Source organism: Malus domestica, chromosome 05 (assembly GCF_042453785.1).
Source record: "Malus domestica chromosome 05, GDT2T_hap1".
Taxonomy (NCBI): domain Eukaryota; kingdom Viridiplantae; phylum Streptophyta; class Magnoliopsida; order Rosales; family Rosaceae; genus Malus; species Malus domestica.
This window is the reverse complement of record NC_091665.1, coordinates 6060832-6203659: the sequence shown is the minus strand read 5'-3', so window position 1 is coordinate 6203659 and position 142828 is coordinate 6060832. Positions and strand designations below refer to the sequence as shown.

The 142828-nt window shown below is 39.4% G+C and overlaps 11 protein-coding genes and 2 long non-coding RNA genes across 17 annotated transcripts; 5 read left to right on the top strand and 8 right to left on the bottom strand.

Moving 5' to 3' along the window:
- The first annotated feature begins 12872 nt into the window (after positions 1 to 12872).
- On the top strand, positions 12873 to 14855 carry LOC103411685 (uncharacterized). Its single transcript, XM_029101922.2, has 2 exons — positions 12873 to 13385; positions 14295 to 14855. Exons 1-2 carry the CDS (start codon positions 13032 to 13034, stop codon positions 14505 to 14507), a joined length of 567 nt encoding a protein of 188 aa, XP_028957755.1. The 5' UTR covers positions 12873 to 13031; the 3' UTR covers positions 14508 to 14855.
- An 842-nt stretch (positions 14856 to 15697) lies between these two features.
- LOC103411684 (ras-related protein Rab7-like) lies at positions 15698 to 27196 on the bottom strand. The gene is made up of 7 exons (XM_070822150.1): positions 26877 to 27196; positions 26744 to 26770; positions 26401 to 26500; positions 26141 to 26287; positions 16949 to 17029; positions 16734 to 16879; positions 15698 to 16073 (listed from the first exon to the last, which is right to left on the bottom strand). The coding sequence occupies exons 1-7, from the start codon at positions 26927 to 26929 to the stop codon at positions 16004 to 16006; spliced, it is 624 nt and encodes a 207-aa protein (XP_070678251.1). The 5' UTR covers positions 26930 to 27196; the 3' UTR covers positions 15698 to 16003.
- Positions 27197 to 49867: 22671 nt separating this feature from the next.
- On the bottom strand, positions 49868 to 50236 carry LOC139196019 (uncharacterized). The gene has a single exon (XM_070821682.1). The coding sequence runs from the start codon at positions 50234 to 50236 to the stop codon at positions 49868 to 49870; it is 369 nt and encodes a 122-aa protein (XP_070677783.1).
- A 10617-nt stretch (positions 50237 to 60853) lies between these two features.
- LOC114825202 (uncharacterized) lies at positions 60854 to 63261 on the bottom strand. The gene is made up of 4 exons (XR_011581181.1): positions 63007 to 63261; positions 62693 to 62830; positions 62015 to 62073; positions 60854 to 61107 (listed from the first exon to the last, which is right to left on the bottom strand). It is a non-coding gene; the product is annotated as an uncharacterized lncRNA (long non-coding RNA).
- Positions 63262 to 64417: 1156 nt separating this feature from the next.
- On the top strand, positions 64418 to 68382 carry LOC114824749 (polyadenylate-binding protein 3-like). Its single transcript, XM_029101920.2, has 7 exons — positions 64418 to 64950; positions 65344 to 66122; positions 66276 to 66353; positions 66462 to 66551; positions 67034 to 67336; positions 67592 to 67816; positions 67921 to 68382. The coding sequence occupies exons 1-7, from the start codon at positions 64695 to 64697 to the stop codon at positions 68143 to 68145; spliced, it is 1956 nt and encodes a 651-aa protein (XP_028957753.1). The 5' UTR covers positions 64418 to 64694; the 3' UTR covers positions 68146 to 68382.
- A 254-nt stretch (positions 68383 to 68636) lies between these two features.
- Positions 68637 to 70257, bottom strand: LOC103406841 (uncharacterized). Its single transcript, XM_029101921.2, has 4 exons — positions 69895 to 70257; positions 69517 to 69829; positions 69268 to 69420; positions 68637 to 69032 (listed from the first exon to the last, which is right to left on the bottom strand). Exons 1-4 carry the CDS (start codon positions 69943 to 69945, stop codon positions 68713 to 68715), a joined length of 837 nt encoding a protein of 278 aa, XP_028957754.1. The 5' UTR covers positions 69946 to 70257; the 3' UTR covers positions 68637 to 68712.
- A 2144-nt stretch (positions 70258 to 72401) lies between these two features.
- Positions 72402 to 80189, bottom strand: LOC103424901 (uncharacterized). Of its 4 annotated transcripts, none has more exons than XR_011581180.1 (8): positions 80000 to 80189; positions 79709 to 79731; positions 79605 to 79633; positions 73499 to 73586; positions 73179 to 73243; positions 72948 to 73067; positions 72807 to 72851; positions 72402 to 72700 (listed from the first exon to the last, which is right to left on the bottom strand). It is a non-coding gene; the product is annotated as an uncharacterized lncRNA (long non-coding RNA). The 4 variants fall into 4 exon arrangements; XR_011581179.1 differs by having other exon boundaries at positions 79853 to 80157; XR_003773057.2 differs by lacking the exons at positions 72402 to 72700; positions 72807 to 72851 and having other exon boundaries at positions 72930 to 73067; positions 80000 to 80163.
- Positions 80190 to 80634: 445 nt separating this feature from the next.
- On the bottom strand, positions 80635 to 87337 carry LOC139196355 (protein ANTAGONIST OF LIKE HETEROCHROMATIN PROTEIN 1-like). 2 transcript variants are annotated; one of them, XM_070822148.1, is made up of 5 exons: positions 87040 to 87331; positions 83807 to 83855; positions 83072 to 83583; positions 82752 to 82977; positions 82049 to 82656 (listed from the first exon to the last, which is right to left on the bottom strand). In XM_070822148.1, exons 3-5 carry the CDS (start codon positions 83579 to 83581, stop codon positions 82199 to 82201), a joined length of 1194 nt encoding a protein of 397 aa, XP_070678249.1. In that variant the 5' UTR covers positions 83582 to 83583; positions 83807 to 83855; positions 87040 to 87331; the 3' UTR covers positions 82049 to 82198. The 2 variants fall into 2 exon arrangements, with proteins under 2 accessions (XP_070678250.1, XP_070678249.1); XM_070822149.1 differs by lacking the exons at positions 82049 to 82656; positions 82752 to 82977; positions 83072 to 83583 and adding exons at positions 80635 to 81384; positions 81482 to 81840 and having other exon boundaries at positions 87040 to 87337.
- Positions 87338 to 87673: 336 nt separating this feature from the next.
- Positions 87674 to 89434, top strand: LOC103444719 (uncharacterized). Its single transcript, XM_008383673.4, has 3 exons — positions 87674 to 88043; positions 88154 to 88318; positions 89100 to 89434. Exons 1-3 carry the CDS (start codon positions 87738 to 87740, stop codon positions 89196 to 89198), a joined length of 570 nt encoding a protein of 189 aa, XP_008381895.1. The 5' UTR covers positions 87674 to 87737; the 3' UTR covers positions 89199 to 89434.
- A 4331-nt stretch (positions 89435 to 93765) lies between these two features.
- Positions 93766 to 99834, top strand: LOC103444718 (DEAD-box ATP-dependent RNA helicase 39). Its single transcript, XM_008383672.4, has 9 exons — positions 93766 to 94503; positions 94907 to 95002; positions 95084 to 95272; positions 95418 to 95558; positions 96282 to 96422; positions 97761 to 97903; positions 98380 to 98509; positions 98631 to 98679; positions 99172 to 99834. The coding sequence occupies exons 1-9, from the start codon at positions 93955 to 93957 to the stop codon at positions 99642 to 99644; spliced, it is 1911 nt and encodes a 636-aa protein (XP_008381894.1). The 5' UTR covers positions 93766 to 93954; the 3' UTR covers positions 99645 to 99834.
- Positions 99835 to 99964: 130 nt separating this feature from the next.
- LOC103444717 (uncharacterized) lies at positions 99965 to 100243 on the bottom strand. The gene has a single exon (XM_008383671.4). The coding sequence runs from the start codon at positions 100241 to 100243 to the stop codon at positions 99965 to 99967; it is 279 nt and encodes a 92-aa protein (XP_008381893.2).
- A 1673-nt stretch (positions 100244 to 101916) lies between these two features.
- LOC108174343 (embryogenesis-like protein) lies at positions 101917 to 115236 on the top strand. Its single transcript, XM_029101916.2, has 2 exons — positions 101917 to 102628; positions 114950 to 115236. The coding sequence occupies exon 1, from the start codon at positions 102094 to 102096 to the stop codon at positions 102619 to 102621; it is 528 nt and encodes a 175-aa protein (XP_028957749.1). The 5' UTR covers positions 101917 to 102093; the 3' UTR covers positions 102622 to 102628; positions 114950 to 115236.
- Positions 115237 to 117268: 2032 nt separating this feature from the next.
- Positions 117269 to 121393, bottom strand: LOC103444720 (LRR receptor-like serine/threonine-protein kinase RGI5). The gene is made up of 2 exons (XM_008383674.3): positions 117932 to 121393; positions 117269 to 117823 (listed from the first exon to the last, which is right to left on the bottom strand). Exons 1-2 carry the CDS (start codon positions 120771 to 120773, stop codon positions 117441 to 117443), a joined length of 3225 nt encoding a protein of 1074 aa, XP_008381896.1. The 5' UTR covers positions 120774 to 121393; the 3' UTR covers positions 117269 to 117440.
- Positions 121394 to 142828: the final 21435 nt, after the last annotated feature.

Sequence of the window (142828 nt, the reverse complement as noted above, 5' to 3'; positions counted from 1 at the left end):
AAATAGTAAGTTTCATATTTCATTGTCAACGTGTGTGAGCGTTCGTTTAGTGGTTTTTTCTTTTTTTTGGGTAAATTACAAATAACTACCTCAACTATGGGTCTACAGTTCCATTAGTTTGTCCGTGAATTTCTTAGTTAAAAGCTGACGTGGCTTGATCCGGGGCCCAGTTCCTCACCCAGATGGATTCCACGTGGCACCGCACCCTATGTTTTCCTTCCAAATGACATCCAGCTGGGATTCCCAATACACATGGCTTTCTCACCGGATGACATGTGGATATTCCATTAAATTAAAATATATATTTAAATTAAAATTAAAAAAATAAAAAAGCAAGAGAACGTTGTAAAGTGTGCCATTCGAATTCCTTTTTCCCCTCGATACATCCAAACCCTGTCAATCTAATTTCTTCCCCAATTCCAGAAAAAGAAACAATCAAATTAGAAATTCAGCGAAAACCCCAAATCATCTTGTCAGCTTGCTTGCCTGACTTCATTGGTTTTGGAAGAGGGTTTCATCTGGGTTCCATTGGCTTCGAACAAAAATCGAAGGATTCGACATGGGGTGGTATGTGTGCAAGGATCCCGACGAAACAACGCCTACCTATTGTAAGTTTTTTTTGTGCTTTTGATGATTCCAAATGCATACTGAACTTATTTATTGGAATGGGTTGAATGTGGGTTTTGTTTATTCTTGTTTGAAAAAGTGGATTTATGCTTTGTGAATTCGAAATAATACCTAAGGTGTTGGATAAAGGGTTTGTAGCTTAGTTTATTCTTGTTTGAAAAGGTGGATTTATGCTTTGTTTATTCGAAATGATTCCTAAGGTGTCGGATAATGGGTTTGTAGCTTTGTTTATTCTTGTTTGAAAAGTTGGTTTTATGCTTTCTTAATTCAAAATGGTTACTGAGTTGTTAGATAATGGGTTTGTTGCTTTGTTTATTCTTGTCGATATAAGGTGGTTTGTTGCTTTGTTTATTGTTGTCAAGATAAGGTGGTTTGTTGTGGTTTTTTGCTTTATTGCTATGTTTATTCTTGTTGAGAAATGGTTACTATGCTTTAGCTGTTTGCATATAGTGTGTCGGATTTGACTTTTCTTAGTCATGTGCTTTGTTTTGTGAAGAATCTTGTGCATTGGTTTTTGTTGACTTCTGATAAGGTTAAAATGCAATTTCTTTTGTTTTTGCCTTTTCTTAGTCATGTGCTTTGTTTATTGTTGGCTTTTAATTAGGGTTTGTTCTTGTGAATTTCAGTATATCCAGAACTATTCTCTATTAAATTGCATCATGGTGGGGAGATAAGTTATGACCTCTATTCTGGGGGGAAAAGTGACATATATAGATAACTGTGATAAAGACCTCATGTCACTGCCGATGATAGATGATATGGTGGAGGCAGTTGGATACAATGAGCAGTTCATGAACTACTATTTCAAAATTCCCAACATGGACCTTTGCAATGGTTTGAAGTCGATTCAAAGTGATTCCAATGTTTAGACAATGTGTAATTTTGTTCCAAAAGATAAAGTGATTAAGATGTACATTGAATAATTGACGACAGAAGAAGCCATAACCCAAGAGCAATAGTTTCTAAAGTTCATGGAAATCAGTGGTCCAAGTAAATTGGTAATTGAGGAGATAAGTAGTTCAGAAGGGGATGTTAGGCCAACACCACTTCGACCAATAAGATATAGAGGCTTGCTAGCTATTGAATGGCCAGAAGTGGATGATTGTTGCACATCTTAACTAGTGCAAACATGTGTCACTGAGGTAGAAGAGGGAATTGTTTATTTTGGGAATGGCCAGAAAGAGACAAATAGTGAAGGGCCAAAGGAGAACAAGGAAAAATTTATAGTTGAGGGGATGTAAGATAGGGGGATGTAGAAGAAGAGATGCTGAAGTCTTCTTTGATGTACCTATTAGTTTTGAGGGGAATGTTAAATAAAAGAATGAAAAAGCTGCTAAAGAAGTTGATAGTGAGTTTGAAGATAGTTAATATGGGAGTGATGCCGATAACCAGTGTTTTCCAAGTTTGATGGTATTGTGAAAGAAAATGCAAGGGAATCTGAACACAGAAAAGAAAGGAACTCTAAACAAACTGATGAAAGGAATTCTGAGCAAAGAAGTGCAAGGCAATCTAAGCAAAGCCGGGAAAGAAAAGAATAGCAAAAGGAAGAAGAATTTCATACTGCAACTCAGGAACAAAATGTGGTTGATGATCCAGACTATAACTCTGATGCCCTGGAGAGTGTACATTCTGAAGATGATGAAAGAGATAAAAAACATGAGCTCTTTCCAGAGTTCAATGAGAAAACAGACATGAAGAATCTCACTCTTACACTAGGGCTTGTTTTCAAGGATCATGTGCAATTTAAGCGAGCTGTCATCATGTAGTCCCTAGTAAATGGATATGGGGAAATCCATTTTCCTAGGAATGAGAAGTTGAAAGTCATAGCAAAATGTGCAAAAGGCTGCCCTTGGATGTGTTGTGCTGGAAAATGTATGGTTCAAACAGCATACAAATCAAGACCATACCTGATTAACACACCTGTGGGAGAACTTGGGCAAACAAGAACTTGAAATCCCCTTTGTTGACGGATTTGTACATGGATAGGATAAAATTTAATCCCATATGGCATGTCGATTCCTTTTTAGCAACTGTCAAATCATAGTGGAATCACGGTTGTACAAAGAGGAAGGCTTATAAGGCTTTAGATAAGGCTAAGAAGATCATTGAGGGAAAACATGCAGAGCAATACACAAAGTTGTGGGATTTTGCTAAGGAAGTGAGGAAGACTAACCCTGGAAGCAAGTGAAGGTGAAGTTGGATAGGCAGAGGTTCCAAAGGATATATGTGTGCTTCGGGGCTTGCAAAGAGGGGTTTAAGTCAGGCTGCAGACCATTGATAGGATTATATGGGTGCCATTTAAAGAATTTACATGGAGGTCAGCTACTTTGTGCTATTGACATTGACCCAAATGATGAAATATGGGTTATAGCGTACGCAGTGGTAGAAATGGAGAATAAGTCTAGTTGGATTTGGTTCTTACAGTTACTGGCCATTGATGTTGGGATTGTCAATCAACAAGGATTAACATGTATTAGTGATAAACAAAATGGGTTAATTTCGGCCTTTCAAAAAGTCCTCCCTAATTCCCAGCATAGATTTTGTGTGAGACATTTGTATACCAACTTCAGAAATCTGTTCAAGGGGAAAACTTTGAATGATGCTTTATGGTCAATGGCCAGAACAACAACACTTCCCCACTTAAAAAAAGGAATAGAAAATATGAAGAAGTTGGATGAAACTGCCTACGGTTGGTTGGTGAAGAAGCATGCACATCATTGGAGCAAGTCCCGTTTTAAAATATATCCCAAGTGTGACATGTTGCTAAACAATCTCTATGAAAGTTTCAATGCTGTCATACTTGGGCCAAGATAAAAGCCTATTGTCACCATGCTACTACTTATTCACACATTCTTGATGAAGAGAATTCAGATGAGAAGGGATATAATGGTGAACAAAGTTGGAGATCTCCGTCCTAAAATCAAGAATAAGTTGGACGAAGCCAAAATTCAAAGTGCCAGGTACATTGCACAATGGTCAGGGAGCACTAAATTTCAAGTTGATGTTGGAGAGGGGAGTAATATGTGGTTGACTTGGTTAAGATGACCTGTTCTTGCAGAAAGTATGGCTTGACAAGAATCCCATTCAACCATGCAATAGTTGCCATAAATTTCAAGAGAGAGAAACCAGAAGACTATGTCGATGCTTGTTATTCGAAGGCAAGGTACTTTGAGGTGTATTCTCATTTAGTAATGTCGATGAATGGGATGTCTTTGTGGGAGGAAACCAAAAACCTGCCAATATTACCTCCAACATATACAAGGCAACCTGGAAGGCCGAGGAGGAATAGAAACAAGGAAGTTGCTGAAAGGGACAATGAGGATGAACAAACTCCCATAAACCCAACCAATCATCCTCAAGGTCCTCCTTAGCCACTTAAGCTAAGAAGGAAAGGGCAAGGCAGTTTGAAATGTACCATATGCAAAAAGGAAGGACATAATCCAAGAACCCATCATAGACATCTTCCTCCAAGGGACAAACAGGTAGCATTTTCTACTTTATGCGGTTTTTAAATCCTTTAATATCATATCAGACTGTTAATCCTTTAAATTGCTTTGTAGGCATCCACATCTACTCAGGTTTATGAATTTCTGGATAATTAAGCAAGTTTTATGCATAATTTGGTCCATTTCATATTTTTCTTTGGAAATGATGAGTAGTTTGTGCTTGAATACACTGGTTTTGTTGTGGTTATATCATTATGTTTGGGTCAGATTTTTCAAATTTGAGGTCAAGGATGATAATCTGTGCTTAAAATGTTAGATCATCTTTTTCTCACTTTTTGGCGGGAAAGTGAATTTCAAATTTTAAATTTTGAAATTCAAATTACCAAAAAAAAAATCAAATATATTTTCTGATATGTATGCCATTTGGCGGGAAAACTTGGGTGTGGTGCCACGTGGAATCCAGCTGGGCGATGAGCTGGGCCCCGGATCAAGCCACGTTAGCTTTTAACTAAGAAATTCATCGACAAACTAACGGAGGTATAACATTAGAACAAATTCTTAAAATGAGGTATGACATTGTCATTTTTAAAAGATGAGGTATGATAGTGTCGTTCGACCCATAGTTGAGGTAATTTTGTGTAATTTACCCTTTTTTCTAATTAAAAATTATAAAAAATAAAAAATAAAAAAAACCAGCTGGTGGCTTCGCCACGACAATTTATCTTTCTAGGGATCAAGAAGACTCACATAAACATTTCACCCTCTCTCTAGGCATCATCGTCCGATTCACCAGCGCCAGGAATCAAACCAAAAACATGCCGTGTGAAATACAAGCCTAGAATTCATTCCCGACCACTAGGACACCCCGTGTGGTTGTGTTCATTTAGTGGTTAAGGTTACCTTGTTTTACAAGGAAGGGTGAGTAAGTTTGAGAGTTTGAAGAAAAGGATATCTCATTTAAACTTTCTGATAGGGGTAAAACTATTATGATAATTTATACTTCAATTTAAGCCTATCATATTACATTTCATGTAGTGATTCTCTATAAAGGAATAACCTCCTTATATTATAAAAACAAAATTCGATCCCAATATGGGCAAGTTATATATAGTATAACTCCAAGTTTTAATTTTTCTAGGTCTTATAATTTTTCTAGCTCTTTTTTTAAAGGACATTGGCCCCCAAATAGTAATAATTGTTAATAAGTCTTGTTGATGCACAAAACCGGAGGTCTTGGAATAACGTAAATCCGACCGTGAATTTGCAAGAAATGTAAATAACACAAGATGTATCGTGGTTCACCCCAAGGTTTGGGCTACGTCCACACTGATATTTATTTGAGGGAGAGAGAGCTCTGAGAGTGAGAGCTTTGAAAGGGGGTAAGAGGGCCTAGGAATTGGCCAGCCCTCATTGTGAGGGTGAGGAGTCATTTTATAGAATAAGGGCTCCTCACTTATTACATATTTGCCCCCTTCCTTTATTACATAATTACATTTAAGTCCCCCAAGTATTTGTACGAGATCTTAAATACGGAGGCCCTAAGTATGGTATAAACAGTAGTCCCCCAAGTCTTCAGTCAAGAGAGTCTTTTGGTTGAAAACTTGAAATTCAGTCCATGTGTGGGCCGAAGTAACTAGGTGTTGTCTTGAACTGATGCTCGATATAAGGCAGTGCTCAATCTGAAATGATGCTCAACTAGAAGTAGCACATGCTACAAGGCTGCTCGGCTAATGGCTTATGTTGCCTTGGTTGGCTCGGCTTGTGGTGCTTGAAGGTGAGGGGATCCCTTTTATAGAATAAGGGCTCGCTTCTCAATACATAAATGATAGGCTAGAGTTGATGCTCGTGGCCAGGCAGTTGCTCAGTAAGCGGCGATGTTCTCTAATGATGGTGAGGGAGTCCCTTTTATAGAATAAGGGCTCGCTCCTCAATACATAAGTGATAGGCTAGGAGTGATGCTCACGGCGAGGCGGTTGCTCAGCTGGCGGCGTTGCTCTCTAATGAAGGTGAGGGAGTCCCTTTTATAAAATAAGGGCTCGCTCCTCAATACATAAGTGATGGGTTAGAAGTGATGCTCGCAGCGAGACGGTTGCTCAGCTGGCGACGTTGCTCTCTAATGAAGGTGAGGGAGTCCCTTTTATAAAATAAGGGCTCGCTCCTCAGTACATGAATAATGGACTAAGTCCCCCAAGTATTTTTCATGAGGGCCAGTTGAGGCCCAATATATGGTACATAATGTAGTCCCCTAAGTCTTTGGTCAATAGAGTCTGTTGGCTAGAGACTTCAAATTGAATCCATGTATGGGCCGAAGTGGCGGTTAATCAGAGGTGGTATTTGTATACCCTGCACTGAAACTTTGTAGGTGAAGCTTTGCAAGTGAAGCTTTGAAGCTAGAGCTCTGTAAATGAAGCTTTTGAAGCTGGAGCTTTTGTAAATGAAGCTTTTGAAGCTAGAGCTCTGTAAATGAAGCTTTTGAAGCTGATTGACTTGAGTGATGCTCATGAATGTTTATGTTGATTGACATGAGTGATGCTCATGGATGTTGTCATAGGTGATGCTCATGAATGTTAACATGAGTGATGCTCATGAATGTTGACATGAATGATGGTCATGAATGTTTATGTATGATTGTCATGAGTGATGCTCATGAATGTTTATGTATGAATGACATGAGTAATGCTCATGTATAATTTGGAGTACTGGGCGTACTTTTGATCACCTGGTTGGTGGCATGAAGAAGAGTACGAGTTGTACATTTCATCACCTGGTTAGTGGCATGAATGGCTAGTTGCCAAATGATATTAGAGTGCGGGTTGTACATTTCATCACCTGGTTTGTGGTAATAGCGACAGGTTGCCGAATAATTTTGGAGTACTGGGCGTACTTTTGGTCACCTGGTTGGTGATAATAGCGGTAGGTTGCCGAGTAATTTTGGAGTACTGGACGTACTTTTGATCACCTGGTTGGTGATAATAGAGGGCCTGGCTCTTTTGGGCATATGGGCCTTCGCCCTCCACATGATATTGCAGCCCATTATTTTGGGCTTGCCGTTTTTGTTTTTTTGTTTTTTTGTTTTTTTGTTTTTTTTTTTTTTTTGTTTTTTTTTTTTTTTTGTTTTTTTTTTTTTTGTTTTTTTGTTTTTTTTTTTTTTTGTTTTTGTTTTTTTTGTTTTTTTTAATTACCCTCTGATGGGGTTTATACAGATGTCTCCAAAAGATAATAAAAATAAATTACATCATTCTGGTAGGGTGTTTATTCCTTGCTTTTGCAGTGTCCCATGTGTTTCCCTTTTGCTTTCTCTTTTCACTTTCTTTTTCTTTTTCTGCGTAGGTGCAGTGGATTTTGATCTAAATCTGCCAATAGCATTGCTTCTATCAGTGTTTTTGCTTTACTTCTTTGTGAGCACATGACCCATCCATGACTGCACCACTTTTTCTTTTTCTCTTTTCCTTTTGCTTTCCATTGCGTCTGTCTTTTGCTTTCTTTTTTTCGACAAGATGATGGACGGAAATGAAGCTTTTGAAGGATGAAGATGAAGATGACCTCTCTCTCTACTGTTATTGTTTTTTTTTTTACACATTCCTTTGTCGCAATGGAGTAATACTGTGTCAAACCCGTTTCCTCCTCTGTCAAACCCCATTTCCTCTGTTAAACATGTTGCTCAGTAGGCGCCAACAATCATCTCAGCCGACCAACCCCGTTTCCTCTTCTGTCAAACCTCACACGTGTTATCGACCATTGATCGATCCCTGTGTCTTCTCCAACCCCTCTCCTCCGTCAACACCACTTCCGTCTCTTCGTCCGACCCAGATACTTGGCTCCATTGACCCAATTGGGTCAGAAAATACCCACTTCGACTTGGACAATTATGCACTCTCGAATGGAGTCCAATGTGTAGAAGAACGAGGTGTCGTTGTTCCACTCCAGGTCGTAGGCGATCGAGCCTAGTTGGTGCCGTATGATGTTGAAGTTCCGATCGTTGGGCCAGTCGTACCAGAGGTCGATGAGCTGGAATTGGTAGGGCCATGGGGCGGGAACTGGGTCCTCTGATGACGGCAATGCGCGGCAGAGAGAGGCGGCGAGGAGGATAAGGATGGGACGGCGGTGATGGGTTTGGGCAGTGAAGCCATTGTCGTTGGTAGCTTGGTGTAAATTGGTCAAAATCGGAAGTTTAGGGGACATCATTTCTGAATTTTTCACTTCTGTAGGTGCCTGGTTCATCCTTTCTCCGGTTGATCTTTGAAGTAGTTGATTCCTGAATGCTCAAGGTATGGCCTGCCACATTGGTTGTAAGCATCGCAGATCTGTTGGTTGTGCGATTCCTACAGGTGCAGCCCTTTAGTTTCTGCTTCTGCGACTGCTGCTTATCTCCTTGAAAGGAGTTAAACTCAATAAGCCAAGTCTGGAGATGAAAAAGCAGATGAAAATCGAAGGCCAAAACTCTATAGAAAGAGAGAGAGAGAAAGCTTTTCCGAATCTGGAGTTTTTAGAGAGAGAAAGTAAGAAGGAGGGACGAGAGAAAGTAAGTGGGGGTTTTCTGGAAAAGCCCACGGAGGGAGGTTCTGGGTTTCTGCAGATTCACGGTGGAGTATGGTGAGGTCTCACGGTGGTGAGATGGAAAAATGAAAGAGAAACGACATAACTTTTCGTGTCATTTCCCACAAACGGCGCCAAATGTTGATGCACAAAACCGGAGGTCTTGGAACAACATAAATTCGACCGTGAATCTGCAAGAAATGTAAATAACACAAGATGTATCGTGGTTCACTCCAAGGTTTGGGCTACGTCCACACTGATTATGTATTTATTTAAGGGAGAGAGAGCTCTGAGAGTGAGAGCTTTGAGAGGGGGTGAGAGGGCCTAGGAATTGGTCTCCCCTCATTGTGAGGGTGAGGAGTCCTTTTATAGAATAAGGGCTCCTCACTTATTACATATTTGCCCCTTCCTTTATTACATAATTACATTTAAATTCCCCGAGTATTTGTACGAGATCTTAAATATGGAGGCCCTAAGTATGGTATAAACAAGTCTAAAATATAATGTGACAAATAAAAATTTAAGATGAACTAAAATATTAATTTTTATAAAGTTGTTCGAGATAATACTTTATTTTTTTAGAGTTTATGCCACGTCATACAGCTTGTGGGTAAGTAATCGTCAAGATGAATATGTTCACCCCCTAAATTCGTCATGGGCCTCGCGGGCATGCCAGGAAAACTTGAACAAGAAACTGAGGGTTGTGAGCGTGTCACTACTAGTTACCATTAGTAGATGGATTTGAGTGATAAGATTGGCCTGAATTCAACTTCTAACCAAAAGATTGTGTCATTAAGTGGGAGTGGCTCAAATCAAGGTTCTTTCTTTACCTTAAAGATAAGGACTTTACTTATGTGAGAGAAATGTAACAATATGTAAATAACAAGTTTGCTGGAAGTGTAAATAATAGAGGAAAGTGAATGACTGGTAATGTAAATTGCTTGTAAATTAAATGACTAGAAATGTAGTTGTACAGAAATGTAATTATTTAAAGTACAAAGCATTACAAGTACAAAGACATGTCAAATACAAGATTGGAGCTTGTTCCCAAGGAATCAGGCAAGTTACTATAGTCTTGCGAGCAATTTTTGGTGGTTTGGAGAATGGCTTTGAAGGTTGAAATGAATATACAAAGGAAATCGATGTTGTCGAGTGAGCAGCAGAGCTTTAAAAGGAAATACAAGGCTTTGAAAAGAAATACAAGGCTTGTGCAAGGAATTGAAGTATTAAAAAGGGCTGCTGAGCTAATATATTGAGGAATTGATTTGAGTGTAGTTGTTTGATTGATTGGTTGAGTGTCCATACCTTTTGCTTTTGCTTCTTTATATACAGAACTAAGGAAGCCCCTTTGTTGAGGACATTGAACCTATACAGAGAAGTTTCACTGCCCACTTGCAATGAATTAATATTAAAAGAAGTCAACTTGCATATAAAATAATATTAAAAGAAGTAAGTTGGTTTTCCACCACATATCCATCTCCCAAGTCTGCCAACATCTTTACTTGCAATAAAGCCACCACTTCAAACCATGTAGAGAAACATTCCCACATGCAACTTTTAGTATATTTGCACATTAATTCCCCAAAATGTCATATTTTGGCTTTAAACCCAAATAAGTAAAATTGTGCATATTTTTGGTGCAAATAGAACACTTTCGTATCTAAGCCAAAATTAATGTTTCTAACTTCTCAAACATTTTTACAACTTGGCACAGAACTTTTGATAAGCTTTTATAGTTTAATTTCTTTCTTTTCCTAACGTTACATCTTGGAAGTTGGCATTCTCTATTTTCCACTATTAATGTAATTCTTTGTATCCATACAACTTTAATTAACAATAACTAAGTAAAGAATTTTTTTTTTAACTATACCTCTATTAAGTAATAACCTCTTTATAGTAAAAAAATTAGTCTAATCCAAAATTATATAGAGGTTTTACTATGTAGTCACAAACAATAATTGAAGAAAAAACTAGTGAAACGAGCTTCAAAATTTTGAATCTTATCTAAAAACCAAGTAATAAGTTTATTTAATAGTTAGGACAAAGTCCAACATCAAACAAGCCCAAAAAGACTTAGCCCAAGAAATGAGTTTCTAGTTTTACCCCTAACGGCAAACCTTTTCCATCCTCTATCCGCTTCTCAATCTTTCAACATAATCCCTATTTCTCGATCTCGTTTCTCAATCTCTCTGCTTAATCTCGATCTCTCATCTGCACAAAAACAATTCATCCACTTTTGTAATCGATTAGATCTCTCTACCTCTCTCTCGATCTCTCCACATCTCTGGTTTCATTCTCAATTTCATTCGAATTCCACCATTTTTTTTGGAATCACCATATTAGGAGCCTTTTGAGGATGAAGGAATTTGGGCTATTGGGTTTTGGGCATCACCTAGCATCAACATTGGTGGGACTACTAGGTACATGCACTTCAACCAAATGGCCACTCTCAAGTTATTGCCAAATCTTGTTGCTGCGATGAAGAAATGCAGAGCATATATGCCACAAGGTGGAGAGGACTTGTACGACGAGAGTAACAAGGAGTCTTCGAATAGTGACCGGAATATCTAGAGACTAGTCGGTGTGGTGTTTATGTGAGAGTTAATCGTAGAGGTTTAAGGGTGCGATTGTGAATGGTGAGATTGTTTATACCCGAGAGAGAAGGGCTCGAATCAATGGCGGTAATGGGGTTTCGAAGGAGACGGGGATATGAGAGGAAGGGCTTGGAAGCCGAGAATTGAGAAAGCCCTTCTCATCAATTAGTTGACTGTTTAGCTAAAGATGAGTCAAATTGCAATTTGGAGATATCCAAGGGGTAGACATGAGGGTGGCAGTAAACGGTCAGGGCCTTCGGGTGAGGAGCACGATATGGAAGCAAACTTGGTTGAACTGAACTTGTAGTCAATGTTCTGTTTAAGAAATAGTGATATTATCATTGTTCAGTTTTATAAATAATGTAGTATCGATGTTTAATTTCATAAACAGTGTAATACCAATGTTTAGTTTTATAAATTGTGTAGTAATCGTGTTCGGTTTCATAAATAATGTAGTACCCGTAACCTGTTTCCAAAATAGTGTAGTACCCATATTCAGTTTCAGAAATAGTCAGTGCTCAGCTTAAGAAATAGTGACAGTACCAGTGTTCAGTTTCATAAATAGTGTAGTATCCGTGTTCATTTTCAAAAAAGTTAGTATCTAGTTTAAAAAATAATTATAGTACTTGTGTTCAGTTCTAAAAATAGTGGTAACAACTTTTTAAACCCTCAACAATTTCAAACTAACTCTACAAATACCTTATATGAAATTTATATTAATCTTATTTTGATTTTATAAATATTTCAATTTGCATTTCATCACAATTTTTTTTTTTCGAAAAACATCGATATATTATTGAAACTCATAATAATGAAATTAGGAGGTTTTTCGAAACAAACTAATTCATTGTCAATGGAAGCAGCAAACTAATTTTGATATGGTATTTTGAAATGGATGCACTTATCTTTATAGCCCTAATTATAATGCTAATAAATTAATAATTAAATTAATAATAATGGACTAATAATTGGGGATGAAGGTTCTAATTTTGATCAATGGCTCTAATTTAAATTCCATTCTTCTCACCTTTTCATGCAAACATAAACACAACCAAACAAATATACAATGGGAGGTCGGCCCCGACAAACTTTTCATGCAATTCAAAGCATAATGGAAAAACTCAACTTTCTAATGGAATTGGACTGGCGGAACAGGGTTTCCGTCAGGGGTATTAGTTGGAAAAATAGAATTTAGTTTTGCACATGGGCTTATTTCCTATTTATAAGGCTTTAGTTTTTGTCCTTATTATATTGTCTTTTGTCATTTTCATTAAATTTCAAGTCTTTTACATTAAATAAAGTTAGTGAATGATTTTTTGTTAAAACTAACTTGGCCCAAGTCCTTTTTATTAAAGTTTCCTAACTTGAGACCTCTCGTGACTATTATAATTAACAAGAAGGGTAGAGAAAACCTTTCCACTACTAGCAGACAAGAGTTCATATTAATTAAATATCGACCACATGATCAATTATCAACAACGTAATTTTAAAGAGATTTGAAAAATAATTTTGAATTTTTATTTTTTACTATGAGTGATATTGTTCTAATCTACACTAATGACAGTCCACAAAGTTTAAAATCAAGACGAGCTAAAAAAAAAAATTAAAGAATTATCGTCTCTCTAATTTTTTGGGATGTGTTATCTATACCCTTCTTTTTATTTTTTATATATCTCTTGTTAACAAAAAAGGTGAACCGCCTGCCAGGTATATGGAGTGTTGACCCGGTTGGCTTTGATGCCTCCGATTCGCACCTCAAACGCAAAATCCCTAAATAACACAACACAAAGTTGGATCAAAATATTGCAACCTAAAATCCAAAAAAAACATGGACGAGAAAGACGACAACAAAACCGGGGAAATCGAGGAAACGGGCCCAAAATCCGACGGGTCTTCTCCGAACCCGAATCCCAAAACTGCGAGGACGAAGGTTCCAGAAGTGGAAGTCTGCCTGTATCGACGGGGGAAAGGCCCGATCGACACGTTCAAGTCGGGTCTGGGGGGTTGGGACCAGAACCAGTTGGAGGTCGGAGACATTCTCGACAAGTATGGATTCAAATCGCTTTACGCTTTCAATACCGAATCGGGTCGCGGGGTTCCGATCCGGTTTAACCCTAGAAACGGCAGGTCTATGCTGCCGTATAGAGATGGAGCCACGGTTCAAATCGACGGAGAGCCTAAGGTAAAATTTCGTAAGATTCTCCTTTTGTTACAACATGATTGCCAAAACCCAATTGATGAAATTAGTCTGATGAATTTTCTGTTTGGATGCCGAGAAAATTGTATTGTAATCTTTTTTTATTGAATTGTATTTAAATAAATGTACTTTGCATGTGTGAGAGAGATACATTAGTGTTTTTTGGTTTGGGGTTATACATATTTTCAGTTGTCACTCTCGAGTAGCAATATAGTAGTTCCTCCTACAGTTAGAGGCTTTAGAATTTAGATCAAGAGATATCAGCTACTTACTTGGTAGAATTCGAGCCATCGTGTTCATATTTCGATTAGTTTTTCTTGCTACATTTCATTTGTGGCTTAAGCATGGAAGTAATTTTAACGCCCCCTACGTGAATTATCTTGTTGAGCTTTGATTGTTTGTTTGATAAACACCGGGTTTTACGACCACATATTCCTAAAAAGTAGGTTTCACATCGTTATTTTGGTGGATGCTTTGCCCATTTTTATGACGAGCAAATGTGCAATCACCCCACTTAAAGTGATTGGGTTTAGGCACCGTGCTAATGGCACTGCGCCACAACCACATGGCGGTGTTGTTAACCATAACATGAGTGGTTACCCACTAAATCCATCTGTGGGATTTCAATTCGTTCGTCTATTTCATGAGCAGTTCGCCAGGATTCAGGATCTGCTGACATTATTACCTTTCTGTATCGTTTGTGTTTCCATCCTCCCATTTCCTTCCTATTACAAATACTGAAAGAGGAATGCTTGCAACTGTTTTATTTTCATTTTCCACAACACTCTTTAGTTGCAGTTTTGTAGACAGCGGAATATTATATTGACATGTGAAATGTCTTTTGGTGCCAGTTTTGCTACTGAGTTCTTGTATGTTCAAATTCTCTTAATGCAGGATTCCATGATCCAACCGGTGACGAAAATCTTGATTGGAGTAGCTTTTATGACCATCCTGATAACCTTGGTTTTGAGGGATCCTCCGCAATGGATCCAGAAATTAAACTTTACCGGAGGCAACTTCCCTCCATGGATCATCGCTCTCGTGATCATAGTATTTACTCGAATGAGGAAGAGAACCAGGGATTTGCTGAAAAAGTTTGGTTGGTGAAAGGCGCCATTGATGCTTCTCTTCTAAGGTACTCTGAAGTATTTACTGAAGTTTGACAACAAAAAAAGCAACACTCATCTGTGCGTCGTCACTCATCCGCGACAACCTGTATCGGGATTAGACTTCGTCACAAGTATAATCCCCTACAAGACTTTGCGGATGTACATAAGGGGGCATTTTCCATAGTTTCCCACTTTCATTTTATGTAGCTTCTGCAAAGAATCCAAGATTTGTATGCTTGATTTCTAGAAGAATTGTGCATTTATTGATTTTGAACTGCTAGTAAGCTGGCAGTGGAGGTTGAAGACATTATTCCAAGGATTTGAAAAACTTACTTATTTTTTGGTATGTTGCAAAAGTGTATTCGTAACCTAGGAAAAGGATTAGCTCCGTCTACTGGGCGGTGGTCCCAGCCTGGAACCCGTCGGTTGTTGCCGAGCGCTTGTTCTTTAGGTTGTTGTCCAGCCCAAAAACCCTAAACGCGATTTACATTCCAAAGATTATAAAGTCTATAAAAACAAGGAATTGAAGAAGTGATGGAGGGTGGACAACCGAAACAACCAAGAATTTTTTGAAGTCGGAGGTTCCAAGTTTGTGTGAGGGGAGAGTTACTGCTGGCAATGATTGTTGGTTTTTGGTTTGATTACTAATAATAACACGGTTCTGATTGACATGGTAGGCTAAGTTATGTAGGTAATGTTGGGAGAAACTCTTTTGTAACCAGACATCACGTAACAAACGTCTATTAAATGGCTTGTGTACATTCTGAATATGTAGCATTTGAAGTGAAGGGGAATTGGATCAACTAGCCCTCCAGTCAACATGATACCTAAATTTTTAGGTATTTGGTTATGGAGTTTAAAGATGGGAACTTTAACGAAAAGCACCAAGTACAGTTCACTTTAACGAAAAACCACATTTTTACACTAAAAAGTCAATCCTGATACTATTCACTTTACCCTTTATTTTGTCCTTATCATTAAAACTCAAAGTTTTCAAGCCCTTTTCATTAGTTTTCCTTTTAACGATAAGCTAACATTTTTCTTCGATTTCTTACGTGTTAGTAATCATTGGGAAAATTTTAGAAGTAAAACGACTCACATAGTATATTTTAGTAAACACAAGAAACTCTAAATGAATATCCATACTTGGGTTACATAGAAAACAAAAGTCGTAAAAAGAATCAAAGATTAAGATCACATAAGTAACTCTACCCCATATATTAACTTTCAAAATTCCATGAAGTTGATTCTCTCACAAGTCAAAACTACAAGCATCGATTTCGTTTTCAAGGTCAAAGCAAAACTCACAGTGACTACTTTCCTTGGCGTTCCTCTGACAAAAACAGGGACCACTTTCCTCAGAATGGCAAAAGTCGAGCATCGCTAAACAACACAACTTAGTATACAACGTGTACAAACAATGGCTATGAATCGGGACAACAAAACAATGAAAACTGGGCAACCCAGCAGTGGAGGTGAATCGCGCTAATAAATTCAGCATGCACAGCCACCTCCTCCTCTTTGATCAGACTCTGAAACAGCATCAGGGATGCCCTGGAAATATCTGCAAGTTAAAAGGAAAAAGGAACAATGATGAAAAAGGCAGGTTTGGAGGGTCATAAAATATCTCATACAAGCATACAGCAACAATAGCAGAAAGATAGATACTGATACATTGCAGATACAAGGTTGGGGTAAATTGAAAGGTAATCTGAAGTTCGGGACACCATAATCCGATTGAAAGGTTTTCGTGTTCTCAAGGACATTACATTAACATCATATGCTTATTCTACCAAGATCAAATGCTCATCCTCTGATGCGAATGGTCGGCTTTATCTCACATATTGTGACTAGTGAAACCAAGCTTTATTTACGCATACGACGACCATTCTTTCCCTAGAACATCTTAACTAAGTTCTAACACGACCATTTCACTAGGTTTATATCCTTCATGTCATAAAAGTGAACTAGAAACTACCTTCATAGTGAAAACTAGCTATCATGTTCATTCTATCTAATTCTTGTCTATATAACAAAGACTATGACCCGACATTCTATATAGAATTATCCATCTACTATGCAAGTGGTTCCAAACGAGAGCTTATGTTCATCTTCTGGATCTGGAGTAGCCCACGAACTTAAATATATCCTAAAATAGAACTTTGCTTACTCCAGAATATCAATGGAACAAAAGAGAACATGTCAGCCCTCACTATGAACTTACATGTCCTGCTCATTTTCATTTGCAAGAGCAGTCTTTGCAATACAAAGAAATGCAGCATCAACGTTGTAATCTTCTTTTGCTGATGTCTCAAAGTAAGGTACATTCCCCTTTGATGCACACCAGTCCTTTGCTTTCTTCTCAGACACCTGTAAAGATAATAATTAGATAATGTACATGGGCAAATCATGGACAGCACTGCGAATGTGTTTCCTTACCACACGACTGTTACCCCCATCAATATCAATCTTGTTACCAAGCAATATAAATGGAAATGTCCTGGGGTCGGGAGGGTTGGCCTGGGCAAAAATTAGAATGGAAACAATGTAAGCATCAAAACAAAAAATGAGAATTTCTGAAATACAAAATTCAAATTACAATTAAATCAAATTACAAAAAATGGGGTCGGGAGGGTTGGACTGTTAGCCAAATGGCTTAGGTATATATTTACGACTTTCATAACTCTTAAGAGACACCTTTATCAATTAAATCAAATACAAACAACAACAACAACATCAAAGCCTTTTCCCACTAAGTGGGGTCGACTATATGAATCCTAGAACGCCATTGCGGTCGGTTTTGTGTCATGTCCTCCGTTAGATCCAAGTATTCTTAAGTCTTTTCTTAGGGTCTCTTCCAAAGTTTTCCTTGATCTTCCTCTACCCCTTCGGCCCCGAACCTCTGTTCCGTAGTCACATCTTCGAACCAGAACGTCAGTAGGCCTTCTTTGCACATGTCCAAACCACCGTAACCGATTTTCTCTCATCTTTCCTTCAACTTCGGCTACTCCTACTTTACCTCGGATATCCTCATTCACAATCTTATCTTTTCTCGTGTGCCCACACATCCCACGAAGCATCCTTAGCTCCGCTACACCCATTTTGTGTACGTGTTGATGCTTCACCGCCCAACATTCTGTGTCATACAACATCGCTGGCCTTATTGCCGTCCTATAAAATTTTCCCTTGAGCTTCAGTGACCTACGACGGTCACACAACACGGCAGATGCACTCTTACACTTCATCCATCCAGCTTGTATTCTATGGTTGAGATCTCCATCTAATTCTCCGTTCTCTTGCAAGATAGATCCTAGGTAGCGAAAACGGTCGCTTTTTGTGATCTTTGCTAGATTGCTCCGGTCATTAGTGTGGATAAGTATATAAATGGATAGAGATAGGAAAGCAGACACCAGATGTACGTGGTTCACCCATATTGGCTACGTCCACGAAATAGAAGAGTTCTCATTAATTGTGAAGGGTTTACACAAGTACATAGGTTCAAACTCTCTTTTAGTGAGTACAAGTGAATGATTTAGTACAAATGACATTAGGAAATATTGTGGGAGAATGATCTCGTAATCACGAAACTTCTAAGTACCGGAGCGTGGTATCTTCTTGACTTGCCTTATCTGTCTCTTTGGTAGATGTGGCATCTTCTCTGGAAGTACTCTTCCTCTATCCAGGGGTGGTATCTTTAACTGGTGGAGATGCACAAGGTAGTGTATCAATTTCACTTGAAGCTTACTTGTAGTTTCAGGCTTGGTCAAGCGCGATACAAACCATGTAGTAGGAGTCATCCAAGTCGCCGAGCTAGGGGATCTGTTGAAAGAGGTGACAGACAAGGTAAGCAATCAGAGCTCCAAGCAATCAGTCCCAGATCAGAACTTTGATTTCGAGTTCCGGCTAATTGTTCACATTCTCCCTATTTTGCAGGCAGCATGAAGGATAAAGAGAAGAAAAATGAGAAGAGATGATATGGGATACTTTTGCTTTTGAAGAAGTAACTTTCCACAAGCTTATTCTTGAACTGGGCTGGAGGGTTTTCTGGTTTCCTCCAGAGTATAAGGCCAACTGAAGAATTTGAGGGTCAAAACAAGTCCATCAAATCTATAGTACGTTCGACCCTGCTGATATGGAATACTTTTGCTTTTGACAGAGTAGTGGATTATCGGCACGTGTGCTGTTACACTTGTCTCCACATGCTTCCTTGTATCCTTCTCACTTGCCCTATCTGTTCCTCAGGCAGATGCGGTATCTTCCCTGGAAGCATAAGATGTTGAAGATGAGTACTCGAGAGCAATGCCAGGTAAGTAATCAAGTAAAGGGTTCCAGGCAGTCAGTTCCTGATTGGAAGCTTGATTCCAAGTGCTGACTGATTGCTCTCTTTCTCCTTGTCTTGCAGGTAAGAACAAGGCCACAGGAAAAGACAGGGAAAAAACATGATATGGGATACTCTTGCTTTTAACCCTGATGATATGAGATATTCTTGCTCTAGTATAGCTTGTTTGCAAAGGTATTATCGGGGGGAAAGAAAGTTGAATATTTCGAAAGGCTTCTTTGGGAGTGCCCTCTCAGATATGAGGAAGGGTTGAGCATTTTTGCAGGTATGCCTGTCTGTTGGGGATGGAGGTCAACATATATAGGAGTCTCCCTAACAACAAATAGTAATGCTATTCCTTTACCATGCTTGGTTATAACACGGTAGTGGGAGCTGCCAGCTTCACATGTTTTAACTCTGTCAGAGCACTTTGAAAAAGTGGTCTGTGGTATCTGGAAAGCTGATGTTGCGTGTAAAGATTACAGACAAGCTTTATCCAAGGAAATCCGGCTCTTGAAGTTGGGAAAGTGGTGCCTCTTCGGTTTTCGAACAAGCAATCCTGTCGGAGATCTGGCTCTCGAGATTCGGAGAACGATGCCTTTTCGATTTTTGAGAAAGCAATCCTGCTAGGGGTCTGGCTCTCGAGATTCGGAGAGCGGTGTCTCTTCGATTTTTGAAAAAGTAATCATGTTGGGAGTCTGGCTCTCGAGATTCGGAGAGAGGTGCCTCTTCGATTTTGGAGCAAGCAATCTTGTTGGGAGTGTTTTCTCGAATGTGAGAAAAGGTTGGCATGCTTGCTAGTCTATCTTGCCACGAAGCACAGAGGTTGACACATGGACTTTCTAATTATCCAGCAGTGGTACTGTTCCTTTACCCTTTTGGGTAATAATATGGTAGCTAGACCTTCAAAATTTATGTGTCTAAACTTTGTTAGTATTGTTTCTTTGCTATTCTTTTACCCTTCTTGGTCAGAGCGGTGTAGTGGGAGCTGCAAGCTTCACGTGTCTCAACTTTGTCAGAGAACCTTGGCAAAGTTATCTGTGGTACTCATGAGCTAATGTTGTGTGTGGGAAGTGGGTGATTGAACAGTAAGATTCATGTGCTTTCTACTTCACCAGAAATCTTCGACATAATGCCCATAATTTCCGCAAAGCTGACAGGTGCTGACAAGGCTGGAAAAGTAGGTGCCTCTTCGATTTCTGAGATCGGCCTTCGTGGTCTCTGAGCAGCCCAACTTTTGAGAAAGCAAGCGCCTCTTCGATTTCTGAGATCGGCCTTCGTGGTCTTTGAGCAGCCCAACTTTTGAGAAAGCAAACGTCTCGTGATATCTGAGCAGCCCAGCTTTTGGGAAAGCAAACGCCTTTTCGATTTCTAAAGCTCTGTCGAGTGCAGATTTTTATAGAGGCTAGCATTAAGTTCCAAAGCACACTTGAATCTTCACCAGTAAAAGCTCCATTCTTGCACTTCTAAGATCTTGATTTGTCCGACCTCTTCTCTCTTCAACACCTTTGAAAATGTCTGGCCCCTCCGACCGTCGTTTTGACTTGAATCTTGTTGAAGAGGCAGCCACGCCTTCTCCAGACAACATATGGCGCCCATCCTTCGTCTCCCCTACTGGTCCTCTTACCGTTGGGGATTCCGTGATGAAGAATGATATGACCGCTGCGGTAGTGGCCAGGAACCTTCTCACTCCCAAAGATAACAGACTACTTTCCAAACGGTCTGATAAGTTGACTATTAAGGATTCTCTGGCTCTCAGTGTTCAGTGTGCAGGTTCTGTGTCTAACATGGCCCAACGCCTATTTATTCGAACCCGCCAAGTTGAATCATTGGCAGCTGAAGTGATGAGTCTCAAACAGGAGATTAGAGGTCTCAAGCATGAGAATAAACAATTGCACCGGCTCGCACATGACTATGCTACAAACATGAAGAGGAAGCTTGACCAGATGAAGGAATTTGATGGTCAGGTTTTACTTGATCATCAGAGATTTGTGGGTTTGTTCCAAATGCATTTATTGCCTTCGTCTTCTGGGGCTGTACCGCGTAATGAAGTTCCAAATGATCAACCTCTGATGCCTCCTCCTTCTAGGGTTCTGTTCAGTACTGAGACTCCAAATGATCCCCCTCCAGTGCCTGCTCTTTCTGGGGCTCTACCGACTGCTGAGATTTCTCCTACACAACCTTTGTGAAGGCTCCCTCTTGTTTGTTTATTTTGACTCATGTATATGTACATATTTGTGACTTATCGGGGATATCAATAAATAGTTTTCCTTCATTTCAACGTATTGTGTTAAATACACCAAAACCTTCTTCGCTAAGTTCTCTGAATTTTCTTTTGTTGAAGCTTGTATGTTAAAGCTTTGTGAGTGGAGCATGTAGGTTGAGGTAGCATTCCCTTAATTTCCCGAGTGAGGAAAACTTCTCGGTTGGAGACTTGGAAAATCCAAGTCACTGAGTGGGAACGGCTATATGAATCTTTGAACGCCATTGTGCTCGGTCATGTGTCATGTCCTCCGTTAGATCCAAATACTCAAAGTCTTTTCTTAGAGTCTCTTCCAAAGTTTTCCTAGGTCTTCCTCTACCCCTTCGGCCCTGAACCTCTGTCCCATAGTCGCATCTTCTAATCGGAGCGTCAGTAGGCCTTCTTTGCACATATCCAAACCACCGTAACCGATTTTCTCTCATCTTTCCTTCAATTTCGGCTACTCCTACTTTACCCCGGATATCCTCATTCCTAATCTTATCCTTTCTTGTGTGCCCATACATCCAACGAAACATCCTCATCTCCGCTACACCCATTTTGTGTACGTGTTGATGCTTCACCGCCCAACATTCTGTGCCATACAGCATCGCCGGCCTTATTGCCGTCCTTTAAATTTTCCCTTGAGCTTCAGTGGCATATGGCGGTCACACAACACGCCGGATGCACTCTTTCACTTCATCCATCCAGCTTGTATTCTATGGTTGAGATCTCCATCTAATTCTCCGTTCTTTTGCAAGATAGATCCTAGGTAACGAAAACGATCGCTCTTTGGTACTTCTTGATCTCCGATCCTCACCCCTAACTCGTTTTGGCCTCCATTTGCACTGAACTTGCACTCCATATATTCTGTCTTTGATCGGCTTAGGCGAAGACCTTTAGATTCCAACACTTCTCTCCAAAGGTTAAGCTTTGCACTTACCCCTTCCTGAGTTTCATCTATCAACACTATATCGTCTGCGAAAAGCATACACCAAGGAATATCATCTTGAATATGTCCTGTTAACTCATCCATTACCAACACAAAAAGGTAAGGACTTAAGGATGAGCCTTGATGTAATCCTACAGTTATGGGAAAGCTTTCGGTTTGTCCTTCATGAGTTCTTACGGCAGTCTTTGCTCCTTCATACATATCCTTTATAGCTTGGATATATGCTACTCGTACTCCTTTCTTCTCTAAAATCCTCCAAAGAATGTCTCTTGCGACCCTATCATACGCTTTTTCCAAATCTATAAAGACCATGTGTAAATCCTTTTTCCCATCTCTATATCTTTCCATCAATCTTCGTAAAAGATAGATTGCCTCCATGGTTAGGCGCCCTGGCATGAACCCGAATTGGTTGTCCGAAACCCGTGTCTCTTGCCTCAATCTATGCTCAATGACTCCCTCCCAGAGCTTCATTGTATGACTCATTAGCTTAATACCCCTATAGTTCATGCAATTTTGTACGTCGCCCTTATTCTTGTAGATAGGCACCAAAGTGCTCGTTCGCCACTCATTTGGCATCTTCTTCGTTTTCAAAATCCTATTGAAAAGGTCAGTGAGCCATGTTATACCTGTCTCTCCCAAAACTTTCCACACTTCGATTGGTATATCGTCTGGGCCAACTGCTTTTCTATGCTTCATCTTCTTCAAAGCTACAACCACTTCTTCCTTCCGGATTCGACGATAAAAAGAGTAGTTTCTACACTCTTTTGAGTTACTCAACTCCCCTAAAGAAGCACTCCTTTCATGTCCTTCATTGAAAAGATTATGAAAATAACCTCTCCATCTGTCTTTAACCGCATTCTCTGTAGCAAGAACCTTTCCATCCTCATCCTTGATGCACCTCACTTGGTTTAGGTCCCTTGTCTTCTTTTCCCTTGCTCTAGCTAGTTTATAGATATCCAACTCTCCTTCTTTGGTATCTAGTCGTTTATACATATCGTCATAAACCGCTAACTTAGCTTCTCTCACAGCTTTCTTCGCCTCTTGCTTCGCTTTTCTATACCTTTCACCATTTTCATCGGTCCTATCCTTGTATAAGGCTTTACAACATTCCTTCTTAGCCTTCACCTTTGTTTGTACCTCCTCATTCCACCACCAAGATTCCTTTTGGTGTGGGGCAAAGCCCTTGGACTCTCCTAATACCTCTTTTGCTACTTTTCGGATACAACTAGCCATGGAATCCCACATTTGGCTAGCTTCCCCCTCTCTATCCCACACACACTGGGTGATTACTTTCTCTTTGAAAATGACTTGTTTTTCTTCTTTTAGATTCCACCATCTAGTCCTTGGGCACTTCCAAGTCTTGTTCTTTTTTCTCACTCTTTTGATATGTACATCCATCACCAACAAGCGATGTTGATTAGACACGCTCTCCTGGTATAACTTTGCAATCCTTACAAGTTATACGATCCCCTTTCCTCATTAGAAGAAAATCTATTTGTGTTTTTGACGACCCACTCTTGTAGGTGATCACATGTTCTTCTCTCTTCTTAAAGAAGGTGTTGGCTAAGAAGAGATCATATGTCATTGCAAAATCCAAGATAGCTTCCCTGTCCTCGTTTCTCTCCCCAAAACCATGGCCACCATGAAAACCTCCATAGTTGCATGTCTCCCTGCCCACGTGTCCATTTAAATCTCCTATAAATAACTTCTCCGTCTGAGCAATTCCTTGCACCAAGTCTCCAAGGTCTTCCCAAAATTTCTCCTTCGAACTCATATCCAACCCTACTTGAGGTGCGTACGCACTAATCACATTGATAAGTTCTTGTCCTATTACAATCGTGATTGCCATGATTCTATCTCCTACCCTCTTGACATCTACAACATCTTGTGTCAAGGTCTTGTCCACGATGATGCCAACACCGTTTCTCGTTCTATTTGTGCCCGAGTACCAAAGTTTAAACCCTGAGTTTTCTAGATCCTTTGCCTTAAGACCAACCCACTTAGTTTCTTGTAGGCACATAATATTTATCCTTCTCCTCACCATAACTTCCACTACTTCCATAGATTTTCCCGTTAAGGTTCCTATATTCCACGTTCCTAAACGCATTCTACTCTCCTGAACTCTACCCTTCTGTCCTAGCTTCTTCACCCTCCCTCGTCCAATGGAATCAAAGTACTTCTTTTGTGTGTCCCGTGTAAAGTTGATAGGTGCATATGCTCCCAAACAACTTTGAGTGGAGTCGTTCGAAAAGAAGTTTCTATAGCCCCCTTACTCATTTAACACTGCATCCGGGTGCCTATGGAGTACAGCGACCGTTGCTCACTTATCACTGTGCTCGGGCCACACAGCGCTCCACTTACGGGTGACGCCCTAGTTTTAGCACGATTTCATTCTGAATTCATTTTCATAAGGATTCGACGTAACTGTGGAGTGCCGGCTGTCGACTACCTGACGCCCTCCCCCTCCTCCTTTACCCGGGCTTGGGACCGGCAATGTAAGATAAACTTACATAGGCGGAGTTATCAATTAAATCAAATGACAACATAAAATAAGAAAATCATGTTAATTCAGAATAACAAACTGTCAAAAGGAATGTGTACAATTAAGGAAAAAAGAGAACCGCAGCCTTACGTAGCCACCCATGGAAAGGCAAGCACAAATGGAAAACTTGGAAACTTACTACTATCCGAGGCTCAACTGTCCTCTCGTATCAAATACACCATAGAACATAAACAGAACAGCAGTTAGAAATCAGAATCACGCCGCTGTAGTGCTTTGCTCCAAGTTCAAATTTGACAGCTGAATAATGGACCCAAAAGTCCCATAACTTATCATTACAGATAAAATGGTAATTCATCTGAAAGAATTCTCTGCAAATTCTACAATTTTTTGGCTGAAGCAAGATTTGATGGATGGAAATAAGATAAGCAACATTCCTTCCTACATGGGAATTCCCTTCTTGCATACGAAAGAAAGGTACCAAGAAATGGAGTATTGATGGAATACCGATTGCCTTCGTACTTGGGAAGAAAAATACTTTTGCATTTGCCTGCGTACATCGGGAGCCTTGTGCACTGGGTACGACCTTTTAAAGAGGTCGCACTTGGTGCGATGGCAAGTGTCTTCGCCCATGAGCGGTAGGTCTCGGGTTCGAGACTTGGGAGCAGCCTCTCCATAAATGGGGGTAAGGCTAGCCGACATTCACCTCTCCCAGACCCTGCGTAAAGCGGGAGCCTTGTGCACTGGGTACGGCCTTTTATTTGTTTTTACTAAAAAGACTCTTAATATATTCTTCCTCCTTTTTTCTGGTTACCTCTCTCATTAGACAAAAACAATAGAAAACACAAATATTATCAAGCCGGCTCTAAATAAAAAATAATTAGACATTAGACAACTACTATGAAGTATTTCTAATCTTTAAACTAGTCTTCCCTGCCGCCGTGTTCATTGTTCAGTCTAGAAAACCCCCCTACCGAAAATTGTTATAACTTAAGCAGCCAGCCCAAGATAAAGCAAAGTACTTACTATTAATTAAAATGCAGTATGAAAAGAAGTGATACAGAACTAGCATTACTTCTCTAAAGTAGTTATATTCCATTGTGCCAATGATGCCAATGATGCCAATGTTTACTCGAGTTTTTTTAGGTCAAGGGAATTGTTATTAGTGTTCCAAATAGTTGTCATGCACCTTTCTCCTTTATTTATTTCACTTGGGAGAAGTATATATGCCTTTTTTGGAGTGTAAATAACAGCTCCCTTCTGACAAACATATATCATTGCTTGAATATAGAATGACTGAGAAACGCGATGCACAATTAACACCATAGCCAGCCATCATCAGAAAACTGTGAAAGCCTAAATGCTCAGATAAGATATAGCTAATGTGAAATCACACAGAATTTGATGTGTGTGTGTTTGTGCACATTTACATAAGCAATTCCATCTTGTGACACAATTGGCATGCTATGCCACCACATAACAATAAGAACCGCAACTCAGATCCTCAACATATATTTCCAACTGATAATAGCCCTACTTGAGATTCTAACACAATAAAACAGAATGGCAAGATAAAGCTACAAGATAAATATATAAAGAATTGAGAAAGGCATGAATCAAACCTGCTTAAGAAACTCCTCATGCCAATTATCTAGAGTATCAAAGGACTTCATTACGTTGACATCATAAACAAGAACACAGCAATCAGCACCTCTGTAGAATGAAACTCCAAGACTTTGAAATCTTTCCTGCCCGGCTGTGTCCCAAATCTTCCAGACGAAAACAGAAAAACCCACACAAATTAGCACCCGCAATTCCCACTACAATTACCCAAAATTATACTAAACAGAACACTGAAATACCACTCAACCAGAAAACCCACTTGTAGAGTGACGAGCCTGTCATCGATTTGGAGTTCTTTCGTGACAAAATCGGCACCAATTGTAGCTTTATACTGCTGACTAAACTTCTTGTGCACATATCTAAGCCATCAGTTAAAGAACCACACAGTCTAACACCCACAAAAATACATAATTAAACTGATACCTCATTAATACAACATGCCTCATATCCCGATCATAAACAATATCAAGCTAATTAAACTTAATTTCACCCAAATTAATCAGATTTCTGAGATGGCACAATGAAAATTACACAAATCCAACACCGAAATTCAAAAAATAATTAGAAATAACGAAAATAATCTCACAGATGGTGAGGGATACTGGTTCATCAACGAGGTCTTGCCAACCCTAACAGAAGAAGAAGCACAAAGTTAATCCCTAAAATAAACACAAAATCCAGATAAAAACAATGGGTGATTGTGGAATCAGAAACCCTAGGGGTGCAGAACGTTACCCACTGTCGCCGAGAACGATGACCTTGAGCAAGGTTCGTCTGCGCAATGACATGGCGGACGAATTTAAACTGATATGAATCGGAAAAAAGCGGAAAAAAATTCAACTTTTTGGACAAGGCGATTGATTGGTGGATGTTTTTGAATTTTTCCCTTTCTTTTCTCTTTTCTCTTTCCAGGAACGGAAACAATGAATGGGGAGAGAGAGAGAGAGAAAAGGGGCGCCAATTTCGATCGGTGATTTGTTTTTAGTTTTTTGGAATTATACTTATGTCCGAGTCGGCAGGACAGACAAGCAGCGTATATTATTAAATATTTACTTGACAAATCAAAGTGCCAGGTGACATTATAATAAGTTTAAGTTTCTTGGGTCCCACTTATCCACACAACAAAAGTGATCTAGGAGGGGCCCATCATGGTCGGAAGAAGGTGAAATTTCATTAAGACCTAAATTTTTTTTTTTGTTTTTTTAATTAAAATGGTCTCTGAGATTGTTATAAATCCTTATTTTGATTTTTGGGATTTAAAAATCGATGTAAGTGGTCATTGAGATTTTTCACTGTCAATCATTCTGGTCTTTGTGAAAAATTATCATTAAACTAAAGAAACCACCTGTCAATTGGAGGGGTTAACAAAAATACCCTCAATTTAACAAAGATTTTCCACTAAATGACTAAAATGATTGACGGTCTACAATTTCAAGGACTACTACTCCCGATTTCATGGGCCATTTTTTTCTAAAAAAACCTTTATTTTCTCTACACTCCAGATTTATAATTGAGTAGTTTTATTAACACCCATATCTATATGAAGGCGTCCTGTAAGATTTTTCACTTAAACTTCCTCTTTCACCCCTGTTAATTAAGGTCAAAAGAAAGAAAGAAAAAAAAACACAACCATCCAACTATATGATCGGATACATCCATTTAATTTTCGTCTCTTCCCTATCGATTCCCCCATGTTGTCTCACAAGTATTTCCTCTTTAAATCCAACCACCCAACCATTCCTCTTGTCCATCTTTTTAAAGCCAAACCACATCTCATCTCTCAGTCAAATAGCAATCATGGATGAAACCCATGAGCACACAAACAACTTCCTAGTTAACTTGGATAGGAAACTCGATCACCCTATTGTTAACTCGGGCACTTGTTTGGCTGGATTTCTGATAGCAGAGTGTCTTCCTCCTTGGAGCACTAATGTTGGCTTAATCAAGAGGTTTTGGGCTCCGTATGGTGACTTCAAAGTCTCGGCTCGTATGGACACAACCTTTATCATCAGTGCACCCTTAGAGTCAGCAGCCAATAGGGTACTTGATAATATGCCTTGGAATATAGCTGGAGACCAATTTGCCATTCATAGGTTGCCACCGCACCTCACCTTTGAGGAAATACCAGCTTACTAGATCTACTACTGGGTTCCAATGCATGGTGTGACTTTGGGAATCCTTTTAGGGAAGTCATTGTTGTGGATGATCCTTTTGCATGCCTATATGGAATCCATGACTTTCTCCAAGTAAGGCTTAAAGTGGATGCAAGGAAACCTTTTTCTAATGGGTTCTGGCTTCAAAGAAGATATGGTGGAAGAACAAGGGTGATGTTCAAATATGAATGCCTTTCAAATTTCTTTTTTCACTGTGGAAAACTTGGTCACTTCGACAAATACTATGAGCATGAAGTGCCAAATGTCAACAACGATTATCCTTATTCAACTGCTATGGTAGGGGAGCAGGTCCGTCCACCAAGACTCACTCATACTACTTCCCGCGCAAATAATTATGTGAGTAAGGGTGGAAAATGCTGGAATTCCACCCCAAAGAAGCGACAGGGTCTTCCCTGGGTTTTGGAAACCCTTATACCAAAACCGCCGCCGGGTGGTGCTTCTGCTATTGTCCGCTCCACCAGGACACATCGAGCAATTTTTTAGGGTGGACCCTCTCTGTCTCTCAGTCTGTCTCCAACTGAGCCATATTTCCCCCTCCCTACCTGGCTAATGTAAGGTATGGCTACCCAAATGGAGACCAACTTTAGTTTTTCTGTGAACCTATCAACCTTTGACTTCTTGCAAAAAAAAATATCCACCATCCAAAAATATTTCCACTCTCACCTAGCTTGCTAAGTCCTCTCACTCAACTATGAATTTTTTACCAACCTCAAAGTCAACACTTTTTACTCCTTACACCCCAACTTCTGCTATCTCACCTTAGTTAACAACATATCTTCTTGAAGGGGATCATTTTCTGTCTCAACACCTTTACTCAAATGAGACTATATCCACAATTTCTAGCCTTATGGGACTCTCAATCAGTAACAATCCACAACCGCCAACCCCTGCATTTTTCTCCAAAAACCTAAATGCTACTCTTATCATGAAAGTTCGTCTCCTCTTGGACCGACCATATCCACCATTACCCAAAGTATTCTATTGGAAAGTCTAGGAAAGCCACATTTGGATCCTATGCTTGTCAGGAATGCTCAGAAGAGAAAGGTCCCTACTTGTGAGGCTGACTCAGGTACAAAAAATAACAGAAAACTTTACTCCTGGAAAATCATATCTCTCCATCTATGGTGCAAGAAACCAAGCTATATAAGAATACAAGACTGACTACTTATGCTCTTTCTCATGTCGTCCTAACCCCCGTTGGGGCTGGGCCGATCTCTCTCATATAGAAATAACTAAACCGACTACCTCTATCGAAGATTCAAATAATATAGATAATATTGCTTCCTCTCCTCACTCGCCAGATGGGATTGACAGTGCTGCCCTTAATTGTGTGAAGAATCCTATCATTTTCCAGGGCACTAGTGGCTGGCTTGATGCAGCCACAGGGGATAAATGATCTACCTAGCTTGGAACTGTCAAGGGATTAGGCAAGACTTGACAGTGGATGTTCTTCGTGATCAATTACATATAAATAAGCCATCAGTTAGTTTTTTATGTGAAACAAAATGTAAGAATGATGTAGTCCAAAAAGTGGGACGTTCCCTAGGTTTTTGTAATTCATTTTTTGTTCCTACAGTAGGTAGATCTAATGGGTTATGCCTTTGGTGGAAAGATGGTACTACTATCCAAATCTTCTCAGCCAACAAATATGTCATCGATACATGTATCCAAGAGAAGTCAGCGACTACTCCTATCCATATCTCATGGTTTTATGGTCCTCCTCACAACCATCAAAAAATCTTTTTTTAGGAGCAAGTCGACACATCCCTCTTGGATATTGGCATGCCTTGCCTTTGTGTTGTGATTTTAATGAACTATTGTGGACGTATAAAAAAAAAGGTAAACGAGATTAGGATCATGGCCGTACCAGATATTTAAAACTTTTCATGCACCAAAAAGCTCTTACTGACCTTGGGTACTGTGGTCCAATTTTCACTTGGGAAAGAGATTGGGAGGAGTGGGGGAAGATTGCGGAAAGGTTGGATCGAGCCGTTGCTAATCTCTTGTGGACAGAATATTGGCCTGACACAGTGATATCCCATGACCCTTTAATTGGCTCCGATCATCAGCCCTTAATCATTCAATATGCTCATTATGTTGCTCTTGGTCCCTGTCCTTTCTCCCTTGAAGCTTTTTGGCTCAGGAATTATGAGTTTCAATGTTGTAAAAGAAGCTTGGAATGATAATATAAATAATTACTTTGGGTATGCCTTGTCTAATAATTTATCTCATTGTTCTCGAATTTTGTCATCTTAGAGCAAAAATTCTCTAACAACATAACTATAAATAAGTTGCTCAAAGTTCTCAAAGTAATGACTTTCAGCCTCATGCCGGCACTAAACGTGAGGTTCACTTAACAACCACCAAGAAGCTGGGGGAAGTTTGGAGAAATGAAGAACTCTATTGGCTCCAGAGATCACATATTAACTGGTTGCGTGATGGAGACAAAAATACTGCCTTTTTCCACCACTCAGCGATCCAGTACCGCCAAAGAAATCGCATTCTGAAGGTTAAAGATTTTGAAGATGTCTGGTTGGAAGAAGATGGTCAAATTAGAAATCACATTGACGCCTACTTTAAGACTTTCTTCTCGCCTGCCCTTGAGAGTCTCAAGCAGGTGGTCACTCCTCAAATTAATGCCAATCTTCTCATGCCTTTCACCCTTGAAGAGATCAAATTTGTAGTGTTCAAATAGGGGGTCTTGAAGTTGCAGGTCCTGATGGTTTCCATGGAAATTTTTACCACACTTGTTAGGAGATTGTTAATAATATTATCTATAGGCCATCTCTAAATTCTCTTATAGTGGAAATCTTTTTCAAGAGATGAACCATACCAATATTGTCCTTATTCCCAAGGTGAAAGTGCCTAAGTCTATCTCTCAATTTCATCCCATCAGCCTCTGCAACTTTGTGTACAAGATATTTTCCAAGTTGATGACAAATCGATTAAAATCCTATCTCCCAGGCCTCATCTCTCACCACCAGAGTGCTTTCATCCTGGGACGTCAAATTCAAGACAATAATTTTGTTGCTCATGAGGCTTTGCATTATCTGAAGCACAAAAATTAATTCAGAATTTTGAGTTGGGTCTGTTGATGCACAAAGTCGGAGGTTTTGGAACAACGTAAATTCGACCGTGAATCTGCAAGAAATGTAAATAACACAAGATGTATTGTGATTCACCCCAAGGTTTGGGCTACGTCCACACTAATTGTATTTCTCTGACTGTATGTATGGATTACAAGGGTGAGGGGGAGTCCTCCAGAGAATGAGAAAGTTTGAGAGGGCCTCTGTGTATGGGAGAGGATTGTGAGGAGGCTTGTGAGCCTTAGGGTTTGTGAGGGTGAGAAGGTCCTTTTATAGAATAAGGGTTCTTCCCCTTTTTACTTATTTGCCCCTTCCTTTATTACATAATTACATTTGAGTTCCCTGAGTATTTATACGAGATCTAAATACGGAAGCCCCAAGTATGGTACAAACAGGGTCTTAAAGTTGATATGAACAAGGCATACGATCGTGTTGAATGAGACTTTATGGAAGCAGTGCTACTTCGATTGGGATTTCAAACAAGATGAGTTTCTATGGTTATAACTTGCGTAAGAACGGTCTCATTTTCTATCACTTTCAACGGCAAGTGTAGGGAGAAGTTTATTCCTTCTAGAGGACTACGTCAGGGTAACCCATTTTCTCTCTACCTATTTCTCTTCATCATTGAGGCTTTTTCATCCTTAATTTATGATCATTGCAAGGTAAGTGGTCTGTCTAATATTTCTTTCGCCCCTTCTTTCCTGATGCTCTCCTACTTGTTTTTTGCAGATGACTCCCTTTTCTTCATTATGGCTAATTAGGATAATCGCAATGCTTTGTTGAGAATTTTGGATTTTTTATTGCGTGGCGTCTGGCCAAACTATTAATTTTTATAAATCTTTCATTTTCTTCTCGGTAAATATTCCCCATATCGTCATTAACGATGCATGTACTTTATTCAATATTCCTCAAACCTCAAACTCGTGGAAATATCTTGGCTTGCCTATTGTGTGGGGGTGGTCTAAAACAGAAGCTCACTCTTTTGTTAAAGAGCAAATTGCTCTCAAGATTCATAGTTGAAAATCGACATCATTATCTTTAGTTGGTCATGAAGTTTTGATTAAAGTTGTTGCCATAGCCATTCCTACCTATCATATGAATTATTTCTTGTTCTCGGCCACTTTCTGCCACGATATTGATGTCTTTCTGCCCCTTTTTGGTCGGGTCAGAGGGAGAATAATCGTAAGATTCATTGGCAAAATTGGTTGGCTGTGTGTGCCTCTAAGTCTGCAGGTGGTCTTAAATTCCGGAGCTTTCTAGACTACAATACGACCCTCTTAGCTAAGAAATTTTGGCGTCTCATGGCTGAACCTATTGCTTTCTAGGCTTGTATTATGCGAGGTCGCTAATTTCCTTAGAGCAGCCTTTTGCAAGGTCGGGCTTTTATAATCAAATGGGCCAGATGGAAAATTGGTGATGAGAGACGTGTCTGCATCTGGCAAGACAAATGGCTTACTAGCAATCATGTCTCGAACAATGTGGCTACGATGGCCAGAGATATTATTTCAATGTCGGATGGATCTTAGAACCTAAGGGCTATACACAATCTCCTCCCTCATGTGGAATCTGCGGCTATTGAGAGTATCATCCTTGGTGATCTTTCTTTCCCCAATCGTCTTATTTGGTCGTGGTCCCTCAATGGTGATTACTCTATTAAATCAGGTTATGCCTTTGGTCATGTAATTACCTTGGGCAGCCAAACCTTATCTACCAATAATGCTAGTCAATCTCTATGTGTGGATCCTGTCTTCTGGAAACTCATTTGGGGAATGGTTACTCTTCCAAAAATCAAGTTCTTTTTTTAGAAGATTGCTAACAATCGTCTCCCGACCATGAAGAGTCTTTTTCACTATTAGGTTTGAAATAACCTCATTTGTCCCATTTGTAAGAATAAGCCTGAAACTAATGAGTATATACTTTTCCTCTGCTCGTGGACTTCTGCAGTTTGGTTCACATTTAGGCTAAACTATCACATCGATTGTCAGTTTATCACTTTTTTTACAGATGGTTGTTGGCTCTCTCTTCGGTGGTAGATGGCTCAGGTATGACCTTACCTAAAGTTTTATCTTCTGTCTCTTTCCTTTGCTGGGAAATCTGGAAGGCTAGATGTCATGCAAGTTTTAATAATGTTATCCCCTCTCTTAATAAAACCGCGAAAGTGGCAACAGAAGCTTGCAATGATTTTATTAATGTTTCCATGGTTCCTGTTTCTCCTCGGGCTAACCTGCTACATCATCCAAGTTGGATTCCTCCCCTGCCAAATATTATCAACTGTGATGCCTCGTGGTTTAATGCTTCTTTGTGCTCGGTTCTTGAAGCGTTGGTTCGAGATTCATTTGGGAAGTTAATCACAAGTAAAAGAGCCAAGGGCATGGTTGCCTACCCCTTGGAATCTGATGCTAAATGTGTCCTTCTTACCATGGAATTGGCAGTGCAAAATAACTTCTCTAAGGTGATTTTTGAATCTGATTCAGCAACACTGGTTCAGAGCAACAACGGCTCCTCCTGTCAATCTTGTTGGACCATCTTCCCTATCCTCGATCAAATTAGTAATTTCAGTCACAGATTCTAGTTCCTTCTTTGGTCTTGGATCCCTCGCCAAATGAATTTTGCAGCCAACTGGGTTGCTTTATAGTGTAAAAGAGATATGTGTCTGGAAGTCTGGGTGACCAAACCCACATTTGCTGTCATCCATATTTTATCTAACAATGGTCTACCATGTCCACATTAGGCCTTAGGCCTTGGTGTTCAAGGAAGGCAACTGAAGTTTCACTTTAAGTCTTGTTACCCTTCCTTGTTCACATGGTCGGTCTCGTGTCCTGGTTTGTCTTTCTTTTCTGTTTGTTCTTAGGTACTATTGTCTTGGCCTTGTACTTGTTCTGGAGCTTTGTCTCATTTTCAATGAATCTCTTGTTGACAAAAAAAGAGAGGATATCATGGCATCAATTGCCAAGATATTAATCTTCATTTGAAAATCATCTCTACAAAATAAATAAATAATCATTCGAAGTAGTGACTGTTTAGTCATCTAATGCATCAAACAAATTAACGGCGTAGGTACCAAATAACATATTCATGATGAACCATTTATCCTGCAATTGGAGCCATGTGATCGTATTCTCCATCCCTCAAAGTTTTCTTGAACTAAAGAAGAAAATTGTCCCTCAACAAAAATTCTAACTCTATCGTGGATGTCGAGGGAATTCACGGTGGGTTGCCTTCCTCGTCATGGATCCCAAAACATTGAAGCCTATTGTGATCAACATCGAGCAATTCAACATCATTGGACAACATCAAGACATTAGGGATGGATGTGAACCTCCTTCAGAGCCAAATGATAGCTCACGGGGGAGTCATTCAAAACGTGCCGCAAGTTTGGCATCCAGGGCAATAGAAAGAGAGGAAAGCGCCATCGAAATCAACAATTGAATCAATTATGGAAGAGCCAAGACGGATGCTTCAAGGGTAGCTACACAAGTCTCCATGGACGAAAGATTATGCGGGTAGGTTTGGCCCGCGGATTCAAGAAGGATGATACCATCGCTAAGATCCAGTTCTTAAAAACCCTATTCAACCTACAAGTAGCACTTAGAATATGGAGGAAGAGGGAGGGAAGAGAGAAGAAGAGACGAAATTGAGCTTTAATATCTTTTTGTATTAATTTCCTTTGTAAAACTGATATGATACAAAACTCCACTCATTTCTTGCTTCATATAGTCGTTCTCAGAAAGAGATCCTCTCTGGATCTTTTCCACCAAGGCCACTTGATCAAGTGATTCGGGCCTTTGAAATTTCATCCAACGGTTCACATGTTTTGATCCCTTAAAAGCTATAATAATTTTTTGCCATTGGATGAAATTTCAAAGACCCGGATCACTTGATCCGGTAGCCTTGGTGAAAGAGATTCAAAGAGGATCTTTTTCCCTAGTTCCCAAACACTCTTGCCAGATGCCATTTCCTAACAAACTGCCTAAAAAAAGTAATATCAACTAACTTAATTCTAATTGTGGTTAAGGCAATCACAAATCATAACACAAGTGGATAGGGTCAACCTTGATTGATTTCTACATCAATCTTAAACCCTTGACTTTATGAATTTAAACACTTTTTCTGATAATTTATAACTTTCTACATCATTAAAAATTTTGAGGTTCCATTGTTGTCGAAAAAAAGAATGAAAATCATATCTTTGTAGGAGTGCTTGAAAAGATATTACTATGCAGTTTTCAAGTTCGTATCTCGAAGTAGAGTGTAACGAAGTAGCTCGACTCAAAAGAGAAAGTAACGAGACATAAGATGTGATAATTCGGGTGTCAACTAGAGCAAGTTATCTTGAATGGAACGAGAAACTCACGCCTAGTAGAGGTATATGCGTTCAAAGTTGCGGCTTGCAGAGAGCCGGTTTCCCATGAGTATAAGATTCGATCGTCTATAGACATGACTCCACTTTGAAAGAAATAACATAGGGATAGACAAACTCTTACAGTAGGCTTAAAACTACTGAAATAGCTTGATTTTTATGAGAGTATCATACATGGCTATATGCAATCTCCTCCCTCCTGTGGAATTTGCGACTATTGAAAGTATCATCTGTGGTGTCTTTCCTTCCCCGATTGTCATATTTGGTCGTGGTCCATCAATGGTGACTACTCTGTTAAATCGGGTTATGCCTTTAGTCATGCAATCACCTTGGGCAAACAAACATTATCTACCAATAATGCTGGTCAATCTCTGTGTGTGGATCATGTTTTCTAGAAACTCATTTGGGAAATGGTTACTCTCCCAAAAATCAAGTTTTTTTTTCTAGAGGATTGCTAACAATTGTCTCCTGACCATGAAGAGTCTCTTTCACCATCAGGTTCGAACTAATCCCCTTTGTCCCATTTGTAAAAATGAGCCTGAAACTATTGAGCATATGTTTTTCCTTTGCCCGTGGACTTCTGTGGTTTGGTTCACATCTGGGCTAAATTATCGCATCGATCATCAGTCCATCACTTCTTTTGACATATGGTTGTTGGCTCTCTTTTCGATGGTAGATGGCTCATGTATGATCTTTTTTTTAAGTTTTATCTTCTATCTATCTATTTCCTTTGCTGGGAAATCTGGAAGGCTAGATGTCATGCAAGTTTTAATAATGTTTTCCCTTCTCCTAATAAAACCATGAAAATGGCAACAGAAGCTTGCAATGATTTTATTAAATGTTTCCACGGTTCATGCTTCACCTCTGTCTAACCTGCTACATCCTCCAAGTTGGATTCCTCCCCCGCCAAATATTGTTAAGATCAACTATGACGCCTTGTGGTTTAAGGCTTCTTCGTGCTCGAGTCTTGGAGTGGTGGTTCGAGATGCATTTAGGAAGTTAATCACAGGTAAAGGAACCAAAGGTAAGGTTGCCTCCCCCTTGGAAGCTGAGGCTAAATGTGTTCTTCTTGCCATGGAATTGTCAGTGCAAAATAACTTTTCCAAGGTGATTTTGAATCTGATTCCGTGACATTGGTTCAGAGCATCAATGGCTCCTCCAGTTAATCTTGTTGAACCATATTCCCTATCCTCAATTAGATTCGTAGTTTCGGTCACAGATTCCAATTCCTTCATTGTTCTTGGATCCCTCGCCAAGCAAATTCTGCAGCCGACTGGGTTACTTTGCAATGTAAAAGATGGATGTGTTCGAAAGTCTGGGTGACCAGACCCCCATCCACTCTTTTCCATATTTTATCTAACAATGGTCTACCATGTCCACATTAGGCCTTGGGTCTTGGTGTTCAGGGAAGGTGACTGAAGTTTCTCTTCAAGTCTTGTTATCCCTCCTTGTTCACGTGGTCTGTGTCATGTCCTGGTTTGTCTTTCCTTTCTGTTTGTTCTCTGGCGATGATGTCTTGGCCTTGTACTTGTTCTGGAGCTTTGTCTCATTTTCAATGAATCTCTTGTTGACCCAAAAAAAAAATATCATGGTATGAATTGCCAAAACAGCTAGCGCTTGTTGGTTTGGTTATGTGCTTCTGCAATTTTTTTTTTAAATGTCTGTTTCTACAATTCTCTTCACATGTCATAGCAAGTAAAGAATACAAAACTTAGTAATTGGATAAATCATTCATTTGCTCAGAGGCGAGCCAATTAAGGCCTAAAGTGGTCAACTAACCCTCTCACCATTTGCCAAGTTTGTATTTATTTGCAGGGAATCTTAATGAAACACTTCCGATAATGTTCACTTTTAACGAAAAGAACATTTTTACCTTGAAAAGTCACTCTTGGTACTATTCACTTACATCTATATTTCGCCATTTTCAATAAAACTAAAATTTTTGATGACTTTTGTTAGTTTTCCTTTATTTGTATTATCGTTAGACTTATTTGGTATAATAGTTAAAAACTGACCCTTCTCACAAATAAATTTCTTCAATTAAATTCCTTCAATACATTATATAGTCCTTCCAACTAAACATACTTATTTGTCGAGATATATGAACCATGCTTATCGTATTTTGGGGGGGGGGGGGGGTGGGCTGGTGTGTATATCATTCCAAAATCAGAACCATAAATTAAAATGTTAAATATAATCCAAGGGATAATAATTGCATTTTCCTTTGGAGATGAGCTCATTTTTTCACTTATAAATAATGTATCTTCGAAGTAGAAATTTCATAATAGGAATCGTTCAATCTATTAATTTTCATTTGAAAATCATCCCTAAAAAAATTAAAAAAAAAACCATTCAATTTATTGCATCAAACAAATTAACGGCGTGTACCAAGTAACATATTCATGATGAACCATTTATCCTACAATTGAAGCCATGTGATCGCATTCTCCATCCCTCAAAGTTTTCTTGAACTAAAGAACAAAAATTCTGACTCTGCCGTGGATGATCGAGGGAATTCGTAGTGGGTTGCCTTCCGCGTCGTGGATCCCAAAACATTGAACCGTATTGAAATCAACATCGAGCTATTCAACGTCATCGGACAATATCATGACATCAGGGCTACATGTGAACCTCATTCGGAGCCAAATGATAGCTCACAGGGAAGTCGTTCAAAACGTGCCACAAGTTTGGTATCTAGGGCAATAGAAAAGGAGGAAAGTGCCACCGAAATCAACAACTGAATCAATTATGGGAGAGCCGGGACAGATGTTTCAAGGACAGCTACACGAGTCTCCATGGACGAAAGACTATGTGGGTGGGTTTAGCTCGAGTCCACAGGAGGGAAATAAGGACTCAAGAAGGATGATACCATTGATAAGATCCAGTTCTCAAAAACCCTATTCAACCTACAAGTAGCACATAGAATATGGATGAAGAGGGAGGGAAGAGAGAATAAGAGATGAAACTGAGCTCCAATATCTATTTGTAATTAATTTCCTTTGTAAAACTGATATGATACAAACTCCACTCACTTCTTGCTTCATGAGAGATTTTTCAATGCAATCTGTACAGAGAGTGATACATCACATGTCACTATACAAATGACGGAATATGTGTGTTAAAAAACTAATAACTTAAAATATAAATTTTTTCACCATTTATATAAAAACACGTGGTGTTTCCGGTCACAATGAAAATTTTCTCCTTGCTTCATATACTCGTTCCCAAACACTCTTGCCAACTGACATTTCCTAACGAACTGCCTAAAACAAGTAATAACAACTAACTCAATTCTAATTGTAGTTAAGGCAATCATAAATCATAATATAGGTGGATGGCGGCAACCTTGATTGATTTCTACATCAATCTTGAACCCTTGACATTATGAATTTAAATGTTTTTTTTCTGCTAATTTATAACTTTCTACATCATTAAAAATTTTGAGGTTCCATTGTTGTCGAAAAAAGAAGGAAAATCATATCTTTTTAGGAGTGCTTAAAAAGATATTACTATGTGGTTGTCAAGCTCGTATCTCATAGTAGAGGGTAACAAAGTAGCTCGACTAAAAGGAAAGGGTAGCGAGACAAAAGATGTGATAATTCGGGTGTCAACTAGAGCAAGTTATCTCAAATGGAACGAGAAACTCACGCCTAGTAGAGGTATAGGTTTAAAGTTGCGGCTTGCAGAGAGTCGGTCTCCCATGAGTGTAAGATCTGATCGTCTATAGACATGACTCCACTTTAAAAGAAATAACATAGGGATAGACAAACTCTTACGGTAGGCTTAAAACTACTGAAATAGCTTGATTGTTATGTCTAAACTTTTTTCAGATTGAATGAGTTAATGAGATAATCCCTCTGTCTCACACGATAGATAACTCAGTCTGATACATGTACTTTACGAATAACTTTGTGTGAAAGGGATAAAATCATAATTGTTTATTTAACCCTTAAATCTGAAGAAAAAAAACAAAAGCATATGAACAACTACACGGTTTCCGTGCAATTTTTAATCGATTGCTGTGAGTGTCCTTCTGGTACTTTGGTAGTTAGAAACTTGCTAGATTAGTTCAGCTCATAATTGTTGGCATGTCTCAAGTCAATGCCAGTTTTAGCATGGTCTAATTTGCTCTTTCTAAATTCAGTTATTGTATTCTAATTTGATTTCTCTCTTAATTCACTGTTCTTAAGTTTTAATCTCTGCGAAAATTCACCACATGTGAGGGGGCATGTTGAGAATGAGTCACACATTGATGGGAAGATGGACTTATAAGAGGTTGGGCTACTCTCCATATTGCTAATTGGTTTTATGGTGGAACCCCAACTTTCTTCAACTCCGTCACTATTAAGTTAGATCATACCAACTACCTCTTCTAGTTAGCCCAGATCATTCTCGTTCTCAAAAGTCGTCATCTCATGGCTTTCATCGACATTTTTTCGAGTGTCATGCTGAGTTTAACACTGATAACAACGGCATGCAAACTAAAAATCACTCATTTACCGAGTGGGTTCGAAAGGATGCTCGTGTTCTTGGTTCAATGTTTCTTAGCCTACTTCTCAAAAGTACATAGGTGGTTTACCGGCGTACCTTTGGCCTCTGGCATTCACTATTATAACATTGTTCAGACCTCAGGTGAGTTGATGCAAATGACAGTATCATAGGCCCATAACCATATGCCTGTCGGTAAAATAAATAAATAAAAAATCTAGGGACTGACAAAAAAACATCAATTTAATAGACTACTACACACTCAATGAGATAAAAGGTGTATATTGATACAATTTTAAAACCTCGTGATGCAATCATAAAAATTTGAGACCTTGTAGACGATTTGGATAACGATAGAGAACAAATTAAGACCTTATACCTCAATATTTTTTTGGGAGTTGTTAGTGGCACTCCCAAATCTCAATCTATACTCTTCCTACATTTTTTTTAACAAATGATATTATCTACACTAAGAGGAGGGGTTGGTTTAGCCTCACAATGGGCTAGCAATAATATGGCTTAAACTTGTCTTTGGCGAGAATCGAACCTAAGACCTCTCACTTATAAGTGAAGAGAAACACCACTAGACTGTGATACTAAGTGGCTCCTACATTTTTTACCTATCTATTCTCATTTTTATTGTAGTTTTCAATTTTACCCTTCTATTGCTTTAATTATCCCTAGAATCTTTAAAACCTCATTAAATATAAATTTATTGAGATAAATATAAATGGACAATACTTAGTTCCTTACTAGGGATGATTCCCTTTTTACTGACTATGATGTGGCTCAATGAAATTAAAACATGTGTCCAACTTTCCATTATTTAAACTAGCAACCAAACACGCAGTTATTTAAGTAAGCCACGCATCTAAACATCCTATATTCCCTTTGTCCCGAACCATCCTCTCCTGCACGCCATGGCTGCCAATGCTCCCATCATCACCACCCCAATCCAAATATAAGAACAAACAAAAACAATTATCTAGCAATAATTTACCCATTTGAAAACCTTTTTTTTTTTTTTTAAATCTAGACAAACAACCAAATTTCACTACGACCCACCACTTATCCTTCTCTTCTTTGGCACCTACCACCAATCCTTTTCTTCTCCGGTGACCCACCACTAATCCTTTTTCCCTTCCGACGACCCACCTCCAATCCCTCTCTTCTATAGCAAGATCAACTTGTCGTCCTCCTTGTGAACGACGGCAATTGTTGAAAATGGCCTCCTGCGACAAGCATCGTCGTTTTGGAGAGTCTTATACTGAGTTGACGATGTTCGAGTTGACAAGTTAGCCGTGGTCGGAGCTGTTATGGTTATGGAAGACGAAAGATGGACTGGACGAAGAAAATCCTTGTTTGGTAACATGCTTTAAGCGAGAATTTCTATTTGGTTACAAAAATTGCAAGTATGGGAGTTTACAGGTGTTTTAAAATGATTGGTCCATATAGTTTGTGTTGGTTACGAAGATTTCCATGGGGAAGGATTCGCGGCACCTTAGCACAGCTCCCCAAAAGATTGGCACTTTGGATGTATAGTCGGGCTTTTGCTTGTCAATGTGCTACAAGAAGAAGATAGAGTTAATTCTGAACGGTGCCCTTGTGGGGCCTTAAATGTAGGCCTTGAGGCTCGCAATCAAAACTAACTAAGTGCTAGGCGTGCCACTGCTATCTCAGTATAGCAAATGTAGAACAAGTGTGTTTTAGTCGATTACTTGCCCCCAAGTTATTCGGACTTCTTGTTATCAAAGGATTGTCGTGGATAGGTTAAGTCCACATTAAGTTCTTTTTCTTGCCTTGTGACCAATGACTTTTAGTTCATAGTCTTGTATGTTCGTATGAAGGGAGTTCAAAGCGCTTTAAGCCATTCACTTGGCTCTGGGTTGGTTTTAACAATGACATATCCATTAAACTAACCAGATCCAACTACAAATGGAGTTCTAAAAGTAGGAAAACTGATATAAATAACTTGAACACATACTGGAGAATGCATTAAGTAATAGATCTACAAATGTAAGTACAAACACAAGGAAGTCGGGCAAGATTTCACCTTGTATGTCAAGGTTGAACCTCTTGCAATCACTTCTCTTTTAGTTTACAGAGGTTTGTATGCTGGAAAGGGATGGATAGTAAACAGATTTACACGAGGGAATCGATACTACACCACTAAGGGAGGTAGTAGAGCTTTTAAACTAGAGAAAGATAAGCTTTCTAAGGAGATCTAAACAAGAGATAACTCGTTGCTAAAAAGATCTGAGATCTGGGCTGATTACAGCTTTTGGATGTAAATCTAGCTTAAGAGCAGAGTTTGAATGTTTGTTTGTTTGATTGGTTGAGTGTCCTTGTCTATGGGGCCTCTTCTTCCTTTTGTAGGTGAATTAGCTCGACTGCTGTGACTTTGCTTTTGCCCGAAAGCATTTGGATGTTAGTGACTCATCATCTTTTTACTTGTATAGCCATTAAAAAATGCTTTTTGGCTGATTGTGAGTTAGTCTTAATCACATAACATTTAAATCATAGACACATGGTCTATGCATTAATGAGAATGTGCCAATTTATCTCTGGGCTTGGTGCTGGGCTTCGGGTAAGTCTTATTTTAATTGGCATCTCTGGGCTTCTTTATTCTTGCAGCCCAATGTTCAAATATTAATCCAAACAGTGCCCCCTTTAATCATTGTTGAGTCTACAACCCAAGACGCTAATAATGATTAAACAGCTGTCACACGCCTTACCTCGGGACTTGCACCATTTAAAGCTATCATTGGTTAACAAACCCTTGCACTAACCCACAAACTCCATCGTTAAGTAACTGCCACAATATAATTCTTACTTAACCTCATCGGCAAAGTATCTTAGCCATTTCAAGCCTTTAAATTTCTATAACTTCCCAGAATCCTCAGAACTTTCATAATTTCCAGAAATTTCTTCTTGCTCTTCAGTTCTTGACCCTTAATTCTGATTTTCTTCCCATCTTCTCCTCAAGGTCATTCAATGGCACCCAAAGTTGCTTAAATTCAATCTCTTTATGAGACTGGTAAGGGGATTTACATCATGCGCCGCTTGCTTAACGGCCTTCATCGCCCTCGGGCAAGCCTGCAGACTTCTTTTTTCTTCAAGGAGGAAGTAATGCACTCCTTGGGACCTGCATGGACTTCTCATGCCCTAATTGCTGTTGAAAACAGCATGCCTAAGGAGAAATGGTTCACCCCGAACCCATTTTTGGCTGAGTTGAGCATCTCCTCATCTAAATGGTTAAACCATCGTCGTGGGTTCCCTCGAATGAAGGATGAAGGATGAAGGATGGACGTAATGGATAAATGAGCTCAAGCCAACCTTCAAGTAAAAATGGATGAACAATGGTATCTATAAGCTGAAAATGCTCTCTAAGACCACCGTGACTATTAAGCCCGAGCTTCTTACTACAACCCTCTTCTTCTAGAACTCGGGCACCAACACTTTTGACTTCAGGATCGGCCCCATGTCTCTTACCATCCTTAACATGGCGCAGGTCTTCAAGCTAAGGCCTTCAGGAAAAATTATGGACGTTACCCACAACTGGGCTCCTCCCTCTCGCCGATTGTTGAGAGCTCGAGCAGTCCTCCCCCTTTCTTTATTTGGAGTATAACTCTGCAACTTTTAAGAGTTATGAAACTTCCTTCAAGGGTTTTATCCCGTTTTCCAAAAAGGAATTTGGCCCCTCTTCTTCCAACGCCAACAAAGACCAAGAGCATATGTATTTTCTACTGTACTGGCTTCATAAGCACGTATTCCTAAACAAGTCTAAGGGAGTAAAAGTTAAATGTATCCCTCTAGTGGAAGCTCTACACAATTTCGATGATGTGGCAATGGGACATTTCCCCATCTCTTACCCCTATCATCTTCTTTTCGGGATGACTTGAGGAGAGCCATTTGAGAGCAACCTGAATAGACCTATTTGGATGATCCAATTGTGGCGTCAATGGTATTTCCCTAAGCTTTAGGCTCCTAATCTTGAATTCCCCGAATAAGTGGCCCCTGCCCAAATTCTAACTAAAGCCTTTCTTGCAAATCATTCCACATTATGTTGTCTTTACTTTTTTAGAGTCAGCAGGACTCAGGGCAAACTTGGAGTGGGGTGCTTCAGTCTTAAGGATATACCATTGGTTTAGTGACCAAGCTTTCCAATACGCTTTTGGAGAAGATGCTAGTCTCTTATCAACTGCATCCAGTCAAAGGATCTGGCTTAGGGTGTGAGGAATGACCGCTACAAGCGCAGGTTAGAAGTTTATCATCCAAACTTCTGTAGTGGGCAACTAGGCTTTAAACAAGCCATTCCAGTCCCCTTCTTTAACTCTATTCAATATGGCACCTCATACCGTCTTCACTTTCCACCAGAAATCAGTTTCTGAGCTGCCCGACGCAGTCTTAAGGTCATGAATAAGGTCGCTAAAAAACCTATGGCCCTTAATTTTGAATGTACTTCAAACTTTACTTCTTTATGGGAGACAAAATGGACTGAAAAGTATGGAGGAGATCTGCACAAAGCCCACGATCACCTCTTTAGTCATCTCTCTATCAAGTCTTATCCTAGCCCAAATGAGCTTGAGAACTGGAAAGAAATGATTTATCAGAAAAACCAACTCATTCTGATAGGTACTTCTTACTCTTTAACTTGAAATTCTTATGAATCTGCCTTCTTTAATCCTTTTCCTGATTTCTTTGTACTTGCAGCTCAAGGCAACCATACAAATGTTGGAAATATGCCTTGAAAGTCAATCTTTGGAAGAAACCTTTCAGGATAAATGAATGGGTGTATAGATGACTCTTATACATCAAATGGCAAAGATACTAATTAAGACTATCTCAATGAACGATATATGTCCTAAATAGTGAATCCATGGACAATGGATCGATTGAAGAAGTAATCTAATGATGTTAGATTACAGAGACCTTCTTCACATAATCATCATGTCCAAAAGGTTCCTGGTCATAGGATTGTCGGAGGGAAACTGACAATGCATAAACTGGTACATACTATGTCCGCTTCAATTGGAAGGATGGAAAGTCTCATCCCATTCGTGTAGTGACACTAAGACAAGTATGTAGGTGCTCATTAAGGGAATGAGTTCACTGAATACAATCGAACGAGAGTACTTGCATGGAGGTCTACTCACATGTCAAGCAAGTAACTCTTATGGTTGGAATCATGTAAGTAGTCCTTTGACCTGAGGCATCGTTGTTGTCTTGTGGTTAAGTACTTGATCTTTGATTATGTCAAAGTCACCCCATTCACGGGTGTCCACGGCATAGTTGGGGTTAAGCCACTTAGTCATGAAGGCAAGTGAATGCGCAACAAAGAATCTCTAATCTTCGTTAAGAGAGGAAGAATACTCTAAGATATGATTCTGGAATCTTCGGCCGAAATATCGAGCGTAATAAAGGAAAGCGTTCCTATACGACTCAATTGAATCATATAAGAATGAGTAATCACATTAGGGGTTTGACATAATATATCCATACCCCAATGATGTGATTGAGAGTATTGTTTTAGAGAAGGATCGAATTACATTGTAATTCCAACTCATGGCTTGTGAGTTCTTCTAGATGATTAAATGTAGTAGTCAAAGAAGAAGGTGAATTAAAAGGAAGTTTTAATTCACTAAGTGATTGGATTAAATATAATCAATTGGATTGGTGCCAATCACCTCACTGCCTTGCTAATTAGAACCTAAAATGATTGTACACAGATACACTCTTGTAGTGATACCACTAATGGATGATGGAAATAATTAATTGGATTAATTAAGTGTTGTGATTAATTAGAAAGTCTAATGAAATCATAAAAGCGATATAAGATCGTTTTGGGCTTAAAGAAACGTTCGGGTTTAATCGGGCCCATTAGGCCTAGACCCATTGGGCTTTTATTCAAGCATAGGATGACTTGAAATAATAAAAGCCCAAAGCCCAAACCAAACACTAAATGCCGGCCACTTAAAGGGAAAGGGAGAGAGTGAAAGTTAAGTTGTTGACTAGGTTTCTTTTTGTCTATATAAGGAACTTTATAGAGATAATTTTCTTTAGGGTTTTTGTGTGTTCAAAACAACTAAAGAGAAAAAGAAAATTACTCTCTCTTCAACACCAAGGGTCGGCCACCTTAAGGGTGATTTTAGCTAATCATCTTTTCACCCTTTTGGTCATTCATCCATCCATCTCACTACACTAGTGGGTGTGGATCTTTAGAGGTCTTTTACTTTGGAGACTAAAGGAGAACCAAAGGAGCACTCGTACTAACAAAGTGGAGGAGGCAAGGAGGGAGGCTAGGCTCAAGGAGTTCAAGGAACAAAGGGCTTGGAGATGGTCCATCCTTGGTCTAAAATCTAGATCAAGAGGTATAGATCTATTCCTACACTTTGTTCTTTACTTAAATGTTTTGATGCATCATATATAAACCTATGAACCTTGAAGGGGATTTGCATGACTATAGCTTTGATATTATTTGTTAACATGCTTCCGTTGCTTTCGTATATAAATTTTGAATTGTATATGCATGTTAGTCATTAGAAATCCCACATGAATCTCATAGATTTCCTTTCAACAAAAATGGTCATTGGGCAAGATGAAGATGCAGCATATGCCTTCATCCTCCAAGAAGCCACAGCTGAGGTAGAAAGGCAAGGTGCTCGAGAGGGCAAATATGTCTCTGAGTTGCTTGGAGACTCAGAGGGTGAGGCAAAGATTGTAATGGAGCCTCGATCAACTGTAGTAGAGACTTCAGAGTCTAAGCCCGAAGAGCGACCTCAGGCTCAACCCTCCATTCTTGAGTCACAGGCAACCTCCACTAAGAAGAAAACAAGGGTACAGACTTCAAAATCCTCCAAGTTTTCCGCATTTATAGCTAAGCCGAGTGTGGGTAGGAAGAAACATAAAGCTTCGAGTAAGTAAACCTTGTTTTATTCCTTCATTCGTATTCGTAATTTTGTGAAAGTAAGAGCTGACAACCCATTTTTTCTTATTAAGGCCTCAAGTAACCAAAAAGGCAACCATTGTTTGAAGGGGATATCCACTCGATGCCAAGATGTATCAGAAAGCCAAGGATCTACAATAATCCACTCTTGCATCACTAGAGGTATAAATTGCATCTTAAGTTTCATTCCTTTTAGTTCTCCTATTTTCTTCTTTCCCAATCTTTTCTTGATTATCTACCCGATTTCTAAAATAAGCCATGAGGGAAGAAATGATATTTTCGCCCGAGGCCTTTTCACCTTCAGCCTAACTGGTACAAACTTCTCCTCCACAAGCTAAGTCTTCAGAGGTATATTTTTTTTCATTCTTTAGACTTATATCTTTACTAATCTTAGAGATTTAACACTTATCTTTTACTTCTGTAGTTTAAGGTTGGGGATCATGTGTCCTCAATTGGGCAGGGCTTAACTCCCAAGTTCTCTATTCCTGCTCCTACATTGATGGTGACCCCAACCTCTCAATTCAATCCAAAAACAGGAGAAATGTTGCATTTTGTAGATGAGGATAATAAGTTGGTGAGTATTTGTTAACACTTATATGCTTGTAATCTTCCTCCTTTTATACTTATTTTCTTTCGACTCTTTTCAATCTTCCCCTGCACCAGCCTCTCATCGACCAATATCATCTGTATTTGGGGAGCCCGTAGTCCTTGTGATTCCTGTGGTCTCAGAAGTGACTAGCTCAAGGGCTTCCCGAGCAGCTTCTACAAATGTAGTTGTTGTTCCCGAAGTGCCCATCTCTCAAACTCAGGTACATTTTTTGTTCAAACTTTTTGCCCTTTTTGTTTTATAAACCATATTACTAACACTTGTTCTTTCTTTTGACATGTGTAAGTATCTGGTGACGGTTCGGGAGTGTCTTTCTACCTTTAAGTGACAAAAGATTCCTCCCGGCAACCAAAAGAAACAACTTATCTTCTTTCTTCTAAAACTTCAAGTTCAACCCAGGTATACCACATTCCTTCTCTAACTTTGTTTCAATTTAAACTAAAGACTTTCCTCTCAATGAACTATTCTTGGTTTGGGCAAGGCAGATCTTCCAAGGCCTCTTTTATCCTCTGGAGTGAGGGGGACCCCCATTACTCGACCTAAGAAGAAGGTTAAAGTTGCTACTATTTCCATTCCTGCTCTGGTTCCTGAGATTTTTCCTCTTCTGCCAACTAAGGTTGTCCCTTCTACTATCGCTAAATATGTTGGAGAAATGCCCCCACCTCCGTCATCCTCTTCTTCAGCAACATCTTTGCCTGAATTGGTCAAGAAGTTCGGGTAGATCAAGACCAAACTACAATCTCCTTCACCTTTATCCGAGTCTCTTCTTCTTCAAAATGCTCGTCGAGTCTTCAAGGATTGGATGAAGAGAGATTTCACCACTTTTTTTAGTCTCAAGATTCTTCACCACGCTGAGAAGGCTCTCATTGGACTCTTCAAAGCTCAGTAACTGACAAAGGCTCGATATGAGTCATTTCACAGCTTCTTTGAGAATCTGCGGGCACTACGGGAATAACACCAAAAAACGAAGCGGGTATGCAACAGAGTAAAGTGTTTTCAGGAAAAACATACAAAGACCTCAACCACTCTTCAACAGTTAGTCAAAGAAAGATCAGTGATAGAGGATAGGATCGCGGTGGTTGATTCTGAAATCCAAAGGTTGGAAGAGCATCTATCTTCACTTAAGGCCGAGAAGATGACTCTAACCAATCATCTTTTCAAGAAGGTAGAGGAGATGGAGAAGATTTCTCAAGAAGTAGAAGACTCGAAGAACCAACTTACAAATAGCAATATGTATCTAGGAAAACCAGATAAAATTTTCACTATTATGCAGACTTACTTCTCTAGAATAATTGCCCTGGCCGAGGATACAAAGTTGTTAAATTAGGTTTCTTGTAATCTTTTTATGAAATGTAATGAATCATTTTTCCATTTTACTTTTCTTACTTCTTGCTTTAAATTGAAGTATTCATGCACCATCTATCTTTAATTTTAACCCTCTTCAATATAACAATCCTTAACATCTCACCGAGTTGGATGATATTTCTTTAAAAAACTTATCATTAACTGGATGCCTTCGCAATTTTTCCTTTAGATCTATCAAGTAATATCCTCCCCTATCCAGTGTTTGATGAATAACAAAAAGACCTCCCATTTCCCAAAGCCTCTAACTTGGGCTTCTAAAGGCAGGATTGCCTTTTATACTATTTCTCTTTCCTTGAAGTTTTTCAACTTCACCTTTTTATTGTATGCTCAGGCAACATTTCTCCCTTTCTTACTTCTTCTCTCTTCTATACATCAACAATCTTTTGATTAAGGACCTGACTATAACTACTTGTCCTTTCTTCTTTGTTTTGTCATTACTAGTGTTGGGGAGTTAGGACAATATGGGGTCTATCCCATGCTTCCTTAGTAAGGAATAATCCTTGTTCTAGAATCTTTTGGGCTGTCATCTTAGTCGGGCAGCAGTTCTTATCAGCTCCTAAGCATTAGAGAATCCCAACACTGGACTGTAAAAGCTGGCTTCTGCCACATTAGTAATGGGGAAGAATGGTCGTGACTCGGCCTTCACCATCTCTCAAAATCATGGTCGCATGGCTTCTTCCTCATGGTAAACTGCTACCTATTAGTGTAGGGTGGAAGGCATAAAAAGACTCTGACTAATCCAATCTCGGCCTAGTAAAGCTCCATAAGTGGAAGTGTTGTCCATCACAAAGAAGGCTAAAATGATTTGCTTAGAACCCAAGTCAACCTCCAGAAACAATATCCCATGAGTTCTAGTGATGGCTCCAGAGAAGCTGGAAATTGTTAGATCTGTGGGGATGAGATCATCCTCACTTCTACACATCTTCTTCATTTGCTTGTACGGCAACACATTAACCGCAGCTCCTCCATTAATCAAAACCCTCTTGAAGGGTACTTCCTCCAGATAAGCAGTTACATAAATAGGCTTAAGATGGTTAGCTAGGATTAAGTTCGGGCGGCTAAAGACCATTGTGTCTATGTACACCTTCTCGGGCTCTTTTTTCGTGAGCTCGGGCAAACTTATTCTGCCCGACTCCTATTTTCCTACCTCTTCAACACTAACATGTGCCATCATAGGTTCTGTTGCCAAGTAATCACTCTCCATTGTGGTAAGTTAATCATGCTTGGGACAAAACATGGTAGATAAAACATATGTCATGTTTACGTGGAAGTTGCTAGGTTTATGTAAATCCTTTTTCTTCCTTGGGAATGTGGTCCATGTATTCATCTAACCAAGCATGTGCTTCCTTGGGTAGCATTAGTTCGGGCAATACTTCCTCTTGAGTTATGCCAAAGTTTGGCATTTGTTCTGGGATTTCACAAAGAGTATTAACCAACAATGGTACGAGCAACCCCTTTTCAGGTGAGATAGTTCCAAAACATATTGGCTCTGGGCTCCATCTTGGTGTTAGCATCATTATTATGTCTTCCTAAGCTCTCCTCAAGATTCTGTACTTCCCAAGATGAGGGTTTTGCGGCACATGATCTCCTTCCCCTTCTGTTTTGCTATTAGCCTTTTCTACCTCTTTTTTGTTTCTTCAATGAAGTTAATTTCTTCCCACATGAGGTACTTTCTCAACTTCACATTTTCAGAAGTTTCTGAGGCAGCAGGGACTTTTAATGAGTTCATGTGGGCTTTATGCTGCCTCCGAACTCTCCTGATCATGGAGGCTCCCATTTTTTTTTATAGGTTTTCCATCATTTCCAACCACATACCATTTCTGCCCAAGTCGGGCAGGAAATTTCTTCATGACTGGATTCGTTATCCTCTCCTTTATTCTGAGATCTCCCCCAACATAGCTTGGCTGGGGTGGCCTCACATCCACCCATTTTGGTATTTTGGCTTCTCTATCTTCCCCTTTTTAAGAGGCTTCATAATTTCTGAATACATCTGACAAGCCTTTTGGTTGAGAATCTTCCCCCAACCGTTGGAAAACATTTCTGGATGTCTCTTTCTCAGTTGTCCGTAAGATACTTTTGCGGGCTTTTTGTTCTTCTTTCTCTTCTTTTGATCAACTCCTGATTAATGATAGCTCCTGATGCTGGTACTTCCAACTCACATTCACACTGACACCTGCTACATAATACCACTCCTTTGACTATGGTTGCTTTGGGCTTCTCGGGTAACTTAATAACTCTTTCTGTTGGCCTGTCAACTTACCTCATTTCTGCTTTAACTTCCCAAGTAGCCTTCCCTTTCCCTTTCTCAGCCCACATCAAGTTGATCATGTTTATTGAGGCTTCTAGGAAGGGATCTGTGTCAATCATCATATTGACTTGTGGTTTTTCCAACAGTAACTTTCCTTTCATAATAAGGTCTTGTTTCCAATCCATAAACTGGACATAGTTAGGCATTCTGGGCCACCATACTCCTTAACTCGACTAGCTCATCTTTGAGCTACTGGTTAGCCGCATTGTTGTATGGGGTATGCGGGGTTCCCATTTTGGGCTGTGATCATTACCCAAGAAAGTCTCATTCCTTGCCTCGGGCTTTCTCTACTTAGCATACCCTCCCTTACTGGCCAATGGTGGGGGCCTATAAAAATGAGGCTTGTCTAACTTGGTGGGCTCGCCTTTTCCACTATACTCTCATATTAATTGGGGCATCCCATACTTTGTTCTTTTTTCTTACTCTGCCCTCTACTATCTAGTGAAAATAATAGCGGGTTGAGCAACTCCGCTTCTAGGATCTCCTCCAACACTGGCTAACTGGTTTCAGATATTTCCTTGTTTTTTCCTTTATCCCTTATTTCCTCAAGCACAGGAAATAAGGGAATAACTGGTTCTTTTTCAGGACTAACCTCTCTCATCACTTCCCTGGCATAACCATTCTTTGGAGTAGAGAACTCCATATCTAATCTTCTTTGCAAACTTCCCATTAAAGAACAGAGTATGCTTACTTCTCTTCTGGTTTCCAGAATGATACTCTCCATAGTATTCAGAACTTACATCATAGTGGCTTGCAAGTCTTCATTGGTCACCTTCCCTTCTGACTTCTCGGATGAGCTCGGGCTTTCTAGAATAGCTAGTCCTTGGAGGGAAGGAAAATCCTCTAGTTGATTTGTCATGCTTGGTTTTGGTAAACACTGGGGTAGCCCGTATTCTGTGTTCCACCTGAAGCTTTTCTCATTCCTTCTTCTTCTTGGCATACAAGACTTTGAAATCCCACCGAGCATACCAAAACTATGTTGGTTGCGAAAATTTCCGTGGGGAATGGTCATTGGCACCTCAGCACAGCTCCCCAAGGGATTGGCACTTTGGATGTATAGTCGGGCTCTTGCTTGTGCATGTGCTACAAGAAGATGACAGAGTTAGTTCTAAAAGGTGCTTTTGTGGGGCCTTAGGTGTAGGCCTTGAGGCTCGCAATCAATACTAACTAAGTGCTAGGCATGCCACTGCTATCTCAGTATAGCAGATGTATAACAAGTGTGTTTTAGTTGATTACTTGCGCCCCAAGTTATTCGGACTTCTTGTTATCAAAGGGTTGTCGTGGATGGGTTAAGTCCACATTAAGTTCTTTTTCTTGCCTTATGACCAAGGACTTTTAGTTCATAGTCTTGTATGTTCGTATGAAGGGAGTTCAAAGCGCTTTAAGCCATTCAGTTGGTTATGGGTTGGTTTTAACAATGACATATCCATTAAACTAACCAGATCCAACTACAAATGGTGTTCTTAAAGTAGGAAAACTGATGGAAATAACTTGAACACATACTGGAGAATGCATTAAGTAATAGATCTACAAATGTAAGTATAAACACAAGGAAGTCGGGCAAGATTTCACCTTGTATGTCAAGGTTGAACCTCTTGCAGCCACTTATCTTTGAGTTTACAGAGGTTTGTATGTTGTAAAAGGATGTATGGTAAACAGGTTTACATGAGAGAAACGATACTACGCCACTAAGGGAGGTAATAGAGCTTTTAAACTAGAGAAAGATAGGCTTTCTAAGGAAATCTAAAAAAGAGATAGCTTGTTACTAAAAAGATCTTAGATCTGGGCTAATTATAGCTTTTGGATGCAAATCTAGCTTGAGAGCATAGTTTGTATGTTTGTTTGTTTGATTGGTTGAGTGTCATTGTCTTTAAGGCTTCTTCTTCCTTTTATAGGTGAATTAGCCCTACTACTGTGACTTTGCTTTTGCCAGAAAGCATTTGGAAGGTAGTGACTCATCATTTTTTTACTTGTATTGCCACTAAAAAACGTTTTTTAGCTGATTGTGAGTTAGTCTCCATCACTTGACATTTAAATCATAGACACATGGTCTATGCATTAATAGGGAGGCACCAATTTATCTATAGGCCTGGTGCTAGGCTTCGGGTAAGTCTTCTTTTAATTGGCATCTCTGGGCTTCTTTATTCTTGCATCTCAATGTTCAAATATTAACCCAAACAGTTTGGTGAGTAAATTGGGTCCTCCCTGGTGAGGACCCAACCATTATAAATTAGTAGGATTGTTTAGTTTAGAATCGGGATTGATTTGCTTAACAATGTTGGGATTGTTGTAGGCATAATTTACTGAACAATTATGGAGGCCATAGAGAAAGAAAGGTGCGGCAATAGTAGAGAGAAGAGAGAGATGCATAATTGTGAGGTGTATTTGATTCACCCCATTGTGCCTTTATTTATAGTAGTAGGGAAGGTTAATTACTTACCCTTTAGGATTACAACATTTAATAGGTAATCTACTCCTAATACGAATATAAGAGATGTTCCAAGATATACTTGGATTTACACAATCACATTCCTAATCTAATAAAACTGCAACACTCACCCTTAAGTGTTTAAATACTCAAGTAAATGACGTATCAGGTCTTCAGTGATGAAGCAAGTATAATTGATGAAGTCGTCGGCACAATGAGTGAATGCGAGTCTCAGATCAACGAAAGAATGCATAAAAAGTAAAACTCACAAAACCTCACTATGGTAAAACCCAAGGTAGGGAAAACCCCATAGTCTAAGGAGAAACGTGAGAAGTTGCATTAAGTCAAAACTATACGTATTTTGGACGCAAGTAGAAGAGCTCACAAGGGTATGATCAGCCCAGGATGGGTGCCTTATTAAAACCTAGTTAGGTAACAAAAACCCAATGGGAAAAATGCTCCTAATCGTAGGGAAAAAAGTACATTAAGATTAAGTCAGTATACTTCTGGATACTCCCCCTGAGTTTGACATAACTTCCAAATGAGAACTACAAGCATTGCATATGAATAGTTAGGCATACCAATTCCTCGGACAAGCTTCTGGAAGGTTGACTTCGATAGTGACATCATATAGAGGTCGGCAAGGTTGTCTAGGATCGGCTTGCATGACTTCAATCTCCTGATGCTTTGCTGATGTAGATGTAGACGTATGTCTTGGTGTTGACTTCGTTAATGTATCATGGCTTGGTCGGGTTGATAAATGTGGCATAATCTTCATGGATCGTCGTTAGACTCAATGATAGATGAAAACACAGCAAGTACTTCGAATATGCTCAACAAGAACTCCTAACCATGTCTCACTTGTGGCTTAGTGAAGTAAGGTGAGTCTTGGACTGATTCGAAGATTTCGCAACAAAGATTATATCATGAACCTCCAAGATATTGTGATATCCCTAATGGTAAAGACATAACCATTTCGGGATTTTGCCTTGTGCAGGTTTGATAAGTAACCTGTGTCCGCATAACAAACAAGGCAAGCATCATTCCGAGGATCAAGGGGGATGGATCTACTCGAGATGCGTTGGGATTTACCCTCGTAGTACCCTCAGGGTATGTCTTTAATACCAATTCAATGGTTACGTGTAAGCGCGGTGTTGCATCTTTACTAAGATCAACAATGAATGAGATGTCCTGTCTAAATACAATGAGCTAAGTACAACGAAGCGCAAAGTTGAACTTTAGATATGGAATTTCGGATTCCAAAACCTCTTCAAGGGTCTCATTTGCATATAACGTATGGACGATCATAGGTATACTCAAAGGTAACACATTCAGGGTGTAGTTTGACTGGTAGACCAAAATACCGTCAGAATAATGCTTCAACTTCGGGTTAAAGCATAACGAGTTTGCCCAAGATCCTTCATCTTAAATTCCATCTTTAGGTGCAAGGCAGTTTTCTCAAGCTCTTCCGGAGTCTTAGTGAGATTCGTGTCAATGACATAAACTATAACTCTAGCAATTTGGAACAATACTTCATAGTTTAACATGCAATGGCATAATTCATATCCCTAACTGATCAAATAATCACTTAGACGGGTATACCACATCCGTCGGATTGTAAGTGAAAGCCTCAAACAAGTTAAGAGGGTGTTCCGTGGTTTTGGGACTATTTGAAACAGTCCATGTAATTCTTCGAGAACTTACATGTAAATCTTCGTATCTATATCCCCATGGAGAAACACTAACCACATTTCATAATGCTGCTATCAATCATATGACGTTTTGAGAGAAACCTTACACCATAAGACGTGCATCATATCATACTATTTCATTCATCTCATAATGCTTCCTTTTCCACTTGTAACACAACAGGGTTATCTTGGGCAGTGTAGGGAGAACAAGTCCAATACACACTTTGGTAAGGAATTTGACCTGGATTGTAACTTTAGTTGTCCAATCAGTTCTACGTTGTCACTTAATTAACGGAACATGGTTTGATATCGTCGCTTTTCATTTATGTCGGTAGCTACCATATAAGTGAAAACATCATCGATGATAATCTCATTTCAATTCCATTTAGCTCATCCAAACTAGTATACTGGACCAAGAACTTTAAGTCTCAGGAGAAATCCGAATTAATATCATGAGATGGAAATGATTTGAGACAGCGATCAAGTTTAGATTCATTGTTGTGACGTGTCTTCCTCTTCCAGGGAAATGAATCCTACGAACTGAATGATGTGTGGTGCTCCAGGCCAGGACAGATTGATTGGCTATCCACCGGTGTACCGAACTATCCAACAAGGGCATCTAAACTGTCCAACAGGGGTGGCACACCCTCTAGGGATGTTGACTCGACGTCCGTTAAGTACGTCTATCCTTGCAGGCATGTTTGCAGCTAGTATATGATCTCGTCACTTTAGCTAGATCAGAGGAACGTGTCTAGAGCAACATTCTAAAATTTAGAATTCATCGTACTTACTTATCACACTTGTGCAGTATGGGGATCGAGATGAGACATAGTGGGCAACATCCACATAAATTCGCGATGTTCTACAAGAATGTTGACGTTCTTATCTCCCCCTAACGGCGGGAAGACTATCTCATTAAAGTGATAATCTGCAAATGAGCGGTAAAGAGATCGCATGCAAGGGCTCGAAGAAAGCTAGTATGAAGAAGAATCATGGTCAACAAAAGATACACATCCTTCTTTGAGAACCCATGGTGGTACGTTGCGACGGCATAACTTGGCACATGGAATGCACACCCAAATGCGTAAATACGAAAATCGTCAGGTTCGTACGCAGTAACCAATTGTAACGTCATATAGGTTGGGTGGCAATGAGCCTCAAGGCGGACTAACATAACTGCATACAAGGATTGCATAGCTCTAAGCAGAAATTGAAGACTTGGTACGTTTACCAAAATTCGGGCGATCATTCAAATTGCGCTTTATGATCACTAGGCGAGGCTATTAGGGGTGAACATGGGAATTCAATGTTCAATTATAAACTCAAAATACATGCAATACTTTATCGAAAAACGTCAATGTAAACTTTCCGACATTATCCAGTCTCCCAGACTTTAAGGGATAAGTAGGGTGGTGAACCCTTAATCGGCCAAGAGGTTTAGCAGCAATGTGTGTGGACAAACATGTGACCAGTTTGTCGATTCATCGACCAAAACCATAAGTATTTATATGGTCCGTATTTTGGTTGGATTAGTCCACATATATTCCCTTGAATCCACTGTGAAAAAGTGGTGATTTTGTATATTTGCGAGGGATGATATAGAAAATATATTTCCCTAATAAGCAGGCTTGACAAAGTGTGCTTGTAGAAGGATGCGTCATAACATCATTGTTCGACCTAAGTGTCCCAAATAGTTGTACCAAAACAAGTAAACTGTTCAACCACCCAACTCTAGACGGCCACATGTGGTGTGTTCCCAGTTGGGAGATAACCCATTGGCCCCAAATCAAAGCTTCAGGCTCATTTTTGGAGGTGGTGCAAAGATATTTCACTCTATTTTCTTTAGTGATTTCATTTATGATCATTGTCATCTCGAATATCCTTAAAAACTCAACGTCAGGGAGAATTTAAGGTCCCTTAAATGGTGATTCAGTACCATTCATACAACGAGGAGTATGCCTTAATCAGGTTAGATAGACCTCAAGTCGTTGTTAAAGATGTGATTTAGATGTAAAGTTAGTGTGCGTAGTACGCATTCATCCAGACAACGAACTTTCCCACATTCCTATCTAATCACTTGTTTAATTGAAGGGAACTTTAATGAAAACACCCGGTACTGTTCACTTTAACGAAAAACCACATTTTTACACTAAAAAGTCAATCATGGTACTATTCACTTTACCCTTTATTTTGTCCTTATCATTAAAACTCAAAGTTTTCAAGTCATTTTCATTAGTTTTCCTTTAATTGAATCGGTCACATGTATTAAGAAACATGATTCAATTAACTCATATTCAAAGACAATATCAATAAGATTATCCATAAGTAAATCATACACCAAACGTAAATCCAAGACCATGGAAAAATGTTCATAAAGTAAATGGTTTACTTAAGGGGATTCGGCCAACAAGGCCATCCATGTCAAAATTCTGCTCTTCCAACAGTGTTTGGTATAGCAAAATTAGTCTCACGTATTGACTACTAGAATGGTATTTCCTTAACAACATTGGTAGGGGCACGAACAGGTGCATAACCAATGGTCTATTCCATCGAGACGGAAATAGATTCTACAAGGTTAACGTTCAGGAATATTATCCCTTATTCTTGAAGTTTTAGGTCTTAGGTACCAAGGATCACACTTCGGGCATGATGCCACACCTTGGCAAGCCCTAATTCTACCATATGTTTGTGGTAGTAATTAGGTCCGAGAATTTGGTAAACTTCCGCTTTCTATACTGCTGCTTCAAGGGCAAGTTAGAAGTAAGGAAAGACGAGAAAAGTATTCTCCAGTCAAAATTCGATCGGATTTATAAACTTCAGAATTGTACTCATTCATGGACGTAATCATGGTGTGCTTCAGGCAATGTCTTTTATGATTAGACAATCCGTAGGAGCGAGCCAAATAGCCATGGAATCCTTGATCGGGAGGTATTTCCATTTGTAATGCTTTGAGTATAAGTCTTCGAATGAAAATCATAGCGGAGGCTTATTCATCTCTTCCATGCCATTGTTGGATTCAATGGCTTATCAGCTTCTTGATAGTCAAGTGGAGATTCACGTCTTGTACCCCACATAAAGTGGTTTCTCTTAGAAAATGTCCAAATCAGGAAAATCGAACTTGTGACAATTCGACGATCCACTAAATTGGAGGGAACAAGATTGTGATTGGTGCTATGAGAATGAATCATCCATAAGCATCAAAGTTAGAACATTCGAATTCTAAAACATGGTTTTCATGGGTGTATTTATGAAAACTTCGGGTTTCAAAGGCACTAAATTTGAAACTACAAGTTCAATTTATTTATGAACATTTAGTTCATAAAAGAGAGATTCCTGCAAGAACACAGAATGCAATATACAACTAAGTGTAGTGGATTTGAGGTTCTTCGGGAACTCAAGTGTGAGTGGTTCGGGACTACGAAAGTAAGTCAACAATTAAAGTATAAAAATAAATTATTGAATCATTAAAGTCCAAAAGTGATCTTCAGGTCAATAATTTTGGATTCATTATCAGATTAATGGATTGCTTGTCACTTTTAATTAATTCAATAAATCGGGTCATACAGGGTCGATTGTAGAAGCAAAATAATATTATTGGATCGAAAGTATAGCCCCAAAATAATTTGGGCTAGGTGTCGTGGGTAAGGGGCACATGTTGGGTGCCTTAAGTAGAAAAGGCAGGGCCTAAAAAGGGCCTTGAGTGTGAACTTCAGGTCACGGGGGTGAGGTGAAATCCCAGCCGTAGCTGGGTTTCAAATATGGGCCCAAGGGGGGAACGGGTGAGGTCCAGCGCAAGCTGGCCATGGGTTTTGGGCGCACAAGAGCTAATCCCAGCCGCATGGGTTGGCTGCAGGGACCAAGCCTAACCATGTGGGCTACGTGAAATACACGGGTCGTGGCAGAAAACTGAGCCAACTGGGCTAGATTGAATGAAGGTGGCAGGCCTAGGCTGCATGGAACCCAAGCCGAGGCTTGGTTTGGTTCAAGAAAAAACAGCAGGCCATGGATCAAGGTACAAATAGGCTGAGAGCTTCAGGCCCGTCAAATTGACTCCAGGCTGAAGCCTGGTTTCTATTTGCACAATGATGGAACGGTGGGTGTGCCGCACCATGCCCAATGCCCTTTTTTTCAAAAATCCATTAGGGTTTAGGAAACTCATATTTGCTTCTAATTTAATTTGATACTTTGACTCACATATTTCACATAACAATTTAATTGTGCGATGTATGAAACAAATATATATATTGACAAAATATATATATATATATATATATATATATATATATATATATCAGAAGGAAAATATAAACATAGGGGGTTCATGCATTATGGGGAATGTTTTCATGTTTCAAGGTCATTTCAAATATCTTACTTTATTTTAAGCATACATGATTGACAGAAAACAACAAAAGCCTTTGAACTTGTATAAGATCATTCTCTTAAAGCCGGAATTGCATCTCCAATGCGTTGTATCACGTTCAACACAGAAAAAATTAAATTGAATCAATAGCATGTAGATCAATTCAATAAAATCAGAATTAATCATAAAAAGAATAATTAAAACGTAATACACCCCTGATTGAAAATCAAACTCTCTTTAGCACAGCGTCAAGAGCGTGCTGATAACATGTTGTAGGCATAATTTACTGAACAATTATGGAGGCCATAGAGAGATAAAGGTGTGGCAATATAGAGAGAAGAGAGAGATGTATAATTGTGAGGTATGTTTGATTCACCCCATTGTGCCTTTATTTATAGTAGTAGGAAATGTTAATTCCTTACCCTTTAGGATTACAACATTTAAAAGGTAATCTACCCCTAATAGGAATATAAGAGATATTTCAAGATATACTATGATTTACATAATCATATTCCTAATCTAATAGGACTGCAACAGGAATTTCAATTAAATTGTTTTTTTTCTTTCTAAATTTGCTATGAGACAATAGCAAAGCAAAGATTATCAACCAACATTTTTCTTCCTTCTTTTCAACATAACAAAATTGTTGCTAAGCAAAGGCAAGAAATAATATAAGAAAAACAAAATATCTACACCAAGCAATACACGTCAATTCATTAATAACCCTTACAAAAAAAACAAAAAAAAAACAAAAAAAAAAAACAAAAATAACCATTAATAACCAAAATATTTGTGTCATGAAAATGATATTTAATTAGATTTTCAAAATTTTAGGACATTAAAAGATATATATATATATATATATATATATATATATATGGGAAAAATCGGAAAGCACATTAAAAAAAAGTGAGAATAAATAAATTAAAGATGTAGGAGGAGTGCATATTGAGATTTTAGGTGACACACCCCATCCCGAAGGAGGGCGTGCTGGCCGTCACGTGAGAGTGACGTAACCATTTACACAGTTCGGAAGCTTTAAGAAAAATTACAATTACTAAGATGAGACACCCGAGGGTGAGTCATACATTTGTGAATTCTGTCAGAACACCGTTGGATTCCTCGTGGCCACCAAAGCTCTGCTAACTTGAACCTGGAGGGGCGCAAAACAAAATTGAGTGGGTCAGTAAAACAAAGTTTTTCGAAGACTTTTCATTTAAAACATTTATAACCCCTCACCGTAAAACATGTATACTTTCCCAGAAAATAGCATATATATAAACATATATATATGCAAAAATCTCAAATCTCAAACCTTTAACACTTTTCAGGAAAAAATATATATATACATATATATATATATATATAAAACCATACGAAATCTCAAAACTTGAATCCCAAATCTTTAACATTTTTTTTTTAGAAAAACATGCCATGCCATAAATCAACATAGAAATCAGGTGAAATAAGGAATCAATCGGAGACCCTGCAGTTGGTCCTATACGATTAATTCAATAGCTCCATATCTCACTAAGCCGGAGTCACCACAGTGACCTATACGGCCTTACTCTGCACATCACTCGGAACTACGTAAGGTAGTCTATACGATGAAAGGTGTAAAAATACGCTCTAGTGCTTCTCACATCAATCATCAGCGCGCATATCTAAGGTCACCCACCAGTCGGAACCCCTCTAATGGTCTGTACGACTGGCATGTCGGAACCCTCACATGGTCTGTACGACATCCACCTACTTGGATCCAAGGCGAGCGTGCGGTGTGGTGAATAATATAAGCACTAACACCTAGGGTGCAGGTTATGAGCTTAACGCATTTATCAACAATCAATCAAATGAATAAATGAACTCACCTGACTTACCTGTGCCTTCACCGCACCATGCAACATGTATGCATCAAATATCAATTCATATAACTAATATGAAATTCACATTTTTCAAATAATTCTATGCATGGCATTTTTAAAACATATTTTCATATAAATTCGTTTTCTGGGAAAAATCAATAGTATAAAGGTAATACGAAAACAAAACTGCCCACTCACCTGGAGTTCGCCCAACAACTCCCTAGCACCGTACATCAAGGCGTCATGAAGATTAGTGCCTAGAACAATAATTAAATCCAACCTCAGAAATTCTGCCGATAGAATACATAACTTATATAAGACACGTCACTACGTAGTTCGATCCGGATGATCTGCAACTCAGATTTCAAATCCGTAACTTCCAGAGGTCCACAATATACCTCTAGGACAACATCCTAAAATTTCATTACCATCCAACGGTCGGATCTCCGTCAATTTCCAAAACTAAGTGACGGTTAACATTCTATTTTATGAACTTACAACTTCAATTCCGGAAGATCCGTAAATCGGATTCCCAATCCGTAAGTTCATATAATCCTCAAATATTACTTATTACAACGTATCAAAGTTTGATGACGATCCAACGGTCGGATCGTCAATTCACATTTTCACCTAACCACGAATCGTAACCAACTTAGGTTCAATTATTCAATTTACGTCCATCAATTATCAAAACTGAACCTAGAACCTTAATCACATGCTAATAATGACATTGGCGGGCCATTGGCCACGCGCCGCCGCGCGGGCCGCCGCGGGTGGCGGTTGGCCGCCCCCGGCTCGCCGGAAAATTCAACTATTTCTAAAAATTACTAAAATTTTCAGATTTGAAGATCTCAATGAGTAGAACAACTTTCATACCTGAGACCAAGGCCAATTTGGCCTGGAAGTGCTTCAATTTCACCAAAACCGTGAAGAACCCTAGAATTTGGGTGTTTCCAATTCGACCTTCAAACTTGTTCCAACGCTTCAATTACCTCTTGGGCTTTGTTCTAGGTCCTAAAGTAATGCTAATGGTGTTAGTAATTGAAAGAAAACATTTCAAAATTTGGAGAATTTAAACAAAAGAGTCGCGGCACCTGTAGGGGTGTTCTTCGCGAAATCACAATGAAATTCAATGATTCTTGGGGTAAAACGTGAAGAGGGAAGGCATAGATGTTGATTAGAAGTGGTACCTTGACTCAATTCGTCGGAAATTTGGACGAAATCCATCGAATTTGGGCGTGGGCACCGCCGGGTCGAAACGACCCACGGGTTCTCCCCAACCCATTTCCTCTTTTCCTCCGCTTCTCACCCTCTCTCCCTTCCTCCTTTCCCTGTTCCGATTGGTCAGTTTCTTCCTCTCTCTGCCTCTGATTCGCTCTCTCTCCTTCTTCTCCGATTGGGCAGTTTTTGCCCAATCTCTCTTCTTCTTTTCTGTTTTCTGGTTCTTCCCACGCACACACCTACACAAAACTTTCATTTTTCTCATCCCAGCCATCCATTTCAAAATCCTTTAATCTGGGCCATCCAAATTTTAATAATAAAATTCATAAAATGTCCAACTTCAAACTTTAAAATCTTTTTCGTTATAACTCCAAATAACGAACCGTCTGCGCCTACACGTCCGTAACGACGAGTACTACGGGGATATGTCAAGAAGACAAATCTTAGATGGCACGACACAACGATTAACCTCGAATGATGTGCGTGCCTCAAAGGGCATTTTTGTAAAATCCTTTATTAAAACTTAAAAAAAAAAAATCTTAAAATTAGGGACGGGCTGTCACATTAGGTGTGTCAATAAATTCTTTTTATTTTTTATTTAAATACATATTAATACAACCTTCATTGTTAATCAAAACGTTATGAAATTATCATTCTCTCTCTAATTAAAACTGAATATAAATAAGAAATATGAGCATAAATGTAATTTCATACAACTAAAATCTTGTTTATTTTCAAAGTCTCATCTACATATAATTCTAACATATCTTTAATTAAAAAAAATTAAAAAATAAAATATTTTTACACACACTTTATGGGACCACATACTAATTCTTAATAAAAACAATATTCTACGCTAAAATTTGAAAAGAAAATATAGTTTTTGAAATAGGAGAAATATACGAAAAGGCAGAGATATATGCCAAGGAAAATGATCCTCGCCGGATCCTTTTCCTAAACATTCTAGGAATTCAGTGATATTATATGTTCATCATACATTATGCAGTTAAAAATCATTAGGTACTATTTATATTTAATTTTACATTTTAAATTTTAAAATGATTTCTGACCGCACAATGTGCAATGAACGGATAAGATCATTGGATTCCTAGGATGTCCCAAGAAAAGGAATCGGCCAAATGGCACTTGGGAAAGTAAAGAGACGTGTCCAAAGCCCCGGGCGACGCGTAACCAACAAAATGGGGGCCAGCAGCAAACCACAGCCGTAAAGCAAAGAAAAAGCGCGGCCACATCCTCACATTCCAGATTCAAAGAATGCCACGTCATCTACCACACGTGCGCTTCCCTACCTTAATTGCTACGAACCCCAAACACACCGGTTCGCTTCTCTCTGTCTCTCTCTCTCTCCCCGTGTATATACCACTCTTCGCCTCCTCTCTCCACCCTCTCCCTCCCTCTCTCTCTCTCTCTCTCCTCCAGAGAAAAAAGAAGAAAAGGAAACAAAAAATAAAAAATAAAAAATAAAACAAATCCCCGAAAATAATTTCTCCGTTAAATTTTTCCCAAAAAATAAAATTCATTCCATTTCGAGCAATAGAAACCCTACTCATCACTCTAAACACAAAGAATCCTCCGCAAACCCTCACCCTTTCCCTAATTCCGATTTTTTAAATTATTTATTCGATTATTTTTGGCAATGGCGGCGGCGGTATCCGGTCCGGTGGCTCAACCAGTGTCTCCGGCCGCTCAACAGGCGCCGCCGGTTGCGGCTCCGGCGGTTTATGGGAACGTGTCGCTGTACGTAGGCGATCTGGACCCGAGTGTGAACGAAGCGCAGCTGTACGATCTGTTCAACCAAATGGGGCAGATCGTTTCGATTCGGGTCTGTCGGGATCAGAACCGCATGCAATCCCTCGGCTATGCCTACGTTAATTACGGCGATCCTCAGCACGGTCCGTACTTTTCGCATTCTCGTAATCTGTCTCTGCGTTTGCCTGTTTGATTCAACACACAATCTCTGTCTTATGTTTTTGTAATTTTATTTTGGTTTTTTTTTTTTTTTTTTTTTTGTGTTGCGTGAATCTGATTTGTTTACTAATTTAATTTTTGCTGTTATTGTTGTTAGCATGTGGAATTTGGTTTCGTTTTGTGAATTTGTCGGAAGATTCTGTAGTCGCATTGTTTATTCTCTAAACATTTGTTTTTGTTTTATGGGTGAAGTTGAAGACTTGTATAGGATGAAACAAACTAGTGAATATTTTATTACGGCCGTCATTTGAAGGAAAAATATATATTTTTCTATTAGGAATTGGTCTCTGTAATTTTTGTTGCCATTTAACTTGCAGCTGCTAATGCTCTGGAAGTGTTGAATTTTACTCCAATCAATGGGAAACCCATTAGGATTATGTACTCTCATCGAGATCCAAGCATTCGGAAGAGCGGAAAGGCCAATGTATTCATTAAGAACCTGGACAAAAGTATTGATCATAAGGCGTTATTGGACACTTTTTCAACCTTTGGCAACGTTCTTTCTTGCAAGGTTGCACTTGATAGCAACGGTCAATCGAAAGGCTATGGGTTCGTACAGTTTGACAATGAGGAATCTGCACAGGAGGCAATCAAGAAGCTGAATAAAATGCTGATAAATGGAAAACTGGTTTATGTAGGACTTTTTCAACGAGGCCAGGAGAGGAATCGGCAAAATGGATCACCACATTTCACTAATGTTTATGTTAAAAATTTGTCGGAGACAACTACAGATGAAGACGTTAAGAAAATTATGGGCGAGCATGGTAACATTACTAGTGCGGTTGTTATGAGGGATGGTTCTGGAAAGTCTAGATGTTTTGGTTTTGTTAACTTTGAGAAGCCAGAAGCAGCAGCTGCTGCAATTGAGAAGTTGAATGGGAGCACCATTAGTGGTGACAAGGTTTTATTTGTCGGGAGGGCTCAAAGGAAATCCGAGAGGGAGGCAGAGTTGAGAGCTAAGTTTGAACAGGAAAGACTCAGTAGATTTGAGAAGCTACAAGGTGCTAATTTATATCTCAAAAATCTCGATGACACAATAAATGATGAAAAACTAAAGGAGCTATTTTCTGAATTTGGAACAATAGCATCGTGCAAGGTATATCTTATTTCAACTGTAATGCTGGTTTGCCTTTCCTGTTTATGTCTCCTTTGTAGGTCCTTTCGAAAGGTTAGCTATAGTTATTATTTCGAAGCTTCCTAAAAAATAATATATTAAAAGAACAATGTTCATTTTCTTTATTTTTTCAAGGTCATGCTTGATCAGCAAGGGGTGAGCAAGGGTTCTGGATTTGTTGCATTTTCTACTCCAGAGGAAGCCAATAAAGCCGTAAGCTTTTTATTATATGCTGAATTCTTGGAACATCCCGCAATGCTTTATCCCCCCATCAGTTTTGTGTAATTTTTGCATTAATAACTTCCTTTTTCCCTTCTTCAGTTGGCTGAAATGAATGGCAAGATGATTGGACGAAAGCCTCTGTATGTCGCTGTGGCCCAACGCAAAGAAGAGCGAAAGGCTCGATTACAGGTAGTTTTCTACATTGCACCTTCCTTTTATCGTTTTGGAATCTTTAATTTTTATTTTTTTGGTTAATGTAGAATTATACTTGTAGGTTCTCATTTGAGGATAAAAATTATAAAGAATGCTTTGTGGAACAAATTATTACTAAACCGATCCAGATGGTGCTGGCTTTCCTTTCATTTATTAACATTGTACTTTTACATGCCTCGGATATATTGCATTTCTCTGCATTTTTTATAGAAATGATCTGCATAGGGCTCGTTGTACTTGACTTTAGCAGAGGGGCTCTGCTTATACATTTTGAGTCCGAAAGCATAGCTATATAAAGTCGATTTCCTTTTCTAAAGCTGATTAACTCCAATGTACAGGGCGGGAGTACTCAATTTATTATCTTATATTTTGCTTCTCGATAATCGAAGCCTCAATTGTCACTTAAATCCATTATTCCAAAGAAACTTTACACAGGTGACCTTTCTCATTATTTTCAGGCACGCTTTGCCCAAATCCGAGCACCAGGTGGAATGACACCATTGCCATCAGGACTTCCTGGTTATCATCCTGGGGCACCTAGACTTGCCCCTCAACAATTGTATTATGGTCAAGGTTCTCCTGGCCTTCTACCCCAACAGCCTGCTGGTTATGGCTTCCAGCAGCAGCTCTTGCCTGGCATGCGCCCTGGTGTTGGTCCAAACTTCATCATGCCATACCACCTTCAGAGGCAAGGTCAACCTGGGCAGCGAATGGGTGCACGTCGAGGTGGGAACCTCCAACATGTGCAGCAGCAGCAGCAGGTGGTGCAATAATTTCCTGATTTGGCATAGCAGTTTTCTTTTTCATTTAATCAAAACTTCATTACCACTAATGGGTTTGCGTAATTTAATTATTGGTCATTATGCACTACATTACTACAGCACCTGCTCAATAGTCACTTGCGTAATTTCATTATTGATTATGATGCATTATCTTACTGCAGCACGTGCTCGATAGTCACTATTGTCAGTTTTTTCTTTCAACTTTGATATTTTCTGACTCATCCATAATTTCAGTTACTGCACCGTCACTCCAATCAAGGCTTCAGATACATGGGAAATGCACGGAATGGAGTGGACCCATCTTTGGCTCCTCAAGGTCATATGGGTCCAATGATGCCTTTGCCACTTGACGGTGCAGGGCTGCCTGTGACTCCTAATGATATCCATCGTTCTGGGCCTTTGCCAATGTCAACACTTGCTTCAGCTTTAGCTTCTGCTACCCCAGAGAATCAGCGTTTGGTATGTTCTTTAACCCTCTTGTTATTACTCTTTCAACCTGCGTTGCATTTGATGCCACTTGTGTTTTTATTCTAGACTTACTAGTTATTATTGTGTTTGAAAAGATGCTGGGCGAACAACTATATCCACTTGTTGAGCGCATTGAACCTGAACACACGGCTAAGGTGACTGGGATGTTGCTAGAGATGGATCAGACGGAGGTTCTCCATCTGATTGAGTCTCCAGATGCCTTGAAGGCCAAGGTAGCTGAGGCAATGGATGTTCTGGATAAAGCTACAACGAAGTCTGAAGTTACTGATCAGCTTGGTGCATTGGATCTGAATGAGTGAATCTCTCTTCTTTTTCTTCACATTTTTTTGATACTAAGGCTCCGTTTTGTTACTGGCCTAGATGACTTTGCGTTGATAGTCGGATTTTTTTTTTTCCATAAGAATATTGATAGGTACTTGCGTGAAGGGATTTAAAGACCTAAGGTTGCTAGAATTTTGGTCAGCGTCTTTCATTTTCTTAGAATTATTATGACAATTTTATTTTAGAATTTCAAGTTGAATTTTTTTGCTGGAATATTTTCACCTCTCTTTCATATTATGCTTCATTTTGTTACGTACGTGTAATCATTTTATCGTTGTCAAGAGGCGTAAGGGTTAGTCTCTCGGCAACTGATACTGCATCAATTGGAACTAAGCTTATAATAGGTGCAACTGCTTCTGCAGTCATGGAAGCAATACTGTGCGCAGTACAGAAATGCATAATACTTGTTTCAGTGAAAAAGTGCAGTAGCATTGAAGCAACAGCAGTCAGTCGGGGGCAGCAACACCTCTGGAATCAAAGCGGATCTTTGCCAATCGCTGGACAGTGTTGTCGCAAACCTGTACTCTTTAACTCTTGAAACAAGCTTACAGGAAATCAGGATGAATGTCATCTTCTACCGTCTCATCATTTGCCAGAACTGTCTCATAGTTTGCTGTTGTCTTGTCAATTTCATTGCTGCATTGGCCTGCATTGTCTGCATGTTTTCTCCTTGTAATGAGTCGCAAGCTGCAATCGTCTTCCTCGTCTTGGGTTACATAGTCACTCCATTTAGAAGCACCAGTTAGTGTAGCCTTTGTAGCCTGACATGTTCTTCTCGGTTCCTGCTCATCTCTTGCTATAAAATGCCTCTGTACTTGTGAACTCTCCCTGGTGTCTGTCAGCTCGCGCCTTGCCTGTTCTGTGTCTGTCATTCAAAATGCATTCACGTTAATCATAGTCCGATTGAATGATCCTTCTACTTACTCGCCGCTATGCTTCGCAATTGCTCTCGTTGCCATGCATTCTTATTACGAAATTCATGCGACATAATTCATCCGTATGACTTCACTAATCCCTCTCACAATGAATACTTTTAGTCGCTAATTCAATGGTCCGGACCAAGAAAAGAAGGCTCAAGAGAAAAGCTTACTTAAGTATACCTTGTGGAAGGGAGATGACATGTTTGTTGAAATTCCTCTTAGAGAAAATCGGTTTGTGACTGTGCAGCTCATCTACACCATATTTGCTCAGCTTTGGTTTCTTCCACAACTCCGCCGGAAACTCTGTTACAATCTCAGGCTCAAAACCAGAACCTGCACCGAAACCAATCGAACCGATAAACACGGTAGAATTCCCCTCTCTCTTTTCCCAATTTCAAACTTCAACCATAACCCAAAACATCTCATCACCTGCTTCGTCTTCTGGCTTCATGTTGGCGCCCCGATCACTGTCCTCAGGATCCAGGTACTGGGTCCAGTCATTTCGTCTTCGCTTTTCGGTCTTATACGAGCAATCGGAAGAAATAAGAGTATCTTGTTCTTGTCGCTGTTGGTGTTGCTGTTGATCATGCGTTTGCTGGGCGAACTGGCGAGACATGTTGGAGGACTGGACGAAGAGGCGGAGGTCTCTGGCCATGGGACCTTGAGCAAACACTTGGCGGACGGACTGCTTCTGATTGCAGACGACGCATGTCCACCTGTTGCTTTTGTTCCTCTGCTTCACCTGCAAATTTAATCGGCATTCATCGCCAAACAAAATCATCAAGTTTCAGATTCAAGTGTTCATACCTGCATGGTGGAGCATTGGCAGCACTGAACTGCGATGAACACGGTCGGCATTTTCTTCTCTGCTTTCGGATTTCACAAGTCGATGTGGGATTTTGGTATTACTGAAAATTTTGGCGGCGATTTGATCTGCGGTTTGGGCGCCAAATTTTGGGGATTCAAAATTCCCCAGAGACGAGTATTTTAGTATTTATAGAGTTTTGAGGGAAATAATCTTTTAATTTTATTTTAATCGTTATATTTAAATTTGTATTGTCTGATTATTCTTAAAAAAAATATAGAGCAGAAATCAAATATATAAATTTTTTTTTTCAAATCAAAAATATATTTTCTTATCTTTGTCGTTTGATCTTCTCCTTGATCTTCTCCTTGCTACCGGTTCAAAGAAAAAAAAAAAACTACATGAATGGCTACTAGCATTCACGTAGGTGGGGTTCAAAACACAAGAAAAAAAAAACCAAAAAAATAAGTTGTTATGCCGCATTCACATGTGGATAGAGTTTATTTTCCTCTCAAAATCAACCATAGAGCCCGGTCGCCTCATACAAAAACTTCTTCAATTGGGAGGGTTTTTTTATTAATATTTTAGTCACAAACAAATGTTGTACAATCCTCCACACCGAGCATGGTATAAATATACTAAAATAATAATAGTTTTGACTAGTTTTTAAAGGCAATGCAAATGGCAAGGCAAGTCTACGTCATCGAAGTATAAAATGACCTTAAAAATTGGGATGTGTTATCCACACAGCTCATTTTACTTGTCTCACACTTTTTGTTAATTTCTATCCATTGATCTTCTTCAATTCATCCGATTCGACGGCCGAAAATTAAAAAGGTGTGAAAAAAGTAAAAAAAAGTGTGGGGATATCACACCCCTAAAAAATCCCTAAAGAAGATGCTCTGATGTAATAAAAGTTGAGATGGAGCATATATTTTTTATTGTGATAGAAAGGAGACTAAAATTAAAGAGAAAAGCTTCTATGGCAATTAGTTTGGGTACAATCAAAGAGAAAAGTCCGAGAGGCTTCCACAGGAATAGAATTATCCCAAACATGAAAATCAACACCGAAAACTTTACTCTAGTAAATAGCATCAGCTAAAAAATTCACTTCCTTAAAGGCATGATTATAGGAAATCTCTGAGAACAATTCAGCCAGCCAACGAATATCTTCAAAAATGGTCCTCAATCTCCAAGGAGAGTTGTAAGTACCTCTAATAGCCTCGATCACCAAATTTGAGTCACCCTCCACCATGATACAGGACAAACCTTTGGCCTTAGCCAACCAAAGTTCATCTCGCAAAGCAAGGCATTCTGCCACAGTTGAGATGGAGCATATGCCTAATTTGTGCAAATACCAAATGACAAAAATTATTTTAATGGAAGGCTTATTTTTAGCTATGTCCACATAAACTTGATTTTAATCTTATTTTGTCTCTTGTAACTCAAAAGTCATCATTTTACTCTCTAAAACTCAAAATTCGCTCTACTTTGCCTCCTAAAACTCGATTTTTGATCCTATTTTGCTCCCCAAAACTCAAAAAGCGTCATTTTACTCTATAAAACTCAAAAATTGCTCCACATTACCTTAATTTTGTTAATTCTATTATATGGGATGTTAATGCATAAGGGAGGTTTATAAGATTTTCTGTGAATTTAATCATTTTACGCTATAAAACTCAATTTTAATATTTTGTGTTTTTGAATGTTAACGCATAATGGAGGTTTATAATCAAATTTTGAGTTTCAAAAAGTAAAGTGACGACTTTTAAGTTACATAGGGTAAAGTAAGATCAAAATTAAGTTTCAGAGAGCCAGCTAAAATAAGCCTCAACGAAATATGTAGTCTAGGCTAAAATAATTTAGGTCTCTCCAAAGAAACCAGCAATTGTTCAAAGCTCTTTTAAGGAGTTAGTTAGAAGGAAATTGATAGCCAATAAAAAATAATCACGTAACACCTTTTATCGTCATCTATCACACCATTAAAACAACAACAAAAATTAGAAGACTGAATTTTCTGAATATTGTCAATTTAAGGGGCTAGATTTCGTACTTAGCCATTGGACTTGGTCTAATTAACAAATTTTTAACGTGTAAAACTAAAACTAGACAGTTGAAAATGAAATTAGCTAGTTGTGTGACATCAAGAGCACCCAAAATCATAGTGGAGATTGATAAAATGTGACAAGTGAGTGACATCATTTCCAGAATAGATTACGTCTCACAATATATAATTCAAATATGTTCTTGACGATAATCGAACCTAACAGCTTTAATTAAAACTGTTAGAACCTAATTCCTTTCCAAAACCCTATTAGAACCTAATTCCTTCCCAAAACCCTATTAGAACCTAACTAGAAATTTGTACCCGCGCGTTGCTGCGAGATTGAAAATTATATAAAATATTTTATAGCTTCAATTTTCATAAACAATGTTTGAGTGAAAAACAGAACATTACGAATGGCAATGCAATTTATATGTAAATTTATCATTAACGAGAATATTTGGATACTAAAAAAAAGATCTATTTTTTCAAAGTGTAACGTATAAGATAATTGTTTATTCAAAAAGTTGAACTAATGATAACTGCATAATTGACAAATGCAGTATTGAGAGTATACAGTCAAACAAAGCTTGCTACATGCTAAACAGTGTTGAAAAACATTATTAGCCTTTTCAATTGTTATATGCAATGAATGTAAAGCTTGGATAACAGAGTTGTTCCTAGCTTGAGATGTTTCCAAAGAAGGAAAAATTGACATTTTGTTGTAACAAATTCCGGAGTGTCTTGTACAGTTGTGAATACAACTGTAAAAGATAATAAAGACAGTTAGCCAATGAATAAAAAAAAAATATGCATAAGAAGTTCAAAACTGAGTTTTGGTAGAGAGAGTGGAGAGAGAGGTGAAGTCACCTTATAACCGGAGTTCATTTTTTTCCTAGGTGGTAATTCGACTTTCTGAAATCAAATATATAAATAAAGTGTAATCAAAATTTCGTACGAAATGTTAATTAGAAATGTGTTAAAATGGAAGTAGAAAAGATTGAAACTTGCCTAATGTGATGTGTACAATTTTACCATCTGTTTGTGAAAAATATACTGCTCTGACATGCCATATGTTGATCTTGCCTTCTTAGAAGTGATATTAGTCGTTGATTGCCAAGTAGCTGAAATCTGTATAATATGTTTATAAATTATGGGACAAATTATTATGTCAAAGTTGTGTGCTAAAAAATAATTTATACTTATCTATTGACGCAAGTTATGATTTTAATTTGCATATACCTTGGTGGGGTCATTCTGTGTATGAGTTTCTTATTCATCATACATGTTATGTCTGATTCCAAGTTCTGTAGAAAGTCACAAAGAAATTATACATAAAATTACTATTGAACTGATGTGGTGATTAATATTTTGGTAGACTGAGATAAACACATACTATAGGTGATAGAAACCAAAACAAACCCAATAACATTACCATTATATCATCATTTTGAAACATCAATTATTAAAAATTAAACACGAATGATAGATACGAATTTAAGCAGCACTCATACATTGAGAAATCTGAATAAATCATTACAGAGAGAGAGAGAGAGTATTACTTCTTTCCCCTAAGCTGTAAACTGGGCCAGATCAATAGAAGCTGAAGACATTGTAAATTATTCTGTATGTCGCTTGGGACACAAATATCTGTTAAAAAAAAGAAAAAACTAATTACATCTGTTAAGTATCTAAGAACTATAAACACATGTGTAAGGTTTTGTAGCACAAAATTTTGTACCGTTACAGCAATTTTATCGAAGTTACATATTATGTCATTCTTATGTTTGAGTGTTATCTTAAGAACTTGTTTGACATAAGATTGTTCAATTATAAATAATATTTTTTTACATGTTTTTAATTCACACCATTAATACTTATCTTCTTGCTTTTTAAATTGTAGAGAAGCTACAAACTTATAATTAGACAGTGAATCTGTCTAGATTGTACATAATTAGAGGACCCTAATGATGGAAACACAATTTATACAGAAATTGGGAAGATATTATTGAAAAACATATTTTCATTTTCTCAATCAAATAAGATTACAATCTAAAAGTATATATATACTTGTGTAGACTAACTCATAACAAATAACAACTTTCCTTAACCTCTAAGTATTATCCCTTGATAGTGTATTGACAATATTACCCTTAATATCCCCCCTCAAACGAAACTTGGGAACCCGAAGTTGCAGTTTGTCCCGGAGAAACAAAAAACGTGTTGTAGCTAAAGATTTTGTACAGATATCGGCCACTTGGTCTTGGGAGCAGATGTAGTGAAGGGAGATGTGCTTGGCAACTACTTGTTCACGGATGTAATGATAATCAAGCTCAACATGCTTGGTCCGAGCATGAAAAACAGGATTCTTGGCAAGGGATATAGCAGAGACGTTATCACACCAAAGCTGAGGAGAACAAGGCAGACAATAGCCAATGTCAGCAAGTAATTGACAAATCCAAGTGATCTCAGAGGCAGTGTTGGCAAGGGAGCGATACTCTGCCTCGGTAGAGGAACGAGCAACAGTGGGTTGCTTTTTAGCGCTCCAACTAATGAGAGAATTACCCAGAAAAATGCAGTAACCACCAGTGGATCTCCTATCTAACTCACAACCAACCCAGTCAGCATCAGAAAAGGCCTTGAGTGATGGAACAGAGGAGCACTTCGAGAACCAGAGACCGTGATCAATGGTGCCCTTAAGATACCGGAGGATACGCTTGACAGCTTGGAAGTGAGAGACTTTGGGAGTGTGCATGAATTGGCAAACAAGGTTGACAACGAAACTAAGATCCGGCCTTGTCCAAGTTAGATACTGAAGAGCACCCACCAATGACCTGTACTCAGAAGCATTGTCAAGAAGAGGAGAAGCATGATCAATCTTAGAGGTGCTCAGTGGTGTGTTGCAGGGTTTTGCACCAACCATTTTGGCTTTGTGAAGCAAATCCAGAATATATTTAGTTTGGGATAGGAAAATGCCAGTAGAAGAGCGCTTGACCTCAAGACCGAGAAAATAGTGTAAAGGACCAAGATCCTTAATAGGAAACAAACTGCTGGGCTGAGTGATCACATGTTGACAATCAACAGAAGAGGGCCCTGTAACCAGAATGTCGTCCACATACACAAGAACAAATACCAAGGCTTTGTCCTTTTTGACAAACAGAGAGTGGTCACTTTGAGAACCAACAAATCCAAGAGAAGCAAGAGCAGCATGGAGTTTATCATACCAAGCTCGGGGAGCTTGTTTCAGACCATATAACGACTTATGAAGCTGGCACACATGATGGGGCTTGGTAGAGTCTGCAAAGCCGGGTGGTTGTTGCATAAACACAGATTCAGAAAGAGTGCCATGTAAGAATGCATTACTGACATCAAGTTGGTGCAGAAACCAATCAAATTGAGCAGCAAGGGTGAGTAAGAGGCGAATTGTCACAGGTTTAGCCACAAGGCTAAACGTTTCAGTGTAATTGATACCTTCCTGTTGGTGAAAGCCCTTGGCAACCAACCGAGCCTTGTAGCGATCGATGGAGCCATTGGGTTTTCGTTTGATACGAAACACCCATTTGCAGCCAACTATATTCTGGGAAGAGTGATATGGAACCAGGGACCAGGTTTGAGTATGAAGAAGAGCATTGAATTCCTCCTGCATTGCTTGGCGCCAATGAGGGTGTTTAGATGCTTGGAGATAGGTGGTAGGAATATAATCCAGAGACAAATGAGAGGGAAGAGGATGATTGGTGGCAGTAAAGGCTTTAGGTTTGGAAATGCCGGACTTAGAACGGGTTTGCATAGGGTGAGTATTGATGGAGGAAGATGGAAGTGGTGGTGGTGCAGGGGAAGAAGGGGAGGAGGATGGCGCAGAGGGTGATGAGGATGCCGGTGGTGCAGGGGGAGGAGGGAAGGATGATGGGCCAGAGAAAGAAGATGAGGAGGAGGAAGGAGGAAGAGAAGTAAAGGTTAAGGAAGATGGAATATCAGAGGATGAACTTGCAGGTTGGAATGGGGAAGGAGGAGAGGAAGAAGAAAGATTAGAAAATGGAAACTTACTTTCATCAAAGAGAACATGCCGGGAGATATAAATGCGTCCTGTAGCTGGATCAAGACATTTGTACCCCTTATGATTAAGACTGTAGCCCAAGAAAACACAGGGCTTGCTCTTAGCATCCAACTTAGAAGAAGCATACGGCTTTAACCACGGAAAGCAAAGGCAACCAAAAAGTCTGAGTGTACCATAACAAGGCAATGTCTTGAAAAGAGACTCCTAAGGTGAGGGCCGAGAGAGAGTAGGTAACCTGTTGATGAGATAGATTGCAGCTGCAAAAACCTCAACCCAATATAAATGAGGAACTTTAGATTCTGCAAAAAGAGTCCGGGCAGTTTCCACAATATGCCTGTGTTTGCGTTCAGCACATCCATTTTGCTCGGGTGTGTGAGGACAAGATAACTGATGCTGGATGCCATGTTGTGCCAAAAAAGTAGAGAAAAGAGTACTCATGTATTCACCACCAGAATCAGATCGCAAGGTAATAATTTTGGTGCACAGCGTATTTTCAACCAAAGATTTATATTTCATGAAGACTGAAAGTACATCAGATTTGTATCTCAGAGGGAAGAACCAACAGTATCGAGTAAAATCATCCACAAATATGACATAATACCGAAAACCATCCTGAGAAGGTATAGGTGAGAGTCCCCAAACATCGGTATGAATGAGTTCTAACGGTTTCGTGGTAGTACATGTAGTGGATACAAATGGCAATCTAGAACACTTTCCTAATGCACAAGCTGAGCAAAAAGAAGAGGTCTTTTGTGGGAACACAGAGATACAAGATTTAGAGGCAAGCTTATTTAAAATCTTGACTGAAGGATGGCCCAACCGTCCATGCCACAGAGTCCGGGAAGCTTTTGGAGTAGCAGTAAGAGCTGAATGCTTGGCACCAGTGTGAGATGAAGGATAAAACGGATAGAAGCCATGCTGAACAGGACTTTTAAAACGCATCCTCCCCGAAGAAAGATCCTTCACAGTAAAGTGAGAGGGATAAAGATGCATAGAGCATTGATTATCAATAAGAAATTGATTTGCAGAGAGGAGATTATGCTTCAGATCAGGCACAAATAAAACATTTTTTAGTGCAAAATTACTATGTGAAGTGGGAATGGAAGAAGAGCCAGTGTGAGTGATAGGCAAACCTTTGCCATCACCGATATACACTTGTTCAAGCCCTGTGTAGACTTCAGGATTCTGGAGAGTGGCATAGTTATTGGTCATATGAGAAGTAGCGCCAAAGTCGACAATCCATGGAGAGGAGGAGGTGGAGGTGTTGGCAACCAACGCAGTTTGGGATGACTTGCCAGTATAGTGAGGGTCCATGCGATGAGGACAGTCACAAGCCTCATGATCAAATTGACGACATATTTGACAAGAAAGTTTCCTGTTGGATGAAAAGTTGGACCGAGGGCCCCGATTGAAACGCTGATTGTTGCCTCGAGGGAAATTGGAGAATCGCGGATTGTTGTTTTGCCTGAAATTGCCACGAGATTGATGATTGCCTCGAGTAAAGTTGCGATCCAGTCCACGGTTTTGATTGTGAGAGGAGAACGACTGCTGAGCAACATAGCCGTGAGAGATAGAAGGAACAAGCAGAGGAAGAAGACCAGTGGAGGTGTTGTAGGCCTGAAAGGAAGGCACCGGTGGACTTTGCTTGCGATTTGTCAATTGAATCTCTTTGCTAAGAAGCAAACCATGGAGTTCATCCATGGTAGTTGAACCAAGACAAAACTGAATGGCATCCACAAACGAGTCAAATTCAGGAGGTAAGCCATGTAAAATGACAGAAATCAGCTCTGAATCTTCAATTGGAGCACCAGCACTAGCAAGAGCATCAGCAATCTCCTCAGTGCGTTGAAGATATTGAGCGGCTGTGAGATCTCCTTTGGTGAGACTGCGAAGGCGAGATCTAAGTTCGTGGATGTGAGAATGCGAGGCAGCAGCAAGACGAGACTCCAATTTGGCCCATAGTTCTCGAGCCGAGGAAACGCCAACAGTATAAGGAATTAGGGATTCCGAGAGAGTCGAATTGAGCCAGATGAGAATATTCTGATCATTCTCAAACCAAGCAACATACGCCGGATTAAGACTGCGATTTCCGGAGGAGTCGATGAGAAATTGAGGCGGCGCCGGCGAAGAACCATCAATCAAACCGGTGAGGTTGTATCGACGAAAAATTGGAGCAAAGAGAGCACTCCATGTTAGGTAATTGGTAGTGGTAAGCTTGATCGGAACCATAGATCCAATGTTCTGTATGGTAATTGAGGTAGAATTCAAGGAATTAGGGTTTGAAGCTTCCGACGGTGGAAGAATTGGAGAATCCGATGCCGTAGAGGAAGAGACGGCAGGAGCCATGAGCAGAGATGCAGAGAAGAAAATCAAGAACAACAAGATCGGAGATCAAACTCAACAAGATCTGAGATCAAGATCGGAGTAGCAGAGAAGCGGGAAGATTTGGGATCGAAGAGAGAGGTCGTCAGACGAGGGCGAGTGATACCATATTGAAAAACATATTTTCATTTTCTCAATCAAATAAGATTACAATCTAAAAGTATATATATACTTGTGTAGACTAACTAACTCATAACAAATAACAACTTTCCTTAACCTCTAAGTATTATCCCTTGATAGTGTATTGACAATATTACCCTTAATAGATATCACAATTCTAAAGTGCATATAAAAGCACTTTACCAAATCGGTGAATTTGTTAACTATATTTTTTTAAAAGGAAAACTAATGAAAAGAGCTTGAAAACTTTGAGTTTTAATGATAATGACAAAATAAAAGGTAAAGTGAATAGTACCAAGATTGACTTTTTAGTGTAAAAATATGGTTTTTCGTTAAAGTGAACAGTACCAGGTGTTTTTCGTTAAAGGTCTCTTTTTTAAAAGCAGAACCAAGAAAAATGTAGTTCATGTGTTCTGTGATGTGTAAATGTGGTCAGCAAGTACTGACTTTCATGTGACAATATTACATCTTAATTCATTTGAATGTTAATAGACTAAGTTAATTGAAGATATAGATGTATCAATGCAACAGAAGGACTTCACCTACCTCAAAAATAGTTGCCCAAAAGCATGTAAATTTTTTAATACATTTGTGCATATATTTAACACTATATAGAAAAACATGCTTTCAAACTAATTTCCAAATGTCAGAACCCAATTTTGCAAATTAATTTCATCTGTTTATTAGCTACAGTATTTGAATCAGAAGATTCATGTATGATTTTATATCAATCAGGGAAAGCATACACGGAAGAATTGTATAGCTAGAGTAGTCAATCTAACCTATGATTTTTGAAATACAGACTAGGATAAATTTGCTATATGGAGATCCCACAACAGAACCGATGAAGCATTAAGGATTAGTTTTCATTAATAGAATTCCATCTATTTGCGGACATTTTGAGTATAATTGTTTTTGGCTGGTTAGTCAGATCAATTAGGGATTAAATTTAACTAAAATGGTGACACATTTTAACTAAAATGATAACAAAACTCAATATCCTTCACTTTGAATTGGAGATTAAGTAAAAAACAATTACCCTCAAATCATCTACATATTCATAATTATGCATGAAAAGTCGAAATTCGAAAAGCAAAAATTAAATCACTTACATGGCAGGTCTTCGGCAAGAATAGCATTTCTGGAAAACCCATAATAATATTAATCACAGAGTAACACTGAAAATGAATATAAAAAAAAATTGAAATTTTCTTACCTTTAAGTTTCAAGGTTTTTACTCTGGAATCCAGACAAAACCCAGATTAGATTCTAAATAGGTTTATCAAAAATAATAATTTAATAAGAAATTAATATTGAAAAGAAATAAAAAAAACACAAAAAAATTTTGAAATTTTCGTACCTAAAGTTTATGGGTTTTTACTGTGAACCCAATTGAGAACTAAGCGCACAAATTGCGGGAGGAAGCAAGGGTTTCTTTTCCCAATAAAAAAAACTTCAAAACACCCCAAACGATCCCAAATTCTCAAATCTGTTCAAAGAAACTTACCATGAAATCACTGGCACTTCACAAATCCTCTTCATATCTGCACCAAAAATAACGAAAAAGAAAGCATTCGTCGATGAACAACGCGTGGAATCTTTGGAAACAAATGGAAGCAACTGGAACAACACGAGTTGACACGAAAAGGGCAGCGAAGCAAAAATGAAAACGGATGACAAACACGTGGACTGAAAAGGTAAAATGATTAAAAAAAATCAGAACATAAAGGGTGCGTTTGTTGCGCCGGACTGTCTCGGACTGGACTAGCTGCCGGGACTAAGCTGGACTGGCTTAGACTGGACTAAGCTGGACTAACTTAGTGAAGCGTTTGGTGCAGTCTCGGACTAAGAAGCAGGATAAGAAAAACAGTACTGTTCACCAGATTTGTGTTTGCTTAGACTAGGACTACAAATTTTTGTCATTGTGTAATAGAGTAATGCTACAAATCTCATGATATGGGTTAATTGGAGCATATTTTTGCCATGTATATTATGAATCTTAAAAAAAATTGACAATTGTTTTGTTTCTATTACCTGCTAATAGAATTGGGTTTAATTTGCAAATGTAGCTTGATTTAAACTCTATCACCCAACAGAAGAAAAATAATAGTGGCCAATACATGCAACTTCAACAAATACAAGTACATAAGATCTCCATAATTTAGAAAATCCTAGTTAACATTAGTTAACATTAGCCAAAATAGATCTCCATAATTTACAAAATGGCTAGTTAACATAAGCCAAAATACTAGTGCAAAGCTAAGTTATAAGTCATAACATAAGACTGTATGATTAATAAAATACATCCATGTTAACGTTAATAAAATACATCCATGTTAACATTAGCCAAAATCCTCATCCGCTTGCGTTGTCTCTTAAAAGTCTTTGGACGAACACTTTCTTGAGTTCCGGTTTGATTGCCCTGAACACTCCCACATTTTTTGGTTTATCCAAAATAAGAGACAATGCATCAATTTGATCCATAGGAGAGAGACCCATTGCTTCAAGTTCATTAGCTATGTCAGTATGATCTGCAGTACCTTGAACTAAAGCTTCAGTTACCATTTGCATCCTCTTCCCACTTTCAACATAAAAATCTTTCAGTCCACTGATAATTGCCTCGGTTCCATCACTTGAACTTCCCACAGCTCTTTTCCTCTTTCTTTGGCTATTTTCAGATGGGGTGCTTTGTTGGCTTTGTTGGTTCATTGAAGAAACAAAATTATCACCTCCAATATCACTTTCACCAACATGATCATGACTTTGTTCCTCCACCATTTGAGCAGGGGTTTCGGCTACATTACCCGTAGCCCGATCTTTTCCAAATATATATGCAAATCTATCAAACAGTGGAAAAGGTTTGCTTCTCCATCCATCGGCTTCTTTATTTCTCTAAGATTATATCAACATAGCAAAACTAAAATTTAGCATGCGTATCAAATATAGGAGCAAGAATATAACTAATGCATAAATAAAATAGGATATGAACCTGCACATAAGTTTGCCATGCGTCATCACTGTCAACTTCAACGCACTTTTTGACATCATTCCATGCAAATCCACTTGTGTTTATCATGTCAACGACCATACTATATGTTTTTTTCCATTTCTTCAACTTGGACTCAATATGTGGATTTGCCTTTATATTTGAATGAGGACATAAAACATTGACAGCTTTTGCTATTTCAACCAAAGTACCTTGTTTGAAAGCACCGGTGTCACACCGTTGCTTCCGAGCAACAAAATCCTCAAGAACTCCTAGTAATACTTCTTCCTCAAATGCTTCCCATTTACGCCTTCTTCCTTTTGGCTCTTGAGTAGCATTCAAAATATTTTCGTTATCCATACCTAAACAAAAAATATTTTAATGAAGGAAAATACCATACAAATAATCAATTTGCATAATATCCAATCAACTTGCATAATATCCAATCAACTTGCATAATATCCAATTAATTTGCATACCATCCAATCATTGTGCTAATATCTAACAAATGCATGATAAAAAGGAATACTAAAATATTTTAATGAAGGAAAATACCATACAAATAATCAATTTGCATAATATCCAATCAACTTGCATAATATCCAATCAACTTGCATAATATCCAATTAATTTGCATACCATCCAATCATTGTGCTAATATCTAACAAATGCATGATAAAAAGGAATACTAAAATAAAATGTTATCATTAAAACATATAGCTAGTTCGGTTGCTGGTTCCTAATTGCTCTCCACTCATTATACATTTCCTCAGCCATATCATTCCTCATTGCAGTCCACTGGTCCGATGATTGAACACTACCAACATATTCACCTTCTTCTGTATTTTGTCCATCTTCTATTATTGGCAAATTCTCCATTGGATCTACTGACATCTCTTGCCTAATAAGATTGTGTAGTAGGCAACAAGCGGTAATTATTCGACCTTGTGTCCTTATCGGATAGAAAGATGGACTCCTTAGTATCGACCACCTTCCTTTTAGCAAGCCAAAACAGCGTTCAATTACATTCCTTGCCTTAGAATGCTTCATGTTAAAATATTCTTCCTTATTAGAAGGTGTTCGTCCCTCCCATTCAGATAAATGATAAGGTATTCCTCTATAGGGTGCAAGGAATCCTTCACCATTTGTATAACCACCATCTACAAGGTAATAACAACCTAATGAAAAAAAAAAACAGACCTTATTAGTGTTTTGTAGTTGACAAACAGAACTAAACCTAACTTAGAAAGTTGAGACTAAGTAATAGTCTTACCCGCTGGTACCTTAAAACCATTAGGCCTACTAATTGCATCATGTAGCACTCTAGAGTCTGATGCGGAACCCTCCCACCCCGGAAACACATATATGAACTGCATATCTCCTGAACACACACCTAACACATTAGTTGCGACTCGACCCTTTCTTGTTCGGTATCTTGGTTTGTCAATTTCAGGTACATGCACATCAATGTGTGTTCCATCCAATGCTCCCAAGCAATTCTTAAAAATAAAAAATAAAAAACTTTTTGTTAATTTATACAAAGGGAATGAAGAGTTAAAGCTTAAGGAAAATGAAAAATATTTCTCATCATACCTTAAAACATCGCCACCTAGCATCTGTAGAATCAATAGGCACAGGCTGTGGGACTTTTAGTAGGAAACCTTGTAATCGCAAAATTCCTTGCAATACGCTATTGAAATACCTACTTATAGTCTCTCCCGACCTATAAAATCTACCGCCAACACTACGATTCTTAGTATGATGTGCTAATATTTGTAAAGTCATACACACCTGTTCCTCTACAGACACCAAACCATCAGTTTTTACCCTCCCATCTTGACGAAGTAAGTCGCATAATATGCCAAAAGTCCTTCTATCCATTCTCAATTCGTTAACACATTCAGTATCAGTATTCCCTATTATACCATTCAGATAACACAAACTAATCTCTCGTCTAATAAGTGAACGGTTAGTCAATGTGGGTCGTTCAACATGTCTCTGTTTGCCACGTAGCATCATCACCACAAGAATCGTACAAATACAAATTGTTTCCAAATAAGACATCTCTAACAATAAGATCAATAAAAGCTTCCTTCGATCCATATCTATCCAAACAAAAACAAAAAACAAAAAACAAATTAACTAAATCATTAACCCGAGGCAACAAATATACATATGGCGTTGAAAAAAAAAAGTTTTCATTAACCCGAGGCATCATATTCAAAATGTTCTACTCTTATACATCTATAAACATGTGTCTAAGAACACTAGTATGAGGATTGCTATCATTGCTAGGCATTGCATGTGAAAAGGGAAATTAAAGGACACCTGTAATGCAGTAGCCTTAGCCTTAGCCTTCCGTTTATGCTCCTCTTCTCTGCAACCAACAACCACAACAAATTGCAATTCAGCATCAACCCCACACAATACAAAACATTCACATTGTATACACAGTACATACATACACACTGCAAACACAGTACATACATACACTGCATACACTACACACACACTGCATACATACACACTGCAAACACAGTACATACATACACACACTACATACACTGCATACACTACACACACTACATACACTACACACACACACTGCATACACTACACACACACCCTGCAAGTACACACACAGTGCATACATACATACACACACTGCATACACCCTGCATACACACACACTGCATACACAGTACACAAACACACACACTGTATACACATTGCACACACAGTACACAAACACACACACACTACATACACTACACTTACACACACACTGCATACACTACACACACACCCTGCATACACACTGCACACACACACACTCACACTCACACACTGCACACACACACACACTACATACACTACACTTACACACACACTGCATACACTACACACACACCCTGCATACACACTGCACACACACACACTCACACTCACACACTGCACACACACACACACACTACATACACTACACTTACACACACACTGCATACACTACACACACACCCTGCATACACACTGCACACACACACACAAACTGCATACACACTCACACACACACTGCACACACACACGCACACACTGCATACACACACACACACTGCACACACACTCACACACTGAACACAGTCACACACACACACACACTGGACACACACATACACACACTGCATATATACACACACACACAAACTGCACACACACACTGCATACACACACAAATTGCACACACACACAAACTGCACACACACACACTGCATACACACACAAACTGCACACACACACAAACTGCACACACACACACTACATACACACACACACTGCACACACACTCACACTCACACACACTCACACTCACACACACTCACACTCACACACTGAACACAGTGACACACACACACACACGGGGACAGAGTGCAACACACTCTTACCCTCACACACACACTCTGTTTTTATACTCACACACACACACTGCATACATACTTGCATACACACACACTGCACACACACACACACACTGCACACACACACACTGCACACACACACACACACTGCATACATACTGCATACATACACACACACACACTGCGCACACACACACACTGCACACACTGCATAGACACACACACACTGCACACACTGCATAGACACACACACACTGCATACACACTCACACACACACTGCACACACACACACAAACTGCATACACACTCACACACACACTGCACACACACACACACTGCACACACACACACACACTGCATACATACTGCATACATACACACACACACACACACTGCACACACACACACACTGCACACACACACACACACTGCATACATACTGCATACATACACACACACACACACACTGCGCACACACACACACACTGCACACACTGCATAGACACACACACATTGCACACACTGCATAGACACACACACACTGCATACACACTCACACACACACTGCACACACACACACAAACTGCATACACACTCACACACACACTGCACACACACACACACACACACTGCATACACACACACACTGCACACACACTCACACACACTCACACTCACACTCACACTCACACACAAACACACACACACTCACACTCACACACAAACACACACACACACACTGCACACTTACACTTACACTCACACTCACACTCACACTCACACTCACACTTACACACACACTGCATACATACTGCATACATACACACACACACTGCATACATACTACATACATACACACACACACACAAACTGCACACACACACACTGCATACACACACACACACTGCACACACACTCACACTCACACACTGAACACAGTCACACACACACACACACTGGACACACACATACACACACACACAAACTGCACACACACACTGCATACACACACAAATTGCACACACACACAAACTGCACACACACACACTGCATACACACACAAACTGCACACACACACAAACTGCACACACACACACACTACATACACACACACACTGCACACACACTCACACTCACACACACTCACACTCACACACTGAACACAGTGACACACACACACACGGGGACAGAGTGCAACACACTCTTACCCTCACACACACACTCTGTTTTTATACTCACACACACACACTGCATACATACTTGCATACACACACACTGCACACACACACACACACTGCACACACACACACACTGCATACATACTGCATACATACACACACACACACACACTGCGCCCACACACACACACTGCACACATTGCATAGACACACACACACTGCACACACTGCATAGACACACACACACTGCATACACACTCACACACACACTGCACACACACACACACACTGCACACACACACACACACTGCATACACACACACACTGCACACACACTCACACTCACACACACTCACACTCACACTTACACTCACACTCACACTTACACTCACACTCACACACAAACACACACACACACACAAACACTTACACTCACACTCACACTCACACACACATTTTACACACACAACTCACACACATACACACAAAAACAGATTACACACACACACGGACATATTACACACACATTTTACACACACAACTCACACACACACACTGCAAATAACACAGGTTACACACACACACACACGGATAGATTACACACACATTTTACACACACAACTCACACACACACAGATATTACACAGGTTACACAGATTACATACACACACACACACACAAACACACTCACACACACACAAACACACAGACAAATTTTTTTCGGTACACACAAACACACACACAGAGAGCACACACCTGAGACTAATCTCAATTTCATCTTATGAAAACCCCAAATTCTAATCTCAATTTCACCTAAATAACAAAACCCTAATTTGTTCAATTGCAAATCCACTTGTATATTATGAATTTCTCAAACCCAAAACAACAAAATCAAATAAACCTCAGTTAATATCACAAACAAATCCACACAAATCGACGAAAAAAAATCCAAGATTCGAAGCTTACCGACTAGAGGCAGATGACAGCGACCAGATGCAAGGACGACGATGAGCGTGAGGACGATGTGGGAGCACGGCAAGGACGACGACGAGGGCAGACGCAGAGATGAGGACGATGTGGGATGTGAGATGTGGGAAGACGCGGTTTCTCTGGCTTACGAGTCCGCCCGAATTTGGGATCCCTCGTGAAGAACGGCTAAGCCCCCCCTTAGTCCTAGCGAATCCCACCTAAGCTCATTAAAGCTAATCCCGGTACCCACCAAACACTGGACTATAGTCTAGTCCAGTCCAGTCCCAGCGAATCCTGTCAAACAAACGTGCCCAAAAGGAATAAGAGCATGTCCGGGCGCATAGTGTTGGTGGAAGGATAAAATGGTCCAAAAAAATCATAACACAAAGGAATAGAAGGGCAAAAACGGAAAAACACTGTTACTTTCACTGTTCATCAACAGTATTACACCCGTTTGGGTTTTAGTATATATAAAAAGAAGTTTAACGAAAAGCTCCCGGTACTGTTCACTTTAACGAAAAACCACATTTTTGCATTAAAAAGTCAATCATAATACTATTCACTTTACCCTTTATTTTATCCTTATCGTTAAAACTCAAAGTTTTCAAGTCATTTTCATTAGTTTCTTACATAAAATTCCTTTCCAAAACCCTATTAGAACCTAATTCCTTCCCAAAAACCCGTTGCCCACTTCCATGTCCTTGGACTCTCACATAGAGAGGGTCCTCTGGACTCCGGACCAAATCGCCACCCGTGTCTTCGACCTCGCCGCCCAGATCTCCGCCGATCTCTCCCCCTTCTCCGAACCCCCTGCCCCTGCCCTCGTAGGCGTCGCCACCGGCGCCTTTCTCTTCCTCGCCGACTTGGCCCGCCAAATCCCCCTCCCCGTCACCGTCGACTTCATCCGCGCCGAATCCTACGGCTCCGGGACCCAGTCCAATGGCTTCCCCACGATCTCCTTCGACTTGAAGCTCGACGTCACCGGCCGCCACGTCGTCCTGGTACGCCCTCCTTCCTTAACCTATTATCTGCAAGACTGCAACTCTATCCACAGTTGTAATTGAAACTTCATGTTGTTCTTAAATGCGACGCCGTTTCCTGTGTGTTTTAGGTTGAGGACATTGTGGATACGGGGACTACAATCGCGCATCTGATTGCGCACATGGAATCGAAAGGTGCTTCGTCTGTGTCGGTCTGCACATTTCTGGATAAACCATCGAGACGGAAGGTTGATTTTCAGCTTCTCAGCAAGGGAAAATTCTACCGCGGTTTCGAGGTCAAATCCGTTTCTTCTTCCCCATTTTTAGTCTTTAGCTGCATTGAATCTGTTGCAAACAAAGATATATTACTCTGAAAGCTGTTTAGAGGAACCCCGCATTTGATGCTTGATTGATTCGGTCTTCTTTCGATGGATAATTATTTGGACTGCTTAATGCGTTTGCGCGAAAATTGTGTACATTCTTTATACAATCAATCTTCGATACATGATTTAGAAAATGCATTGTATACAAATGCGAATGAAGAGGAATAGCTAACAAAAATGCCTTGTGGGGTCGATCGCCCCTACCCGGCCTTTATTGGTTCCAGGTCCTAAGCTGGTCAAGGCTGTTATCATAGAAAAGTTACAGAATCATTACCCATTTTGGGTATATGTATGTTATATGGAGTAATGTTATATGTTGCGACTTGCGAGACTGCTTCCCATGAGAACTTTACTCGTGTGTGTAGGATATTCTCAAATTAAGTACTTGAATCCAGACATGTTTTTCATCCCTTAAATCACGTGGCGGTGACTCAGATGATCTATAATCTAACGGCTGAGAATTTATATAGAGATGTCATGGAATCATCGTATTGATTTTCTATGTGGAACTCTTAGAAGCTCTGAATATGAACTTGATTTGAAGTAATGCGTTCTTCGCAAGTGTTGGACTTGTATGCCTGAGTATTACAGATAAACGTTTTGTATTGTTTCTTGTCCTGTAAGTCTAAAGTTTTTTGAGCTTTGGAAATTCATTTATACGCTATCAAACTTGTCTGTTTATTTGTCTCTGCAGTGTCCAGATTACTTTGTTGTGGGCTATGGAATGGACTTTGCTGAACGTTACAGGAACTTACCATACATAGGTGTTTTGAAGCCGGAGCTGTATAAGTGATTTGATTTTAGCTGCCACGATGGGGAAAGTAATTTACTCGTAGTTTAGGAAGTGATCAGATATGGAGATGATTGGTGTCACTTTCGAGCATGTACTTCATACAATGTTTGAACAGAGTGTAGCTGGTTCAATACATGGGCACGCTTACTGAAAATATGCGATGCTTGAACAAAGTTTAGCTGGTTCAAATACACGAGCACGTTTACTGAATATATATTTCACCATTTTAGACTGCATATGTGTGCATCGATTAATTCCGCACTGTCATTTTCTTTTTCTTCCTAACCTTTAATGTTGTGGTATCGTGATGTGAAGACCGGTTTCTTGTTTTCTCTTAGCATGCAAGATGCTTTCTTGGAACTGTTCTGCTGGTGTAGATCTTTTGAGAATGCAGATAAGAAATAAGGAATTGAGAAAACAGAGGGTAGGAAGAATTTATGTTAAATTCAGAGAACTCCGCCCGGAGGAGTGGTATCAAGATGATAAAATTTTATGTAGCAATCACCAACTTGGTCCAGTGTAAGTTCAGATGCATGAACAACACAACCCCCGACAACTTCGACTCCGGCAGTAACAAAAACACGGGGGTCCGAGTGCAGATGACAAAAACACATGGATCACCGGAAGGGTCAGGATAAATTTCCATGTTCTGTTTTTCTCTAGGGAACTTGCTGGAAATGGTTTTAGCAAGATCAACCAAGTCTTTTCCACCCTCGATTGTAGCATAAAGGCGGCGTGATGTCCAGAAATATGCTTTCGCAATGGCTGAGGAAGCTGATAAATCCCAAAACTCTTCATGTTCAATGACTTGATACTCAGGACACACGTTAATAACATTCTCATTTCTTGCACACTCTGTTCATATGAAACAATAACAACGAAAAGTGCAATTAAATTCAATTTGTAACCCATACGTACAATATTATAATTACATGAACACACTGATGGGTGTGCCTTTAAATTCAATTTGATCTCTGTGAGAAAGTGCAATTAAGTGATCGATTGTCAACTTAAAGCAATTGGCTATAGGTGTGGAATCTTTTGTAAAATTATCATTTTCTAGTGTATGAGCGTGGTTATGACAAGGAATAAAAGCATATGGCGATAGGTGGGTGGTCTTTTGGCAGATTTTAGAATTTTTATAACATGTGAATTTACATGATATGTATGAGAAATATATCTAGCCAACGTTTGTAACCATTAATGAGAAATATATTTTTTAACGTAATACGTGTGCAGCATCAGTTTATATAAACATTAATTCTTAACGTAATACGTGTTCAACATAAGTGTGCAGAATCACTTTGCATCATCACTTTTATATAATAATTAATTTTTAACGTAATACTTGTGCAGTATCAACTCATAATTCTGAAGAATCTACTGCTCATCTTTTCTTTGAATGTCGGATATCTAGGCAACTTTGGAGGTGGTTAGCATGTCAATTTGGTACATCTTTACCACTTCCGGATTCTTTGGTTGCTTTTTGGGATGTATATGTTTGTAAGCCATTTTCCAAACAATTGCACAATCTATGGATTTTTGCGACTCTTTCTACTATTTCAGCTATTTGGAAGGCTTGAAATAAATTTATTTTTGAGGGTCGTCCAATCTATTTTCATCGTCTTTGCATGTCTATCAGTTCGGCGATTGTTCATGGTGGGAAGTTTATTCCTGGTTATTCTCAGGGTTTTGACACTCGGATCATTTCTTCTTTGGGGATCCAACCTATCCCTCGCAAGGCACCTACTATTCTTCCTGTCCTTTGGTCTTTTCCTTGGTTTCCTTGTGTTAAGCTTAATACAGATGGTTTGTCTAAAGGAAATCCCGGTCCTGCTGCATGTGGAGGTGTTTTTAGGAATTGCCATGTCGTTTTCTCGGAGGTTTCTGTCAACGGATTGGTCATTGCAACTCTTTTTTTTTTTTGCAGAGTTATCAGCAATTATTATTGGTATTGAGTTTGCTTATCAGCGGGGTTGGCACTATCTTTGGTTGGAAAGTGATAGTTCTAGTGTTATTTTTGCTCTTCAATCATCTGATTTTGATCCTCCTTGGCCTCTTCATACGCAATGGTCTATTTGTTTGGATCGCATTCGGAAAATGATTTTCTACGCATTTCACATATATCAAGAAGGAAATCTTGTTGCGGACAATTTTGCTAACATGGGTTTGTCTTCTCCATCTTTAACATGGCATGATTCTCCTCCGATGGCGGTTCGTGCTACTCTATTTTCTAACTATATTGGCTTGCCTGGTTACCGCTTCTCAAATTAATGTGCATGTCGGCATCCATATTTGTCTTACTTTTTTTTTCTCCTATCTTTATGGTGTTGTTTGACTTGTTTTGCAGGTTTAGACCTTCATGTTTGGTTCTAGAGGGGTTAGGTTTCATGTCTCCCCCTCTTTTCTTTGTTTCATTCTCATTTTTTGTTTCTATAAGGGTAAGGTTTATGTCCCCCCTTCTTTCTAGTGTATTCCTTTTGTTGTCTTTGTTTTTTGGAGGGGTAAGGTTTATGTCCCCCCCTGACTAAGTATAACTTGTTTTTTTCGTTATGAATAAAATTACCCTCGTATCGTCGAGGTTTTCCTAAAAAAAAAAAAAGAAAAGAAAAGAAAATTGTGCATTAAAACAAGCATGAAGGGGAATAAGTATACCCTTCAAAACTGGATCTTCCTTGAAACATTTCAGCCTGAATAAAACAGAGGTTCGACTGCAATGCGGAGCAACAACTTCGGCAGTAACATAACACAGAGGTTCGAGTGCAAACGACACAAGCAGAACAAAGATACCGATACGCAAGGGTTTAATTCCCAGGATGTGATTATCATTTTGAATGCATAGTGGATTGTTTGTTTGGATTGATTCGTTCAGCCTGAATAAAACATATTGCGGTCTGCAACATCCGCACAAGAACATTGGATTGACAGCTTCTGTTTTGAGCTGCCAAAGGTTGTTAGAAGCGGCTTTGATTATCTGTGTTTTGTCAGCGATCAATAGAACACAATCAAATGCACTTATGGATAACAATTTTCAAGTGCTTTTTGGAGAAGCAAGTACTTGGTGCTTCTTCAAGTAGTACTTTAATTAAGTGCTTTTTTAAGAATCAATTGGATTTTCCGTCAAAACTTTTCATATGATGTACAGGAGGTGGATCTTAATGTGCAATGGCTTGGAATTCTTTAATACCAGTCTAGTTGAATGAGTAACCTGTCAAAGATTTGGCAAAAGGTAATGTTATGTATAGAGCTACAACTTGAATTTAACATGTTGTACAAATTTTTTTTTGGGTGAAAATGTATGGAGTTAGATTTGGGAAGCGGTTCAGCGAGTATGTAGGTTCACCAGAGTTTAGGATGACTTTTTGGGAGTCGGAATAAGAAGTCCCTTATATATATTCTCGTGTTGTGGAATACGGTCCAAGGTTTTGATTCATGAGAGCAAGTCCACCAGAGTGGTTTTTGCCCAGCATCCTGTCCAAATAACAAGCTGAGGCTCAGGGAATTCACTCCAGCTCGTCGGGCTGCCTAGCACACAACTCATGCCAGTCAACAAACCAGCCATTTTTTGACAGACCCAAGAGCCGCCTTATTTGGCTGGAGCATGGACTGCACGCGCGCTTGGCAGCGAGTAGGAGACAAGCCGGCAGGTGCTGTCAGCCCACTTGTGTTGCAGCAACGTGGCTCGCTTAGAATCATTGGATTTCCAACGCTAGTTTTTCTAGACCGTTAGATTTTCAACGGTAACAAAATTTTAAATTTTACTTTTAAACTGGATCGTTCGATCATAGATCAACAATCCATGTTTTATCCCCCCCCCCAAAAAAAAAGGGTCCAACGGTCAGATTTATGACCGTTGGCCACGTGGTAGATCCTGGGCTCTTGGATATGAATATTTTTCAAATCCAACGGTCCAGATTAATTAACTACATTAAAATTAATTAAAAAAATATAAAAAAATACAGATTTTTTTATAAAAAAATACAGTAAAATTTTAAAAAAGTTTTTTTTCTTTCTATAAATACCTAACCATCATCTTCTACCTTTCACCACATTTCAATATTTTCTACACTTTCTATACCATCTGTATTTCAATATTTTCTACACTTTAAGAGAAAAAAAATGTCTTCGTGGAAGCTCATTGAAGATGTCATGTGGCGTGACGAGATTGGTTAAAAATCCTATCCGAAATTAAAACTATTTTTTATATTCTTTTAGAAAAAATTTAAAAATATTTTAAATGGGCTGGGTGCCAGCGCATTTTGTAGGGGTGAAGATCGTTTGTGCCAACGCATTTTTTCACTGAGTGCCAGCGCATTTTTTTAGGGGTAGAGATGCATTGGCCTATTACTGTTCATTGTAATATGTTATCGTTCACTGAAGTGGATAAATAGGATGGGTGCTGGCACAAAGTCTTTAGGAGTGGACTTGCTCTGAGAGTGGACTGGACACCCACATGTTGCATGCCTTTAAAGAAAAACAGAATTTGTTGTGTTGTGAAAATAATCGAATGTGAAATAAAATTAAGGATTATTTCATAAATAATCAAATATAGGCGACATATTGTATTGGGTTGTATTGATTGTTTGAGTACCCGAATCCGTATTGTAAACGATGGGGTAGGACTGAGTTTGACCTTCCAACCCGCTCAATCTGGATTCCGGGTTTATCTTGTCGGGCGACCGTGAGAGGGTTTTGTGACACGGTTATCCACCATTTCTGAGAGAACCAAAAATTTTGAATTGCAAGGAAAAACGCCATGGGAGGAGTATCAAGAACTCTACTCACTTTCTCTTTCTCCTCAAACCTCTTCGCCTTATCTCGTCTCCCGGCCGCCAAATGCTTCTCTCTCATCAAACCCACCAGGGTTTTAACAGGGTTTAGGCCTCTTTGCACCGCCACTGCCACAACCACCACCGCCAGCCCCGCCAGCGCGGTTGATTTCGAAGACGAAGAAGTCCAACCCCTGAAGCACTCGTTGCTTCTTGAGAGGCTGCGGCTGAGACACCTCAAGAGTAATGCCAAGCCCCAAGCCAGAACCGGTGGCGGAAATTCAATTGGGGATGCCCAGAGGCAGAGCGATGAGGGGTTGGGGAGGTCCGAGAGTAGGAAGAAGAGGGAAGTTGGGAGTTTTGGGGAGTTGGGTGTGAGCGAGGAGGTCATGGCGGCGGTGCGAGAGATGGGGATTGAGGTTCCCACTGAAATCCAGTGCATTGGGATACCGGCGGTGTTGGAAGGGAAGACTGTGGTCTTAGGTTCACACACTGGCTCCGGCAAGACTCTGGCTTACATGTTGCCTCTTGCCCAGGTACTTTTTCCTTTGCTTCTTCTTGCAAAACTAGAATAAAAATGTTTTCGATTACTTTTCGCTATGTGGGTCTGTTAAATTTTTGAATTTTTTGCTTGTTTGAGATGTAAAGCTCTAGAATTTTGATCAGTTGTGTTGGAACTTTGATTTGATTGCGTTTTCTTGCAATGTATGCTATACTTTACATGTGTTTCCTTAGGAGCCACCTTACGTATCAGGTTGGATTGAGATTCTTTAGGTTGCTTAGATTCTACCTGCTTACACTTTCAGCAAGCTATTTATCAAGACCACAATGGTAATTGTGTGCGATTGTGATGTGTTTGTTACTTTGATGTTACCCACTCTTGCCTATGTTGCAATTAGAATTAATCAAAGGAATGCTGATACTCTGGGATTTTTGTAGTTGTTGAGAAGGGATGAAGCTGAAAATGGTATTCAAATGAAGCCCAGGCGTCCTAGAGCTGTTGTGCTATGCCCCACAAGGGAGCTGTCTGAGCAGGTTTTATACATTTTTATTCTGAATTTAGAACCACTACCTGTGGACCATGCATTTTCTATTGACATCTGGTCGGTTTTGTAGGTTTTTCGTGTTTCCAAGTTTGTAAGTCACCATGCAAGGTTCAGGTCTACTATGGTAAGCGGTGGTGGTCGGTTGAGACCTCAGGAGGATTCATTGAATAACCCAATTGAAATGGTAGTGGGTACCCCTGGAAGGGTTCTCCAACATATTGAGGATGGCAACTTGGTTTATGGTGACATCAAATACTTAGTATGTTTATCCGTTTATTTAGTTTTTTCCATTAAGTTGGTTAGTAGATAATATGGTCATATCAAGTTGTCACTATCTTTGATGAAGAACAACATATTCTAGTAAATTGTTAGTGCACTTTGTGATTCTAGTAATCTCTTTGTAGGTATTGGATGAGGCAGATACCATGTTTGATCGTGGCTTTGGTCCAGATATACGCAAGTTTCTAGTCCCATTAAAACATCGTGCATCAAAACCTGGAGGGCAAGGGTTCCAAACTGTTTTGGTCTCAGCAACAATGACAAAGGTGTGCTTACTTGCATTGCCTCTTATTTAACAAGAAGCTAAATTTATAAGTTGGAGAAATAGACACCAATTGAAAGTGAATTGTTCCTTCCCCATTTTCACTAAGGGAACTCTTTGTTTCATTGAAAAGCTTATTTGCTTATTTTGTAATTTTTCTCATAAGAAAACATAAATGCATGTCATTAAAAATGAATCCCGCATTGTGTTATAACTACTTTGGCTAATTTGTATTTCTTTATGATATTTTTGGGTTTCAATACTTTTTTTTACTACAGGACCAAGTTTCACTAAGTAATTTTACTATATCATGGTACCAAACAAGGGCTAAATTTAGGAATGAGCCAAGCCAACCAACGCAGGTTGAGCTCATTCCACAAATGAGCCGAGCCAAGCTAAAACTTTTGAAAAATCATCCAAACCAAGGTTGAACATGGCTCTACAAGCTTTGTTTGAGCTTGAGCTCGAATAATGTTTGAGCATCTTGATACTCAGCTCAGATTGGCTTATTTACACTTCTATTGGGATGGAGACATGAAACATAATAAAAGAGTCATCCTCTGAAGTTGAACACATCTCTTAGTTGAGGTGTTGGAAATTCTCTGAAGCCTGCTTATGACAATGTTATACCTTTGACAACTGTAATCTTGATAATATCTTGTGTACAAATTGTGTCTTTTATGAAGTCAGTGGAAATGCAAAACCTGACCCTTACGATATTTTTCAGGCAGTGCAAAATCTGATCGATGAGGAGTTCCAAGGAATATTACACTTGCGCACATCCTCACTGCATAAGAAGATTGCATCTGCTCGCCATGATTTTGTTAAGATTTCAGGTTCTGAGAACAAGCTGGAATCACTTCTACAGGTCTAATTCTGTGATACCCTTTTTCTTTTTCATGCTTTACTTGTCAAGTAGTAATTGTGTCTCATAATGAATAACATGTACGGTGGCCATAAAGTTAATCTAGCTTAAGTTGTTTCTTAAACTGGCGGGCAATTGGGCTTTTTAATGACCGATGGTTCCTATACTATTCCAAATTGATCATTTTAGTCACAATTATTTCAATTTGACCAATTTCATCCTTACCATTAATTCCATTCATTTTTCTGTCAAAATTGAGGGTCCTTCCACCTTTCTTTCTGTCTCCTCAATTACCCCCACAAATGCCATGGCAGATGCCATGACTACGATCACCCCAAACCAATTACCCCCACAAATTTAGGGAAATATTTCATGTAAAGAAGAAAAATCCCCACCTGCATATTTTCTGTTAATGTAGCAATTTTGTAAAAACGCTCATTTCATCAGAGTTAAGACCACCTTCTTCATCTGGAGCCATTTGTAGATTGCCCTTTCATTCAAAATATCTGAATGCAAAGGTATTCCCAATTCCCAACTCCCACCACACCCCTCCCTTCTCAAAAAGCTTCACTCTGTGTCTGTGGAGGGAAAGAATAACACTTTTTTGTGCCACCCAGTAACACGGAGATTGAGTCACCCCCATCGACCCAGGTGGTATATATGCCTGAACAACACTAAAAAGGTTGTACCCAGTGCATAAGGCTCCCGCTTTACGCAGGGTCTGGGAGAGGTGAATGTCGGCTAGCCTTACCCCCATTTATGGAGAGGCTGCTCCCAAGTCTCGAACCCGAGACCTACCGCTCATGGGCGAAGACACTTGCCATCGCACCAAGTGCGACCTCTAAGAAAATAGTGACTAGGAAACTGCTATTATATGAGTTTGAACTTAAGGAAAGCTTCAAGGATGAGGAATTAAATTCCTATTCTGCTAAACCCATGGTGTAACTGAAATGAATCAGGGAATTGGGGTGACAGAGGGGTTCTGTGGAGGTATTGAGGAGAGAGAAAGAGGGGGAAGTTGTGGGTGGGATTGATTTGCTAATTTTACCCTCAATTTGACAGGAAGAGGATGAAATTAATGGTAAGGATGACATTGATGCATGCCATACAAGAAATAGGGTTGCTATTGATCGGATTGAAAGAATAGGGACGAAAATGAGGAGTTTGAAATAGGACAGAGACCATTGGTGATAAAAAGGCCAGAAGTTATTTTATCATTATTGTTTTTTATATATTTCATCTTGGCTTACTTGATGAAGGTTTTCTACATGAAAAGAGCATGGCTTGATATAGCAGTGGTCTAACAAGAAAATACTTTTGTGGATTTTGTGGTAAACGCAGGTTCTGGAGCCAAGCTTAGCAAAGGGAAATAGAGTAATGGTGTTCTGTAACACATTAAGTTCCAGCCGTGCTGTGGATCACTTCCTCAATGAAAACCAGATCTCTACTGTCAATTATCATGGTGAGGTGCCAGCAGAACAAAGGTGAGACAATAAAAAATATTACCTCTCGTTCCCTTGTACTTGTAATGTCTGCACATTTTCACTTTGGAAAGAGTCCATACTGTTGTTTTTTTTTCCTGTTTACAAGCATGGGTTTTTATCTGTTGCTTTTGTTCTTTTGGTAGAGTTTGGTTGTTTTTATCAATACGAATCTAAGTTTAAGCTGTATGAATTTTGGTTTCATTTTTTTTATTATTTTCCTCCTTTGATTCCCCTTTTTTTATGTTAAAGGCATCTGTGTACATCTAAAGAAATATCTTCTCTTGCTATATGGTGTGGAAACATAAGATGATGTTAGCTTACTGTGAATCTGGAACATTGATTAGTTTTCTTCTTGCCTGAATGTGTGGCCCAGACACCCAAGTGCACACAAATCCGTACAAACGCTTAAATTAATGTCACTAGTGTTCAATTCTAGTGCTTGGCCTCACTGCTTTCTTCGAACAACTGTAATACAGGGTTGAGAACCTCAAAAGGTTTAAGAGCAACGATGGAGATTGCCCTACATTGGTCTGCACAGACCTGGCTGCAAGGGGACTGGACTTGGATGTAGACCATGTTATCATGTTTGATTTTCCTTTGAACTCTGTAAGCATCAGATATCTGCTCTGTGTTTCAGTGTTAAATAATGTGCTATTGTATTTAGGACTTCTACATCTTTCCTTTTTCTTCTTTGGAAGCTGACCTTCCCCCTTCTTTGACATTTTAGATTGACTACCTTCATCGTACAGGAAGAACCGCTCGTATGGGTGCAAAAGGTATACATGCATTTCTATTTGCAATTTTATTTAGTTTCCTTCTTAGAATTACAAGGAATGCGCATCTGTACCGGACTTAGGTGAGTCTTTTGTCCTGTTTGTGCTTGAATCTATTAATGGCATCCACAAGATTTTGAATCGACCGCAGATGAGGAATCTTAACATGATATTGAATAAATATAAAAGAGAAATTATTGACAGTATTCCATTGTAAGATTAGTTTTCATTTACTTGACACAACAAAGAGGAAAAGGGTAGGAATAAAAAACCAGACGTCTTGTGAAAAGCAAGTGCCGCCTCTTTCTGAAAGGCCACATCTTTGTAGTATTATCGTTCATTTGTTGACTTTCTGTATTTCTGTATCTCTCAGTGATGGAATATTTGTTGGATTGATTCTCATAGTTTGTGACAATCAATTTTTTATTTCTTTGTTTGGTTACACTTCATGCTTAAGTGTAATAATCTTGAAATCAAATAACTCTTGTAATGCAGGGAAAGTAACGAGTTTGGTTGCTAAGAAGAACCTTATGTTAGCAAACCGAATTGAGGAAGCAATAAAGAAGAATGAAAGCTTAGAATCTCTCAGCGTAGATAGTGTCAAGAGGGACATTGCCCGCTTGCGAATTACTCCACAGAATGGAAAATTGGTAAGAGTCTCAAATCAGAAAAACAAGAGCAGGCCAGCATTTGCACCTGCAAAATCTGCAAAACCATCTTTTCAGTCATCGAAATCAGTAAAGCCTTCCAGAGCAAGCAGCTCCAAAAGAGCTCCTTCCAATGCAAGCAACTCAAGAAAAGCTCCTTCCAATGCAAGCAGCTCGAGAAAAGCATCTTTTAGTGAGAAGAGGCAAACAGAAGGCAGAAGATCCAGTACAGTTAAATCAACACCCTCGAAGTTAAGTGTTGTTGGGTTTAGGGGTCGGGCTTCTTGGTCTAATAAGAGAGAATCGTTGGCGTCAAGCTGATTGAAGTCAAAATTTTAGGTATAAAATGTTTTGTAATCTTTAAGTCTTCAAGTTCTTTGCTAAAGAAACTGTTGGCAGTCTTGCCGTGGTTCTCGAGTCTTGACTCTACTTTTTCATTTCCGAGTTAAATTCTGATTTGTGTTACAAGTTATCACGTAATACAATCGATATCATAAGATGATTTAAAACTTGTGAAAGTGGGCACTAATTTGAACGGAAAGAAAAGAAAAACTGTGAAAAAGGAGGCACTGAAGAGAAGAAATTCCGGTGGCACGGTCATGAACTTGAAACAGAGTTGGACGCTGGCACTTTGTTCTTGTTTACTTCCAGGTTAAACGAGGAGTCTTGTCAGGCTTGACGATGTTCCCCTCAGCGTCGTAGATTATGACACCCGAAAAATCCGGTAGCTGGCACTTTCCACCCATGAGTATGTTCTTCTGCCAGACCGGGTCCTCTTCCTGCTCATCACTATCCACACTTGCATCATAGTTTCCAGGCTGAATGTGTTGGATAACCGGATCATCGTCAAAAAATTCGGTGCAAGCAATCCAGCGGCGGCGCCAGCTATGCGAATGAGAAGCACACATAAGCAATGCCATGGCACAAAATGCGAGGGTGATCGCGGCTAGGGCGACTTGAAATGTGCTCGGCAGAGAGTGTGTCAAAAGAAGGTTGCGAGCCATGATGGAGGTTGGGTATGGACATGCTATTGTCTCACAGTTTTATATGGTTTGGAAAATGGGTAACGGGAGAGGAGAAGAGTAGTTGGAAATTGGAGGATTTGTTGAGGTTTATATATTTGTGTGGTTTTGGTAATCTTTTGACCTCCACTCTTGACATTTTTGGTGAGTTTAGGTAACAAACTCGAATTAAAAGCTTTCAAGAAGTGTTAAGGAGACTTTCTGAAAGTGAAACTTTTTCTGTCATCTCGTGTTTTTTGCACAATGTTTTATAATGTTGACACGATAATTGTGCTGAAAACATAAAGTAACAGAGAGTTCATAGAGAATCTCACTTTTAAAAAAAGTCTCCTTAGCATAATTATTATTATTATTTTTATTTTACGAATTTCTTTTTACAAGCCTTTGTGCATTAAAGAAAAGTATTAGAAACAGAGTCACAGTATAAAATAGTCGCAAATCATTCATAATATTGGTCCATTAATATAATAAAGGGAAATGCTAACAAAATTTTCATTTGGACCTTCTTGTTTAACTCTCGACTCTCTTTTCTATTTTGAAACTTTTTTTAAATAATTTGACTCATCTATTTTTAGGTCAATCTTTGAAAATCATCTCTGAAAAACATTAAATTAAAATGAGTTTGAAGTTGTTTGGTCATCTAATTTTTTGGTCTTATAATGTTTAATTCAAGGTGAGGTTAGGATGGGTTCGGTTTCGTTCGGTTTAGTTAGATATTTTTTTTTATTTCGGTATGGTTTCGGTTTTTTTTATTTTTTTATTTATTTTTAATTTTACAAAACCTGATTTTTGTTTTAATATGGAATTTAGAAAAGAGGCTTTGCATTGGTAGACTAATAGCAAGAAAATGAAGAAAGTGGGAAGATAGTTATACATATAAAAGTTCATATAAACCGACCATATTTATTAACAACCTCAATTGCAAAGAAAAATGATTACCATATCCATTTAAAAAGCTAACAAATAGAGAAGCTCTTCCAAGTTTTAAAGCCTTTCAAAACTTTCCTTTATAACCAATGATCCTCCCTTATTAAACCAGGTATGCTCTTGGCTAGTTTCAAACTTGGCAACAAAGTTTCACAAAAGAAATATTATGGGCATACATCCATAAATTGTAAAGGAGTTCGGTTTGGTTTAGTTTTATTTGGCTTGGTGTTTGGTCAGATTTTTTTCGATTTTCGATTTTTTGAACCCATCCGTAGGTGAGCTAATTCGACTGTGCATGAAATAGTCTAATCTAAAGCAATTATTTGTAACCAGCAGATCATCTATCAATAAATTTTGCGTGGTGCTATCCAAGAATCAATTTTACTTCCCACACACTTTTTGTTAATTTTTGTTATTTGATCTTCTGTAATTCATTCGATCAAATAACCGAAAATTGAGAGGGATTGTGAGAACTAAAAAAAGTGTGTAGATAGCACACCCCTAAATTTACTTTTAAAAATTTTCCCTCTAGAGTACATTTGGGTTTTTTATTTTTTATTTTTAACAAACGACATTATTTATACTAAGGAGAGGGGTGGGCATAGCCTCATAATGAACTAGTAATAATGTGGTTTAAATTTGCCTTCGACGAGAATCGAATCTAAAACCTTTTATTTTATTAAAATATAATATATCTTTGCACCATCCCTAAACGTACCAAATATTGTGCACTCGGGATGGAAGAAGAGAGAGTTTATAGGGTTTAGTTACGTTGATAGACCTGAGAGTGGGGGTTTGCAAGTCGGTAGAGGAGAGCAACAATGAATCATCAACGTTCACAAATTGCACTTTGCAAATTGCTCTTCCGCCACTTTTCCAACCCTTCTCCGAAGCTCTTCTCCCTCAACTCAATCTCGACGAGTCCGGCTCAGCGCGTTTCCGACTCACCTCCATTGCCGAAACCCCACATTCTTCTCAACACACCCGCTACAAACTCCCACCGTTTTATCCACCCAGCTCTCTCGATTTCAGCGACCCAGTTCGCAGCTCGTCGGAATGTGAGGCAATTCAGTGGCGGGTCGGATGAGTTCGATCAGAACCAAGTGGTGGACACGATCAACCTCAAATTTGCAGAGGCGAGGGAGGAGATAGAGATGGCCATGGAGTCCAAAGAGACTGTTTACTTCGATGAGGAGGCCGAGTGCGCTCGTGATTCCGTGAAGGAAGTGCTGGAATTGTACGAAGATCTATTGGCTAAGGTGCCGGAGAGCAATAAGGCGGCGTTGCAGAGGTCGATGGGGCTCAAGATTGAGCAGTTGAAGGCGGAGCTTCAACAGCTGAATGAGTGAATTTAAGGTTGGTGGATTTGGGGCTTTTCCCTTTTTATCTTATTTCAATGAATTTTAGGTAATTGCTTTGATTTAGGTGTTTCCGATTTTATTCCCTTTTAGGAATATTTAGGCAAAGAATTGGTGGCAGTAGAAATTAGGGATGATTGTTGGTGTCCTGTCCATTGAGTCACCCTTCTCATTTGAGACTATCATCGGGGTGGAAGGATTCGAGATAGGGATGGGCAATGGTTATGCGGGTGGGTACCGCGGTTATTTTACCCATAACCGTTTATGTTCATACCCGCATAACTGTTTACCCGTTGGGTAATTACATAAATGATTATACTCATAACCATAACCGTTTATAAACGGTTATCCATACCCATAACCGTTTATAAATGGTTATCCATACCCATAACCGTGTACCCATTTACCCATAACCATTTACCCATTTAACCATAACCATTTACCCGTTTACTCATTTTTTCGTCTGTTTATCCTTTTTTTACCCATTTACCCTTTTTTTTCTCGCGTCTACATTATTTTTTTAACAATTTGAAAATTACAAAAGAAAAATTTGTCATAATTTTTATTTTTTGACAATTAAACACCGTTATAAGTACATTTTAGCATATATTTCCCTATTTTAATCATTTAAGTCCTCGTATAATTCCAATCATTGAAATAATAGTTTACGGACGATATTTTTCTGTATAGCAACCAATCAATTTTTTTTATTCTGTATAGCAACCAATAAATTATGGAAGTTCAGGAACCTGAGAAAATTGAGCCTAAAGGAAGAGTAAAAGTAGAGCTTTTTTATTTCTGAATTCCCGAATGATTTTTAAAGCAACAACTCATAAATCTGTGTTTCTGATAACAAAAAACAATCATACGAAACCAACCAAATTTCATCTAATTCATCACAAAACTGAGTTAACCCTCTATTATTTCATATAATTTCATCTAATTGAAATCTGTGTTTCGAACACACACTACAAACACACACTGCAAGAACCCATCAGACAATTCCTCTAAACACACACTGCAAGAACCCAGGTCACCGTCACCCCTTTCGAAATATCTCTCTGCCCCCAATTTGTCAACCATAAAGTCCAATGAAATTGACGACGAAGTTGAACCGCCATCACTACTACCAATCGAAAGCAAAGCCATTGAGTCGGACATATCATCAAACAGTTGGTCGACATATTCAATGGTCAGGATTTTAACCGTAGCCACCATAACAAAGCCCATGGAGCCATTAGGGTTTGCCAATTTTCGGGCCATGGATTTGATCCCGGGGGCTAATGCTTCGTAGATGGCAGGATCAAGGTTGAGGGAAGAGGAGAGAGATCGTAAGTGAGCGCGCAACTCGAAGAGTAACTTACTCATCGCTTACGGTATTGACGGAGAGTAGCGCATCGATCAGGACCCAGTGGAAATTCATCAAGAATAAAGGTGTGGAAGCGTTTCTGAAAAATCTAGTATTGACGGAGAGAAAGCTCGCCGACAAATTGGGACTTAGAGTCCGCCGGAGATTGGAAACCCTGCAGCGTCACATGGACCCAGGAGTCGGAAGATCGGAAAGAGAACGACGAACGCTGAAACTCCATTGATCGATTAGAGATTTGAGATCAGACGACCAGAGGTTTGAAAATTTGAAACTTGAAATTCGTTGAGCGGGAGAGCATGGGAGAGAGAGAGAGAGAGATGAGAGATTTGAGATCGCTGGAGAAGGAAGAAATAAGGGCGGGTGAGACAGACAGAGACTCCGCGTATTAGTTTTATAGCCGTTAGCTTCTGGGTTTTTCAGGTCGGTTTGGGCAAGTCGGTTTGGGAGCGACGAAGAGAGAGAGCGACGGGGAGAGAGAGCGACGGGGAGAGAGAGTGATGGACGGAGAGAGAGAGCGACGGAGAGAGAGAGTGACGAAGTCGAGAGGCGGAGAAAGAGAGTGACGGAGTTGTAACTCTGAGTCTCTGAGGGGTTTTAATTTTTTTTTAATTTTACATATATTAAATTAAATGGGTAAATGGATACCCGTTATAACCATGAATATTACCCATAACTGATGGATACCCGTTATAACCGCGGATAATACCCATAACCGCCCATTTAAATTTCATGGATAAACGGATATATCCATAACCGTTTATTTGTTTAAACGGTTACCCATAACCATAACCATCAACTTTAAATGGGCGGATAACCGCGGTTAATTTTGCCCATCCCTAATTGGAGATTGACAAAGGATATTTCTTCCCTCAATTTGCTACAAACCCTGAGAAATTGTTTGTTGAATTTGAGAATGCTGGAGTTCTGATCATTGACCAGAAGATTTCAAGTATGTTTAAAGTAGGGGAAGACTGCCAATCAACTGGAATTCTTGTTATGGTTGGAGGAGAGGCAGAGAGGCGGACGAGGAGGCCCAATTGCTGGGGGATGGGGCCAGTGAAGGAATTGTCGTGGAGGTCGATGACGTTGAGGTAGGCGCACAATATGAGCTGCGGTAGAATGGGACCGGATAATTTGTTGGAGGAGAGGTTTGAGGACGGCGAGCTTGACGAGGTACTGGAGGTCGGAGGGGATGGGACCGGCGAGCAAGTTGGAGGAGAGGTTAAGGGCCTGGAGGTTGGTGCAGAGCAGTTGGTGATGAAGGGGGAGATGGAGCCGCGGAGGGAGAGGTTGGTGCTGGAGAGCTTGTAGATGCGGCCATTATTGCAGGTGGCGCCCGATTCTCCTTCTCTCCTCCTCGACGACATCACCGCCGCCGCCAGTTCAGGTGAATCTGTGTAGCTGCTGTTCCCAGAAAAAAATAAATAAATAAATAAGACCATGTACCTGCCGACCGGCCCGGTCCGGTTCCTTTAAATCCGGATCTGGTTCGGTCCAATCAGCCCGATCGGTGCTTAGCCATAGCTAATTTGAAAGATTTTTTATAAATCTTCCTTTCGGCTTCACCATAGCCCATTTTCCGTGTCACATTTTCCTCCGTCGCCAATTCTGATGGATTCCGTCGCCGGCGCCCCGACACCTTCCTCTCGCAAGAACCCAGCATCCCATTTTCTCCATCGCCCCGGCAGCCTTCCTCGGAAGAACCTTCCCTCCCTCGGAAGGAACTGCTCGCAAGAACCCAGTATCACATTCTGCTTTTCCTCCGGCGCCCGCGGATTCCGTCTCGCAAGAACAAGGTTAATGACTAAGAGGAAATTGGTGGTGGCGGCGGAAGTTTCACACAAAAAGCAGTGTTCTGGTATTTTTTTTTTTATGATTTCATTTATGGATTCTTGAAAATTTAGTAGTTTTTTTGGTAGACGATAGTTTGTAATCTCAAACAACATGAATCCGTGTCGGAAGAGTAATACAGAAACATAAGGTATAATCAGAACTAGACTAGAATTAGGACTGAGCTTTAGAGTCCATATCGGAATGGGACTGTTCTTCGACTAGAACTAGGACTGGGATTTAGAGTACTCAGACCTGGACTGAGTTTTAGAGTGCACTAGAAATAGTGCCCACGCGTTGCTGCGGGATTACAAAACGTGTGAGCATAATATATATTTAAAGAATGATGAAGTTTGAATCAAAGGTGTATAAGAGGCTGTGAAAATGATGGCATTCAAACAAAACTCTATGTGAGGTCAAAGATGTGTTGGCTCAACAAGATCTACTTGCCGCTTTGCGAGAGAAGCCGGAAGCTATGTCGAAGCCGGAATGGGAGAAATTAAATTTATGGGCTTGCTCTTCAATTCGGTTGTGCCTTGCAAAAACTCAGAAGTATTTTGTGATGCGGGAGACGGTAGCAAGTGTGTTGTGGCAAAAATTGGAAGACAAGTATATGACGAAGAGTGCAGAGAACCGACTACACTTGAAGAAAAAGCTCTACCGCTTCCAATACAAAGAAGGTACAAAAATGATTAGACACCTTGATGCTTTTAATAAGTTGATTGCCGACTTGTTAAATTTAGATGAGGATATTAAGGATGAAGATAAGGCCTTAATATTGTTGAATTCCTTGCCGGACTCTTATGAGCATTTTGTTACCACTATTATGCATGGTAAAGAAACTGTGAAATTTGAAGATGTGTCAAATGCCTTGATGAATTATGAAATGAGGCATAGAGATAAAAATCATGATAGTACATCTGAAGATTTATTTGTTATTTGTTAGGGGTTGGAAGGGATAAATTGGGCTCCAATAAGCGCCCTTCAGGCAAGTTGGCTTGAGAGGCCTTTTGAGGAAATAGAAGTTCAAAGAGCAGTTTTCGATTGCGGAAAGGATAAATCACCAGGTCCAGATGGCTTCTCTATGCAAATGTTTCAACATTGCTGGGATATTTTGAAGAAGGATATAATGAAGATCATGGAGGAGTTTTTTGAGAAAGGGATAATAAATGCAGTGACGAACGAGACTTTTATTTGCCTTATCCCGAAGAAATCAGATTCTTTAAAAGTGACGGACTATAGGCCCATAAGTTTAGTCACTGGATTGCATAAAATTATAGCCAAAACACTGGCTTCAAGATTGAAGGAGGTTTTGGATAACACTATCTCTCCGAATCAGGGGGCGTTTGTCAAAGATAGACAAATTTTGGATGCTGTCCTCATTGCAAATGAAGTGGTAGAAGAGGTGAGGCAGAAAAAAGAGAAGGGATTGGTGCTTAAGATCGACTTTGAAAAAGCGTATGATCATGTGGAATGGAGATTTCTGGAAGAAGTACTACAAAGAAAAGGTTTTGGCAATAGATGGAGGAAATGGATGCAAGGATGTTTAAGCTCTGCAAATTTCTCCGTTTTGATCAATGGAAGGCCAAGGGGAAAATTTCAAGCTTCAAGAGGTTTGAGACAAGGCGATCCACTGTCACCATTTCTTTTCACCTTAGTAGTCGATGTTCTGAGCAGGTTAATGGAGAAGGCACAAGAAACTGATCTCATCAAAGGCTTGTGTATCGGCCAAGAAAAGGTGGAGATATCTCATCTCCAATTTGCCGACGACACCATTTTCTTCTTGACAGAAGACGAGGAAGTTTGGAACAACCTAATCCAAGTGCTTAATTTATTCTGTTCGGTCTCAGGATTGAAAATCAACAAAGCTAAGTGCTTTTTGGCTGGGATAAATTCAGACAATGAGAAACTAAACAGGTTGGCAGTTTCTTGGGGGTGCGAGGTTGGGTGCTGGCCGATAAAGTATTTGGGGCTTCCCCTCGGAGGAAGGCCAAGAGCAATAAACTTTTGGGATCCAGTGGTAGAAACAATGGAAAGAAGACTTCAAAGTTGGAAGAAGGCTTTCCTATCCAGAGGGGGTAAATTAACTCTAATTCAATCAGTCCTGGGAAGCATGCCGATTTACTATATGTCCTTGTTCAAAATCCCATGCGGGGTAAGAGGACGTATAGAAAGATTAATGAAAGGGTTTCTATGGGAAGGTATGGAGGAAGGTAAGAAAACACACTTGGCCAAGTGGGAGTTAGTCACTAAAAACAAAGAGGAAGGAGGTCTAGGGGTGGGGAACTTGAGGAATCAGAACGAAGCATTATTGGCTAAGTGGTTGTGGAGATTCCCAAGGGAGTCACAGTCTCTGTGGCACAAGGTGATAAAAAGCAAGTATGGGCTACAAGCTAATGGATGGGAAGCATTTCCTCATAGGAGGGTTTCAAGTCGAAGCCCATGGAAAGACATTTCGAGTGGTTCTCAACAGTTTCTTAGATGCTGCACGTTTGAGGTGGGCAACGGTGAGAGGGTGAGGTTTTGGGAGGATGGATGGGTAACAGGGGGACCGTTGAAGGAGCAATTCCCCAGACTATTCCTTCTATCGAGGAAGCATAATCAAAACATCTCGAGCTTCGTGGAAGTTTCAGCAAATCCTTCGTGTTGGAACTTTGATTTTAGGAGAAACTTGAATGAGATGGAGATAGTAGAGGTGGCCACATTGTTACAGAAACTGGAAGAGGTTCGATTGTCTCCATTAAAGAGGGATATCAGAAGGTGGAACCTGGAAGCTTCAGGTTTGTTCTCATGCAAATCCTATCGTTCATTACGGAGGAACGATGGGAGGGTGCACTATTTTCCACCCTACCCTCAGATTTGGAAATCAAAGGTTCATCCGAAGGTTAAAATACTTGTATGGCTTGTGGCCAATGGGAATCTAAACACATGCGACAGAATTCAAAGGAGAAACCCTCTTATGTGCTTATCACCACATTGGTGTAGCCTGTGCAAAGCCAAGGAGGAGAGTGTAAATCACATATTTCTTCATTGCTCTTACTCGATCCAACTGTGGTGGAAATTGTTTCAGGAGGTTAAAGCAAGTTGGGTCATTCCTAAAGGGTGTTTCGAGCTACTAAGCACAAATTTTAAGGCACTTGGAAAAAGGAAAAAATCCAGAGATTTGTGGGGTTGCTTGGTATCGGCAATTTTCTGGAATATATGGCTGGAACGTAACAAGAGGATTTTTGAAGACTGTACTGGAGTGGGGGCAGAAGAACTTTGGGGGAGAGTAAAATATTGGGCAGCTTTTTGGGCTTCGGTAACTAAAGAGTTTAAGAATGTTTCTCTATCTCAAATACTATGGGATTTGTTAGCTGCAGTTAAGTGAACGAGGTCTAGAAATGGCTGCTGTAGCGAAATCCTAATGGGTTTTTCCTTGTTTTACAGTTAGTGGACTCTTATCCACTTCTGTGCTGTTCTTTATTCTTTTAATAAAATTGTTTCTTCTCAAAAAAAAAAATTTGTTAGAGGTAGATCATCGGAGAGGAAGTCATCTTCTAGCAGGAAAAAATCACAGTCTCGACCTAGAGGAAACTCTAAAGGTAGAAAACCTTTGGAAAGGGATGAATGTGCCTTTTGTCATAATAAAGGTCATTGGAAGAAAGATTATCCTAAGTTGAAGACCAAAGGAAAAGAAAGTTCTGAAGCCAATGTTGCTGAGGTTGAAACAGATGTCTTTGATTTTGCTTTAACCACTTCCTCATCATTTGATTGTGCTACTAAGTGGGTGTTGGATACGGGTTGTACTCATCATATGACTCCTCACAAGGATTGGTTTTCAAGCTTGAAAGAGTTTGATGGTGGCGTTGTGTTCATGGGAGATGACAATCCTTGCACAACAAAAGGGATTGGTACAGTTCGTTTGAAGTTGCATGATGGCATGGTTAAAGAGTTGACAGGTGTTCGGTATGTACCGAATTTGAAGAAAAATCTTATTTCTTTGGGTACTTTGGAATCCAAGGGTTTCAGGTTTCATTCAGATGGACAGACATTGAAAGTTACTTATGGTGCACTTGTTGTGATGAAAGCTCCTAGATGTGGCCATTTGTATTTATTGCAGGGAAGCATTGTGACAGGTGAAGCATCTGTAGTCTCTGAAAATATGGGCACATCTGATTCAGATACTACTAGATTGTGGCATATGAGATTAGGCCATGCCGGTGAGAAAGCTCTACAAGGGCTTGTGAAACAAGGTCTTCTAAAAGGTGCCATGACTTGTAAGCTTGATTTCTGCGAGCATTGTGTCTTGGGGAAGCAAACTAGAGTGAAGTTTGGTACTGCTGTACATCAGACGAAGGGCATTCTTGATTATGTGCATTCGGATGTTTGGGGTCCTACAAAGACTCCCTCTTTGAGTGGTAGACATTGGTTCGTAACCTTTGTTGATGATTATTCAAGAAGGTCTTGGGTCTACACTATGAAGCACAAGAGTGAGGTGTTAAGCATTTTCTTGGGTTGGAAGAAAATGGTTGAGAACCAACTGGGAAAAAGATTAAGATTTTGAGATCGGATAATGGTGGTGAATACACATCCGATCCTTTCTTTAAAGTTTGCAAAGAGGAAGGAATTGTGAGACATTTCAGTGTTCGGGGAACTCCACAACAAAATGGAGTTGCAGAAAGATTGAATCGAACCTTGCTTGAGAAGGTTAGATGTATATTGTCTCAATCGGGTTTAAGCAAGTCATTTTGGGCAGAGGCAATTAATTATGCATGTCACATCATCAACCGGTTACCCTCAGCTGCTGTTCAGGGTAAGACACCAATGGAGGTATGGACTGGAAAACCTTCTTCTGATTATGACTATATTCGTATTTTTGGTTCACCTGCTTATTTTCATGTGACTGAAAATAAACTTGATCCTAGAGCCAAAAAGGCTATCTTTCTTGGTTTTAGTAGTGGTGTCAACGGTTACAGGTTGTGGTGCCCAGAGATGAAGAAACTTGTAATTAGTAGAGATGTGACATTTGATGAAGAAAGTATGTTCAAGGACTCTAAGAAGAATGTGAAAGATGTCCAACAGGTGGAGCTTGAGAAAGTTGCCTCTGGTACTTCAAATCCTATTTCCGCTGATGTCGAAGCCACTACAAGTGAAGAAGTTGAAGATCATGAGGATGTTGAAGAAGTTGAACTTGAAGATTCTATTCAAGTTGAAGAGGAAGTTTCACCTTAAGAGTCTATTGCCAAGAATAGAGGAAAGAGACAAATTACCAAGCCAGCTCGGTATAGTGACTATGTTTCTTTTGCTCTTCCTATTATCACTGATGAGATTCCATCTAATTTTGAGGAAGCTATTGAGAGTGAAGAAAAGGAGAGGTGGTGCAATGCCATGGGTGATGAGATGAATTCTCTCTTGAAGAACAAGACTTGGGAGTTAGCTAAATTGCCTAAGGGCAAGAAAGCTATTGGTTGCAAATGGATGTATGCCAAGAAGGAAGATGCTGATGAGAAAAGCAATGTGAGATTCAAAGCAAGATTAGTTGCTAAAGGGTATGCACAAAAGGAAGGCATTGACTACAATGAAATATTTTCTCCGGTTGTGAAGCACTCCTCAATTCGTATTATGTTAGCTCTTGTTGCACAATATGATCTTGAGCTTGTGCAACTCGATGTGAAGATGGCTTTCCTACATGGTGATTTGAATGAAGAGATCTATATGTGTCAACCGGATGGGTATATAATGAAAGGGAAGGAAAATTTGTTTTGCAAATTGAAGAAATCGCTTTATGGCTTGAAGCAATCTCCAAGGCAATGATATTTGAGGTTTGATAAATTTATGAGAGGCCAAAATTATTCTAGAAGTCAATATGATCATTGTGTGTACTTCAAGAAGTTGCAAGATGGGTCTTTCATTTATTTATTGATATATGTTGATGATATGTTGATTGCCTCAAAGAATGTTGAAGAGATTGAGAAATTGAAGAAACAAATGAAGAATGAGTTTTAGATGAAGGATCTTGGTGAAGCAAAGAAGATCCTTGGCATGGAGATCACTAGAGATAGAGAGAAGGGTTTGGTCAGTTTGAATCAAAGACAATACCTTGAGAAGTTGATTCGGAAGTTTGGAGTTCATGATTCAACCAAACCGGTTAGTACCCCTTTGGCTCCTCATTTTAAATTGAGTTCTCTACAGTGTCCTAAAACTGATAAAGAGAAGCTGCAAATGAAAAATATACCATATGCAAATTTGGTTGGTAGTTTGATGTATGCAATGGTATGCTCTAGACCGGATATTGCTCATGCAGTTGGCATGGTGAGTCGATATATGCATAATCCAGGTAAAGAGCATTGGCAAGCAGCTAAGTGGATATTGAGATATCTCCATGGTACTCGAGATGTTGGTTTATGCTTTGAGAGAGATGACTCTGGTATTGGTCATTTTGCAGTTGGTTATGTTGATTCAGATTATGCAGGTGATCTGGATGGAAGGAAGTCTACTACAGGCTATGTGTTTACTATGGCTAAAGGGCCAGTTTGTTGGAGGTCCATTTTGCAGTCGTCTGTTGCCTTGTCTACTACAGAGGCTGAATATATGGCAGTTGCTGAAGCTATAAAGGAGGCCATTTGGATACATGGGCTGATTAGAGATTTGGGGGTTGATCAGAAACAGGTGGAGGTACATTGTGATAGTCAGAGTGCCATTTATTTGGCTAAGTATCAGGTTCATCATGCGAGGACCAAGCACATAGATGTGCGTTATCACTTTGTTTGTGAAATTGTTGGTGAAGGGGAAATCATTCTCCAGAAGATTCCAACTAAAGACAACCCCGCCGATATGTTGACTAAGGTTGTTGGTGTAGCCAAGTTTGTTCACTGTTTGAACTTGGCTCACATTATGCCTATATAAAGAAGACGTTGAGCAGTAGGAGTTTTGGAGCATTTGGCTCGGCATGAGTTGTTCTCTTGCTAGTGTTTGGTAGTGATGTTGTGTGTTAATTGTGTTGGTTGGCTTATCATGGTTTTTTTCGGAATTTGGCCAAGCTGGAGATTGTTGGAGTATGTGGCCAAGTGGCCAACTTTTGGCTATAAAAAATTATAAAGAAAAAAAAGGTAGACAACCACTTCCATGTTTTGGGGAGGAAAATATGGAACCTTGTCTAAAGTCATTTTGTTTTTCTCTTTGACCCATGTGAAAAGCCTCGTGAATGGCTATGTTATGAAGAGGGCAGCTGCTGCCCTTTTGTTTTTGAAGAGAGCAGAAAAATTAGAGAGCCGAAGAGAAGAGAGGGAGAGAAAGAAGGTACTGTTGCAGTACCATTTTCAGAGAAGGAGTTGTTGTTCCTTTCATTGGATAGTTCTCACTCCATCAAAGTGTTATTGTTGTAATAGCTTTGAACTTTGTATAGAGAAAAAATTAATCACTATATTTCTTTCTCTATTTGTTTCTTTAGTGTGTGAGAGTTATTGGTGTATTGGGGTTTTGGGTTATGAGCTTGCCAACACTTTGTAAACTCCCATTTGGTTGATAGTGGATTATTGGGTGAGCTCCTACTGCTCCGAGGACGTACTCCAGTTACACTGACTGTTGAGGAACCTCGTTAAAATCTTGGTGTCTTTAATATTTTGTTCTTGCATTTCATTTGATATATTTTCTGTGGGTTATCAAGAGTTGGTTCCATAAGGTTTGGTGCTATCCTAGCACAACAGAATCTTGTTTAAAGAAACCTTTAGCATTTCAAGTGTTAGATTAAATGACTGATGAAGATTCTTATGAAGCTTTTTCTTAAAACGGAGTCACCTAATTTTGGAAGTTTTCTTTTTTCACTGCTTAATACAAGCATTAGAATTCCTTTCTCTGCACTGCTGTTGCTTATACTAACCTCTGATTGATTGCCATGTAACTGGAGAAGAAATGAAAGTCTCGTCTCGACACAATTTGAGAACTATATAAGAAGGAAATTTAACTTTAACTTCTAATACACTCGTTCAGAAATTACCAAAAAGAAAAATACAATGATACATATATGGCTAATGTTAGAACAAGAAGACTAGTTGCCTGACTGACATACTGCTAGCAATTACCTGACGATAATGATTCTGTTTTCATCCTATTTTATAATATTTTCTTCCAAATCATGTCTTGAATTTTGATGAATGACTTTTTTTCTTTTCCCTTTGTTCTTCCTTTGTGAAATAGTTTCCTTGATAATTTGGTATTATTCTTGATTTTTTTTTTCAAATGAAAACTCTGTCAAATAAAGCACCAAATCGTATAACCTAAGACACATTCTTAAAGAATAATGAATTCAAGGAGAACATTGAATCTAGAGAAACGAAAGGTAGTATATAGGATTTCATTTAATATACGATGTCCTTTATGAATCTAGCCTCCAAGTCACAAGAAAATTCTCCTTTCCTCCAAACCTATTTGCTTGGTAGTTATGGGAAATGGAAGCCTTGGTGAAGTTTGAACTTTCCTGCTCAGTAATTGATGGTGCAAGAGCCTAAATGGCCGATTAAGATTTTCTTATGAAGACTTTTCTAAAGATGGGTCACCTCATTTCTTAAGTGCTTAATGCGAATACTGGAATTCCTCCTTATGCACTGATGTTGCTAAACGTGGTAGAATGGATTAATAGTTTTGCTAAAACCGTTTTGTTTTATTTTTCATTTTGTGATACGAACATGACGGGTGCATTAATGAGATTTGGAGTTATTTTGGGCATTGGCGTGCAAGCTGAGGGTTTTACTTTCTTAAGATTTTAAACTTAATTATTTTTTTCTCACTTATTTTGTAGTATTTGATTAATTTCAGGTTCTTAGTTTATTTGGCAATGTCTATAGGCCTTATTTTGATAGGTTTTCAGACTTCAAGCATTTTGTTTGAGCAAGTAGATAGAGTTTATGCTGTTTTGTCTCTCTCCCTCTCTCTCCCACCCACCCATATACTTTTCTCTTCTTATTGAATCCATATTCTCTCCTTTCATCTATATCCTTATCCTCTATTTATATTATTTTCTTGTTGTCCTGCATCACTTTAGAAACAGAGCAACTGTGGTGGTACCAGATAAATCTCGATAAATATATATGATGTCTAGAAATAGCATTTATACGACTTTTTATTATCCTTTGCTTTCAGAAGTTAAGACCCACAAGTGGAGAAAAGAAGAGAGACCAAAAGAAGGTGGAGAAAGAAAGCAATTAGGAACAAGTATGTTGAAGAAATCGGTTTTCAGAAGAGGACAGAGTTTCTCATGTGGTGGGCATGGGGCGATATCTTGATTAGTCCTTGGAACTACTGTATGGAGGCCTCACAATTTGTGGAGGCACCGAAATTTGAATGTAACCTTGCTCCTCCACCTTGACGATTTTTGGTGTGCCATTATGTCTACAATTAGTAGACAAAAATAAAGAAGTCATTCGATATATCATGTCTTTCCATATCTTAAGTAAATGTTTCTTTATATTTCTTGTTCATTTGTCGAATAATAAGTTTTAAACGGAGGGAAAACGCTTGGGGACAGCGGCTCTTCTACAAATGTGTTTCTTTTATCTTCTAGATGTTATTAGTGATGAGCGTCGTTATAACGTAAATTATTATTGGATTTTCAGTTTCATTGTCTGAATCATAGTGAATGCTGAGCATTAGCTGTTTAATTCAAATGATAGATTTAGATTTCTATCCTGTTAGGTGAATGCAAAATGATGGATTTGATGCCTTGATCACTTCAGACATGCCATGAGGCTTGAGTTGATGGATAGCTCTCCCTCAGCATGATCTTTTGGACAGTGGGTACACCATGTTATCTGCAGTTATTGGCGTCGGCAGTCGACGTCTTGGAGTGCTTGTGGTAGGTACTGCTCTTGCTTTCTCTGCGGTGATCCTTTGGCCATGAGGCTCGAACCGAGCTGATGAAAAGTACTCAGGTGGATTTTTAGAACAAAAGACCAAGCATGTTATCTGTCGACGATATATACTGTTTGTGGTATGCACTGCACTTCCTGAAAACAGATGGGGAGTGTTTTGTTTGATTCTCAAGAGAATTTGATGCGCCTCTTGCAAAAGGGATTTCCTTTTGCTTGTGGTTTGGCTCCTCTCTTTTATTTAATTTTCTCATTTTCATATAGATGAATAATTGTAGTACTAGAGACGCTAACTGATGTGATAGTGTTTCATTTGTTTTCTGTTTGGATCCACTTTGAGGCTTATTTCAATCAAATGACAAATTTCCACATGAGTTGATAAGCAAAAGTTTGGTGTAATGAGTTTATCTATTGTTATTTCGCGAGTAAACATGCACGCACATCTGAGCAACAAACCCTCGAGACAAAATGAAGAAATTAGATGGTTTTGAAGGAATGTAGTTTCATTAATGACTAATTCATTTTTCATCTTTAAAAAATTAAAAGTCGGCCTTTAAACATACCATTAATGTAGCGAGTTATCTAGTCCATCAGATCATTTGCAACAAACTCAACGGTTTTGTTTGGGTTGTGTTCAATTGGAGAGTAATCACCACCCCAACACAACCCAACAGCAAGACAGAAGCTGTGTTCAAGAATATAAGGATGAAATTATGGAAGTACACACATTTGAAATCTGCTGTGCGTTGACCTTTTCTTCTGCGTTGTATTTTTGGCCATAATATCCGGATTTAGAAGATTTGACTTAGAAGACCATCAAAGATAAATCTAACTAAATAATGAAGTTGGTCCAGGTTCCAAAAAAACAAAAAATATAATGAAGTTGGTCATAGAAAAAGGTTGATTTTGATTAAGTACTATATTGACTAATAACAACGAGGTTTTAGTAGTATTGTTTGTTTTTTTTCGTTTATATTTTTTGTGGATAACGAGTTCAACCTCAAATTATTATAATAGGTTCAAATTGTCAAGTAGCAAAACAAAGTGGAAAGAAATGGAGAGAGATGGGGGACAAATCTTGTGTCTAGCAAGCATGTGGGGAATATGCTTTCCATTCTTTCCTTCCTAGCCTCCCCCATGTTTCTGATATTGTTTGCCATACGTGACACATTTTTCGGAAGTGACTTTGGTACACCATTTTCTTTTCTTGTACTCTCTCTCTCTCTCTCTCTTCAGTAGAGATTAAAATAAATAAAGAGAGATTGAATAAATAAAGAGAGAATCAACAAGAAATTCATGACAAAATAAAGAGTACTCGGAGACAACGGGTGTGGAAATCAATACCCTTTTCCTTGCCTGTTGCTTGAGGCTGAGAATATGTATTCAATTTAAGGTCAATAAGGTTTTATGGCTGATAAAAATTAGTGAACATGCATGTTATGACATAACCTCTTTATCATAATAAGCATGCTTCTAGTCCGTAGTATTTCTCTTTTCAGTGTTGAAAAGTGCCTCGAGTTTAAATTTCCCTCCTCGGTCGGTAAAGAGAAGAGATAACCTCAAGACTGAACGCATAATTAAAGCAAGAAAAGCGGGGGAAGTGTGATTTGAAGCATTTCACCAGATTAACCTCTCAAAACTGTACAAGAAACCTAAAACCATCACCATTCAAACCCATGAATCCCCTCACTGATAGTGTTCTCTTATGTTCTAGAAAATTAATTGCTAATTGTCCTTGGAAGGTTTAGAAAAAGGATTAAAACTAATTAAGTCTGGTTTGAAGATTGCTTTATTAGGGGTTGGGAGGTCTTTCCGCATTCTTCAGGCTGGCTCTTAACCTCCATTAGCAATGCCACCACTTCCTTCATGCTTGGTCTTTCTGCAGGCGACGAGTTTACACAGAACATTGCTATTCCAAGTGTTTGCAGCATCTCTTGCACCATTTGATCCGGTAGGCCTTGGAGCTTTGTATCTAGTATCGATACAGCTGGTTCGAAGCTTCCCATTTTCTTCTTCACCCATTCAACAATGTGTAGCCCGTCACCAATCTGTGGCTGTACAGCACTACGCCCGCTTAAGATCTCCAGCAGAACCACACCATAGCTGTAGACATCACTCTTCTCTGTTATGTTCATCGTGTATCCGTACTCTGCGATTGTAACAGATTGAGATTATTAGTTGAACAAGATTGTGACACAAATACTCTCATAAAACCAATGGGACAACTAATTAGAAAAAATGAAGTAGCTAGTGTTACCTGGGGCAATATAACCATAAGAGCCAGCTACTCTCGACATTGCGTGGTGGTAAGTTGGGGAGTTCATCAGCTTTGCCAGACCAAAATCTGCCAGATAGGCCTCATACTTTGAATCCAGCAGTATGTTATTGCACTTGACATCCCTGTGCAGAATTGTCGGGACACAATCGTGATGAAGGTATGCTAAACCTTGAGCTGATCCGATTGCAATCTTGTACCGAGTTTCCCAATCCAAGTTCCTATTCCCTTGCAATAGCTGCTGCAGATTACCATTGGGAATGTAGTTATAAAGAAGCAGCTTGACGCTTCTATTCGAACAGTAACCTAGGAGTTTGACAATGTTCCGATGGCGAATGTGTCCAAGAATTTGAATCTCTGCAGCAAAAGAGTCTATCGGTTCTTCCTCTTGCTTCGTTTTCCACAGTTTTTTCACCGCAATCAAATCCCCATTATGCAATTCAGCCTTGTAGACGATTCCAGAACAACCTTTTCCAATCACATTTTCCTCCTTCAAACAATCCAAGATATTATCAATGGTGAAATTGAGCTTCTGAAATGGGATGAAAGTCCATGGATACGAGAAATCTTCAGCCCCCGACGAGGCTGCCATTGCTCCTAAAGATTTCTTTACCATATGTCTATGATTTCGCATAACAAGAATCCACGAGGAAACAACTGCCATGGTTACTGACACCAGAATCACAGTAATTAAAGCAACAGTTTTTGCGGATTTCAAACCATTCTTCAGCATTAGACTTGACGAACAAGTAGTCCCATCAACAGACTCACAAAGATGTGGATTCTGAGCATATGAATTCGAAGAAAGAGTTCTAAAGAATGGCGTAACTGGGATGGCACCCGAAAAATTGTTGCAGGAAATATTCAGGGAAGTGAGACTAGTTAGAGAACCAAGAACCTTAATTTTTCCATAGAGCATATTATGCGACAGGTCCAGTGATTGCAACTGCATCAAATCCGCCATTGTCTCTGGGATTTCTCCAGTAAAACTATTGGAGCTCAAGTCCAAACTGATTGTCAAGCTTGTTACACGACCAATTTCGGGTGGGATTGGACCGGAGAGGCTGTTAAAGCTCAAATCCAGCAGAGTTAGCTTCTGCAGGTTCCGGATAGATTTTGGTATCGTACCCGTGAGTAGATTGTTGTTGGCAATGAGCTTGTCCAAGTAACTTAAGTTGCCAAAGCTCCAAGGAATTTCTCCGGTAAAGCTGTTTCTGCTAAGATCAAGCTGCTCCAAATTCACAAGCTCCCCAAGCTGAGGCGGGATTTCACCACTGATATTGTTGTTGTGCACATCCAACATTTCAAGAACTGTGATGTTGGCAATCTCAAACGGCAATCCTCCAGAGAAATGATTCATGTACAAGTCAAGGAAAACGAGGTTTTGCAGCTTGCCTATCTCCATAGGAATCTGTCCTGAAAGCTGGTTCTCCCCAAGCCTTAACCTGACTAGAGATTGACAATGTGCAACGCTTCGTGGCAACCCGCCCGACAAAGAATTCCCCAACAGCAAGAGCTTGCTCAGCTTCTTCAAACCGAAAATCTCTTCTGGGATCGACCCAGTAAGCTTGTTTCTTGAGAGATCAAGTGCATAGAGCTCAGTGCAGTTGCCGAACGAAGCTGGTATAGTTCCCGATACAATATTGCCCCACAAGAAAAAACTCTGCAAGAGTTTGAGATTGCCAACCTGCCAAGGAATTGTACCTGACAACTGATTCTTGTCAAGCTGAAGAGCAGTGAGGCTGGTGCAGTTGCTGAGCTGGGATGGAATTGCTCCGGTCAGCATATTATCGGAGAGATGAAGCTGTTCGAGAACCACCAGCTTCCCCAAGTCTGTTGGGATTGGTCCAGGGAGATCATTGGCAGAAGCATCGAGAATAACAAGGGAAGAACAGTTTGAAATCTCAGCTGGGATTGGTCCTGACAATGCATTGCCCCAAACAAGCAGGTTGGTGAGCTTTTGCAGTTTCCCCAGCTGTGGAGGAATTGAACCAGTGAGCTTGTTCATATGCAAATACAAATCCCTCAGCTCCGAACAAAGTCCGAGTTCCGGAGGTATTGAGCCAAATATCTCAGTATCATAAAGAGCCAGTGTTTGGAGGTTGATCAAGTTCCCAAATGTGGATGGGATCACCCCCGAAAGGGAGGTAGCCGCTGCGCCAAAAGTTGTGAGGTTAGTGAGCAGGCCTAGTTGGGATGGGATTTCGCCGGTGATATACGGATTCCCTCCAACACGAAACTGTTGGAGGGAAACCAGAGAGCCCAACTGAGATGGGATTGGGCCGTTGATGAGGTTGTCTTGGAGACAAAGCACTTGGAGGGAAATGAAGTTGGCAAGTTGTTGAGGTATTTTCTCTGAAAGTTTGTTGGAGTTGAGTAAAAGGAACTGGAGAGCGGAGAGGTTGCCTAGCTCCGGTGGAATGGGGCCGGTGAGGGAGTTGGAGGACAAGTCGAGGAGGCGGAGGTGGGTGAGTTGGCCAAAGGAAGGTGGGATGGTGCCGGATATGTTGGTGGAGGAGAGGTTGAGGAGCTGGAGATATGAGAGGGAGGAGAGATGCGGAGGGAGGGAGGAGAGGTTGAGGAAAATGTTGGGGAGAGAGAGTGAGATTACTCTGTTTTGGGGAGAGCATGTTATCCCTTGCCATGAGCATGGTGTTTCACTTGATGAGTCCCATGAGGAAAGCACAGAATATTGCTTTTCAGGGAGGAGGGAGAGGAGGGCTTGGCCATCAGAGGACAGAGAGGTAATTAATGAGATTTTGGTCATGGTTATGAAAATCAACAATCTGAAGGAAAATAGTAAATGGGTTGTGTTTTGGACCATTTTTTTAGTGGTTGTGGGGGAAAATTAGGGCTTGAAAATGGTGGTGGTTGCGGTGGTGGTGGTGGTGGTGTTGAAGAAGGACGATGGTGGTGGTTGTGGTGTTGAAGAAGGACGATGGTGGTGGTGGAGAGTCTTAGTGTGAGGAGTGAGAGGAGGAAACAAGATGCATGTGGGAGGAAGTTTGCGTGGTTAATGAGATGGGAGAATGCTTCAATTTCACAACAAGGTGTTGAAGTTGAATAAGTTGAAGGCATGCATGTGAACAAAAAAGCTTGTGTCACACATCTTTAAAGTGCAGTTATATACAGCTCAGTTAATGTTTTGGTCAAAGCAAAAATGGTGGAGTGTGCTGTTATCTCACCTGAAGTGCTCTTTCCTCTTCTATTTTAGTCCTGGCTGATCAGCCTGTGCTCTTGTGGTGGTGGTGGGGGTGGTGGTAGTGACAAAGGTTCAAAAACTCTTTCTGGACTAATTAACACAGCCAGAAATGTTGGTGTGTGTTTGAATAGTTTCAAGGTTGGAGTGGTGGCGCTGTGGTTGCTATGAGGTATGAGGCCTAAGGGAGGTAGGAGACTACTACTATTTTTCTCTTTGCTTGTGTTGTGTTTCCAAGACCTTGAAATCCCCTTCCCTGTATGCAATATAGTATCACCACTGATTTTGTACTCTATATTTCCTACACTTCTAGGGAAGGCTTTAGCACCCCTTATCAATTGGATTGCCCAAATTACCCTTTGTGGGGAGTAAAGCCGGGTCCTCATTCCTAATAATTCCTAATACCCTAGGGGCAATTCCTGCACACTGAAGTAGTGTTGCTCGTATCATTTTTCTCACTGTCGCACTTGGTGTGATGGCAAGTGTCTTCGCCCATGATCGGTATGTCTCGGGTTCGAGACTTGGGAGCAGCCTCTCCATAAATGGGGGTAAGGCTAGCCGACATTCACCTCTCCCAGACCCTGCGTAAAGCGGGAGCCTTGTGCACTGGGTACGACCTTTTAATCATGCATTACTATACATTTTAAACTTACACATAACAATGCGTCCTTAGTTTGAAATATTGTCTCAACAATATCTACATTGCACATTTGGAAGTCCTTGTCCATAGTATACTTTTTAGTGATAAGAGATACTTGGAACCTTTATTTTAAGGACCACAATGTTGAATTTGGGATCACTTACTTTAAATTGGGGTAAAATTCGACCATAAAATCAATTGGCTATATAAGAAATAGCTTAACTTACTTATAAGACAATGCAAGGTCTCTCCTCCCCATCAATATGAGACTCATTCTCAACACGCCCCCTCACGTGTGGCGAATTTTCAAGCCTAACACGTGGACAACACAACGGGATGACATGGAGTACATGTGGCCATTTGGCTTCACACGTGGAACAACCTGCTCTGATACCATGAACAAAGTTGAGGTTCCACCATAAAACAAATTGGCAATATGGGGAGTAACCCAATTTCTTATAAGCTTATGCAAGGTCCCTCCTCCCATCAATATAAGACTCATTCTCAACACAACCCCTCACATGTGGTGAATTTTCGAGCCTAACATGTGGACAACACAATAGGGTGACATGGAGCGCGTGTGGCTGTTTGACTTTACACATGGGACAATCTGCTCTGATACAATGAAAAAATTTGAGGTTCCACCATAAAACCAATTGGTTGTATGAGGAATAGCCTAACTTACTTATAAGTCCATGCAAGATCCCTCCTCCCATAAATGTAGAACTCTTTCTCAACAAAATATGCCTATCTTTATACATCATGTAATGATTCAACAGTTCAAATTAATCTAAACTGCGAAATGAGGCTATCTGAATCATATTTACTCTGTTGGTTTAATGAAACTAAGACGTATCTATGTAAGTGAATTTCACTTTTCATTGAAAATATATGATCCATAAAATGGTTGCTAAGATGTTACTAAAAAATAAGATAACTACTAAACAATTTTGATGCCAATAGCAATAGAATAATTGAAGTAATAAGATAAGTAACTGCATTTAGGCCTGGACAGAATCAAAAGTTTCAGAGTCTATTAGGGCATGGGGGTGGCAGGCAGTGTGAGGAGGAGAGACTGCTTGCTGCCTAGGGAAGAGAAAATAAAAGACTTTGATGAATTATAATGATAGTATTGGAGTGAGTGAGGCAGAGAAGGGCATGGAAGATTGTGAAAGTTAAAAGGGTTTGTTTGAAGTAAGCAACCAATTTCAGTGTCTTTTTCTAGCATAATAAACTATGCGACCTTGCTGGATATTATATGGAGGGAGACTGAGAGGAGTCGGGATTTAGGGTTAGCGTGCAGATAGAGGAACTTTTATTAGGGTTTACTATTTTTTTACTGCTGATCACTGTGGTAGGGTGATATATAGTAGAGTGGCTGTGATTTGTTTACCGAGGGAGAGGTGGTGGGTTTGTTTTGGGAGTGGCGCGGGCAAAAGAAAATTTACATGATCACATGAATGAGAGAGAGACAGAGAGAGCGCGAGAGAGAGAAAGAGAGGTGTTTTTGAACATATATATATATATTATTAGGGCACAATGCACTATTTAGGGCTTTAGGTTTTTGACTGTATTGTAAACGATTCATCGGCACGAGATATTCATCTCATTAATGTCCCTCTCCCTCTTACTCTCGCACAAAAAACCATTTCAGTACAATCAATTTAGTAATGTCCCATGAGTTTGATGAAATAGAGAAATAGTGGTGTATAAGAGCATCTTTATCGTAAGTTTAAGATGCACGAACATCTACAATGAAAGATGTATAATGCCTTCGAATGAACATGTTATAACTTAAATATCAATTTTTGAAGTTCATTGCATTGATATTTTAGTGAGCGGGTCAAGATGGATATTTTACATCACCTTAAAAAAAATTGTTAAACAATGATTTTGTTAGACTCGATATTAGATTAGCCATCGACAATTCGAACTCACGTTGTCATACAAAGATTCAACACATTTCCACCACTATGATAAAAGGCCACTTGCACCTTGAAAAAAAATTTCCTTGATAACTTTGGCCAACAAGTAATGTAAAATGCACATTCCAATCTCCCATTGGATATGCTCTAAAGACCACACTAAGAAAATATTTTATGACAAAAAATCACATTTTTCCATCTTAAATTTGACGCAAAGGATTTGTAACTTAGTTGGTTAAGAACATTCACCTTTGCATTACAAAGTCTTGAGTTCTAATCTCAATCTCTCAAATTCTCAATATTGCTTGTATGAAAGAAGAGAAAAACTTGGTGGTTGGAGATGGTAGTTGTGTGCCAAAGGCTAAAAAATATCTTAAGCCTCTTCAACCAGTTCTAATTGATTTTCGGTTGGATACTCACATTGCAATTACTATAGTGACCTTTAACCTAGTTATTATTGGACATTGGGCAATTCTAATTGAAACCGCTATGTGTTGTGGCACATGCAGCTGCTCGTGGAAAAATTGATGATATGGACATTGGGCAGTAAGACGTCCTTGATGCTCTAGGCCCATATCTTATGTCTGTTTGTTGAGATTTGATGCGATGGTTCGATTATCCAATTTTTGAAATAATTGTATAGTCGATCGATTTTCATAATTGACAATAATCTGACCGTAAGGTTGCCGTCCAATTTTGTGAGCTTGATATTTTTTGATTGTCATACTTAGGAGAACTTATGAAACGAAAATCCGACATTCGAATCTTTCTGTTTGGAGAATCTTGGATTGTGACCTAGTGGGGCCACTTTGATTAACGGTTGACCCTTTAGCTAACACGCCCTAAATTATTCTGGTGTCTCGTAATTTATAGGATTCTTAGATAATACTTGTGTATTTTTATAGGCATTGATCGTGTCCTAGTGCTTCAATCATCAGCCTAGGATTGGTAGTAGCTTGGACTCAAGGTGAGTGACTTTAATATTATGTGATAAGTATTGGAAATTGTTATTAGCACTCCAAAATCTCATTTTACACTCTTCACAAGTGTATCTTTCTTTCTAATTATAGAAAGTTTGGAGTGCCAAATAAGATTTTTGGAGTGCTAATAACAATTTCCTAAGTATTTTGCTTACGAAAATCCCTATGTTGCTATACTTTGTGGATATAACATGGATTTATAAATGTTTTTAATGTCAGTCATCGATCTGCTTCGTGAAATGCATATATATATATGTATTTGTATATTTGAAAGGTTTGTGAAGTGTGAGAACTAGTAGATGACCGGTATCCTAAACTACTTTCTTTTTTATTTCATGTGTGGATCTTAAATCTCTAGTTACCTTTATTTCTGATTCCATGAATGCATATGGAATCCTACTAATACTGTATATATGGATGCCATTGAGTGAGTCTGGATCCCTACATTCTGTTTGGTTCCATTGAGTGCGTCTGGAATCCTATTTCATATCTTGTGTATCTTTTATCATATTCCATGAGTCATCTGGAATGGGAAACGTTATGATTTATACTAGCCTTACTATTTATTATTAATATGAAAGAGATGATTGAGTTCTGGATCAATCATAAAAAGATGGTAGGGTGACTGTGTTGATTCAATCAAGTTTTGTGAACGAAGTTATTTTATGAAAAGGATTGTGAAATCTTTTATAAATAAGATAGTGTTGTAGCCTATTTTATCTAACTAAAGGGAAGGGGCTGGTGGTAAGGAGAGAGAGAGAGAGATGTGTTTGTAAAATAGTAGGGGAATGTCTGTGTGTTATTCCAGAGGGAGAAGAAATCCTTTATCCCTAAGGAATACAAGTTCATATAGGAAAGAATAACTAGAATCAAACCTAATATAGGATTTACACAATCACACATAAACTAAGAAAGTTCATAATGTTCCCCCTTAAGTGTGTAAATACTCAAGGTAGATTTAGCATCATGCAGAAGTTAAGAAAGTTGACTCATCGACACTAATTCTAAGGAACAATGCTTATTTTCAATAAGGTAGGAACTTGCATAAGGAAGTAAGTCTCACTAAAAAATCCTAAGGCTATGGCAAAAACCCGAGTAGGGACAAAACCATAGTCTAAGGAAAAATGTGTGAGAAATGCAAAGTTAAAAGAAATGTCTATGGGACGTCATTAGGGATATGATCAGCCCAAGGTGGGTGCCTCGTTAAAACCTGGTTAGGTAGTAAAAACCCAGTGGGAAAAATGCTCCTAATCGTAGGGAAAAAGAGTGAATTAAGATCAAGCAAGTATACTTCAGGATACTCCCCTTGAGTTTGACATAATTCCAAAGTGAAATAAAAATGTTACAACTAGAAAGTTTATGCATACCTATTCCTTGAACAAGCTTCTGAAACGTTGTCTTTTGTAGTGATTTGGTGAAGAGGTCGACCAGATTGTCTTGTGAATGGATTTGCGTGACTTTAATCTTTTGATGCTCTTGTTGTTGATGTGAGAAGAAGAACTTCAGCGCAATGTGCTTGGTGTTGTCTCTTTTGATGTAACCTTTATTGAGTTGTTCGATGCATGCTACATTGTCTTCAAAGATCATCTTCGGGACATCAACAATGAGGTAAAGATCACAGGAGCTTCAAATATGACTCACAACTGCTCTCAACCAAAAGCATTCCCGAGTTGTTTCATGTAATACGAGAATTTCAGCATGGTTAGACGAAGTGGCAACTAAGGTCTGTTTAGTTGAACTCCAAGAGATTGCGGTGCCTCCAATGGTAAAGACATAATCCATTTGGGAACGCGCCTTATGCGGATTAGATAAGTATCATGCGTCGGCATAACCAACAAGGCAAGAATCGACTCGAGAAGCATAAGGTGCGACATCACTCGAGGATCCGTAGGGATAGAACAAGCCCAAATCTGTAGTATCCTTAAGGTAATGGAAGATGTCTTTAACGCCAGTCCAGTGTCTATATGTTAGTGCATTGTTGTATCTTGCTAAAAGATTAATAGTGAAGGAGATATCGGGTTTAGTGCATTGAGCTAAGTACAATAAAACGCCTATTGCACTTAGATAAGGAACTTGAGGCTCCAAAATCTCTTCATCATTCTCTTTTGGATGGAAAGGATCTCGTTTTGCATCTAGCAATCGAACGACCATAAGAGTACTCGAAGGCTTCGCTTTATTCTCATTAAAGCGGCGCAACACCTTCTGGGTGTATTTCAATTGATGTACTAAGATTTCATTTGAACAGTGCTCTATCTCGTGTCACATCCCAGCCCGGGCCCCCACCACATGCTGGGCTTGACTTCACTGTAGTAGAATATTGTCCGCTTTGGGCCCTGACCACGCCCTCACAGTTTTGTTTCTGGGAACTCACATGAGAACTTCCCAATGGGTCACCTATCCTAGGAATGCTCTCACCTAAACTTGCTTAACTTTGGAGTTCTGATAAAGCCCGAAACCAGTGATAGTGAGCTCCCAAAAGGCCTCGTGCTAGGTAGAGATGGGAATATACATATAAGGCTTACATGATCCTCACCCCTGGGCGATGTGGAATCATACAATCCACCCCCCTTAAGGGTCCGACGTCCTCGTCGGCACACTTCAGGTGAAGGATTATCTTTGATACCAAATTGTCACATCCCAGACCAGGCCCTCACCACATCCAGGGCTCGATTCCGCCGTAGCACGATATTGTCTGCTTTGGGCCCTGATAGGAGCATATTTATGCAACTTGATTAGCTTGTTTTCTTGCATTTATGTTGTTAGTTCATAGTTATTTTAGTATTTTAAGCTATTTTGTGTGTTTGTAGGTCCAATGGGCTAAAGTTGCAAGAAAGTGCATTTTGGTGCATTTTGGAGCATTTTTGGGCTTGGAATGGATATCACATGCATGGAGCAAGGTGGATGGACAAAATTGAAGACCAAAAGAGGCTAGGATTATGCTGAAGTTATGAAGAAATTAATTCAAGAAAAGGAAGTTAAGGATGCAAGCAAGAAAGAATGAATGTTAGCCAAAGTTTCCTTATTTTGTCTTAAACCTTTCCTAATCCTAAATCACCTATGTTCCAGCTGCAAAGGGGTGTTCTAAATACTTTAGGACACTTAATTACATGTTTTTAGAAGGATAATCCATGCCACAAAGGATGCATAAACTTACCTTTCCCTTGCCTTGCCGTGCTCACTATCTTTGTCCCCTTCATTGTCTCATTGCTGCAACATTCCACCACCTTTCCACTTTCCTTCCCTTTTCCTTGTCACACAACCACACCTTCCTTTGCCATGCACTCCATCCATGTTCCCTTGTTGTAGCAACCTTTCACTCTTTCCCTTGCCAAGTGTCTCCATCCTTGTCCCCTAACCGTTCACTTTGTGTCACAACAACCTTTCACACCTTCCCTTGCCATGCACTCCATCCATGTCCTCTTACTACACATCTTTTTTTTCCTTTTCCCCCTAGGATCTACTGCACTCCTAATTAACCTCTGCCATGCTTTATTCTATCCCTATTTAAAGTACTTTCTGCCGCCCCATTTGGGGGGATTCATCACTCATCCACACCACCTTACATCCATTGTCTACCATTCGTACTTTTCAGCCATATTTCATCCATTACCACCAACCATTCTTCATCACAAATACACTCAGAAACACCCTTGGAATGCTTGCTATTCAAGTTAATTCGCTGGGCGTTTTAGGTGTAATCAATCTTTTGTTTTCAATGTTTAAATTCAATTTTGTTTCTTTTGTTGTGAACATGAGAGGCTAAATTTGTTTTAGCTAGGGGAGACTTTGAAGCCATTATTTTATATGCAATATGAATTGATTAAATCCAGTTATGAATTTGTGAATCGTGAATGCAATTTGCTTAACTGTTTTATTCAGAACTTATTCTTATATGTCGATTAAGGGTGCACACTTAGTTTGCATGCATGAATTTGATGCTAGAATATAAGGGAATTTCACATAATCGTTAGGAACTTATATTCACAAGTAGTGAAGGTTGCTAGTCACGATCGCGTTAAGTTAAATTCCTGGCATGGGTATCATGATGTCATAGTTACGAATGCTTTGTCAATGCTTATGATTTTCACAGAACGTAATGATCTTTGATGGTATCTCTATTATGATGTCATGTAAGGAACTTTTGAAAAATGCTTTGGGTTATCAAATTATGTCATCCAATCCAATAACTAAAGGAAAATCTGAGGGTTAATTAGTGATTGACAAGGTTAATCTGGGGCATTGTTGTTCATAATCCAACAAAAGAGTAACTGGAAATCGATTCATGTTCATATAAGTTATGTGTGGATAAGGAACCTCTAGCTAAGCCCATAAACCATCCAGAAATCCAAATCCGTACCAAACTTTGTCTAGTTTAGTTTCTGTGTTGTTTTAGTTCAAATTCGTCAAAACCAAAACCCCCCTTTGTTTTAAGTGTCAATTAGGTTAGAATCTGTGTTATTTTGTGTTTTTGAGTGTCTTAAGTCATAATCAAATCAATTTTCGTTCAAATTCATCCCTAGTGTCTAATTTGAGTCAATTTGATTGTTTGAAGCTGTTTTGAGTCTTTTAAGGTTGTTTGAGTCATATAACCTTAGTTAGAGTTTTAGTGTCTAGTTTTTATGTTTTTAGGTCAGTTTAGTTTAGATTAGCAATCCCTCATAATCCTCAGTTTAGAACGATTCCTACTTATACACATACTACAATTGTCAAAAGAGGGTTTTAATTTGTGTGCTTGTTTTACATCACATCAAATTTTGGCGCCGTTGCCAGGGATTAGCAACTTTGCTAATCCCACGTTGTTTCTTTTTGTTTTATTTTCGTGTGTTTTGTTTTGTTTCAGTTTTTTATTCTATTTTGTTTTCTTGTTTCAGGTAATAGTTTATGACTCGTAGTTCTTTGTCCATTCCTGAGAACATCCTTGACTTTGACGACGCTTTTAAATGGACTTTGAGAAGGAAAAGGAATCAGCAAGAGACCAATCTACTTAACCCTGAACCCGAGATTGAAGAAGAAGTTGTAGTCGAGGAAGAAGGGGAACCCACGACAGAAAGGGTTGTTGTGGAACAACCAGTCATGGCGGCCTATAACCGAACAATCAAGGAACTTTCGACCTCGGGATTGGATAATGCCGTGCCATTATGCATTCAATATCCAAGGGCGGCCCAAGACAAGACCGACGAGTTCGAATTAAAGTCTAGCCTATTGCACCATATTCCTAAGTTCCATGAGTTGTCCATGGAAGATCCTAATAAACATTTGAAGGAGTTTGAGGTTGTTTGTTCAAGCATGACCCCTGTGAATGTTGATGGGAGCATTCTGAAAATGAAGGCTTTTCCATTTTCTCTCATGGAAAGGGCCAATGATTGGTTATATGAATTAGCTCCCAGAACTGTTACATCTTGGGAGAGTATGAAACGGGCATTCTTGGAGAAGTTTTTTCCAACTTCTCGAGTCATTCTTCTACGCAAAAGGATTAGTGGTATTCAGCAAAATCAAGGAGAATCCTTCCCTGCGTACTATGAACGTTTTAAAGGTCTTGTTGCTTCATGTCCTCAACACCAAATGAAGGAAGAATTGCTCATTCAATACTTTTACGAAGGACTTCTTCCCATTGAACACCAAATGTTAGATGCCTTAGCGGAAGGTGCATTGGTTGATAAGACACCTGTGGCATCCAAGACTTTGATTGCTAATCGAGCGTTAAACGCTCAACAATATGAAGGAGTTGGGCAGAGAGACCTCCCACGACAGCAAGTGAATGAGGTAAGTTCTATTTCTGATTTGCAATCTCAATTAACTAACATTACTTCTATGTTTCCACAGTTTATGGCAGGATACAAAACGTAAGGAATTTCCCCAAGTGTGTGTGGCGTATGCTCCATTCAAGGCCACCCATATGAGAAGTGTCCTCAATTGATTGAGAATGGTGGATGGGAAAGTGCAAACGCCAATGGCTACCAAGGCCCGAATCAGCCCTGATATGATCCATATGCCAACACTTATAATCCGGGATGGCATGATCACCCAAATTTCAAATGGAATGAGTCTCAACAACCTCAAGGAATTCGGCCACCACCCCCTGGGATATACCCAAGGCCCTACACACCAACGCAACCTCAACCACAACCTGCCCAAACCAATTCAGGTACATCTATGGTTAATGATCAAATTGTTCAATTACTAACCTTTGTGGTGCAGGGGCAGCAAAATCAAAACAAAACACTGTTAAATCAAGCTAAGGAGGTGGATGAGTTGAAGAAACAAATGGGCTAAATGGCGGAGTTCATGGGCCAATTCAAAGAGCAAGGCAAACTGCCTAGCATAACCGTTGTGAATCCAATGGGAGGATTTGAATCCGCCAAGGCCATTACGTTGAGAAGTGGAAAAGAAGTTGGAACGGACCCCCAACCATCAAAATCTGCCTAAACGGAGGATGAGAAGCTGCAACAAGAGGAGGATATCCAACACACACCCATGACAAAGAAGGAAACAACCTTGCCGTGCACTCCTAGCACCCCTAAATCGTCGACCACAGGTAAGTTGGGTTCAAATTGTGTTAATTCTAATCCTATTCCACCCGATGCACCCTTTCCTCGCAGATTCATGCAAACAAAGAATGAGGAAAACGACAAGGACATTCTGGACACTTTTAGGAAAGTGCAAGTGAACATCCCACTCCTTGAAGCAATCAAACAAGTCCCGAAGTACGCCAAATTCTTGAAGGAGCTGTGCACAACCAAGAGGAGAACGTCGAACAAGGAGGTAGCAAAGGTAAGTGAGAATGTGTCCACTGTTTTGCAACGCGAACTGCCACCTAAGTGCAATGACCCAGGTAGCTTTACTATCCCTTGTGTTATTGGAAATACCAAGTTCGAACATGCCATGTTAGACTTAGGTGCATCAATAAATGTCATGCCCTATTCAATTTATGCATCCATGAACTTAGGTGAGCTGAAAAATGATGGCGTGATTATTCAATTAGCCGATAGATCTAATGCCTATCTAAAGGGAGTTTTGGTGCAGGTAAATCACTTGATATTTCTGGCTGATTTTTATGTTCTTGAGATGGAGGGTTCGGCCCACTCTTCCCCATTGCCCATCTTACTTGGTCGACCATTCATAAAGACGGCTTGAACCAAGATTGACATATTCACAGGGACATTGACCATGGACTTTGATGGCGACATTATAACCTTTCAAATTGCAGATGCCATGAAGTACCTTAGTGATGATCATTCCTATTTTTCAATTGATATTGTTGATTCATTGGCGCAGTGACATCTTGAACAATTACATGGCGATGCACTTGAAACGGCCCTTTTAAATGAATAGAGTCCAAAAACCACACAGCAACAAGCAAACAAACCCACGACCACCATGAAGAAAACCTTGCCGTGCATCCTAGTGAGGAGGTGGTCGAGATGGTTGCTGCCCTTGAGTCACAACCACTACAATTTGGTAAGCTTCAAATTCCAATTTCCAATTTAGTTTCCACTAATAAGTTACTTCCCTCAGTGGTACAGCCACCTTCCCTAGAACTTAAACTGTTACCAAGTCACTTAAAGTATGTCTTATTGGGAGATAATGAGATGTTGCCTGTTATCATCTCAAGCATACTCACGGCACAAGAAGAGGACAAATTGGTGAGGGTGTTACAGGAGCACAAAACTGCAATTAGATGGACCTTGGCTGACATTAAGGGAATAAGTCCGACCACTTGTATGCACCGCATACTTCTAGAGGAGGGGGCTAAACTATCTCAAGAGGCTCAACACTGACTCAACCCTTTTATGATGGAAGTTGTGAAGAAGGAGATGATCAAGTTACTTGATTGTGGAGTGATCTATCCCATCTCTGATAGTCGTTGGGTTTCGTCGGTCCAAGTTGTTCCTAAGAAATCTGGAGTGACAGTTGTGAAAAATGAAGAGAACGAGCTTGTGCCCACCTAAATCCAAACTGGTTGGCAAGTGTGCATCGATTATAGGAAGATCAACGCCACAACAAGGAAGGATCACTTTCCTTTGCTGTTTATGGACCAAATGTTAGAAAGGTTAGCCGGTCATGTGTTTTATTGTTTTCTTGATGGATATTCAGGGTATAATCAGATTGTTATATCGCCAGATGACCAAGAAAAAACCACATTCATGTGCCCCTTTGGTACATTTGCCTATCGACGCATGCCATTCGGTCTATGCAATGCTCCTGCCACGTTTCAAAGGTGTATGGTTAGTATATTCTCTAATTATGTTGAAAAGATTATTGAGATATTCATGGATGATTTTAGTGTGTTTGGTGATTCATTTGATGATTGCTTGGATAATCTCACTTTAATCTTGAAACGTTGCATTGAAACAAACCTTATGTTAAATTAGGAGAAATGTCATTTTATGGTTCAACAAGGTATTGTTTTGGGTCACATAATCTCTGAAAAAGGCATTGAGGTCGATAAGTCTAAAGTGGATCTTGTCCGTTACTTACCCTTTCCATCTTCGGTTAGAGAGATACATTCTTTTCTTGGCCACACAGGGTTTTATAGGCGATTCATCAAAGACTTTTCAAAGATTGCACAACCCCTATGCCGATTGCTTCAAAAAGAAGTGGCATTTAAGTTTAACGAGGAATGTGAAACGACATTCAAACACCTCAAGGAATCACTAACCTTGGCCACCATCATCACTCCACCATATTGGAGCCTTCCTTTCGAGCTCATGTGCGATGTCTTTGATTATGCAATTGGAGCTGTTTTGGGCCAAAGGAAGAACAAATAGCGACATGTCATTTATTATGCATCCCGCACCTTAAATGACGCTCAATTGAACTATTCCACAACAGAAAAAGAACTTCTTGCTATTGTCTTTGCTTTAGATAAATTTCGTTCATATTTAATTGGCACTAAAATGATTGTCTATTATGACCATGCATCATTGAAATACTTGCTTACAAAGAAGGAGGCCAAACCAAGACTTATCCGTTGGATGCTTCTTCTCCAAGAGTTCGACATTGAAATTCGGGACAAGAAAGTGAGTGAAAACGTGGTGGCTGACCACCTAACCCGTATGGTGCATGAAGATGACTCTCTCCCTATTTCAGAGACATTCCCGGATGAGCAATTGTTGTCCATTGAGGTAAGTGAACCTTGGTATGCAGATTTGGTGAACTATTTGGTTACTAAACGATATCCAACCACTTTCACTAAACCCCAACGTGACAAACTTAGGAATGATGCACGATTTTATGTGTGGGATGATCCATATTTGTGGAAGTATTGTCCTGACCAAATTATTCGTAGATGTGTGCACAATTCTGATTTTAATTCAATTCTTGCATTCTGCCATAATTATGCATGTATGAGTCATTTTGGCACCCAAAGGACGACCTTTAAGATTTTAGAAAGTGGTTTCTATTGGCCTACATTGTTTAAGGATGCTCGAATGTTTTGCTTAACATGTGATAGATGTCAAAGAATAGGAAACATTAGTGCAAAGGATCAAATGCCGCATGTTCCCATCTTTAATGTGGAGATCTTTGATGTATGGGGTATAGATTTCATGGAACCCTTTCCACCTCATATGGTTTTACTTATATTTTGCTAGCTGTTGATTATGTGTCGCCAAAGCCACTCGTACTAACGATTCTAGGGTGGTTGCAAATTTTATCAAGGCTAACATCTTTTCTAGATTTGGCATGCCGAGGGTGTTCATAAGTGATGGAGGCTCCCACTTTTGCAATCAGACCGTTGAGGCGCTGTTTAAAAAGTACAATGTCAAAGCATAGGGTTTCCAAGCCTTACCATCCTCAAACTAGTGGCCAAGCCGAAGTTTCGAATCGAGAAATCAAACAAATTTTGGAGAAGACCGTTGGGCCAACAAGGAGGGACTGGAGCCTATGTTTGGAGGATGCATTGTGGGCATATAGGATGGCCTATAAAACACCACTTGGGATGTCCCCATTCTGGCTCGTCTATGGGAAACCGTGCCATCTCCCTGTAGAATTAAAGCATAAGGCACATTGGGCTATCATGACATTCAATATGGACATTGATGCAATTGGAATTCATAGAAAGCTCCAATTGCATGAACCTGAGGAAATCCGGAATGATGCATATGAGAATGCTTGAATATACAAGGAGAAAACCAAGGCATTTCATGATAGAATGATTCGTGGCAAGATATTCACCATTGGGTAGAAAGTGTTGCTCTTCAATTCCCGTCTACGTTTGTTCCCTGGTAAGTTACGTTCTAAGTGGATTGGGCCGTTTGTTGTTACTAATGTTTTTCCCCATGGTGCAGTCCAAATTAAAAGCTTAAGGAATGACGACGAATTCAAGGTGAACATGGCATCGTTTGAAGCTATATTATGAGAGTGGCGTGGGGCAGATTGCGGAAGAAATCCCACTCACTGCCGTGGGCCCTATCCAAGCCTAGAAGGAAGTTTCGTCCGGCTGCAAGACGTTAAAGCAAGAGCTTCTTGGGAGGTAACCCATGCATTCAACGAGGAACGATGGACTTATCACTCCAAAACCAGAATTGCGTTCCTAAACCCTTCTCTTTACTGTTTTCTTTTTCCATGCTTTGTTAGTTGTTTGTTTGCCTTTGTGTGAGTCTATGCTTGAAACATTGAGGACAATGTTTGGTTTAAGTGTGGGGGGGGGGGGGCGGGGGTAAACAAGCTGTTTTTGCATGATTTTCGTGGGATTTATTCACCTATCATTTCTAATGTTGTTACTCACTGTTTTTAAGTGTTTTGAGTGTGTTTTGAAATGTTTTTGTATCATATAACAGAAAAAGAAAGAAAAAATTGAAAAAAAAAAAGTTTTTGAAAAAAATACCAAAAAGAGTTGTTTTTGTGTTTTGTTGTGTCTTAGGGCACATTCCAACACAATGATGAGAATTTGGTTTTTAAGTACATGATTGTTAAAGAAAGTTACAAACATGGGTAGAAGTTTGATATGCTCTTTGGTTAATACTTGGTTGTAGTTGACGTTTACGAATTCACATGTAATCACAAAGAAAGAAAAAAAAAATCAGTTTTTGTAACATGCTTGAAGCAAGGAGCTCAAACAAACGCTACAACCCTGAGAGACTTGAGCCTAAACTTTGTTTGGAGAGTTATTAATTTGTGTTGTTTTTGTTTTCTAAAGTCGTTGTATGATCTCATTATTCTTTGCTTGGTTGCTACTTAGAATGCGTTTTCATCATTATAGTTCCAAATAGTAGAACTCATGCCCGTTTCATTCAAAGCTTAAAATTGAGTGCATAACATATAACAAGATGAAGTTGTTTAGTAGTTACCACCAGAGCCAAAAAGCCTTCATCCTATGCATTTTTTTTGTAGGTTTAACCCCTTTAAGCCTTGTTTAGCCTATTTTCTTTGTTAGACACATCATCCCCACCTAGCCTCGAATAGGACTATCTATACCCTTGTTCTTGAAGTATAGTGGAGCAAGTCTTAGAGGAAATTCAATTTGATTAACATTATGCAGAAAACAAGTGTGGGGGAAGGTTGTTTCCCAAAAAAGAAAGAAAAAACGTGGAAAAAGAAAAAGAAAAGAAAAAGTGTGTTGAAAATAAATGAGAATGAGCTCACAAGTGTTGGTTGTTGAAGAAAGGGTCCAAAAGTTTGAATCTGGCCCCAAGTGTTTTGTGAATCTTCCCCTTGTGTTTAAAGTCAATTTTTGCATTCAAAATTGAATTCTAAGTGTCAATTTCATTACTTTTCTCACTATTGCTTTAAGAACGTTTGTTTATCCTTACCTTTCTTTGTTAGCCAATACCCTAGCCCCGTTACAACCCTTTGACTTCTATCTTGGGTGTTATGTGTTTCAATCTATGGAGTTTGAAATTGGTATGAGCATATGGAATCCCTGGTTCTCGCTTCTAAGTAGTAGCATTCCGTTCATGAGATCATAGACATGTATTAATAACTCCAGAAAGCGCCTTCTTTGTTTAAAACATATGTGAGTACTAGTTTACATATTTACATCAATCTTCTCATATATGCTTAGTATAGGGAGTGTAGTTAGAAAATTTGTGTGAAAATAGAGAGTATATCCAGTGAGGAATTGAGGGAATTCTCTAAGGCATGTTACTTCATTCAAAACATTGTTTTAATTGATTAAATGCGAGCTAGTAAGTGGTGACTTTGATTAAGTGTGTGCTCGAGGGTAAGGATGACTAAAATCTGTGGGAGTAGTGATCTTTGGCATGTCATGTTTCATTTGGAAATCCCTGAGGCAAATGTTGGAAGGTCTAGGTTTTCTTTTGTTTGTTTTGTTTTGCTTGACGACTAGCAGAAGCTAAGTGTGGGGAATTTGATAGGAGCATATTTATGCGACTTGATTAGCTTGTTTTCTTTCTTTTATGTTGTTAGTTCATAGTTATTTTAGTATTTTAAGCTATTTTCGTGTGTTTGTAGGTCCAATGGGCTAAAGTTGCAAGAAAGTGCATTTTGGAGCATTTTTGGGCTTGGAATGGATATCACATGCATGGAGAAAGGTGGATGGACGAAATTGAAGACCAAAAGAGGCTAGGATTATGCTGAAGTTATGAAGAAATTAATTCAAGAAAAGGAAGTTAAGGATGCAAGCAAGAAAGAATGAATGTTAGCCAAAGTTTCCTTATTTTGTCTTAAACCTTTCCTAATCCTAAATCACCTATGTTCCAGCTGCAAAGGGGTGTTCTAAATACTTTAGGACACTTAATTACATGTTTTTAGAAGGACAATCCCTGCCATAAAGGATGCATCAACTTACCTTTCCCTTGCCTTGTCGTGCATACTATCCTTGTCCCATTCATTGTCTCATTGCTGCACCATTCCACCACTTTTCCACTTTCCTTCCCTTTTTCTTGTCACACAACCACACCTTCCTTTGCCGTGCACTCCATCCATGTTCCCTTGTTGCAGCAACCTTTCACTTTATGTCAAAACAACCTTTCACTATTTCCCTTGCCATGTGTCTCCATCCTTGTCCCCTAACCTTTCACACCTTCCTTTGCCGTGCACTCCATCCATGTCCTCTTGCTACACATCTTTTTTTTCCCTTTCCCCCTAGGATCTGCTGCACTCCTAATTAACCTTTGCCATGCTTTATTTTATCCCTATTTAAAGTACTTTCTGCCGCACCATTTGGGGGGATTCATTACTCATCCACACTACCCCACATCCATTGTCTACCATTCATACTTTTCAGCCATATTTCATCCATTACCACCAACCATTCTTCATCACAAATACACTCAAAAACACCCTTGGAATCCTTGCTATTCAAGTTAATTCGCTGGGCATTTTAGGCTAAACTTGTTTTAGCTAGGGGAGACTTTGAAGCCATGATTTTATATGCAATATGAATTGATTAAATCCAGTTATGAATTTGTGAATCGTGAATGCAATTTGCTTAACTGTTTTATTCAGAACTTATTCTTGTATGTCGATTAAGGGTGCATATTTAGTTTGCATGCATGAATTTGATTCTAGAATATAAGGGAATTTCACATAATCGTTAGGAACTTATATTCACAAGTAGTGAAGGTTGCTAGTCACGATCGCGTTAAGTTAAATTCCTGGCATGAGTATCATGATGTCATAGTTACGAATGCTTTGTCAATGCTTATGATTTTCACAAAACGTAATGATCTTTGATTGTATCTCTATTATGATGTCATGTAGGGAACTTTTAAAGAATGCTTTGGGTTGTCGAATTATGTCATCCAATCCAATAACTAAAGGAAAATCTGAGGGTTAATTAGTGATTGACACGGTTAATCTGGGGCATTGTCGTTCATAATTCAACAAAAGAGTAACTGGAAATCGATTCATAGCTAAGCCCATAAACCATCTAGAAATCCAAATTCGTACCAAACTTTGTCTAGTTTAGTTTCTGTGTTGTTTTAGTTCAAATTCGTCAAAACCAAAACCCCCCCTTTGTTTTAAGTGTCAATTAGGTTAGAATCTGTGTTATTTTGTGTTTTTGAGTGTCTTGAGTCATAATCAAATCAATTTTCGTTCAAATTCATCCCTAGTGTCTAGTTTGAGTCAATTTGATTGTTTGAAGCGATTTTGAGTCTTTTAAGGTTGTTTGAGTCATATAACCTTAGTTAGAGTTTTAGAGTCTAGTTTTTATGTTTTTAGGCCAGTTTAGTTTAGATTAGCAATCCCTCATAATCCCCGGTTTAGTACGATCCCTACTTATACACATACTACAATTGTCAAAAGAGGGTTTTAATTTGTGTGCTTGTTTTACATCACATTAGGCCCCGACCACACCCTCACGGTTTTGTTTTTGGGAACTCACACGAGAACTTCCCAGTGGGTCACCCATCCTGGTAATGCTCTCGCCCGAACTCGTTTAACTTTGGAGTTCCGATGGAACCCGAAGCCAGTGAGCTCCCAAAAGGCCTTGTGCTAGGTAAAGATGAGAATATACATATAAGGCTTACAGGATCCTCATCCATGGGCGATGTGAGATCTTACAGAGACAGTATCGAGTCTTTCCTAGATCTTTCATCTCAAATTTCGACTTCAAGTGTGCCGCAATTCTCGCGAGCTCTTTAGGAGTTCCGATGAGATTCATGTCATCAATATATAATGCAACTATCGCAAAATCGGAATGTGACTTCTTAATGAACACACAAGGACATAGTTCGTTGTTCACATATCCCTGACTAGTCAAATACTCACTCAGACGGTTATTCCACATTCTTCCATATTGCTTCAAACTGTAGAGTGAACGCCTCAACCGAATTAAGAGCATGTTCCGGGGTTTGGAAATATTTGATCCAGTCAATGTAAATGATTCGGGAATTTTCATATAAATTTCTGTATCAAGATCCTTATAAAGATACGTAGTTACTACGTCCATCAACTGCATACTCAGTTTTTTCGGAAACTGCCAAACTGATAAGGTAGTGAAAAGTAATCACATCAATAACGGGTGAATAAGTTTCGTCATAGTCAATCCCGAGGTGTTGTGAGAAGCCTTACACAACAAGACGAGCTTTGTAACACACAATTTCGTTCTTCTCATTACGCTTCCGAACAAAAACCCATTTGTAGCAAACGGGCTTTACATGTGGAGGAGTATGAGTTATAGGTCCAAACACTTTACGTTTCGTAAGGGAATCGAGTTTGACTTGGATTACTTGTTTCTAGTTTGACCGATCGATTCTATGTCGACATTCATCAACAGAACGAGGTTTAATGTCATTGCTTAACATGATCTCAGTAGCTATTGCATATGCTAATGCATCGTTGAAGATCATCTTATTTTTACACCACACATCATCTAAGTTAGCATAATAGACTGAAATCTCACGATTCTTGGGAGAGGATTCATCTCTTCAAGGACATTTCCATAATTTAGAATTTCCTTATAAGTTGGATAAAATGAGTAAGCGACAGTTGGATTCACGGTAGGCTCTTCATGACTTTGTGTTGTGGGTTTCCTCTTCCGGGGGAGGGAATCTTTTGAATCAAGAGATCTACCACGCTTATGTGTAGGGGCAGATGATTGGCTAGCCACTAATGTACGTGGATCACCAAAGTTGGCATCCCGAGCCTCCAAGAGGGAAGTTCATCGTACATTTGGTACATCCATCTTTGCTGGCACATTCGCAGCTGGAATATGTGATATTGTCACTCGCGCTAGATTGGTGAAAGCATCTGGCATGCTCTGAGCTAATCTATGGAGATCTAATATGCGATGCACTTCAATTTCAAATTGGGTGGTACGAGGATCTAAATGAGACAAAGTAGGAGTCGTCCATGATAATTCGCGTTGTTCTTTAGGATCGTTGACGTTCATATCTCCCCCTAACAATGTGAAGATTGCCTCATAGAAGTGACAATCTGCAAAACGAGTGGTAAACAAATAGCCTATCAAAGGTTCTAAGTAACGAATAATTGAAGAAGAATGATATCTGACATATATTCCCATTTTTCGCTGAGGCCCTATTTTTGTGCGTAAGGGCGGTGAGATCGGCACATAGACCACACAACCAAAAATGCGCATATCTGATATGTCGGGTTCGTATTCGGTAACAAACAAAAGGGCGTTATATTGTTGTGTCACAACAGGCCTCAGGTAGACCAACATGGTTGCGTGCAATATTGCATGGCCCTAAGCAATGATCGGGAGCTTGGTACATATGACCAACGATCGAGCAATCATTTGTAAGTGCTTAATGAATACCTCTGCCAGGCCTTTTTGGGTGTAAACATGGGGTACATGATGGTCAACTTTAACTCCAACCAACATGCAATAGTCATCAAAAGTTTTAGATGTGAATTCTTCACCATTATTCAATCAAATCGGATAATCAGGATAATGGCCCTGAGCTTGATAACCTGAGCCAACATTTTGGAGAGTGCAGCGTTTCTTGTGGACAACAAGCACATTGTGACCAACGTGTGGAAACGTCAACCAAAACCATAAAATATCTAAGTGGTCTGCATTAAGGGTGAATTGGTCCACAAATATCCCCTGAATTCTTTGTAGAAAAATGGGAGGATTCAAATGAATCTTTTCATAAGAAGGCTTAGTAGTAAGTTTTCACATAGAACATGTTTGACCTGCTATTCCTTGAATTGAACCTAAACCTCGGGTTAATGGATGCCCATATAATTATTTGAGGATACATTGCATCACTATTCGTTCAAGATGTCCCAAACAATCATGTCAAAGTGTAATTCATGAATGGTCCCAGAGGTAGGGTTGACATCGTATGGTCGTAGTATACAGACCACTCGGGATACGCTCCATCTTTTCTAGAATACACTTCTGGCCATATTCGTAGAAAGTTATGCATAGAAATTCAACTCCATTTTCTACATGGTAATTGTTATCTCTAATGTCCTTGAAACTTAACAATGTTCTTTCAGAGCGTGGAGAATAGTGTGCCTCATCAATGGTCGAGATTGTACAATTGGACAACATTATATGTTTCTTACTGTATCATTCGATCATGTTGAATGGGCCTGAGAGGGTTGTCAGAGATGCATTCTTAGGTACGAAGTTAGTGAAATAGATGCGTTCACGCAAAACGATGTGCGTGGTTGCACTATCTGCCAGACAACTAACTTCCCCACTAGTCATACCTAGAATGAAAAATTAATTTGAATCGGTCACATGCATAAAAGTTCTTAAAACAAATATCCATTCAAAATAATTGAAGTATTCAAGGATGGTAATTAAATAAAAACTTAATATCCAAAAACAAGTCACCAACACATAATCCAAACATAAAGGAAAATTGTTCAAAATTAACCAAAAAACAAAGAGCTACTGTGGAATTCGGTCCAATGTCTAATTTTAACTAAAAAATAGTTTATGTCTAAGATTCTAATCTTCCATAGGTGTGATAGCCTATTGAAAGTCAGAAACCTCCATCTTTGAACTCTCTGGTTCGTCCACTTGCATAAAGTTTGATTCAAACTTCTTACGACGAGAATGATATTCAGTTACAACATTTTGGGGAACTCGGCAAACATAGGACCAATGATTCTTTGAACCATTACGACAACACATATCCACATCTATGGTTTCAGGGCTTTGCCCTAATTTTTGAAGTTTGGGGCCTTGAGAGCGAGGTTAGAGTGCTTCTGGGCTTTGTTTCCTCCCTGAGATGGGCCTTGGCTCTGTGAACCTTGACGGGGAGGCTTCTAGCCACCCCTACCACGCTTCTTTTGGAGTTTTGGGCGTTGGTTCATGCTAAAGTGTGCTTCAGGCACAACAATCACCCCAGTAGGTCGAGCTTGATGATTCTTCATCAACAGTTGGTTCTGCTTTTTAGCGAGAAGTAAAACAAAGATCAAATTTAAGAACTTAGTGAACTTCTGAGCTCTATATTGTTGTTGCAGGACAATATTAGTAGCAGAGAAGGTCGAATAGGTCTTTTCCAGGAGATCCTCTTTGTTTAAAGTTTCGTTACAAAACTTGAGAAGTGATCGGATTCGACAAACTTTAGAATTTTATTCATTTACAAACTTAAAGTCTTGGAAGTGAAAATGCTGCCAGTCATGTCTTGCTTCAGGCAAGAAGATGTCCTTTTGGTGATCAAAACGATCAGCCAAAGCGACCCATAGTGCTCGTGGATCCTCCTCAGCAAGGTTCTCAGTTTGCAATTCGTTATGAATATGTCT

What these genes read in the sequence shown, in the direction of transcription:
- LOC103444717 (XM_008383671.4), bottom strand. Translation starts at nt 100,243, where the DNA reads ATGGCATTGCTTATGTGTGCTTCTCATTCGCATAGCTGGCGCCGCCGC.
- LOC103444719 (XM_008383673.4), top strand. Translation starts at nt 87,738, where the DNA reads ATGTCCTTGGACTCTCACATAGAGAGGGTCCTCTGGACTCCGGACCAA. An exon ending in CCGGCCGCCACGTCGTCCTG is followed by an intron (nt 88,044 to 88,153) that starts GTACGCCCTCCT and finishes TGTGTGTTTTAG; the next exon opens with GTTGAGGACATTGTGGATAC. An exon ending in AATTCTACCGCGGTTTCGAG is followed by an intron (nt 88,319 to 89,099) that starts GTCAAATCCGTT and finishes TTGTCTCTGCAG; the next exon opens with TGTCCAGATTACTTTGTTGT.
- LOC103444718 (XM_008383672.4), top strand. Translation starts at nt 93,955, where the DNA reads ATGGGAGGAGTATCAAGAACTCTACTCACTTTCTCTTTCTCCTCAAAC. An exon ending in GAGGTGCCAGCAGAACAAAG is followed by an intron (nt 97,904 to 98,379) that starts GTGAGACAATAA and finishes ACTGTAATACAG; the next exon opens with GGTTGAGAACCTCAAAAGGT. An exon ending in CGCTCGTATGGGTGCAAAAG is followed by an intron (nt 98,680 to 99,171) that starts GTATACATGCAT and finishes CTTGTAATGCAG; the next exon opens with GGAAAGTAACGAGTTTGGTT.
- LOC108174343 (XM_029101916.2), top strand. Translation starts at nt 102,094, where the DNA reads ATGAATCATCAACGTTCACAAATTGCACTTTGCAAATTGCTCTTCCGC.
- LOC103406841 (XM_029101921.2), bottom strand. Translation starts at nt 69,945, where the DNA reads ATGCCGACCGTGTTCATCGCAGTTCAGTGCTGCCAATGCTCCACCATG. An exon ending in GAAGCCAGAAGACGAAGCAG is followed by an intron (nt 69,421 to 69,516) that starts GTGATGAGATGT and finishes GTTTCGGTGCAG; the next exon opens with GTTCTGGTTTTGAGCCTGAG. An exon ending in TGTCATCTCCCTTCCACAAG is followed by an intron (nt 69,033 to 69,267) that starts GTATACTTAAGT and finishes TTTGAATGACAG; the next exon opens with ACACAGAACAGGCAAGGCGC.
- LOC103444720 (XM_008383674.3), bottom strand. Translation starts at nt 120,773, where the DNA reads ATGGTCCAAAACACAACCCATTTACTATTTTCCTTCAGATTGTTGATT. An exon ending in TTATGGTTATATTGCCCCAG is followed by an intron (nt 117,824 to 117,931) that starts GTAACACTAGCT and finishes TTACAATCGCAG; the next exon opens with AGTACGGATACACGATGAAC.
- LOC139196019 (XM_070821682.1), bottom strand. Translation starts at nt 50,236, where the DNA reads ATGGTCTTTAGCCGCCCGAACTTAATCCTAGCTAACCATCTTAAGCCT.
- LOC114824749 (XM_029101920.2), top strand. Translation starts at nt 64,695, where the DNA reads ATGGCGGCGGCGGTATCCGGTCCGGTGGCTCAACCAGTGTCTCCGGCC. An exon ending in ATGTGCAGCAGCAGCAGCAG is followed by an intron (nt 67,337 to 67,591) that starts GTGGTGCAATAA and finishes CCATAATTTCAG; the next exon opens with TTACTGCACCGTCACTCCAA. An exon ending in CCCCAGAGAATCAGCGTTTG is followed by an intron (nt 67,817 to 67,920) that starts GTATGTTCTTTA and finishes GTGTTTGAAAAG; the next exon opens with ATGCTGGGCGAACAACTATA.
- LOC103411684 (XM_070822150.1), bottom strand. Translation starts at nt 26,929, where the DNA reads ATGTCATTGCGCAGACGAACCTTGCTCAAGGTCATCGTTCTCGGCGAC. An exon ending in ATCGTTCTCGGCGACAGTGG is followed by an intron (nt 26,771 to 26,876) that starts GTAACGTTCTGC and finishes TTCTTCTGTTAG; the next exon opens with GGTTGGCAAGACCTCGTTGA. An exon ending in ACAGGCTCGTCACTCTACAA is followed by an intron (nt 26,288 to 26,400) that starts GTGGGTTTTCTG and finishes TTCGTCTGGAAG; the next exon opens with ATTTGGGACACAGCCGGGCA.
- LOC103411685 (XM_029101922.2), top strand. Translation starts at nt 13,032, where the DNA reads ATGGACGAGAAAGACGACAACAAAACCGGGGAAATCGAGGAAACGGGC. An exon ending in AAATCGACGGAGAGCCTAAG is followed by an intron (nt 13,386 to 14,294) that starts GTAAAATTTCGT and finishes CTCTTAATGCAG; the next exon opens with GATTCCATGATCCAACCGGT.
- LOC139196355 (XM_070822148.1), bottom strand. Translation starts at nt 83,581, where the DNA reads ATGGATCGAAGGAAGCTTTTATTGATCTTATTGTTAGAGATGTCTTAT. An exon ending in CTAGGTGGCGATGTTTTAAG is followed by an intron (nt 82,978 to 83,071) that starts GTATGATGAGAA and finishes TTTATTTTTAAG; the next exon opens with AATTGCTTGGGAGCATTGGA. An exon ending in TGGTTTTAAGGTACCAGCGG is followed by an intron (nt 82,657 to 82,751) that starts GTAAGACTATTA and finishes TTTTTTCATTAG; the next exon opens with GTTGTTATTACCTTGTAGAT.